This window comes from Chaetodon trifascialis, chromosome 17 (assembly GCF_039877785.1).
Source record: "Chaetodon trifascialis isolate fChaTrf1 chromosome 17, fChaTrf1.hap1, whole genome shotgun sequence".
Taxonomy (NCBI): domain Eukaryota; kingdom Metazoa; phylum Chordata; class Actinopteri; order Chaetodontiformes; family Chaetodontidae; genus Chaetodon; species Chaetodon trifascialis.
Window position 1 is genome coordinate 23,961,541 of NC_092072.1, and position 121,896 is coordinate 24,083,436.

Consider the following 121,896-nt stretch of genomic DNA (forward strand, 5'->3'; position numbering starts at 1 on the left):
GACAGAACAACACAAAATAGGTTAAGAAACAAAACAGTATGACAGAACAACATGAATGACATAGGTATTGGTCAGTTTTGTTACATATAACAGCAGGTTAGGTCTCGATGGGTGTGCAGGTGTGAGTGTGTGTGTTGAGTATGTGTGTGGATAGGTAAGCATGAGTGTTGGGTGTGTGTGAGACAGGGTAGAGGGAAGGATGGAGGAAGGTCAAAAAGTCAATCAATAAATAAATTAAGTAATTAATCTATCGATTAATATAACAAAAACAAACAATATTAAAAAATAAATTTTACTACTGTACAAATAATACAATAAATAAATTAATAGAGAGAAAAAATATTAGTAATATTAATAGTAGACAAGAGGTGAACTATACTTTATAGAAAAGAATTTTGGTTAGTGCCACCCTGCTCACTGACTGTGAATAAACAGCCCTCAGAAGGAGTGGATACTCGGTAGCTGGGTGGATACTCGTGTATTTATAGGGACTATTTAGTTGATCCTGGCCTCCACCACCAATCCCGGAACTCACCATCATGCCAATTGTTTCAACCCATTGTCAAATACCTTGATAGTCAATAAATTGATTTGAGTAATGTAAAGAAGAAGAGGACGAAAAAAAGAAAGAAGAACAAACTCTTGTGAATGTATGTGTAGAGGAGACAGATGTGAACTGAGCGTAGTATGTTGACAGGCAAAACAAAAAAAATAATAGTCATACTAATAACAGCAGTAGTGATGATGATAAAGGTAATAACAACAGTAATAGTAATAATGGTAAAAGTAGTAATGACATAAATAATAGCTGTTATAAGGCAGCAAAATAAATAGATAAACAAACAAATAAGTGAGCAAACAAGCTGAGTTTTGGGAGGAGGAGGATACCGTTTCTATTGCAATTTAATCCATGACTAAGTTTTTTCACTGTGCAGTGTGGGTGGTGTTCCTTGATTTCCAGTTCATGAGGATATGTTTTTTTTGGCTGATAGTTAGGGCTTTGAGAAGTTATCTGCTCTTTGTTTGGTTCAGGTTGATTGATGATATGTCAGAATACAAAGCGAAGGGGATAGTGGGATGTGGCAGCCCAATAACAGGGATAGTGTATCTGTGATATCTTTCCAGAAGTGTTAAATGGGTGTGAAGCACCAGTTGGCTTGAATGTAGTTATACAGGCTATTTTGAGTGCAGAATGAACATATTTCGGGCGAGAGACCCATTTTAAACATTTTTTTCAAGGTGAAGTGAGTTATGTGAAGTGTCCTACATCATATGAGTTGAAAGTTTGCATTTTGGTTATCAGGTAGATCCCATTTTATTGTTGATATATAGTGCTGTGTCTGATTTTGATATTAGCTCATATATTTTAGATCGGAGTATTTTATTGAGAAGATTTTATTGAGAGAATGTTAATTAACTGTGAGGTTGAGGAGGGAAGTCCCAACTTACTGATTGCGGTGCTTCCCATCAGGCTGTCAGAACCACCGCTATTGATAATGTTTTGAAACAGGGATGGCTTTTGAAAGACTGACTGAAAAATGGCAAATCTGAGATCTAGATATCTTTGATAACTGCTTGTTACATATCTAACCATGTGCAATCTGCTTGATTATGGTGGATCCATTTGAGTATGTACTGCAGTTGTTTTGCCAGGAATTAATGGTAAAAACAAGAAGCTTCAAGTCCTCCTTGTGGTTATGGTTTCTGAAGGGTGGCTAGTTTGATTCATTGTGTCTTGTTTTTCCAATAGAATTTAGCATATACTGAGTCTAGGGATCAGACCCAAGTCAAGTAATTTGTTTTGAAGTTATGTCATTTTAATGGTGGCTATTCTGCCAAATATTGGTAACATTTGGCATACAAAAATATGCAGCTATATTAAAGTGAAGGTGAGACACAGGAAAATGTTCTTCAGTCTCCAGAACAGGTTAGTCATCAGTGTGTGCATTCCAGTTTCATAGAATTTTATTGTCCCTCGAACTTAAAACGCTCATATGCAGGATGTGTGTTGTCTTTTTTTTTTTTAAGCTCCAGCCAGAGCCATCCCCATCGCCACTCCTGGCCCAAGAGAGTGAAGGGGAGACACAGGCAGATGTTCATCTGTCTCCAGAACAGGTTAGTCATCAATGTGTGTAATTTGCATTCAAACATGTTGTGTATGCTTGGGGAGCAAATGGGCTTCATCTGGTTATTCCCAGATTCAGTCCCTGGCTGCTTTGCACAGTTTCTCAAAGCATTCTTGAGTAAGACCCTGAACCCTAAATTGCACTGGATGAGCAGGTTTGCAAATTGCATGGTAGCCTCCAGTATAGTAATATTGTGAAAACAATGATGGAAATATGGTCATGGTAATTACATTACTGGTTATGTCATTCAAGATGTTGGGGATCTGTATAACATTTCTTAGGTATACTTACATTATGTAGTTTATTTTGAAATATTGTATTCCATGTGTTTTTGTGTAGACCAAGTAATTATATTTTTAGAGTCAAAATTAAAAACCGTATATAACATGTTATTAATGTACCATGTAACATTTAAAAAGAATAATAATTTATGGCACAGCACTAACATTTTGCATTTTTATCAGGACACCAGGAGCAACACATCGGATGATGATGGATTCATCCAGATTGTATTACCTCCAAATCCATCATTCTTCTTTATTGACCACAAAGACTGGGCTGCGTTAAAAAAAAAAAAGAAGACAAAGAGGATTCAAAGGACTGCAGTGGACAAATATTCTAGCTAAAGGAGTGAGGACCATCCACCCTTACTGTTCACTTGCATTTAAGAGGCACAGGCTAAAGGTTCTGGGCTCCACCAAGCCAAGCCCGGAATTCTGGTGTCTTGGTTACTGCAGATTTGAAGACTGCCCAGTAACTTTTACTGTAACTGTAGACAGTGAGGAGGACCTGAAAGCCACAGTTCACTTTCAAGGTGGGTAGAGCATCCATAACAAAAATGAGCTGAAAAGACGACCTGTTCGAGCGGAGGAGAGAACTGCAACAGGCCAAGGGCTACAGCATCAATTACCGAGAGCCATGTACTTGGAAAAATTAGAAAAATTAGATGCAAAAGTAATGGAGTCTGGCTGCAGAGATGAGGCTCCTACCCCCCAGGTGCTCAGGAATATATCCTGGGAGGTACGCCAGAGAAGCCGTCTTCACAGTAATGATATACTCAGCCTGCAGTTGATGGTGGAAAAAAAAAAAGAACACCCCTGACGAGGTCCTCCAGAAAGTCTTTCTTCATCCGAAAGGCGTTCTGTTGTGGTCTCTAAGGAGCATCAAAATCTACCAGGAGCGATGCCGGGAGGACATTCTGTACCTGGATGCTACAGGCAGCATCAAAAAAAAGGAGAAGGGCTCTCCCCCTTTTTATGTTTATGAACTTGTGGTCAGGAATCCCAAAAAAAACGCATCTCCTTTGCCTGTTGCTACCTACCTGACCTGTGACCATATCACAGCCTCAGTATTATATTTTCTTGAGGCATTTCAAACCGATGTCGCTAGGTGCTATGGACACAGAGGGATGCAGGCACCGATCATGGTCATGTGTGATGGGTCCATGGTGTTAATGCAGGCAATATGTCTATCATTTGCCAAAAAGAACTTGCACGATACCATTGACTAGTACTTCAAAATCGCCAGTGGAGCAGCAACTAAGACAGATTTTGAGGTGCCCATCCTCCATCGCTGCCTGAGCCACATTATGAAAAATGCGAAGGAAATGTGCAGAAAGTAGTAAGCATAACCTATTATTACTACAAAATGTTTGTAGCCTACATACAGTTCCAACATACATTTGATAAGATTCCAGTCAGTAAAAGTTTGAAGTGTCACAAGAAGTTCTTCCACACATGCAAAGGGATGAACCTGCCTTCATTATGTCTGTGAGAGAAACTTCAAACAGGAAGTGGACAGTCTTTCTCAGACTGTCTCAACATGAAGTCTTGACTTTATTGTATACCCAAATTTATTCAATTCAATTCAATTCAATTTTATTTGTATAGCGCCAAATCACAACAGAAGTTGTCTCAGGACACTTTCCATATAGAGCTGGTACAGACCAAGCTCTTTTATCTACAAAGAAACCAACAATTCCCCCATGAGCAAGCACTTGGCGACAGTGGCGAGGAAAAACTTCCTTTTAACAGGCAGAAACCTCGAGCAGAACCAGACTCTGGGTGGGCGGCCATCTGCCTCGACCGGTTGGGTGAGAGAGGAAGAGCAAGAGAGGGAGAGTGAGACAGACAGACAGACAGACAGACAGACAGACAGACAGACAGACAGACAGACAGACAGACAGAAAAGCAGTCAGAGAGAGAGAGAGAGACAGAGACAGAGAGACAGACATGCAGTCACAGTAACAGTGACAGTGGATGTAATAACAGCAGTAGCAGTTGCAGTGGATGTCAGGCAGGGCCAAGGCAGGAGATGCAGCTGAAATCCACAATCCAGATTCAGCCACTGTCCATGGGAACCTGCAAGACGACAAAGCACAGAGACTCCGGGGAAGGAGCTAAGTTAGTAACACGCCGTGGTAGGACATGAGAGCGTGCGGATGGAGAGGGACAGAAGGACGGAGGAGCTCGGTGTATCTTTGGATGTCCCCCGACAGTCTAATCCTATAGCAGCATAACTAGGGGCTGGTCCAGGACAAGCCTGAGCCAGCCCTAACTATAAGCTTTATCAAAAAGGAAAGTTTTAAGCCTACTCTTAAATGTAGAGACAGTGTCTGCCTCCCGGACAAAGACTGGAAGATGGTTCCACAGGAGAGGAGCTTGATAGCTAAATGCTCTGACTCCTGTTCTGCTTTTTGAGACTTTAGGAACCATAAGTAGACCTGCATTCTGGGAACGCAGTGTTCGAGTAGGGCAATAAGGTACTATGAGCTCTTTAAGATAAGAAGGTGCCTGGCCATTTATGGCTTTGTAAGTAAGGAGGAGAATTTTAAACTCTATTCTAAACTTTACAGGGAGCCAGTGCAAAGTGGCGAGTATTGGAGAAATATGATCTCGCTTCCTGGTTTTTGTCAGAACACGTGCTGCAGCGTTCTGGAGCAACTGGAGAATATTCAGCAACGAATTTGGGCAGCCTGATAGTAAAGAATTGCAATAATCCAGCCTGGAAGTTACGAATGCATGGACTAGTTTTTCTGCATCATTTTGAGACAAAATATGCCTGATTTTTGCGATATTACATAGGTGAAAAAAGGCAGTCCTTGAAATTTGTTTTACATGGGAGTGAAAGAACATGTCTTGGTCAAAGATAACTCCCAGATTCTTTACAGTGGTGCTGGAGGCCGGCGCAATGCCATCCATAACTGCTATGTCATCAGAAAGTGACTTTCTAAGATGTTTAGGGCCTACTACTATAACTTCAGTTTTGTCCGAGTTTAGCATCAGAAAATTGCAGGTCATCCAGGTCTTTATGTCATGAAGACATGCTTGTAGTCTAGTTAACTGACTGGTTTCTTCCGGTTTCATTGATAAATATAGCTGGGTATCATCTGCATAGCAATGAAAATTTATTGAGTGCTTCCTGATAATCTTACCTAAAGGAAGCATATATAAGGTGAATAGAATTGGTCCAAGCACAGAACCCTGCGGAACTCCATAGCTGACTTTAGTGAGCACAGAGGAGTCGTCATTAACGCGTACAAACTGAGAGCGATCTGACAAGTAGGATTTAAACCAGCTTAGCGCAGTTCCCTTAATGCCAATGAAATGTTCCAGTGTCTGCAATAGGATGCCATGGTCAATGGTGTCAAATGCAGCACTAAGATCCAGTAAGACTAGTACAGAGACAAATCCTTTATCAGATGCAATTAGAAGGTCATTTGTAACTTTAACCAGTGCTGTCTCTGTGCTATGATGCACTCTAAATCCTGACTGGAAATCCTCGAATAAACTATTATTGTTTAGAAAGTCGCACAGCTGATTGGCAACTGCTTTCTCAAGAGTTTTTGAGAGAAAGGGAAGGTTGGATATCGGTCTATAGTTGGCTAAAACCCCTGGATCAAGAGTAGGCTTTTTCAGTAGCGGTTTTATCACAGCTACTTTAAAGGACTGTGGTATGTAGCCTGTTGATAAAGAGAGATTGATCATGTCTAAAACTGAAGAGTCAATTAGAGGTAATACTTCTTTAAACAGCTTAGTCGGGATAGGATCTAAAATACAGGTAGATGATTTTGATGATGAAATTATTGAAATTAGTTTGTGAAGGTCAACAGGAGTAAAACAGTCTAAAACTGCGACAGACTAACAGTTTCTACGATTTCTGCGTTTGAAGACAAAACAGTACCTGTTAACGGCAGGAGTCGATGAATTCTGTCTCTAATAGAATTTTATCATTAAAGAAGCTCATGAAGTCATTACTGTTCAGAGCTAAAGGAATACATGGTTCAACAGAATTATGGCTCTCTGTCAGCCTGGCTACAGTGCTGAAGAGAAACCTGGGATTGTTCTTATTTTCCTCTATTAGTGCAGAGTAATAGGCTGCCCTGGCACTGCGGAGGGCTTTCCTGTATATTTTAAGACTGTCTTGCCAGGCGGACCGAAATTCTTCCAAATTGGTAGAACGCCATTTCCTTTCTATTTTCCGTGAAGTTTGCTTTAATTTGCGGGTTTGAGGAGTATACCATGGAGCTAACCTCCTCTGTTTAATTTTCTTCTTTTTTAGGGGAGCAACAGAGTCAAGTGTCATACGCAACGATCCTGTAGCACTATCAACCAGGAAGTCAATCTGGGAGGGACTAACGTTAGCATAAGACTCCTCTGTTGTATTGAGACATGGCATTGAATTAAATACTGATGGGATCATATCCTTAAATTTAGCTACAGCACTATCAGACAGGAGTCTGGTATAAGAATTTTTGCCTACTGGCTGGTAGTCTGGTAATATGAATTCGAAAGTTATTAAATGATGGTCTGATAAAAGAGGATTCTGTGAGGAGACTATTAAGTCTTCGATTTCAATGCCATATGTCAGAACAAGGTCGAGGGTGTGGTTAAAACAGTGAGTCGGTTCATGTACATTCTGGCGGAAGCCAACTGAGTCTAATACTGAGATAAACACAGTGCTAAGGCTGTCATTATCAACGTCGACATGTACATTAAAGTCACCTACAATAATTACTTTATCTGCTTCAAGAACTAAACTTGATAGAAACTCCGAGAACTCAGCTATAAATTCGGAGTAAGGACCAGGAGAGCGGTATACTACAACAAATAAAAGTGGCTGCACTGTTTTCCATTTCTCATGAGAAAGAGTGAGAACAAGGCTTTCAAATGAGTTATAGTCGAGTTTAGGTTTAGGGTTGATCAAAAGGTTTGAGTCAAAAATGGCTGCAACTCCACCTCCTCTGCCGCTGCCTCGAGGAATGTGGGTATTAATATGGCTCGGAGGAGTAGCTTCATTTAGGCTCACATACTCTTCAGGACACAGCCAGGTTTCAGTCAGACAAAATAAATCAACATTATGGTCTGATATTAACTCATTTACTAGAACAGCTTTAGAGGACAGAGATCTGATGTTAAGGAGTCCACATTTAATTCTCCTATCTTGTTGTATTATTGCAGAGGTTGTTCTAATTTTAATTAGATTCTTATGTTTAACTCCTCTTCTCTGTACTTTTGGTTTACTTAGTTTACGTGGTCGGGGGGCAGACACAGTCTCTATGGAGTGTTGGGTGGGTAACTGCTCTAATGGAGGCGCAGAGAAGCGTGTAGGACTGCAGCTCTGCCTCCTGGTCTCAACTCTGAGTTGTCAGGGGTTAGGTTCATAAATAAAATCGGTCAGATTTCTAGAGATGAGAGCTGCTCCCTCCAAAGTGGGATGGATGCCGTCTCTCCTAATCAGACCAGGTCTTCCCCAGAAAGTCTGCCAATTATCAATGAAGCCCACACCGTTTGCTGGACACCACCTCGACAGCCAGCGATTGAACGATGACATGCGGCTAAACATATCATCACTGGTCAGATTTGGCAGGGGTCCAGAGAAAACTACAGAGTCCGACATCGTTTTAGCATATGTACACACCGATTCCACATTAATTTTAGTGACCTCCGATTGGCGTAACCGGGTGTCATTACCGCCGACGTGAATAACAATCTTACGGTATTTACGCTTATCCTTAGCCAGCAGTTTCAAATTTGATTCGACGTCGCCCGCTCTGGCCCCTGGCAGGCATTTGACTATGGTCGCTGGTGTCGCTAACTTCACATTTCTCAAAATGGAGCTGCCAATAATCAGAGTTGGTTTCTCAGCGGGTGTGTCGCCGAGTGGGGAGAACCTGTTAGAAACATGAAGCGGTTGGTGGTGACCCGTGGGCTTCAGCTTGGGACTATGCTTCCTTCGAACAGTCACCCAGCCTCCCTGGTTTCCCGGCTGCTCGGGAGCTGTCGAGGGACGGCTAGCCGGAGCTGCACTTGGTCGGTCCGCACCGACTACGGGGGCCTGGCTAACTATAGCTAATGGTTTTGTTTCCATGGTGCGGAGCCGAGCTTCCAATTCACTAAGCCTCGCCTCCAACTTACCAAATAAACTACATTTATTACACGTACCAGTATCACTAAAGGAGGCAGAGGAGTAGCTAAACATGTGACACACCAAGCAGGAGAGAGCTGGAGAGGGACAGAGAGAAGCCATTGCTAGCTGCTAGGCTAAGTTGGTATAGCTAGCAGAGCAGACAAGCGCGTAGACAAATAAAATTGACGGTCGCTAAATAAACAGACTTATGGGTGCTTGAGCAGAACTAATGTTACTCTAGAGCGCGGATAAAAGGCCGCTGTAACAAAACACAGAGCAAATTACACTCAGAGGAACAAGAGCGACAAACGCACACTACTCGTAAGGCAGCAACCAGAAACAGGAAGTGAGACGATATGCTTACCTCAGCACGTCAGCCACTTATGCAAAGAACACAATGGCAACCAAATCGTCTGTGCGCTATTGATAACAACACTGGTGGGAACTGGCCTTCTTGGGAACATTTTTGGCAGAGCTCCCCTCGGATTCTTTACCTCAGTGCTGACTGTCTTACATCTAAGACACATAAGGTTATGACCAGAGGTGGGTAGAGTAGCCAAAAATTGTACTCAAGTAGGAGTATTGTTACTTTAGAATGATATGACTCAAGTAAAAGTAAAAAGTAGTCATCCAAATAAGTACTTCATTAAGAGTAATAAAGTATTTGGTGAAAAAAGTACTGAGTAACTGCTGAGTAACTTCTGATGTATTGTTTTAATAATTGGGGTATGCACGCAATGAAATAGACAAAAAGATAAAATAGCAATGTGCAAATTCAGATATTGTGTTTGTTGCTCTCATATGTTACCAGCCGAGCACACTGAGCGCTTTAATTAATTAGTTAACGAGCACAAAGTGTCAAGAATTCAAGCACCTACAATAATTAATGCATTTTTGCACTACCATCTAAATTAGACATACAACGGGGTGTCTGCTACCAATTTTGAGTGGAAATACTTAAAAAGATTAAACTATGGAGATGTAAATTGTGTGCTGCGGTAGAGGGATAAAATCCGCTAGACTGAGGTTTGATATTTGAAATATCAGACAAAATTCCAGGTGAAAGACTGGCCCCAGAAGCAGAAGAACTGAGCTTTCACTGTCTAGTATGGCAGAAATGAGGCATTAATTGCCACAACTCTACTGGCAACACTGAGTGGACATTCAAAGTAAAAGTGGTGGATTTTCCCCTTAAGGTAGATGCTGCCCTTTTTAACAAAAAATATTTTCAGCTATAATAATGCTAACCTTGACCCTCAATGACATCCTCCATAATTTTCTCCTTAAAGTTCATTATTGTGCATTTTTGGATTGTTCAAAAATTGTTAGTCCCACTTGTGACTGCACCCCTTACAACACTTGACACCCTGCAAGTTAAAGTCACATTTCACACATCTTTTCCAGAGTGTCAAAAGAGAGCATGGTGTCACCACTCTGGACATGGACCTCTGCTGTCCTACAGCTGCATACACACCAGCAGCTCCTTCTCAGCTTCAGCTTTTGATTTGTTTGTTCAGTTTTCGCAGTTCCACATGACTTTTGTATTTGACTTTTTTTACTCTGTAATGAATGAATACAATGTAATAAAAATAATAAAAATACATAAATAAAAATTACAGTAAAAGTAAGATTACCTTTTTTTTGTAAAATACTCAAAATACAGGTATGCAACTTTGTTACAGTAACAAGAGTATATGGCCTTGTATTTACATTTTGTACAGCACATTACATTTAGTACAGGTCTGATGTGAAATGGTAAAAGTGTCTATTACTGAGACATGAGACGATATGTTTTCAGGGTATGGGACAGGTTATACATAAATATGTCTAACTAGGAATGTCTTACAATTCAGTCTTTTGTGTGTTTTTTTGTTACTGTTACTGTTACTCACTGGGGTCAGTGGGTTGTCTGTATTTGTGCTAGGGGACTTCAAATTTTTTGAAACACATTATTAACCACATTTCTATTATGACATTTAGGAACTCAAAGGACACAACATGTTTGGGAGACACTACAGGGGAGTGATTTCCAGAGCTCCATTGGATAAAGATGGGGAGCCCAACCTTTATTACTGTAAAGGCCTCATGGAGCACATCGGCAAGTACCTGCTTCCCTATGCTGGACTGTGGACCGGGATAATGCTAGGTTGGTTATATTTGTTTAAACAAGAAACCTGCTCATAGAATTGCAAAAAATATAGTGAAATATATTTTCTGCAAATAAAAACAACAAATTATTATTTCTCTGCAAAGGTGACCTTGGACGGCATGGCACTGGACAAGCGTATGAGGACTACTCAAAGCGATACAATGCCCTGAGCGAAATTAAAAGACAAGTGATTAAAATTTTATACTCTACCTGGATATTTTTCATATACATGATATTGTATTTGTCATCTAAATTAAATTATTAATAAATCTGAATGTATTACTCCTTTCTCAGAACATAACCATGGACAACAAGACACAGGGCATCATGGAGAAGAGTCAGTGGGACTTGAAGCATATTCGTTTCCTTCCAGGCAGGCTCACCAGATTGGATGACTATGTGGTGCGATACCAACTTACCCACACTGCTCTGCTAAAGGAGTATGAAGACTCCAAACGGGTTCTTCGCAGAAAGGTTTGCACATTCTACTAATCATGTCATCGAAGATGTGATAAGCTAAATCTTAAGCAGCTATGGTCAACTGTCACATGCTTGATACAGTAATTCTTGTAATTCTTTAATTGAAGATTTTGAAACATATTTTCTCTTTTTGTAAAATCCATGAGTCTGTAGGTCTATGCGAAAGGTCACTAATAGTTGACTAATAGTCAAGTAAAGCTGGTCTTACACCTTATGAGTTATGTATTCAATCTCTCAGTTACAGACAAATTGTCAGTGTCAGAGTAAAATCATGAGAATCTTGCTGGAGTGAAGTTGCACTCTCGTTGTCCTGATTTGTTTGAGGTGGTCCAAATATTAAACCCAAGCGGTTTTTAGTCAGTCTGTTTACCATCTTGACATTCTGATAAAGACAAACATGGGTAATCGTATTGCAAGTCTTGCCACATGACAAAGGTGAAGTTAAATGGCATCCCCCTCTTCCCTCCCTCCCTCAGGCAGTCTCACTGTGTGTGTGTGATACTATACCACTTATTGCTGCAGATGGCATCCAGTTATTATAGTAACTTTCTGAAAGTGTCCTTGTGAACTTTTCAAAGTGCAAATGAGTTTCTGTCATTATCCCTTTTGTAGATGTTCTTTTCATACATATCTTTTTTTTTTTTTTTTTTTTTTTTTTTTTAACTTCAAACAGCTTATGCAATGTCCCTGTAGTGAGTTTCTTATTATTTGGCTATAGATTGTTGTCTACCTTTTACCTTTTAGCTGTTGATCTCTAATTAATTAATTAATTAATTGAAACATTTCATTGATAAACAGAAATGGTCTAAATTAATATAATATGAACTAGAGCAACATAATTTTTACATGTACTGTATCTACAAATCAGAGACTACTTTAACAAAGAAATAAAGCCAGACTTCCCAGGAGAACCAAATAAAGTGATTGTGACTCTATGTAATGCATACAAGAACAAATCTGGAAGAGTAATATATGAATTATACCAAGGTATGGTAGCAAATAGAAACACTTCAACTTTGTTAATATAGCCTTAATTTTTTTTTGTACCATGAATAGTGTGGAACAAAATAATCTAGTATTAGTATTAGTATTAGTATTAGTATTAGTATTAGTAGTATTGTAAATAGTGGCCCTGCAATCATAAAATCTTAGTCTGTGACTTACAACTCTGAGATAACTGAGACTTCTGACAAATTGGTGTCAGAGGCTGTCAGGCCGAAGTCTTAGAAGTCTCTTCAAAATCTTCTGGTGTATGGTATGAATAAGTTGGATTGCATCTCTTTGTGTGAATTGACAATGGAATACAAGTTAAAACGATATAGTCTAATCGATTTTTTATGAATAGCTGATTTTTCAGTACTGACATAACATAACCTAAGGGATGACATGTGGATACAAACCTAAGGAATTGTGAATTCTTTATAAGATAACACACACCAAAAACATTCAGACTGTATGACAACCTGTCTTAACAATGTTTGGATGGGTGTGATATTTAGCAAAAATGTGTCAAGTAGATTCACCTCAAAATGCTGGCACTAAAAGTTCTACAATCCTTATAATATTTGGTCTATAAACACAAGTGTTGTCTTGTGACACACATTTGTTCTGTGTCTCTCCTTCTCTTGGCGTACATATGTTCTGCACAGCAGCATTTAAATGATCAGTGACTGCTTTCATCAATACCTCTTACATCTTTCTGCAGAGCCGCAGAGTGGAGGTAGAAAAATGGAAGGAACGGCAACAGAAAAAGAGGGAAAGATACGTATCAGCAATCCACAAGCCATTTCCTTCAAACCATCAGCCAAGAAGGCACAGGTAAATGTCATACTGGCATATCTAATCAAGAGTTAAGAGTGAATAAAGTTTCATCCCACTTTTGTAAAAAAAACAAAAAACAAAACAAAAAAAACCCCAAAAACCCCATAAATAAATAATTACATCACTTTCAAAAATGTTAAATTGCCAATTTTGGAATAAAGTGATACTGTTATTCACCAATTTACAACAGCAAAGGGAGTGACAATTTACAAAGATATTTTCTGCACATTTTATTTCAATGAATTATACAGATAATATGGGAAAGGACCTTTTCCAGCATCCATTACTTTACTGCAGGGGTTCCAAAGGTGTAGCCCATGGTCCATTGTTGGCCCTTACATTTATTGCTACTCAATGATGTGATATTAAATAAACTTTGTATACATTTCATTCAGTACTCCACAAATGAATTAAACCCTCAGCGCAGCCAATTTAAGGATTACTCTGAAAATCATGTCACTGTTTCAAAATTAAAGAATGCATTTATTAATCAGAGCAAAAAACAAAACAAAACAAAACAAAAAAACAAAATCAGCAATGTTTTTGTTTTGTACACACAACTTCGTGAATAACGGCCGAAATGCAATAAAAACTTAAATAGATTCACACAATTGAAGTTTCTATAGTGCACTGCAGACTTCAGATTTAAAGAGGACAAGAAATAGTTAACTTAGTTATGATGGTTTACTAAATGGACATGCCCGCTAATAATAGATGTTGTCGCGAGACACAGCCATATTGCCTTACCCTAGTGTGTGACGTCATGGGATTGGTTCGCCCGGCTGCACCCATACAGTACAATGCATTTACAGTAAAAATAATAAAAGATATCTAGACAGGTAACGACTAAAACAATGATAGGAGGAGACATACAAAGCACAGGAGAGAAGAAGACAAGGAGGAGACCACTATTGTATTTATTATGGATGTATAAATATGTTTTTACAGTGTGTAAAGCCATGAGCTAACAGCCCATTTTATTCCACTGCTGCTGCTGTGCTGGCTAGCAGCGCTGAATGCTTGCATTTATCATGTTTAATATATAATGGTTGATTAGCAGAGATGTCCATTTAGTAAACCATCACAACTTAGCTGACTGTTTCATATCCTCTTTAAAATCCACCACCACAGAGCCAGCAGAATTCTTGGAAAACGTTGCTATTATGCATCTTTTATTCCTTAAGTATTGATATAAAGAAGATGAGGCAGAGTAGAGCAGTGTGGAAGAGGAAGAGGAGGAGGAAGACTATGATATATGATCATACAACATTTTATAGCAAGTAGGCACTCCTGTCGATTTAACGCGCTCTTAACCCCCCATACCTCAATTGATGCTCCAATATTGAAACAAATTTGACGTGGGAGCAGCAAAGCAGTGGGATGCAGTTATGGGTTGGCCCACAGTCTCAGACTTCAAAAAACCCTGCACTCAGTTACTGGCACAGAGCCATCACACCTTTGTGAAACATAGATTTAATATATTTAAGGGCATTATTTAATGAAAGGATACAGTTTTTATATTATCCAACCTCATGATTAGAGAATGGTATGTGTGTTCAGAAAAGGGAGCACCATGAAATGAGTTGACTTAATGATATATTTTTTTAACACTGTCAATAGGATGATTCTTCTGTGGCTGAGGGTCCCCTCCAAACACCTGAAAAGTCTTCCCAGGAGCCGAGATCATCGCAGGAAGCACAAGCTGCCGACAACCCACAACATGATGAGAAGAGGCTTTCTATTAGTCTGTCGCAAAACATGGAAGTGAATGTTTGGAGGGCTGACCTCACCAATTTTCAGGTTGATGCTATTGTCAACGCTGCAAATATTGAACTTAAGCACTGTGGTGGCCTTGCACAAGTCCTGACAAAAGCAGGAGGGCCAGAAATTCAGAATGAGTGTGACCGTTATATCACTCAGTTTGGTCCCTTAAAAACCGGCGACGCAATGGTTACCACTGCTGGCAACTTGCCCTGTAAAAATAGAATTCATGCAGTGGGCCCACGCCTCACTCAAAATCCATCAGCAGCCATGATGTCAACTGCGGAGAAAAAACTTAAACGTGCGGTACAGAGCATCTTCGGAGCAGTGGAACATCACTGTTTCCAATCTGTTGCCATTCCAGCCCTGAGTTCAGGCATATTCAACTTTCCACTTAACCATTGCTGCGAAACAATAGTACAGACCATAAAAGAATACCATGAACAACAACGATCACCTGGCGCACCACTCATGATTCACCTTGTCAGCAATGACATAGGAACAGTCAAGGCGATGGAAAAAGCCTGTCAGAAATTCTGGTGCTTCCCCAGAGAGGTTTTCAGGCTCAAGAACAACAGGTATGATCAAATATAATTTACAATATTATTCTCAACAGCAATTAAACAATAATTATAACTGGTTGAAAATGATACACAAAGAGGAACTTTTTTTTAATGCAAAATTTACTGTTTGTGTAACGATATGTGTTGTCTTGGGTTGACATTTATGACCTGCAGCTCACCTCCTTGTGGAAGAAAAGAGACACAGAGGTTGTGGTGTCTGTGCTCCCCTCCCAGATCAGGGGAAACTCAATTATCATTCATCACAGTGAGCTTTGTACACTTCGACCCCACCGGTGGCTAACAGGCGAAGTATAGTTTACAGTTTATTCTCTAAAAGCTGTAGTTGAAATGAGAAGTCAATTATAGTGTTATAGTGTGTTATTATTGTATGAGCTCATGGAATGGAATAGAATATTTACATTCAGTTATATCTCCAACCCCCTGATCTAGATCATTGAAGCCCAGTTTCAAATTGCTGCAAACGAGCACAAGGTGGGGAATACCATCTATGTCCTATATCACTACACTGCAGATGTAATTCTGTCTGGTGATAGGCAGCAGCTTGCCCACCTCAGACTGGCCAAGGTACATAATTTTGTACATACAGAATGAAATTAAGAATAGATTGAACATAGTAAATGCCTGGATGTAACTCCAGCTGTATGGGTATGTGCATATCCCTCTAACGGGCTTTGCTTTTGGGTCACCCCATTGACTATAAATTTAGAGGATGGCAGCCGCATCTCCACTTTCTCCCACTGCTATCTTGTGCTAGTGAACAAAATGTGATACCACAGAGTGACAAGAAGTTGTGGCAAATCCATAAGTAACTCAAGGCTGAATAAAAAGGAAAACAAGTAGTGTAAATGCAGAGGTCATATAGGGAGAGGAGGACATTCTGTGCCCGGTAATCTTTTTTTGGGCAGTGAGTGAAAAGACCTTTTCCAGGGTGCCAAGGCAGTGCCTTGGAGGGGTAAACCAATGTCAAAGCCCTTTAGAGGGCAAAGGACATATGAAATAGACCAGTTGTTTGCTATGCTTCATATATACTGTATATAGAATAGAATATATGTAGAATTTATATATGTGTGTGTGTGTGTGTGTGTGTGTGTGTGTGTGTGTGTGTGTGTGTGTGTGTGTGTAGAGAGAGAGAGAGAGAGAGAGAGAGAGAGAGAAACTCATATCATTTCACATTACTTTGAAAAGAAGACATTTAAATATTGTTCAAAATGCAAATCTAATTAGCATGTTTGTTCTTTCACAGGTGAACTTTGAGAAATACCAGGGCATAGTGTCGTTTATAAATATAAACAATGTGCACTGGAAGTTTCTGGTTAGTAGGCAACCTCTAATTATATTTCATTCAGACTGTCTGTTATGTTTTACAAAGATGTAATCAACATTTGTGTCATTACTGTCTTATCATTTTCAGTACATAAATGCTGTCAACCAGACAGTATATCTGGTAGATCCTGCAAAAAGCTCCACAGAGGAAGCGGATTCCAACCTGGCAGCACAAAGACTCAGGTACTTTGAGTACATGTGAATAATAAGCATTACGTCCATTATGGCTGTGGGTATTAGGTTTACTGTGTATGCATTTGCATAGCACTGAAGAATTTTATTTCCTGTCCTCCATGATTACAGAGGTTTCCACCTATGTCTGTTTCACCACATAAATGTGCTGGATTTTGGTGCTTAGAGGTCTTGTGCAGTTGCAAAGGTGTATGTGATGTGGACGTACACCTTCCACTAGGGGTTTGTCATTGTCAAAGGGCCTCCTTCATCCAGCTTCAGCATTTATCCAAATAACAGGCCAAAAGGTGGAGCCTAACATTAAATCAGAAATGAGATATACTTTATTGATCCCCGAGGGGAAATTGTTGACATTACATATGCTCCTTACAAGAGTAGAAGATATATCTTATAGTGCAATTAGAAATGAGAATATATAAAAAAATATATTACAAGATGTAAGTTGCACATAACTTACGCTCACTGTATATATTCTGTTTTTTGTTTGTTTTTTTTTCTATTTTTTTAAACCATTTGTTTCTGGGTATATTTTATAGTTACATACATACATACAACTTGCTTTGGCCTGGACTTAGGGAAGAAGTTCAGATTTTGATAAGATCATTTGTCTGCATTCAATCTTAAATTCTAATTTAATACTAGTGGGAGTGTGTTTTGGATCCATTGTCAATTTGTAACATATCTAGCAAATATGGTTTAATTATTTCAAATTTAATTTTAAACTTCCATCATAAATAGCATACAGTGAGTACCTGAAAATGAGAAGAACAACCCTTGGCAGAATAGAGTGGGTGGACATAAAGTGGAAAGGAGGAGTCCTGGCCCATCCAGTTCAGCAGGATGGCAGTAGCTGTGGGGTCATTGTCATAATGGTAAGTGCTTTCAGATGTGATTAAATACCTAAATATGTGATGTTGTTCTCTATTGGATTAGCTCCTAGTTGTCCTCTGTATTTCAAGTTCATGCCTTTTTTAACTGCCTATGCAATTAATGTATATTTCTCAACATAATAATCAGATACAAGTGCAACTAAAAATTATTAAATAATTGTTTTGGTCAATGAAGTTATGCCTTACAGCAGCTGCACTGTGTAGTAGTCAAACACATATGATGTTTTGAATATTTGTGTTGGTCTAGATGGCAAAGGCAGTAATGAAAGCCTTCCCAGGTGTTCCAGCCATTAGGTTTGGGACATCGAGAAAGGAAATGGCAAAAGAGAGAAAAGCAATGGCTCTTCAGATACTGGAAGCATCAGGTTTGGAGTAAAGTGTTTGTCTGTGGTCTCTAGGAATGTTAAGCTACATGCATCCTTATCAGGACATGACAGTGTCTGGTAAATTTAATTCTCATGCAAGTTCAAGAAATCTTCTCAAAAGCTATCCTCATGGAATAATAGCTCTCTAAAAGTTTACACATGGATCTGTAAATGTCTGTGAAATAGTTTGTCTCAGCACAGAGCTTAATTTCATAACAAAACATGAATTAACAGAAGACAATATGAGGATTAAAAAAAAATTAAAGTAAGCAAATGGCAAAAGTCATTCCACTGTATAGGTGAAAGCCAGAGAAACCAAACAATCAAGGCAAATGTAACAAGAGAATGGGAGTGTCAAAGAAAAAATAATGCACTGAACAGGCAAGGATCATCAATTACCTGTATAGCATGTTCAAAAAGGCTCAAATTACACACATGTGAGTAACCCCTCCAAACTGTAACAACAGATAGGTGTATATATAGTAAGTGATCTATGACGTGATCATGCCAAGAGAACAGGTGAATGGGTGATTAGCCAGGGAGTGGTGCAGAGATTTTAAGGTAAAGCAAAGCAGGGCATCAGAGCAGCAATACAGCAAGCAGATGATTTGGCTAAGGGGAATGAAGGCTGGAGGTATAGGGTCTGCAGGGACATACTCCTTTGGAAAAATTTAATAGAGCTTGCACACATTAGTATTGTCACGGCACATAATGTGCTGTTTTAGGTCTGATATAAATGTTTACCAAAACAACTCTAAATGCTGGGTTTTAAAATAATTTCAATCAGGAAAGACTAAGAATGAGAAGAGAGGAAGCTGAAAGTGTAATAATGTTTATTAAACAACAAACAATAATGCATGCAAGACTTTGGCGCTTAGACGATCAGCGTAGAGGGCCGATCCAGGGAGGAGAGGCATGCATCTGAAGGAGAACCCCCCCCGCCTAGACAATGGTGGTGGTATGGAAGCTGAGGACCACTGGCGAGGAGGAGTTTGGGACGAGATCTCGGCAGAGACTGGCAGCGTCCTGTTTGAGGTGGTGATGGGGTGGAGGTGGGCTGACGATTTCTCTGAATGACAGCAGAGGATGAATGGATTGTTTTAAATATGAAAGCAAGTGCCTGATTGGTAGATGAGAGGCGAGAGGGCAGGCAGGGATTGGATGAAACGAAAACTGAGGGTGGAGTGAGAGGACAGAGGGAGAATAAGAATGAAGGCGTGACTTAAAGTGCAAGTCTTCCTGTCTGAACTTACGCTAAGCTTCATTTTATGAAACTTGCTGATTAAAAAAGTAGAAAAATTAATGAAGTCTGTATAGTACTCGCTTAAAGTGTTGTAAGCTACTTGTTCTGTCAATGCTGAAATTGGCCTGATGGTTTATTTTACACTAAATAGCTGATGTTGTTACAAATGTAATTTTATTTGTCCTTTATTTTAGTGTTCGATTTGGCCAATAACTGTGCCATGTGCTCCATCACAAAGCCTCCTGGATCTGGGCCTCCAATTACGAATTGGGTGAGTTTGTTTTTGTTTGTTTTTTTTGTTTTGTTTTATGGTTGGATTGGATGGGTGGGAGGACTAAAGGTTGACTATATTGCCTTTAAACTATGAGATAGTAGCGTTTTTGTTTGTTTATAGTGGTATTCTGTAAGAAAAAAGGAGTTAGGAGTTTAAAAGCAGTAAAGGAATTGTTGATTTCTTTGTAGATAAAAGAGCTTGGTCTGTACCAGCTCTATATGGAAAGTGTCCTGAGACAACTTTTGTTGTGATTTGGCGCTATACAAATAAAATTGAATTGAATTGAATTAAAGACTGTAAAGTATTTAGACACACTGACATGTTGACAGTAAACTACTTTGCTCTTTTTATATATATTTTTGAAATAAAAATATTAAGTGTGATTTTAGTGTTTGGCTACACTGCTGGCCTGCGGAAAGAGTGTAGTTAAATTATGGGCAAAATTTCTACATAAACACTGACAGGTCTATATTTGTGAGAATAACATAAAAAGAATCTTATAGATAACCATCTTTTCATTTTGTAGATACAATGTGATAAGTGTGACAGATGGTACCATGAGCCATGCCTTAACATGGACACTGCAGCCCTGGAGAAGGCGAGGGCAGAAATGTGGAATTGCTGCTTGTGTTTTTAAAACTTGGTGGTGATTAATGTTAAAATAAAAGAACTGGACAACACAATTTTGGTGCTTTTTATTTTATTTATGTGTGTTGAGTCATTTTCTTTCGAGTCACATGTATTTCTTAAAGGACTTGATGAGGCAATTACTGCATGTTCTCAGTTCAGTAAAAGAAAAACAGAATAATTGTATTTTTGGCTAGCTCATTTTGATTTTTTTTTAATAAATATTATTTATTAGGACTTGATATGTTGTACTTTTGTAATTTGCTTTGTTATGACAATATGAATATTTTCAAGTGTGAAAGAATTGGGATCATTATTATAAAAACTGTTATTAAGAAAACTTGATTTTGAGAGATGTGTAGTACTCATGACCATGACATTTTCAACCCACTATCTGTGTCCCTTTTGCTAAAAGAAAGTATTGTTAGAGTATGATAAACAATGGTTTGGTATGAAATTACTGTCTTAATGACCATGCAACTGGGAAATTTCTCAGGGTTTTAATTTAAAAATTCTACATCAGACCTCCCTGAAATTGTGTGAGTGACATGCTGAGGTTGTGTACTGTCATTCTGAATCCTAATTGGTCTGTGGAAACAGGGCGTTTCCTTTTAATATCAATCTGAATTTAGGTGTAAATACTTCAAATATTGGACGATTCTCAGGGCTTTCATTTTGAAATTCTACATCAGACTTCCCTGAAATTTAGTGAGTGACACTCTGAGGTGGTCTACTATCATTTTGAATCACAATTGGTCTGTGGAAACAGGGCGTTTCCTTTTAATATCAATCTGAATTTAGGTGTAAATACTTCAAATGTTGGACGATTCTCAGGGCTTTCATTTTGAAATTCTACATCAGACCTCCCTGAAATTGTGTGAGTGACACTCTGAGGTGGTGTACTGTCATTTTGAATCCTAATTGGTCTGTGGAAACAGGGCGTTTCCTTTTAATATCAATCTGAATTTAGGTGTAAATACTGAAAATACTGGATGTTTCTCAGGGCTTTTATTTTGAAATTCTACATCAGACTTCCCTGAAATTGTCTGTGACACGCTGAGGTGGTGTACTGTCATTCTGAATCCTAATTGGTCTGTGGAAACAGGGCGTTTCCTTTTAATATCAATCTGAATTTAGATGTAAATACTGAAAATATTGGATGTTTCTCAGGGCTTTTATTTTGAAATTCTACATCAGACTTCCCTGAAATTGTCTGTGACATGCTGAGGTGGTGTACTGTCATTCTGAATCCTAATTGGTCTGTGGAAACAGGGCGTTTACTTTTAATATCAATCTGAATTTAGATGTAAATACTGAAAATATTGGATGTTTCTCAGGGCTTTTATTTTGAAATTCTACATCAGACTTCCCTGAAACATTGTGAGTGACACTCTGAAGATGGGTACTATCATTCTGAATCCTAATTGGTCTGTGGAAACAGGGCGTTTCCTTTCCATATCAATCACAATTTAGGTGTAAATACTGGAAATATCCTTATATTAATTGCACAGATTGAATTCCCTCCTGTGGTTTTATTTAGGGGAATTGTTGGTTTCTTTGTAGATAAAAGAGCTTGGTCTGTACCAGCTCTATATGGAAAGTGTCCTGAGACAACTTCTGTTGTGATTTGGCGCTATACAAATAAAATTGAATTGAATTGAATTGAATTGAATTTAAATACTTCATAGATGAATTTATTAAAAATTCATTAATTGATTCACAACCACGCCATTAGACAGGCTGAGCGATCGAACCTGTGCGATCAAGTCCACAAGAAGGTTCCTTTTATTTTGAAATCAGTTCTTAATGCAGCCTTACCGTAATGCTTAGTATATATACACACCACAAAACAAGTGGGGGCTAGATTGACAATGGTTTTTGAAGTGGAGGCTGGCTTGAGTGCAGTTTTTGGAGACAGGGGGAACTGGCGGTGCAGATGGTGAGGTGGTGAATTGAAGCCAGACTGATCTCATACATTTAATGTCATCACATATCAGACTTATAGACTCGCGTAATCATAAACACCCAAGTCTGCAGTGTTATATATGTGTTCCTTTAGTGAGCCGTTAGGCCTACTACTGTATGCACAATGTTCATATATCATACTTCCATCTTCAAATGATACAGAACGGTGGATGGCACTGATTGATTAATAGTAATTGTGACAAGGTGTGTAACAATCATTCAATTTGCTGAGTAAGCATATAAATAGTGCGGTGACACTCGTGCGTAATGCTGCACAATGGATGCGCTGGCACTGCTGGAAGATCACGCAAACGGTAGGATCAGGATGGAGAGAGGTTTTAGGGACCACGGAGATTTCCTGGCCCGTGATGATGACTGGCTAATAAGCCGATTTAGATTCCCTAGAGCGGTGCTCTTGGATCTATGTGCTGAACTGGGCCCAGTGTTAGACAGACCCATCCCGGTGCATATCCAGGTGCTGACCACTCTGGGGTTCCTGGCGACTGGCTCCTTTCAGCGGGAATTAGCCGACAGGTGTTTGATATCATTAATATTATATAATGTTACATTGTCTGTCTAAAGCCCCGTTTGGGTATGATATAATTCAGTTAAATTATGTCCTTAGGTCTGGGATATCGCAGCCATCCCTCAGCGCCATAATGCCAGCCGTTTTGGATGGCATTATAAAAATGACCAGTCGATACATCAGGTTTCCTTACACTGTGGGTGAACAGGCCGACATTAAAAGGGAATTTGCAGCAATGTCCAGTTTCCCAAATGTAATCGGCGCAATTGACTGTACTCACATTGCTATAAGGGCTCTGAGTGAAAATGAATTTGCTTATGTGAACCGAAAAAATGCGCATTCACTCAATGTACAAATTATTTGTACCTCGGACATGATCTTGACGAATGTAGTGGCACGGTGGCCTGGTTCAACACATGACTCATTCATCCTGACGCACAGTAGTGTAGGGAGCAGGCTGCAGGCAGGCGCTGCGCGTGGCAGGCGCTGCGCGTGCGCCAAACAAAATATCTTTTCTGGCCTCCACCTCACCCACAAGCACCTCGATTTCACCCTCCGTAAAATTTCTTTTTCTTTTTTCTGCCATGATCGTACGTAAAATGCCATTGATCAGCAGGCATATTTATATGCTAAAGCCATCCAGCATGGCCAAGGGGGTCAAGTCAGGTAAGTTACGGAGTTATGTGTCGGTGTGAGGTCTGTGTCAAAGCTGTCCTGCTGGAGCTGATTTTCTAGCAGGAAACAGGAATGTATCACTCATTTCTGAACTCCATCTCTGCATCTTCTCAGAGCAATACAGAGCAGCAAAGCTATCATGTTGGATGCACTTTGTCTTATTTTAATCATGGGCAAAGGGAAATTACAGAAAATACTGCATCCCTGGTAAGCTGTGAAGACACAATTACCTGAAGCTAAAATGTAAAATCCCAAATATTGTGAGCGGTTTGAAAAAAAAAACAAACAAACAAAAAAAACCCCCCAAACATATACAATATATATATTTGGGGTAAAACTTCCATTTCCAACGTCAAGAATGTATTTACATGCTCAAATGTGAAATTTATGACCTGCTCAATAAAATAAATCATAAAAAACATAAAAACACAGGAAACACAAGTTAAATACTGTAATTTTTTTAATAAAGAGGTAAAGGTGATAAAGTGCATATCTGATGCTCAGCAGGATTATACATCATACCCTTGACACTGTACATTAATTCTAAACAAACCGTTACAATGTTTTCTACGGCAAAGTTGTAAACTGGAATTAGAACAAAGTCATTAAATATGCTGTAACCAAGAAAAAAATGCAAACAGGCAGCAGTTGTGCAAAGCCACTTTTCAGATGAATTCACAGTACAGCTTTGCAAAACAAAGTACACATACAATACTGTTTGGAACATGATTCCAAAAAGTCTTGTTTCCTGTTTCAGCATTCACCGCCTGAACATGTAGTAACTAATGGAAAATCTGTTAAGTCAAATAAGAAACTTTAAAACACACACAGTAAAGACAACCCACCATTTACTTCATAATGGTTACAAAACATATGATGCCTTATTAACTTAATTTCTAATTAAATGTCACATTACTTAAATTAGGATTACACTGATATATAATTTTACCAATATATCAGGCTGATATTGGACTTTTATTGATCTCAGATACCAGTCAGTATCATCCAGCTCTGTACTGATGGAAAAACCTGCAGTGACATTACATTTTTAAGTTAAACATTCTGGGAAATGTGCTTACCCTTCACTTTTTATTTACTTGTTGAGGACATAAAGTCTGATTAAGTGCATTTACAATCTAGAGCACTATGTCACCTATAACTTGACCAGAACACAATGGTCTGCCTGTACCTGGTTGAGATGTGTATATTGCCTCTGGTAGTGGAAATTAGATGCTTCCACTCAGCTCTAGAGGACCATGTAAAGAGTTGAAAATGAACTGTGTTGTTTTGTTCTATTGTCTAGCATATCACAATGTCAGATATAGGCTTCTCCTTAAAATGTCTGCAGAAGGTCCTGAAATGTTTTCGATGCCTGTTGAATGTAGACTTCAGTACCTGTTTCCAAAATGTTTTCACCTGGCTCAGTTTGTGCTGAATGCTTGATAACAGTGTAGCAAGGCGCATTTTTATGTTTGATGTGTTAAAGGCACACTCTGTGTCTTTGAAAGATGTGTGTTTTATGATGAGTTAACAAGGCAGTCAAAGAGAGAAACTTGATGTGTGTGTGTGTGTGCGTGTGTGTGTGTGTGTGTGTGTGTGTGTGTGTGTGTGTGTGTGTGTGTGTGTGTGTGTGTGTGTGTGTGTATACATATATATATACACACACACACATATTCAGGTGAGGTACGGTTGTATTTTTCTTCAGTCTTTACTGCATCCAACATTGCAGACCGTGTTATAGATTCACTCTATGTGTTATTCTACCCTTCACGATAAAAGCCCTCAACATATACACTGTCTAACTGCTTACCAGTTGGAGGCTAAACTCATGCAGAACATTTCACTCAATAAAATATCTTAAAATAAGTATATGAATATTTCCTTTCATAACATTTTGTGACTTTATTTTGTTTATTAGATTTATACATTAAATGTAGCAAACTCGCCAGCCATGCACACTTCTTAACTGAAACAACAGTGGCTGGGGGTGCCACACACACTTGCAAAAATACAAAAATACACTGGCAGTCGCCAGTCATTAGTCTGATGGTGGCCAGTTTGAAAATTTGAACATATTGCCCAGCCCTACTGAGAGTCATTTGGTGCATGACCCTTTGAAATATAAATTTCTACTGCTACCCGTTTTTAAGAGTGAGTCGTTCAGGATGTCAATCTCATGTCAGTATGTTTAGTACAGAGCTGGAGACAGGAAAACAGCTAGCCTGGCTCTGTCCAATGTTAAAACAGACGTAAAATGAGCACAATGTAAATGTAAAATCAATGGAGACATCACATGCTGGAAATATTTCAAACATGAAATTGATATGACTCTTTTGGAAGAAACACTTAGCTCTTGGAATTTCGTATAGTAACATGTGTGTAACCTTAAGACAATGAATATTCATGCATCATCAGTTTCAAACATTGGCTTTTAAGTCATAGAGCTTAAATCTACCTTTGAATAAATAATATTCAACATAATATAATAACATAAACAAATTAACTCTCTCCAGTTGAAGTTGATTCTCTGCTGACTAATGTTGGTTTCCCTTAAGCTCATTTAAATTAATCTACATTATATTTAAATCTAACTGTAAATATGTGGCATCCACCACTTAGATTTATTAACAGTAAGATCATTTTTGGCTAATTGAACACAATCAGGACTCATAGGCACTTTAAATAAAAACAAAATCACTAACCTATCAAACAACTGACTAGTTCCTTAGGCATAACTTGGGATATGGCTAACTGTACAGTAGCAAAGACCTGGGCGTATAGTTTAATGGTGTTAACCTAGAGGAATTAGATGTTTTAAAAAGTTTAACAATCTAATAATGATATGCCACCAGGTGGTCATTTTTTCATAAACACATAACACAAACAGTTCTGACAAGTATCCCTTAAATAAGTTTTGTACGTGATCACACGTGAGCAAGTTTCATTTGGGGAACAAGATGTCCTGCGTGCACCTATATACTTAAGATAATGGAATTGGTTGGTTGTAATTTAAGGCCCAATAACAACCAGTTGGTAAAGTTTGTTTTGTGACAATTACTTCTGACTTCTGTTATTATCATTGTAGCACAACAATACATCCTTTCAATCGAAATTAGTTGATTACTTTATCAATACATATTTACAAATTAATAAATACAGCGGATGCCATATGGCTATTGTTGCTGTATAGGGCAATGGAAAAGTACCATTCGACCACATTATTTCAAATAAAGATAAAAGGTGATAGAAGATATGGCCTGTAACTTTTACACCTTTTACCCATTTGTAGGATTTATCAAGATGATGCTTAAAATATAGTATCACACCACTTTGGCAATTAGACACACATTTACTATTGGATAATAACTAAACAATTTTGTCAGCGAGCGGATAGATTTTTTCTTTCAAATTAATAAAACTCCAGAGGTAACAGCTTCCGTTATGGGAGAAAATGAAAGCTTTTATAAGAGGGGAGAGTATTTCTTATATAACTTACCAGAAAAAATCTATGATAGAGATATTTGCCAAGTTATCTCAGTGCATTGCATTTTTAGATTCTTTATATGCTACATCCAAACGGCCAGACACCTACAAGGAACAAATATCCTTGCAAGCAGAATATGACCTCATCCTGTCACAGTTTACGACTGAGCTTTTACTTTGTTCAAGATCATGATTTTATGAACAGGGAGATAAAATTAGCAAACTTTTGGCTCATCGGTTGCGACAAATTTCTGCATCTCAATTGATCCCTTGAATTGAAACTGGTACAGGAATAACATTAGAACCTGCAGAAATTAATAGCACTTTTAGGGACTTTTATAAATTGTTATACTCATCTGATTTCTTGCATGCTCCTCCAGACCTGCCCTCCTTCTTTGATAAAACTGATGCACCTACTCTAGATCAGAATGTGGCAGAGGATTTGGAACGTCCTGTGACTGCAAGCAAACTTGCAGAAGCAGTTAAATCTCTTCAAAGTGGTAAAAGCCCTGCCCCAGATGGCTTTCCAGACAATTTTTATAAATTATTCTGGAAGCAACTGGCCCCACACCTGCTAGAGATGTTTACTGAGTCTTTCAATTTGGGTATACTCCCCTGTACCTTAAACCAGGCTTGCATCCTGCTGCTCTTGAAGAAGGGTAAGAACCCTCTACAATGTGGTTCATACCGGCCTATTAGTCTACTTAATGTTGACTTTAAATTTCTGTCCAAAGTGCTGGCCAGTCGCTTAAAACCTGTTCTTCCCTTGATTGTATCTTTGGACCAAACGGGTTTATTCATAACTGGCACTCCTTTTTCAATCTAAGGGGGTTATTTAATGTGGTCTATAATCCTTCTCCATCCGCGCTGCCTGAAGCCTTGGTCACGTTGGACACGGAGAAGGTGTTTAGAGTGGAGTGGAAGTATTTTTTTTTTTTAATTATTTTGAGAAAATTTGGTTTTGGGGAAAAAATTTGTCTCATGGGTTAGATTATTATACGTGTCTCCACTGGCCTCTGTTAGAACAAATGGCATAAATTCTGAATATTTTCACTTGTGCCGCTCTACGAGGCAGGGGTGCCCATTGAGTCCCCTCTTATTTGCCCTTGTGATGGAGCCTTTGTCAATTGCTCTACGATTCAATCCTGATATCCGCGGTATAACGAGATATGGGGTAGAGCTGAAAGTAGCCATGTACACCGATGATCTTTTGCTGCTTTTATCCGATATAGCACGCTCCTTTCCTGCAGCCCTTTCAGTGCTGGACGCTTTAGTAAAGTTTTGGGATATAAGCTAAATTTTAACAAAAGTGAATTATTCGCTGTTAACAAGGAGGCAAGAGAGTACTCACTTAAACAGTTTCCACTTAAGGTCGCTAACTCTGGTTTCGTTTATCTTGGAGTGTATATAGCTGACACACTGACTAATCTCTATAAGAAAAACTTTCTATCTCTGCTTAAGCAAATTAAATCTGACTTTGAACATTGATCCCTCCTAAATCTCTCTGTTGCTGCTAGGATTAATACAGTCAAAATGAACATTTTTCTGTGTTTTCTCTATCTGTTTCAGTGTATTCCAATTTTTCTCCCTCTCTCATTTTTTCGTAAACAGTCTTGTCCTGGATTTTATTTGGAACAAAAAGACTCCCAGGCTGAGCCGTCAAGTATTACAAAGACCCAAGGCTTCAGGTGGAATGGCATTGCCAAACTTTTTGTATTATCACTGGGCGACAACTGTTAGAAACTTGAATTATTGGGTTTGGTGTGAAGATATTGAGGTTCTTCCATCGTGGCTGGTTATGGAAGCAACGTCTGCTTATCTGGAATCTTTGAAAGCCTTATTATACTCACCCCTTCATTCTTTTACTTCTGGTTATACTAAAAATGTGATTGTGGCCTCCTGTCTTAAAACTTGGGTTCAATTTAGACGCCATTTTGGCCTGCATATACTGTCTGTTGGGGCTCCTTTATCAGCTAACCACAACTTCCCTCCATCTTTACTGGACAATACCTTTATTATATCTGCTAGGCTGGGCATAAAAACCATTAGAGACATGTATGTTGACACCATTTTTACATCTTTTCAACTACTAGCTGATAAATTTTCGCTCCCTAAGAGACGATTTTTTTAGGTACCTCTTAGGTAGCTCTTAACTGGGCCCATACCGCATTCCCAGAATTCCCGGCTCTCCCCAATCCATCAAATTCTGAGGTGTTCCTGAGACCTCTTGTCTCATTGAGAGGGACGATCTCAATAACATATTCAAATATTTATGACCTCTGCCCGCAACTCTTAAAGCGGTCTAGGAGACAGGTTTAGATATGACGATTTTAGATGAGGAATGGGTAGAAATCCAGAGGAGAGTACATAAATCTTCAATTTGTGCCAGACACAGATTTATGCAATGCCGGATTCTGCATTGAGCTCACTATGCCAAAGCACAGCTTGCAAAAATGTTTGATACAGTGTCTTCTTTGTGTGACCAATGCCATCAGACAATAGCAAGTTACGTGCACATGTTTTGGACGGATATTTTTGTTATATTATCCAAGGTCATTGGGAAAGATATCACCCCTAATGCTCTGACCGCTCAGTTTGGTGTGTGGCCTCTTCCATTTGTTCCGTCTCCTGTTAAAAAAGACTTAGTATTTACAACCCTACTGGCCAGGAGGTTAATACTGTTGAGATGGAAATCCATACTCCCACCCACCTATATGCACTGGGTTTAAGAGGTGCTTTATTTATTATGAGACTGACCCTGTCTGGTCTTGGAGCTCTTTTTTGTCTTATGTTAACAACACAAATTGCCAGATCTCTTTGGACTGAAATGAGATTTACAACAGTGTACCTATGCATGAGGTGATTACTTGTTTCTGTGTCTCTTTTCCTATTTTATTTTAATTTTCTCTCAACTTACTACTTTACTTAATTCATTTATTTATTCTTTTTGTTGTTTTCTTTACTATGTAACTTCTCATCTTCTGCTTTTTCTGTCTGGATGGGGTAGGTGCCAGGGATGGGGGGTTGAGTCTTGTTGCTATGCTCTGTTAAATTGACATCTGTAACACTAAACCTGTGAACCACTGTGCTTAATGACTTGCCCTTGGATATTGCCCCCAATTTATTTGAAACCCCTTTTAGTGAATCAAATGTTATTATAACTGAGAGAAATGAGGGCCAAAGCTACAAAAATAAAACAGAAGTTACAACAAACTGGAATTACATTACTACATTGATAACATGTCAGCACAAATGGTGTGCAAGGACATAAAAAACAGCTGAAAGAATTAAGCACTAGCATGTGTTTGCATTATTTCTAAATTGCTCATCTGTACCTGATCAGTTTTCCTCAGCCTGTTTGTTTCAGGCACTTTCTTTGACATTTTAGTGTCTGAAGCAACAGATTGGATTACATACTGGAAAGTACAAGTGTAAGGGAAGGTCAGTGCTCTGTGCAGGACTGCCCTCTGTTTATTGCTGTCACGAAGAGATTCATTAGCGTCCGATGTATCTGCCAACCCTCCCTGCTATTCCTAACTGTGTGCACTGTGTCAGTCATTGTCAGCCTCTCCATTTCACATTCTGGCCAGCTTCTCTACCATACTTCAGTCAGGGTACTTTCTGTCTCTCCTCATATTTCCTCTCTGATCCCTCATCATATGCTCACCATGATCTTCACTCGTAATCACTGAATCAAGCCGCTTCCTCCTGCTATCAAAGACTAACACTTCTATGATGCTGCTTGATGAAGCTCTCTTGCTTCTCTTTTCTAACTGCTCCCTTCTCCTGGTGGGCACTCTCCTGCTGGGATTTGTTGGTCACCACCCTGTTGACTGGCCTCTCACTGGGCTTCCTGTCACAGTCCCACTCCTCACCCAGTAAACTCCCAGCATCACTCAGGTCACCCAGGTGCTCCACTGAGTCACACTTCTCCAGGTCAGAGGCGATGGTCTGCAAGCTGATGACTGACGTGCCATCTAAACAGGCCTGGTCCACCTCCAGCCGCTCCCTCTGGCCCCAGCCACTCTCTCTGTGCCTCTCTACCCACAACCTGGTTTTTTCACCATTTGCCCAGTCACTCTCTATCCCGCCGACTCCCATGCAGCCACTGACTTGAATCCCGACGACAGCTCTGAGCTCAGCCTCTGCACCTACAGGGGAGCTCCGACCTCCACAGACAGCAGGACCCCCCCTGTTGTCCCTGATTCGCCCCCTCTGTGCATGAATCTGCTCGCTGATCTGCTCCAAGTTCCGCAGCGCCACAGAGTAACATGTTTTTACTTTGGCCACCTTCTCTTCCAGCTGTATGACTTTAGCCTTATGTTCCTGAAAAACAGTTAACCAGTTAGCAAGGCTCACAGTGACACATTCAAATTTCTTCAGACTGACACTCAATGGAGTTGCTTTTTAAGATGGTCACTTTTACTTTGAATAATATTCAAGCAATCCACTCAGCAAACATGACTATAAACCTTTATCACCATCACCAACTCTATCATCCTATTGTCAACATCCAGCTAAATTCACAATTAGTGACCACTTTTTACAGCCTAGTCATTTAAAAGTCATTTTTAGACTGTATTAATTAAATTCAATTCAATTCAATATTCCTTTATTAGTCCCACGAGGGGAAATTCCAATATACAGCAGCATCAATGAAGTGTATAAAGTATTAGAAGTGCAATGCAAATTCAAAACAAGTATATATACAAGAGTGGGATAAAAGAATAACGTCATCCTAAGAAATTGTAGATAGTATTTACAGATTGTTATGCACTGATTATTGTACATTATTGCATTATGGCACAGGTTATTGCACAGATTGTAAACATATTATTGTACTGATTACTTGGAGCAGTTTCTGTTGTATAGTCTGACAGCTGCAGGAAGGGATGACCTGCGATACCGCTCTTTCACACACTTTGGATGTAGCATCCTGTCAATGATGGAGCTCCTCAGTGCAGTGAGTGTGTGTTGGAGGGGGTGGGAGTCATTGTCTGTCATGGAGGACAGCTTGGCTGTCATCCTCCTCTCCCCCACCTCCTCCACCTGTTCCAGAGGGCATCCCAGGACAAAGCTGGCCTTTCTGATGAGTTTGTCCAGCCTCTTCCTGTCAGCTGCTGTGATGCTGCTCCCCCAGCAGACTACTCCGTATAATAGGGCAGAGGCCACAACAGAGTCATAGAAGGTCTTCAGGAGTGCCCCCCGCACCCCAAAAGACCTCAGCCTCCTGAGCAGATAGAGTCTGCTCTGTCTTTTTTTATAAAGTGCAGTGGTGTTATGAGTCCAGTCCAGCTTGTTGTTCAGGTTTGTTGTTTATAAGATGTGACCATCTCAATGTCCCTTTCCTGGATGTTCACTGGTGATGGGGGAGAGTGCGGGCGGCGGCGGAAGTCCACAACCAGCTCCTTGGTTTTATCCGCATTAATCAGCAGGTGGTTCTGCTGACACCAGTCCACAAAATCCTGAATTTTGTGGACTGGTCATCAGAGAGTCATCTCTGAGAGAGTCATCAGAGAACTTCTGCAGGTGGCAGGTGGGTGACAGGTGGGAAAAGTCAGCTGTGTAGAGGGTGAAGAGGAACGGTGCCAGTACCGTGGGTAAGGACCAGCCGCTCCAGGGCCTTCATGAGGTGTGATGTTAGTGCCACCGGCCTGTAGCAGCTAGGGTCCTTGGGGTGTGGGGTCTTTGGCACAGGTACCACGCAGGACATCTTCCAGAGTCGCGGCACCTTTCCCAGTCTCAGACTCAGGTTGAACAGATGTCCAATGATCCCGCTCAGCTGATCAGAGCAGGATCTGAGGAGTCTGGGACTGAGGCCATCCGGTCCTGCAGCCTTCCTGGTCTTTAACCTCCTCAGCTGATTTCTCACCTGGAGAGGTGTGAGAGACAAGTTGGATCATGGGGGCTGAGTGTCTTGTGAAGTGGATGGGGGGCTGGGAGGAACAGTGGGGGGTGGCGTTGGAGGTGGTGAGCTGAATACTGTGGGGGGGGGGTACTTGGGCAGAGTGCTGGCAGAACAAAGGAGGGCTGCTGCAGTGCTGGTACAGCTGGGGAAGGGGCAGACGTTTCCTCAAACCTGCAGAAGTAGCTGTTCAGCTCATCTGCCCACTTTGAATCCCCAGCTGCCAGAGAGTTTGGCTTCTGGTGGCCTGAAATGGTTTTCAGGCCTCTCCAGACTCCCCTGGTGTTGTTCTCCTGCAGCTGTTCCTCCATTCTCCTCCTGTATCTGTCCTTCCCCTCCCTGATTTTCCTTCCGAGCTCCCTCTGAACAGTTTTCAGCTCCTCTTAGTTTCCTGACTTGAAGGCCCTCTTCTTCTCCTTTAAGAGAGCCTTACAGTCACCGTACAGTCCTGGTGGGTACAGTGGTCTCCACACAAAAGATTATATAGTCCGTGATGCTGTCTGTCAAGCTGTCGATGTCCTCCTCATGAGAGTCACTGAATATATCCCACACGGTTGTCTTGAAGCAGTCTTTCAGAGCCTCCTCAGCCTCCACAGACCACCTCTTCACAATGCGGCACACAGGTGGTTGCCTGTTAACAAGGGGCTTGTAGACAGGCAGGAGATGAACCAGGTTGTGATCAGCTCTTCCCAGAGGAGGGAGGGGTGATGATTCGTATGCCTCCTTGGTGTTGGCATAGAATAAGTCCAGTGTGTTATTGTCTCTGGTGGCACATGGAACATACTGGATGAATTTGGGCAGAGTGGAGGACAGAGAGGCATGATTAAAATCCCCAGAGATCAACAAGAGGGCCTGTGGTTTCTGCGTCGGCAGCCTGCTGATCACGGAGTTGATGACATCACAGGCTGCTTCGGCGTTAGCGGAGGGAGGAATATACACAGCCACCACTATGGCGTGTGAGATCTCCCGCGGCAGATAATATGGCCTCAGACTAACAGCCAACAGCTCAATGTCCGGGCAGCAGTGCTGCTCTTTGATAGTGATGTGCCTGGAGTTACACCATCTATCGTTCACAAACACTGCCAGCCCTCCTCCTTTCCTCTTGCTGCTCTTCTCTGTCCTCCTCCTCCTTATCTCACGGGGGACATCAGGTCGCTCCTCTGGCTGCACAGCTGTGTTACGCAGGGCCAGCAGCTGATCCCTACCATAAACAATGGGAGCCATTGTCTGTCATGGACCCACAGACGCGGCAAAAGTTGCACAGGTTGTAAAGGTGGTCTCAAAGTAGCGCCAGAGTTGCCGTGTTTAGCGTCTCTGATGTGCCAGATATTTAAAAACACGTTAAACTAAAAGAATAAAAAAAAAGACACAAGAAAAACAGAAAGATAAGAAAAACTCCTAAGAGTCTAGCGAGATGCTGTAAAAGGCTGCCGCTTGTACAGCGCCGGAAGTATAGATTATAGTATTATATAGTATTAATTGATTTTGTAACCACTTGGAGGCACTGGAACAAGCTATAAACAAAACATTCACGTCACCATATAAAGTTTCTATGGTGAACTTGTTAGTAAACAGACACATAATAAAATTAGCAACCAGGCCTGGCGGGCCACCAGGCCAAGGAGACCCCTGCCAGGCCAAAAAAAAAAAAAAAAAATCAATATGCCAAAAATAAGCCACCTATCCATTCATTCATACATCAATAATCATTAACATTTAGGAGCACCTCTGTGCAGCGCAACGTGAGTCAACCTGCTTGGTTGCCTAGTAACGATGCAAGTACCGCTGCTAAGAGCGCGGGCATATTTTAAGGGATGTTTAAGGTTTGTAGCTAGCCAACTATGGCGCCACCGAAGAAAAGAAAAAATATCGCTAAAATACCCCTACGTTTACACGTAGCAGGGTATTTTGGAAAACGGATATTTTGGCCCCTCCGTTTTCAAAAATGACATTGTGCACACAACATCGTTTTCAAAAATGTCGTTTACATGAAGCTGGATAAACACACATCATAACTATGCCAAACCTATGGGCGCGAGTGTAAACATAGGTCCTCACATGACGTTAAGTATTCAGTCGCATGTTGTGACGTTTTGGAACCAACGCCGTTTAACCCTGTATACGCGACGACAAATAGCCGGCGTTTTCAGAAATCTCCACTTTGGCCGGAGTTTTTAAAAAAAAGTTTTCCATGAAAAAAACTCAGTTTGCGTGTAAACGAGAGGCCAAACCGGGGTCTTATACCCCATTTACACTATAATACAATATATATATATATACACACACAGCTAAACACAGAACATCTGGCTGGGATCCCGAATGGCTTAAAAAAAACATAAATACAGCGCTTGGTTGGACCACACTCCCCATGGTAAAATTCCAATTTGTTGTTTAGCTTATATTTTTGTTCTGATTGAGCTTCTTTTTTTTTTTTGGTAAGCAATAATGATGAAAATAACACAGACAATAGGCTAGTTTTCCCACTAGAACAACTAAAGGGTCATTTTCCCCAGGCACTGTCAAATGAATGTAACTCTGTTATAATAAAACGAATAAAAAAAACTTCTATGTTTAATGTTTGTTAAATGTTTAAATTATGTATAACTGATAGAATCCCAATAATGTGTAGGAAATTCCCCTACCACAAAGCCTTGGTGAAGTTCTTCTCTAAACCAAGAAAAATCAAGTGCAGCACAGAACAATGCACACTGTGTGGTTGAAGTGCTAATGTGTAATCAAGCATGTTCCATTTGTATGCAATAAATGCACCTTATTAAGTCACCCTCTCCTTGTGATCTTGAATACAGTCTGGGTGAACAAAAGTTTGAATGCAAATATAATTCTGCAGAATTGCAAACTGCTTGCTGTGCCACCTGACTTAATCCAGCTGCACCAATACACCATCCCACACGTCTCGTCTATTTAGGGTTTTTTCAGTGGGTGCCGCTGGGCCTGAAAAAAAATTCTAGGGGAAACACTGCATGCTATAAGGGTAAGATTACGCCATAAAATGACGGTATTTTGCCATTCTCAGGCTCTCCTCTTTATTTAAAAGCCAACATTAGGAGCAGTTTGTTGTCAGGAAACAACATCTAATAAAAACCAGCTGTGTCAGCTGATTGCATCCATTAAGCTAATTATGTAATAGGCCAATTTAGCTTGGAAGACAAAAGGATACATATCACTATGATACACACCTCCAGAATATGATTGAACTGAGCCTTGAGTTCAAAGTAAGGTTTAGATTTGAGGATGACCTTCTTCAGGGTTTTCTGGAGGGTCTGGACTCGAGCCTCGGCATCTTGGCAGAGCTGTGTGACTCGTTGGTGCTCCCGCTCACTGCAGAGGCGCTCCTCCTCTGCCTCATTCACCTGACCAGCACAGGAAATATGACTGAGAGCAGCTCATAAATCACATATACCCCACCGTGTCTCTGATAAGTAAGTGGACACATATTCAAAACGCCTTTTTCACAACAGATATTTTGACTTGTCATAGTAGGAGCACAGGTCTTACTAATTACATTAATTAGAAATTTAAATTGATTTAATTCTATTCTCTGTGTCCCAGTAAGCCATATCAGTGCGACACTGAGCCAGGATGTACAATACCAAGACCCTCTTTTCCCTGCTTTTTTACATTCATCAAAACCAATTCACTTAACTGGCAATTATTTTAAGTTGCATATTGCATTTGAGTGGATAATAAACAACTGAATGTTTTGGCATATGGTGCACTGGAGTGACAGCTTGAAAAAAGTGCTCGTTTTCTGTTTATTGAAACTAGAATTGGCTTTGGATTAAGAATAAATGCAGAATAAAAGTGTGACACCAAGAATTAGAATCAGTGAATGCAATGTGCAATGCAATATCTCTCAGGCCTGTATCAGGAATGTCATAGCTAGTTAAAGGCTAAAGTGAAGAGATAAGGTTTTATCTTTAAAAAAAAAAATAAAAAAAAAAAATTCAGCAAGCTGGTTTCCCTGATATCTATAGGCAGTGTGCTCCAGAGCTTTGGGGTGTAATTGACAAATGCTGCAACCACGATTTTCTTCACTGTTGCTGGAAACCTTGGCATGGTGGTAACACTGTTGTCTCACAGTTAGAAGGTCCCAGGATCAATTCCTGCTGTGGGCGCCGGGGGCGTGTCCTCCACCATGCCTTTGGTGCCTGCTGCTCAAGGAAAAAAGGGGCCTTTCTGTGTGGAGTCAAAGAATTGTTGGTCCCAATATTTAGCCAGCGATTAACATCTTGCCAAAGTTGCAATGTGACCAAACAAGGGAAAAATAAGTGTTCTGTAGTTTTATGACAAAATGCACAAGGATCTACTTCAAAATTGAATATTTTCCTGCAAGTTTCAGCAGCAGGAAAAACATTATTTACAATTTGAAACTGAATTTCTTTCACTTTGGATGAAAATGACCATTTATGATATGATTCATGATAAGCATGGTAAAGAGGAGAGTGTAGACTCTAACATAGCACTACCCGTGTGAAAGTAGCGTACATGGCAGCAATGAACAGACCTAGTTCTTCAGTAGTTCAACCGAACATGTTCGAACCTGAATCGGATCTTGACGAGGGAGGGGAGGCTCCTACAGAACCTCAGGCTCAGAGTATTCAGCTGGACACTTCTGAATGGTTAGTCAAAAAAATGTCTTACCAGAAGTAACTAGAAGCTAGCAGTTAGCCTTGCATCTTTCTCAATAGCAAAACACACACTACAACACGCAAGAGTTCACACTAATCTACAAAAAAACAACAACACACAGCTAATTATTTGTATACTTACATGTCCTTCATCTGCAGATATTCTGCACAAAGTTGGAAGTGACCCCTCATTTAGAAAAAGTCTCCCGGCTAATCCTGCCTTGTATTAACCAAGGTTGGAGAAACAGTCACCCTCAAAGTGGTTAGCACACACCAACAGTTTTTTGCCAACTATAGTGGGGACGTTGCCTTCAAAAATGAATTCAATCCACACCGCTCTTCTGTCCTCTGCGGCTGGGAGCCGATGGAGTGATCCGTGCTCATCTTTACAGCCAACAACAGAACACTTCACGTAGCACCTCGACATGATGATTCCTAAACCGTTGCTTTCAATAACAAAATGGCGGATCTCTGAGAAGGTAGCGTTGTATCTGGTGGGTGGAGAGACGCTGTACATATGCTCTGATGGGAGGGGGATGGGGAGGGGGTGAGTGGTGGGTGGGAATATTCAAAGATGCCAGCCAATGACGTCATTGGCTATGCCAAATTTGACTGCCACATCTGGAAACTGCAGGCAGGGTACTTTCAGAAATCCGTATCTCATTCAAAAAAGCATGGATGGTCTTATTTAACAGTTTGTATGTGTGTGGCAGCACCAGAGACTGAAACTAACAACCCAAATCCCAGAAAAAGTGAGTGTGGGACCTTTAAGTTAGGATATTTTTTATCATGTACTGTTAGGGAAGTAGGATAGCTCTACAAATTTGATTAAACTCTCTTTAGTAGCATTTTAAATTAAACTTTACTACAAATGAATTAAATTTCAATAAATGGCCATATTCATCCATCAGATCAGAAACATATAAAACTTTTCTATCGTACCATTCTTGTTAAAATAAAGTCTTCCTGTTAATAGTAATGCTTCTATTCCACAAGGTGGAGCCATGCAGTGTGAAGTTGTGAGCGAACGTCATTTTCCAGTAATGCAATATTTGTTTATGGAAGTCAGACAATTTGTTTGGCAGTTTGGTTATTTCAAAGTCACATGTCAACAAAAATTCTAACCCTCCAACATTTTTGAATAAACCATATAGAATCAGGTTGTGCCAAATAAGCTTTTATCCAGTTCACCCTGAATACTCAAATCATGGATTCAAATTCAGCAGATTTTAAACCATTATTATGACAGTCTTTAACCATCACAGACTTTTTAAGGTAGTGGGTCTTATTTTTCCATATGAAAATGACAGAATTTACTTTTTTAATCATTTGAGGAGAAACATGAAGAGATTGACAAGGATATACTAGTTTTGATATGCCTTCTGCTTGTCAATAAGATTCTACCAAGAATTGAGAGATCTCTCATTAGCAATGATTAAGAGATTTTTTTCATACTGTCTATTTTCCCTTCTATGTTTATTTGTTCTCTTTTATTTCTATCTTTAAACATTGTTAAACCTAGGTATTAAGTTTTAAGTTTTAACGGGAATGGAGCTAATATTTGTCTCAGCACAAGGATGAAGATATAATAATTCACATTTTTTCAGGTTTAAGCACAGACCAGAGGCTCTAGAGAAGACTGATATTGTTAAGATCCTGGCTTCCTGTCTCTCCCTGTGTGTCTCCTCTCCCTTTTCCCTGTGTGTGTGTCTGTCTGTCTACCCCTGGATCCGTGGCTGGGCAGCCCCTCACCTGCTGCCAGCTCCTCCCACTGCAACTCACCTGCATTCACTCTCCCTGATCAGGGAGAGTATTTAAGGCTTGGATCTGCTCCTCTCCTTTGCTGGATTATTCCTCATTCCCATGTCGAGTTCTGGTTGTTTGGTCCGTAAGTATGAGTCTCTTTGTCTTCCTCTCTTGTTATCAAAAGTCATTATTTTGTCCTTTGTTTTTTCCAGCCTCTTACGTGCTGTGTTTTTCTTTTCAGTGCCTGTCTGCCGCTTCCACGCGTGCCTCGTGCCATGCCCGCTTCGTCGGTGCTCCCTTAGTTCATCCACTCCGTTTGAGTGCGTCTTTTGTTTTCTTCGTCCTCCACTCCGTTTGAGTGCGTCTTTTGTTTTCTTCGTCCTCCACTCCGTTTGAGTGCGCCTTTTGTTTGTTTATCATTCCGCTCGTTGAGCGTGTTTTCTGTTCTTCATTTTGTTAATAAATTTATTCCTGGTTTTACACAATCCCTGCCTCTGGTTTCTGCATCTCTGGGTCCTAATACTCGGCGGCTGTATAGCCTTAACAGATATTATATCTAAGGCTTTTCCAATTATAGATTTGTCCCTTAAGATTACTGTGTCTCCGCAAATTGACTAATTCAATATTCATAATCGAAAATGGTTATTCCTTTAATTTGAGGGTGATTTACAATTAAATATGCCAGCATTTGTGTACATAAAATAAATAATTTTGGCGAAACTGGACAGCCTTGTCTGATTCCACGTAAGATCTTAATATTTGGTGTCATTCCAGGGTTGAGGGAGATATAACTATAAATATCATTATAAAACATTTTAATAACCTTGCAAAACCCTTCACCAAATCCAAGTTTTTTGAGCACTGTAAGCACAAAGTCACGCTCCACAGTGTCAATTTCTTTGAAAAAAATCTATGAATAAAACAACACTATCTGATTGAATGAGTGATTGGTAATCAGTCATATCCAGAATCAGTTGAATATTGTTGTGAATATATCTTCTTTTAATAAAGGCTGATTGATATTCCTCAACAAGTACATGCTTAAGTCGATTAGCATATACTAAAGCAAGTAGTTTATAGCCATTGCATAGTAAGGTTATTGGTCTCAGCTGTCTAGCATCAGCAAGTCCTTTTGGGGTTTTGGTAACAAGGTTATCAAACCTGTTTTCATAGTAGGGGACAAAAATCTTTCTGAACGCAATCTAAAATAGCTATATATAATAACTTTTTCATATCCTCCCGAAAGTGTTTTAAGAATTCAGATTTTAATCCATCAATTGCTGGTGATTTTCCATTTTTTATTTTGTTTTAATGCATTCTCAGTTTTTAAGTATATCAGTTTGTGTTCTACATCCAGTTTTTTGATGTCTTCATTGATACTTTCAAATAAACTGTCACAGTCAGACTTATTAAATTTTGATTTATAAAAGTTACAATAAAATAGCAAAATTTCATCCTAGACCAATTTCTGATCTATTATAATATCTTTGGTCATGAGCTTACTGATTTTTCTCTTGGTCAGTCTTTGTTTTTCAAGTCCAAAAGAATATGCTGAACTTTTTTCACCCTGTTCAATCCATCTTGCTCTTGGTATAATATAAGCTCCATTTGCTTTAACTGTGCACATTTCATCTAACTGAGACTGCAATGACTGTAATTCTGAAATGTTTTCTATGGATAATTGTGAATTACTTGCTATTGAGTTGATTTTATCTATCAGATCCTTTTCTTTGTGTTTTCGAAACTGTGACAATGTTTTACCTGTGTCACTTACTATCTGTTTGATCTTCAACTTAAACCATTTGCATTTACTGATATCATTCATGTCCAACTTTTCAGCCTCCAAGATAAGAGACTTCGCCTTATCATGAAATCCATCATTCTGTAAATAATCATTTATAAATTTTCCAGATATTAGGAAAAATCTGATTTTGCTTAGATGTTAATAAGTTTAGACTAATCATGGAATGGTCTGTGAGCAGAGAGGCTGAAATAATCTGAATCTGAAATATCGTTACACAGCTCACATGAAATCAGCCAGTAATCTGGTCTTGAACATTGACCGTTTCCTGCAGAGTCAAACCAGGTATACTGAACACATGTTGGATTTGAAGTTCTCTAATAATCAATTAAATTAATTATTGTACACAGATTCAGTATAATGTCGCTATATATAGGTTGAGGATTTCTGTGAGGCAATCTATCTAAACATGAATCAGGGGCTACAGCATGGTCTTCTCCCAAAATCACTTTGTCTGAAGTATATGTTGTTTTTCAATTATTTATAAGTTGACTTAATTTTGCATACAAGTCTCTATGAATTGCTAGTAAAGCAGTATCTTCTTTATGATCAATTATACTACCTGGAAATCTATTGAATAATATCATGACCCCTGCTGAGTATGATGTTCCATGTGCAAAGAAGGGATAATGTCCCCATTGAATGATTGGCAAATTGGATGATTATAGGTCTGGGCATCTTGTTGGTAGCTGCATCCTTCCTCTTCTCAAGCGGTACACTGTGCCCACTGACTCACAAAGTTTCTCAACTGACAGCAGAATTACTTGTGTAAGGATTCTGATCACAGTCTCTCTTGTGTCCTCTTTTTCTTTTTCAGGACCCATTAATCTGAGATCCCACCTTCTTTTATACCTGGCTTGCTCCAAACACATCTGCTTCAGTGAGCCGTTTTCTTTTTTCAGCAGAAAAGGAATCAAATCTTTCGGCAGGCTCCTTGCTCTGAATACATTGCTTACAATGGCATTTTCAGTATCTTTTGGAACTGTAAAGGCCACTCACTGGTTGCAGTCAGCTCTGTGCTAATCTACTTCATGCTCTTGGCATGTAATACCAAAACAAAAATGCACAGATAACCAGGGACCTAACATCCCCTCCCCACCACCACCACTATCACAATCAAGGAGTAAAAACTGCCATGCTGAACAAACATCATCACTCAGGTGTCTGTTAGAAATGAGACAGACCCCTTGATGAGTTTAGCCATGTCTCTGAATTATTGCGCAGCAGTTCGTCATCTCCCATTTTGATGACAGCTGAAGCTGCGCTTCTGCCTCCGGTCACACTGCCTCTGCTTGGATCTCTGTCGGCCTAAGCTGCTAGGTGAGTCCGCTGCACCGTAGGCCCCTGGGTCTTGCTGGCGAAGCGCTCCGAGGCTACATCAACACACCAGTGGATGTATCTACGAAGCCGAAGTCACTGCATGATCAGAATTCCAACAAGAGTTGGCGATCATATAATATTGTGCTCAGATTTCCGACTGATTTTGCCATGCTAGGTGGCATATTTTGATCGTAACTGTTACAAGCCTGTGCAGCCGCAGCTGAACAGGGCACCACCATCTTGGTTGGATATCTAGCAGAAGCCAATGAGGTCATTATTTGTCTCATTTTCCCTGCCGTTTCCACCAAAACTGGTGAAAGTCTGTCCACTGGTTTCAAAGAACACATTTTTGGTGTTTGTGGTACCCTTGATAGGTCAGGTTCAAAATGCTTTGGTGGACCTATTCCCGAACAATGCCTGAAGATATATACTGAGATTTATAGTAATTGGACAAATTAACGAGTTATGGCCATTTTCCCACTAAGCCCTGCCCTTTGCAAAGTTTATGAAGCACCCATGTTGTTTGACCGATCTTGCTCATTTATACATGAAATGCATAACTCAGTTCTATTCATATTACTGATTTTCAAAAATGGCAAAATGGCAGAAAAACAATCATTACAGATATTTATGGTTCAAGAGGGTTTTTTTGTAGAGCACAATGACCGGGGCTTGTGAGTCCAATTTCAAGTCAACTGAACTGGACTTGCAGTGTGAGGGATGCAGCCTATTCAAGATTGAATTTTGGCTTTTGTGACAGCACCACCATCTGGCCGATTGAGCTCATATTTCTTGGAAAGCACTTGCATAATTTCTTGTTAGTTTTTGAGTTTCTAGCTACTTCCAGCTCATGGCGATTTCAGCCACAGCATAAGATAACAACAACAACTAAATCATAATAATAATAATAATAAACTGCAAAACTGCACAAAAATGTACCATCCCTGAAATGTATATCACACTGTCTTGCTAATTTTCAAAAAAAATTCTGTTTTATTACATTTTAACGAAACAGAACCCAGAAGATCCAATTTCACTTGGACTTGCCTGTAATTGCAATTGTGCGGTAAGCATCTGACCAATGAGGTCTAAGCCTGTATTTCTTGCTAACAAGTCTCCGTGTTAGCTGACATCCCCTATTGTAAATAATGGGTCAAGTTGGTAGAAGTTGCATGTGTACCTTGGAAGTGGCGTGGTTGAGCATCTCTTGCCAGGTTGCGTCCATGGCATTTCTGTCTGCCAAGAGGCCCTGCTCTGCCACATACACCATCTCTCTGGCAGCAGCATGCATGGACACAGCCCTTTCATATCTCAGAGCTGCCTTCTGGGTCTCCTGTTGGGCCTGGGGGTACAGATAATAGCATCTAAAAAAAACATTGTAACCAATCACAAAATCTACTGCAACAATAAAAAAGGGTTCACTCATTAAAGGCTACAAGCAGACTGGAGCTGGTCCTTTCACCAACAGGCTTTCACAGAGAGCCTCTATCCAAACTGTTGATTTACTTACTTAAAGAATGTTTTCAATACATCAAAATGTACAAAAATGCCATATTTGTGTCCTGGTGCAGTTCAAGGCACTTTACTGGTTGCATTTCTCCACTAAAATGAATCCTAATGTTGATTCCATGTGTGGCTGGTGCAGATTGCTTTCTGCCCTCCTTGCTCATATTTTTGAAACATTATAAATTGTCAAATTTTTGGAACACTGTGGATCACCAATACAACTTGATCCTCTAATTGTAATTCGGTGTCTCTGACCCCGACCAATACGTGTTACATGTTATTTCAAAATCACACGGGGGTTCAGATGTCATCGGGGAGGTAGGTGAAGCAACTGTGAACCATGGTGACAGAATCATTGTGTGTGATACTGGTAGTCTTGTGTAGCAAAAAAATAAATAAACAAATAAATAGAGAGAGAGAGAGAGAGAGAAAGAGAGAGAGAGAGAGAGAGAGAGAGAGAGAGAGAGAGAGAGAGAGAGAGAGAGAGAGAAAATACTCTGGATACATTCTCTGGTGGCATGGAGAGGACAGCATGGGCAATGAACCTTTCTCCTGTTTCATTGTCACAACTGAAAGCAGAAACCTCATTATAGAGACCACTAACGTGTGACGTGAGATGTGAAGGGAAGTTCATCAGGAGAAACTCTGTCCAGAGGCAACTCTGCTGTTGTCCAGGAGTAGCATTTGTTCATCAACACAATAAACATTTTGACATAATTCTTCTGACTGATGTGGTAGCACCAGGAATACAATATTTTTGACACAATCTGGATAACATGTGATTGCGACTACTGTCCCATCCCTTCATGTATAATATGTCAAAGAATTATGTTTGACATATTTCGTGTCTTCTGGCATTGTTGACCTGCTCAATTGTCCACCAAGTCTCAATACATTGTTATCCAGAACAGGGTTGAGATCATGAATGTGGCTGGTCCTTTTCACATGTACTCCCTTATTGGGTGGCACGGTTGCTTGGTGGCAACACTGTCGCCTCACAGCTAGAAGGTCCCAGGTTCGATTCTTGCTGTGGGCGCCGGGGATGTGTCCTCCACCATGCCCTCGGTGTCTCCTGTTTGACGAAAGGGGCCTTTCTGTGTGGAGTTTGCATGTTCTCCCCGTGTTCACCTGGGGTATCCTCCATAAAATATACCCTCACTAAAAACATGCAAGGAGATCACTCCTCCTCCTTACTGAAAAAATAGTAAAGCACATTATTATTTCTTGACATAATAATCAAGAAATAATAATGTGCTTTACTATTTTTTCAGTTTTTTGTAAATCTGTAAACTTGAAAATTCATGGATAACAATAATTATATTTTAGCATTAAAAATATCATTTCAGTTAAAGAGCTTATACATATTGGTGTATTAACCATTACAGAAACATAAAAGATGATTTTGGTAATTACCAATGCTGTTAATTTAGGGCAGCTGTGGCATAAACCTTACATTAGGTGGTGGTCTAATAAATTTGTTTTGTGTGTGTGTGTGTGTGTGTGTGTGTGTGTGTGTGTGTGTGTGTGTGTGTGTGTGTGTGTGTGTGTGTGTATTAGTGAGACCACAGAACCACAGAACAAACACATTCTCATAGCAGGCAAACTCTCCTTTGTAATTTTTCTTCTCTGCAAAGATACTTTCTTTTTTTCTTGGATGAGGCTGTGACAAAGACCTCCTGACATCTTTGCTAACTGAAAGACTGTCTTTTATGTCTCCAAATGCTGTGTGTTGCAATCTTGTCTTTCAATGAACTCCACTATATCCATAAAGGCAGCTGTGTGATTGTATTTTTCTTGCAAATCACAGGCTGCAGTTCTCCATTTACTCCTCAGTCAGAAGGACAACTTCCTTATGATGACAAGCATATTAGTAGGCATGTCAAGCTTGTTCACGTGGTGAAACTCTTCCATTGTGTCAGAGCATCCACTTAGAAAGAGAGCATTTGCCTGTAGAGCCTTTGTGTCATCTGGTTTTATTAATGACCATAAAAGAGCTTTCTCCATGTAGGCTGTGGCAATTTTACAGCAGGAAAAATAAGTATTGAACGCGTCAACATTTTTGTCAGTAAACATATATCTAAAGGGGCTATTGAAATGACTTTTTCACCAGATGTCAGTAACAACCCAAGTAATCCACAAATACAGAGAAATAAAAAAAATCAAAACAAATAAGTCCATAAATTAAGTTATGCAAAATAAAGTGGAATGACACAGGCAAAAGTATTGAACACGTGAAAAAGAGGAGATGCAAAAAGGCATGGAAAGCCAAGGAACCAGCTGAAATCTGTCAGTATTAAGAATGCATTCCTGCCCCCATCAGTGCAAATTAATATCAGCTGGTTTAGTCCTCATTGATAGCCTATAAAAAGCTTTCTCATTACCAAGGTGTCACACAAGAAACATCTCATGATGGGTAAAAGCAAAGAGCTCTCCCAAGACCTTCACAACCTCATTGTTTCAAAACAGTGATGGCATTGGCAACAGATGAATTTCTAAACTTCTGAACGTTTCAGTGAGCACCATTGGGGCCATTATCCAGAAGTGGAAAGAACATCAATTCATCTTAAACCGGCCACAATCAGGTGCTCCTCACAAGAGGATAGAGGAGTCAAAAGAATAATCCAAAGAGTTGTCCAAGAGCCAAGGACCAATTGTGGAAAGCTTAAGAAAGACTTGGAGTCAGCAGGTATACTTGTTTTAAACAACCACAATGGCCTCTATGCACGCTCACCAAGCAACACTGCACTACTAAAGAAAAACATGTTGAAACTCGTTTGAAGTTTGCTGCACAACATTTGGACAAGCCCATGAAATACTGGGAGAATATAGTCTGGTCAGATGAGACCAAAATTTTACTTTTTAGATCATTTATCAATTAGTCACAGCACACACCATGTATGGAGGAGAAATGGCACTGCACATCACCCCCAACACCACACCAACAGAGAAGTTTGGAGGTGGGAACATCATGGTGTGGGGTTGTTTTTCAGCACATGGTACTGGCAGACTTCATATAATTGAAGGAAGAATGAATGGAGAAATGTAGAGAGATATTCTTAATAATAATCTGCTGCCATCCACAAGGATGCTGAAGCTGAAGCGAGGGTGGACATTGCAGCAAGACAATGATCCCAACACAAGCCAAGGAAACTCTCAATTGGTTTCAAAGAAACAAAACAAAGCTGCTAAAGTGGCCCAGTCAATCACCCAACTTAAATCAGATTCGAAAATGTATGGAAAGAACTGAAGATTAGAGTTCCTAGAAGAGACCCCTGGACCCTTCAAGATTTAAAGAGAGTTTGTGTGGAAGAATGAGCCAAAATCACACCTGAGCAATGAATGCGACTAGTTTCTTCATACAGGAGGCATCTTGAAGCTTTCATTACCAACCAAGGCCTTTCTACCAAGTATTAAATCATTTTCAATTTGTATGTTCAATACTTCTTGCCTGTGTCATTCCACTTTATTTCACATAACTTAATTTATGGACTTGTTTGTTTTGATTTCTTTGTATTTGTGGATTTGAGGGTTGTTACTGACATCTGGTGAAAAAGTCATTTCAATAGCCCCTTTAGAAGTGTATTTACTGACAAAAATGTTGACACCTTACATATTTTCCCCACTGTATGTTCATGTGTAGGCAACTTCTCACAGGTTGCCTTGGCTGTTCTCTTGTGTGTTGTTCAAGAAAATTTTAAGTTATTTGATTTTACTTTTCCGTAAGCAAGAGCCCATTGCCCTGTACTCAGTTACTTTCGCCGTCAGAAGGTCGGTGGTTCAATCCCTGGCCTCGGCAGTCCACATGCCAAAGTATCCTTGGGCAAAATACTGAACCCCAAAACTGCCCCCGATGCTGCGCCATCCGTTTGTGAGTGGATAACACTCATAATGAGCAAATGGCTTAGCTGCGCTGACTGTGTGCACCAACGGGTGAATGCAGACTTGAGTTGTAAAAGCGCTTTGAGTGGTTTTCAGACTAAAAAATGCTATACAAATACAGTCTATTTACATTTGAAAGCACACCTGGATTTCTGATACACGGCTAGAGTGTCAAGGGAGCTATTTCCACTCTGTCTGAGGTTGTTACTATGTTAGGAGCATTTGTCCATGTGTATGCATGTCTTTGATCTACTTTACTGTGAGGTGTTTTCTTTCCCTGTTGTCCTTTTTCAAAATATGATTCCATGCCATCAGACCTCTTGGATAAGTTGCTTCGAACAATGGATCCCTTTGAGGCGGCTTCTAGTACCTTCACTTTGGCCTTAGCAGCAGAAATGTTTGCTTCCAACTCCAGTTGCTCCATTTCATCCTGAGCTGCTCCTCCTGCTCTTCCAGTGCATGTTTATCTTTAAGCAGTTTTGTTGTACCATGAAAGCAGCCATTTCAGCCTCAGCTTCTGTACATGCAGATGAAGTACTGGAAGTTCTGAAGCGTGAGTCAAAAGAACTTTGCTTGCTCCTCTTGCTTCCAACATTTGACACACTGTCACTTGGCTGAATTTCATTCTGTATGTCAGATGCTGCTTGAGTACATGTCCAGGAAAAAGGAATCTCATATTAAGCATCAGTGTGTGAAGTTTTCTCCTTTAGCTCCACTGGTGTGTCCTCAGGTAAAGTGAGAGAGATGTCTAAATACAGTGGGGGAAATTATTGTTTGATCCCCTGCTGATTTTGTAAGTTTACCCCCTCACAAAGAAATGGATGGTCTATAACTTTTATGGTAGGTTTACTGCAACAGAAAGAGACAGAATATCAACAAAAAATCCAGAAAAAACACATCGTATAAAGGTTATAAATTAATCTGCATTTGATCAAGTGAAATAAGTATTTGATCCTCAAGCAAAACATGACTTAGTACTTGGTGGAGAAACCCTTGCTGGCAAGCACCAAGATCAGACGCTTCTTGTAGTTGGTCACCAGGTTTGCACACATCTCGGGAGGGATTTTGGTCCAATCGTCTTTACAGATCCTCTCCAAATTCTTAAGGTTCTGAGGATGTCGCTTGGCAACTCGAAGTTTCAGCTCCCTCCACAGATTTTCTATGGGATTAAGTTCTGGAAATAGGCTAGGCCAGTCCATGACCTTAATGTTCTTCTTCTTTAGCCACTCCTTTGTTGCCTTGCCTGTATGTTTTGGGTCATTGTCATGCTGGAAGACACATCTACGACCCATCTTCAGTGTTCTTGCTGAGGGAAGGAGGTTCACCTCCAAGATTCTACGGTACATGGCCCCGTTCATTGGCCCTTCAATGCAGTGAAGTCTTCCTGTACCCTTCGCAGAGAAACAGCCCCAAAGCATGATGTTACCCCCTTCATGCTTGACAGTGGAGATGGTGTTCTTGGGGTCACACTCAGCATTTTTCTGCCTCCAAACATGGCAAGTCGAGTTGATGCCAAAGAGCTCAATTTTGGTCTCATCTGACCACAGCATATTCTCCCAAGCCTTATCTGAATCATTCATTGTGCTTATGCCAAGATGGCACCGTGGACGGCTGTCTCGGTGTGTTGGTGTGCGTTGTTTTGTTTTATTTTGTGTTTCAAGTCTGTTTTTTGCGAGACAGAGAAGAGCTCATGAACATCAGGGTAACAACACCAGAGGATTTATTTCCTAATTTTCTGCTCCCAATACTGGAAATTTTGGACATCCTGGTTAAAGGTGCGCTCACCTTTGCTCACGCAGCAAAATGGCGGAGGACAGGAAAACAGGCCAGTGCGCTTGTTTGTCTTTGCCAGGGCGGACTGTACACAGTGATACCGGGAATATTTCTCTCTAAAGTGTGTTCACTGCCAAATAAACGAGGAATTGCAACTGCTACCAACAGTCTGGATGAGTACACGGAGGCTGTGACGTCCTACATCAGCTTCTGTGAGGACTGCTGTGTTCTATCACGCACCAGGGTGAGTTACAACAATGACAAACCCTGGTTCACAGCCAAACTCAGACAGCTAAGGTTAGCAAAGGATTCAAAGAGGTGAAGTACAAGTTTAGCAAGGCGGTGAAAGAGGCTAAATGACTGTAATCTGAGAAGCTCCAACACCAGTTCTCAGATAACGACTCTGCGTCTGTCTGGAAAGGGCTCAGACAGATCCAAAACTACAGGCCTAAAGCCCCCCACTCCATCAACGACCAACGCCTAACCAACGACCTGAATGAGTTCTACTGCCACTTTGAAAGACAAAGGGACAGTCCAGCAACCATCCCTGACAACACCTCTCAACAGCTCCAGCTCCAGTCACCTCCACCAATGGCCACCTTAAAGGTACCCCCCTCCCCACCCACTTCAGTGACGACTCTTTTCATCCATGAGAGAGACGTCAACAAACTGTTCAGGAGACAGAACCCCTAGAAAGCAGCTGGACCGGATTCTGTCTTTCCATCCGCCTTGAAGCACTGTGCTGATCAGCTGTCTCCAGTGTTCACAGACACAGAGACATGCCACGTGCCAGCCTGCTTCAAGTCTTCAACCATCATCCCTGTTCCCAAGAAGCCAAGGACCACAGGACTTAACGTCTTCACCCTGACCTCTGTGGTCATGAAGTCCTTTGAGCGCCTTGTGCTCTCACACCTCAAGGACATCACTTCCTGGACCCCCTGCAGTTTGCCTACAGAGCCAACAGGTATGTAGACGATGTAGTCAACCTGGCCCTCCACTTCATCCTCCAGCACCTGGACTCCACAGGAACCTATGCCAGGATCCTGTTTGTGGATTTCAGCTCTGCTTTTAACACCATCATCTGGTGACCTGGTACAACCAGAACAACATAGAGCTCAAAGCTCTAAAGACAGTGGAGATGGTTGTGGACTACAGGAAGAACTCAGCCTCACCTGCCATCACCCTCTGTGACTCCACTATTGACACTGTGGAGTCTTTCCACTTTCTGTTCGAGACCCCCCCTCTGGCAGGAGGCTGCGGTCCATCAGGATCGAAAACCTCACGCCACAAGAACTGTTTTTTCCCCGTCTGCAGTCAGCCTTACCAACAAGGCCCGGAACCCCCCCGACACTCTTCACACTCCACCTCTGCCTCTACTTGTCACATTGACATTGCCATATTTCTAGAAGATTTTTCATGCACCAACTTCACAAACAATATACCAGGAACAAATTCCTGGTATGTGTAAAATCGTACTTGGCAATAAAGCTTTTTCTGATTCTGATTGTGATTCTGATTCAAGTGTTCATTGGCAAACCTCAGATGGGACTGTACATGTGCCTTCTTCTGTGGGATCTTGTGGGCACTGCAGGATCTCAATCCTTTACGGCAAAGTGTGTTACCAATGGTTTTCTTGGTGACTGTGGTCCAAGCTGCCTTCAGATCATTTACAAGCTCCTCCCATGCAGTTCTGAGCTGATTCCTCACCGTTCTCATGATCATCCTTCCCCCACGAGGTAAGATCTTGCATGAAGCTCCAGAGTGAGGGTGATTGATGTTTATTTTGTAATTCCTCCATTTTTGAATAATCACAACAATGGTCTCTTTCTTACCAAGCTTCTTGCTGATGGTCTTGTAGCCCATTCCAGCCATGTGCAGATCTACAATTTTGTCCCTGATATCCTTTGGCAGCTCTTTGGTCTTGCCCATGGTGGTGGAGAGGTTTGAATGGAAGAGATTGATTCTGTGACAGGTGTCTTTTATACTAGATTCGGACAACTTTCTTAAAGTGACAGAACTAATTTGTGTGCCCCTTTGGTACTGAACTGGTCTGTGGGGGTCAGAATTTTTGCTGGTTGGTAGGAGATCAAATAATTATTTCAAACGATCAAACGCAAGCTTTATATATTGTGTTTTTTCAGGATTTTTTGTTGATATTCTGCCTCACTCTGTTAAAATACACCTACCATAAAAATACAGTGTTCATTTGTTTGTAAGGGGGCAAACTTACAAAGTCAACAGGGGATCAAACAATTATTTGCCCCACTGTATGCAGCAATTGTGAAATCAGCAGCAACATGACCTGTATGCTAAAAGCGCTTTCCGATTTATAAAAAGCCATTGTTTCACATCAGCCATGAAATCTGTGTTACCTTTTGTTATGCCTTTGGATAAGTCAGCCTTGATCGCCTGTTCTTCTTTGGGAAGCAATACAATGACTGACTTAAATAGTGATTTTGCATTTTCACACAGGTGAATGCTTCTTTCCAGTTTGAACAGTTTCCACATTTTCATCCTTTTTCATTAGCTTAATTTCATTTGTGAGCCCTTTAATTTTTCTCACCACAGGAAACCAAGCATGCACAAACACAAACTAAATCCAACCATCCCCAATGGACAAGCAGCAGTATCTCTACTGTGAACTGCGTTCAAACATACAACAAATACACAGGATGAATTAACAGACACAAGCCTACCGCGTCTGATGTCTGTGATGAGTGACTGTCAACAAGTGAGTTTCCACCACAGCAGCAGTCAATTGTGGCAAGCCCATGTCAGCAAACAGTCCAAATTTTTCAATGATGTCCATCAAATCCAGAAGTCCAGCGATCCATGACATTCATGCTAACTAAACAATTACATTGTTGACTAAATAAAGCAACTACGACCAATGAAAGTCACTGTGTGGGTCAATAGTCAGCTGAGTAGTGTGACGCATTTGTAAAAATCCATGCTTCAGTCCAGATGTGTTGTAAACAGTTTATTTAAAAGAAAGAGCATAACAAGGATGCAATTTAAAGCTATATACAATGAAATGGAGCCTGCAGTGACATGAAATGAGTGCGGTGACGATGACGGTCAACAGAAAATATCAGATCCCTCCTCACCATGAATGTCTGCCTGCCGCCATACTTATGAACAGCTCAAGTAATGTGAAACCACACCCATGTAGCAATTACCAGAAGTGTCATTGACTTTTTGGTCACTAACACTGGTAGGAGTAGCTAACACAATTAATCATCCATATAAATACATATTTATGGCTCCTACACTCAGCATTTCTCCTCCTGTTTGCCATGTTTGTAACCTGACTGCACTCTGGAGAGTGCACGTGATTGGGTCACGTTAAGGAACACGTCCTCTGGAGGATGTCACACTAGGTGTGTCATAAGAAAAAAAAAATCTGACATACTAGACTTTTTGTCTGGGTGTCATGGGAGTCCCTCCAGATGCTGCACAACAAGTTGTTTAGCAGGTCAAACTACACAGGTATTGACGCCGGATTGTGGTTCATAGTTGGCCATGATGCTGGTAACTTGTTAGCAATGACAAAATCTTCACAAAATCAGGCTGGGTTTATGTAGTCTGATCCAGGCATAAGTTGGTTCATTTGGTTCGGGCAGCATCTTAAATTAGAGGTCAGGTATGTGCTTTGCGGTTCCCCAGAAAAAAAAAACATATATATGCCAGACTTTTCTGTTTTGTTACCTGTAGGATTTTGATGGTAGTTAATCTCTACAAACAGGATGAGAGTCAGCGGGATGGAAGTGTGGAGCGTGGTGTAAAAATAAACAGTCTTTGACAAACAGGCTTTTTTTCTTCAGAGCTCTAATTCTTTTTGTACTTTAATGGTGGCCATACACGGGTAGCAAAGAAATGCACAGTCTCACCCAGATGGGGTGTGTGTCCTTTTAACAATTGTATCTGTCACCAAGAAATTAATAAAATTCTTGGTATATTACGGTATATTAAAGCAAGGCTACAAGGCTGTTGGTTTAATCTACCGCACACCCGTCCTCTGTTATGCCTCTAATGGCACATCATTGAAAGCTCATCAATAGCAATCAGGAGTAGAACAGTCTGACTGCAGATCTGACCATAATATCACGTTTTACAGCTTTTACAGCTGTGCAAATGTTATCAGTGATTGACGTCGCTTTGGACTGACGCTGTGGAGCGAGAATTTTCCATTTCGGAGTTTCGTCTCCTCCATCCTCACATCTCTTCCTCGCATCCCTCTCTCATGTCCTCGCTAGGCAGAGCTAAGACGCGAGGAGAGGAAGTGAGTGGAGGAGACGAGGAGACCAATTTACCGAATAAAAGCACCCTCACTCACCTGCAAACTATCCCCACTGCTTGATTTGGCCCACATCATCACCCATGAGAAGGGAGCCCCCCAGACACAAACTTCTTTAAAAACATAAATATACCATTTAATGTTGTCAAATTCTCTCCGGGCACTCCGGCTTCCTCCCACAGACCAAAAACATGCTCATTAGGTTGATTGGTGACTCTAAATTGCCCCTAGGTGTGAGTGTGAGTGTGAATGGTTGTGTGTATGTGCCCTGCGATCGGCTGGCGACCGGTTCAGGGTGTACCCTGCCTCTCGCCCGTTGACAGCCGAGATAGGCTCCGGCCCCCCCGCAACCCCGAAAGGGAAAAGCGGCATAGAAAATGGATGGATGGATGGATGGATGTTGTCAAATATTACTACAAAATGTAAAGAACTCTAATCTAATACAGGTTGACCCAAAATACATAATAAACTGAAGAAACAACAAACGAAAAGCCCAACTTAACAACTCCCCTGCTACTCGCTCCCCTCTCTCTACCTTCTACCTTGGTATGACCTAACAAGGTGTTTTGGAACTGCTGCGGTGCTTTTCATTTTCATTGAATTGTGCCTCCTCGTCTCTTCTCTCCTTTGTCAACCCGGAAGTCATTTCCCCTCCGCCATGATGAAGGATCTTCCAATTGCTTAAATGCACCTGAAGGAGACAAGGAGCGAGGAGAGAGGAGGCTTCTGAAGGAGATCAGAGTGAGGATACACCGGTGTAGCCTACGCGGCGGAAGTCTTTTATTATTTAAGGGGCGTGTCGAATGTGTCACACGTTTGAATCATGGCGGGAGCAGGTAAACATCATCAGTAATTGACGTCGCTTCGGACTGATGCTGTGGAGCGAGGATTTTTCATTTTTGGAGTTTTGTCTCCGTCCTCACGTCTCTTCCTCGCATCCCTCTTTCATGTCCTCGCTGGGCGGAGCTAAGACGTGAGGAGAGGAAGCGAGTGGAGGAGACGAGGAGACCAATTTACCAAATGAAAAGCACCCCTGGAGTCCTGTGGCTGCATTCTCATGTGTGCACTGTGAAAACACACCCCCCGGAAGTTGACCTCAGAGAGAGAGAAGTTAGTCAAAATAAAAGCACCAAACCAAAATAACAAACTTCCTACATTAGTCTTATGAGGGGGGATGTTTTCCAGAACACTCACATTACTACTCAGCTCTAAACTCTGTCCATCTGTTATTCCGCAACTTTCCCAGTCAGTTTTGTTGCTCCTGTCCCAACTTGTTTGCTGCATCAGATTCATAATAAGACTATATTCACAAAAGTGCATTAAGTTGATGAGGTAAAGCATTAAATATATTGTTTTTGTCCTGTTTCAATTGAGTATATGTCAAAAAGGATTAGCAAATTATCATATTCTGTTTTATTTATGTTTTGCACGGTGTCCCAACTATTTTGGAATTGGGGTTGTATTTACATACTACTTTGGGACTCCCTTTAAAATAAAGTCTCAGTGTCTTTGGTGTTTATCCTGATGAAAGAACAAAGTCATTCCAGACACACAGCTCAATGAGCTCTGTCAAAGCCTGGAGGAAGGTGTATCTTCATTAGTTTGGGAGAAAGCTGAAGTCAAGGTTATTTAAATGACACAGGAAGGTTTAGTCAACATTTCTGCATGAGAAAGCAGCAGGAAGACCCGGCTGGATGGAGAAGGCAGTGTTTCCTCCACATTCTTTTAGGAGTGGTTTGCCACCATTCCTAAATGAGCCTAGCCGCCGCTCCTTCAAATTTCTTATTTTTTCTTTTTTTATTGTCACAAATACACCACCGCCGCATGTCTGTGCACCTTCACAGCAGAGTCTGACGTTAATTACTCGCGAGAGCGCGGCCTTGAAAGTGACATCACGTCAAGTACCCAGGCACCAGGTCAGGGAGTCAGAGGAGTGTCATCTTGGAAAATAGGGCAGCGACTTAATTTAGAAAAGGTAGACTTATTAGCTTAAGATAATTCATAATAGACTTTACAAGTTAAATAGACATTCGCAAAATACTGATGGCCAGCTAACATTACGTAACATATCGATAGCTTAAGTTAATTGGGCCCGGTGCCAACTCAGTGTCGCTAACATGAGTAAACTAATTGATAGCATTAAGCTAATATCTAGTCGTGATGCGTCAGTCGCGAACGAAACAGCCGGTTCTTTGAAGTGAACGATCGGGGCGGGAGCGAGAGCCGCTTTGCTGTTGTTGTTTTTTTTGTTTTTCTTTTCAACTTCTTCTCCGTTCAAGCCGCACGTGATTGGTCGACTACATCATGTGTGGTGGCTTTTGTTTTTGTTCAGAGAAATAAATCTAGCTTTTCCCATCTAAGAACCTGTGTCCGCAACACACAGGTACAGAAATTACAGTACAAAAATAAACACACACAAACACACACACACACACACACACACACACACACACACACACACACACACACACACACATTCCCTGTTGCTAAAACACAAATGATAGTAGCATTAACATTAAATCAACAACCACTGCACTTGATAGTGTTACATATTTCATAGTGTGACATATTTCTGGACAGCTAAGGAACCAGTTTTATCATCAGGAGCTACAGTGTGATTGCACAGATATGCTGGTTGTTGTGAATAAGATCTTGCGTCAAAACAGTAATGAGTACATTTGTCCATTAATCCAGCTTTCACATTGTCATTTAGTTTGTATTCATTGACAAAAAATAGAATAGATTCTGTCATAGTTCCCGCTTTCAAATATTATATTCATTTAGTTTAAGTCTCATTTTCTTTGTGTAAAAAAAGGTTATCAACACTTATTTTTCCTCCTAGTTTTCATTCACAAGATCAATACTGCTCAGGACATTACTCAATAACCTCATCTGACACAAAACAGTGCAACACTGAAAAAGAAATCCCCTCACAAAGTTTCTGTATCATCTTATCCAGCCTATTTATATCAAATGGATGGGTTAAACTACTACTTAAACTACTAACATCTCTGAATATGACACAATACAATTCAATAGAAGCAAACACTACAGCATCCTGAATGAACCTAAGGTTCATTTTTCATAAGGTTCAGTTCATAAGGTAGCTCTCTTAAATAGTTTGAACAAAAACTGAACATTATAAACTTCGTGAATGTATGAATTATTGCAGGACAATCTACACAGATTGCCCCCATTTATACTGGGTGAACCCATTAAACTGCCAACTGAGAGTACATCTTTCATACTAATCTATGCACATACACCGAAGACTCATGTGCAGCTATACTACCACATACCTCTTTGGCAAGTCTGCGGGCTTCATAGTAGGGCCTTGCTTTCTCAATGCAGGGACCAAGCTGGGAGCCCTGAGCATTGAGCTTCCTGGCAGAATCAGTAAGAATCCTCCTATAGCTGGACCTGGCATCCTGCAGGGAGCGCACACATGACATAAAATCACAACTCACATCCTTGCCATGTCACTGTGTGAACGCTGAGGCTGTGATAATAAGACAAGTGAACAGCCTTTCAGTGTACAAACATTGTGACTGTGACACAAACAGCTTCCTCACATCCAGCTGCAGCTCCAGCTTGTTGATCATTTCACTGGCATGGTTGAGATGCTCCAGCTCCTCCTGGAAACACAGGGGAAGATGATCTAAATTGAAAACAGAATGCACACAAAGGCTGGAGAGACGCTGGAAATTAAGCAATTATAAAGTGTTCAGAGAGGGGAGCGTTTGCTTCCCAGAGATGCAGGGTTCAAGATAAACATGCCAGATGCCAGTTTGTGGAAAGAGAAGACTAGTGCCATGTATATTTTATAACGGCTTCACTTCACTAAATATGCCCCATGTACTAATATGAAACTGGATGATTTGTGCAAAAGATACAACTCAGGCTTTATCTATTAGACTACTTCAGTGATATTGCTAATGTTTAACATGCCTGAATTCTAGGGTCTAGTTCCTCTTCGTGTTTTTCGGCATTTTCTTCCTCTCCAGTTTTATTCTGGTTTTCAGCGTCATCACGGGCATCCTCATACTGCGCCTTCGTGTCCTGCGAGGTGTGTACAACCACTCCTCTTCGCTTCAACATCACGGCGCTCCCCTCTCCCTCTTTCGCCTCTTCCCCCGGGGTCTCCTCCCGCACACCGGGCGGTTTGGGGCACTCCTCGACGGTCGACGTTTCACGCGAGCTCTCTGGGTCCATTCGCGGCCTGTTGTTCGGCTAACGTTTTACGGTTATATATTCTCCCACGACAATACGGTGTCAGCGTTTACACTCCCGGAAAGCTCCTCGGAAAACACTTTATACTTAAAGTGTTCAAATGTGTCGCTGTGTCTGCAGTACAAAAAAGACGGTCTGACTAATCCTGGCCACTATGTCGGCACCTACAGGCATTCACGCACATGACCCGAGCGGCACTCCGCACTGCTCCCCCTTGCTCTGCTTTTGTTTTGATCGTTCACAAAATTAGTGATTTGCTCATTTATGTCCTGGTACTTTTTGTACTCATTTACAATGTATCCAGTTATAAATGTATCATGTGGGCACGGCTAAATAAGTTTAAGTCCATGTTTTGTAGATGAGGAGCCGGCCCTATTCAGAATTACAGCATGTGAGCCAAAGAAGGGTAAGAAAAGGAGGAACATTTTAAATGCAGTGAAACCGCAATAAAAGTGAGTAGCAAGGAAAGAAAACACAAAGGTACTATATCCTACAAAGATTAAAAGGCGATTAACTGAACAAATTTCATTTATTGATGGCCATAAATCTTTGTTTAAAATAAGTGAATATTTTGTGATCAAGCTCTGTTCATGCCACAGGCAACTCTTGTGACAACTGGCTGCGCTTTAATTTTCATGCTTAACATAAATATGAAGAGGTTTATTATGGGATATCCACATAAATTAAGGAAAAATAGGGACTGGATGATGGCAATAAAAAAAAGAGGGAAAAAAAGCTCTTCAGAACCTATACTGTAGGCATTCTTTATGGGCCACATCCATGAAAATCGATTCTAGTATCTTTGTGGGCCCTCTTCACACGAGGGCCCTGTCTGCTCAGCCCCCTTTGTCTCCTGGTCTGATGCCCTGGTTGTGAATACTCTTTCAGTGCAGATCTTCATCCTTGTCAGTTGAGAAGACAGACAACAGTATTGTAAACAGCGCAAATCACAAAGATAATGGATGATACAATTCACATCCCAGCAGGTCAGAGTATTAGCACAGAGAAGATATTTATTTGCAGCCAGTGATTTATAGGATGAGATAAGGGGTGCACAGAATCTCTTTGGTTTACACACTGAGCTTCCCTATCAGGTGAATCTAGAAGTTCTTCTATTGTGTATCCACTAGCAGCTGTGTGTTTTTTACAGTGCTACAGAATACATGGACAGCATACTGGACTGAAATATCCCCAGAGAAAGAATCAATTGTTCTGCGGAAATTAACCACTAACTACCTTTGAACACATTTGTACTGCTTTTTAAAAAAGAACCCAAGTAGAACATTCAAATCACAAAAGAGAGCAGGTTTACTGTATTTTAAAGATGATTTTCCATAGATTTTCCATAGAAAGTGTGTGTCACCAGGAGACTTCAAGTTTTGGTATTGTTCTTGTCCTAAAAGTTTGTGCAAGTGTCTCACCAAATGGGAGGAGGCCATACATTGGTCGAAGTCAGATTTTTTGTAAAATGTGCCACATAGATTTTAGTGTATCACACAGAGGAAAAAGTGACAAATCTACCGAACCTAAGTGCAACCAAATGGTGCAGACACATGCTCCACCAATGTCTGTATTTATAGCCATTTTCATCTTCACCCTCTCTTATCAATTGTCTCTCTTGCCAGTCCCCTCTCTCAAAATCACGAGAAGCATAATGTGTAAGTGATGTGTACATATCCTTCAAGTAATACATAAATAAAATAAGTGCTGAATTTATCTGCCCCTTCGTGTTTTCATTTATTTAATGCAGGGATGTTCACAGCATTTCTCTTTTAACCAGGGATCTGAATCTGACCACCTAACTGTAGTCACAATGTAGGAACCAGTTAACTAAGTCCTTGTTGCTTTGATAATTGAATCTCACTACTGTTATTCATCTTGGTGACAAAAAAAAACAAACATTCCCAGTGGCTTACATTTATGGCATTATTGAATGAAACAGAACTTGTATGCAGCTATTAATAAAACTTTAAAAACTTAGCTCTAATACCCTTACATCATTTAAGAGGAAAGATTTAGATGCCAACAACAGTGCACATCTATTACAGGAGATAATGTGCTCCCAAATGAACATCTAGTTGGCCAGTTCCAGATGTTTCCTAATCTTTACAGTGTTAATCTCAAACTGGAAAGTACGTTTCACTTGTGTGAACAAGTGTACTGCAGTTGTTTCATCCCTGAACTCCAGTCTGCTAGTTATTTAAACTGCATTTGCAAAACTATGCAGTGATTATCTGATATCGGTTATAACACAAAGGAAGGTCCTATACAGGAGAGAAGTTGAACTTGTAAGTTGGAGAGATTCTTCAATAATTCACAAAAGCTGCTACAGTAAACTGTGGGGCTATCCTTACATTAGAAAAGCTGAAGTCTGCATTGATTGTAGCATTATCTTCATAAGTCATTAGAGAATGTGATAATGTCCATGTGGTCTCCTTTCTCCACAACCACATGGATGGCACCAAACCCACGCTACTTAATACACCAGGTTTTCCTTATGTAGTCATTCAGTTTTCATATCGTGGGTGCGTTTCTGTTAAAGCAAGACACTTTATTGAAGATTTGAAATATGACAGTGTACACATATCATCTTGTCAGACCTGGTCTATGGAGGTTTGCTTCAGTGCACGACCATCATGTGTACATATTTAATACCCAAAACTTGAAAAGGGCAGATTTTCTCTGAACACGATGGCTGAGTGAATGACACAGTTCTCACAATGAACTTTATTACATTATTAATCAAACTGAAAGCATTTCTAAATAGTGATTCTTAACTGTTTTATGAAATGACTGAAAAGCAAGCATTGGCATGAGCACAACCCTCAGACTTGATCTTTCTACTTGTGATGACTTGATAGTCCTCAAAGTGATTGCCACAGAGTGAAGAGGGAGAAAGAATTGCAAGAGGGACTTTACTTCTTTCTCCTCATATTGAACACACACTGCTTCAGCCTGGTTTCCTCACCTATAGAAAGTATATTTGCACACAAAAACAAAATGTTTGGTATTATTGTCTTTACATTCCAGTGTGTTGTAGCTAATCATTTCAACCAATAAAGCAACACGTCTTCCAGGTGAACTGCAATGAAAATAGGAATTATCACCAATATCTCTACCTTAATTTATGTTTGTATCAAAGCCAAAGGCTGAGAAATGCACAGTATTTATTATATCAGCACACTTAAAGACATGACTATTATGATACATCTATTTCTCCAATATGCTCCCTCAGTGCTACATATTAACATCAGAATAACAGGAAACAACAAGTTTGATCTGTCTCCTAGACTGACAGTTGTGGAGCTTGCTGACAGCAGCTCAAGCCTGCCTGACAGCCAAGCCTGGGCTGTTTATAGCAAGAATCTGATGTTATTATTGATGATTTTTTTTTTTTTTTTCCCCATTGTACCCATGAACTCTTATTTTGGTCTCACATGGCAAGACTGCCTTTCTTTACTGGAAGTTAATGTTAGCTGTCCCAACCAGTACAATGTCACATTACCACACATCATCAACAGGGGCTAAATGATGCCAGGTTGAGACAGCTACACAATTATTAGGAAGCCTCACTAAAACAAGAGCACAGTATGATACAGCTGCAGAATTACGCCATTGTGACTGCTAGAAAACAGATAAAACAGGTACAGACTAAGCAAACACAGTGCAGCAGTGCTGCAGTGTGCTTCCTTGGTCTGGATCATGTCAGTGGTTTTCTCAATTTTCTATTAGACACAAGGTCTAAGCTTACTCACCCGAAGGCAAGGTAATCAGACTCAAGCACCTTGTGGTTGCATCGCCTGAGAACCCAGCAGTACTTGTTCACCATATTGTGGAGGAGTTCAAGTCACAGATCCTGAAAACACGTTTTTTGGATGAAGATCACACACTGAAAGAGCAGCAATTAATTCCAACCAAGAACATTAAACTGTTTCCTCAGCTAAAATTACGATCAAAGTAACAAATTGCTGAACAATGAGTGGTGATATCTGTGCAAAGGCATCACTCCTTTTCCTTCATATGCACAATAAATGTTACTGAACTGATTGGATTAACCAATTAAATATGTATCAGTAAATGGTGAAAAAAATTATGATTAATGTGCAAGCTTCCTTTCACTTTTGCCATTTTATTCCTTTTACTCGTTGGGAATCTGTGTTTTATGTCAATGGATAAAGCTACTTGGAATGTTGTTTACAGTACTCACTGGTATGGTGAAAGTGAACCAGCGATACTGGACATCCCATGGACAGGAATGAAGTGGCCCTTCTTTTTCCACTTGCAGGGATGGAGATCAGTGGGTCACTTGGCTTATCCCTAATTCATTATCATCATTAAACTATAATAAGTGCCATGCCCTTACCCTTCTCATCAGAGAACACATGTGCCAGCTGCTGTATTGTAGTGCAGCAGAGCAAAATCAATGTGCTGTTTACATTGTATAGGGCCCTATTAAACTGATATGAAGTCTTAATTTTTTTTAGATTGTTTTCTGTGTTTTACAATTAAAGCCCATTTCGTGTTTAAACATGTGGTGGATAAATAAAGTTTCAATATATATCAAAGAATTTGATGTAACACAACATTATTTGTTAGCAAATGGATCATCTGCAGGACAACACCCAAATACAACTTGAACACTCAGGCAATACTCCTTGTTTACAATGTTTGATGAAAAACGGACGTAACTTTTTTTTTTTTTTTTTACGTACTGTAGTGGACACAGGAAGTGACACTGAACTAATTTGTGCAGTGTCTAAAAGACATGAAAATTCGGAGCTGTGTCAACCAGTCAGTGTCTAGTAGTTGGTTGTCACAAACCCTGATGGTGTGAGGATCCATTCATTACTACTTGCAGCTTTAATTCCTGTTGAAGTTTATCTAATTGTGGGGGGAGATCATCATCTCTTAACATACTTAATTTTATGTTTGAAGTGCATTTTATTAAAAAGCATTAGATTTTTAGCTAATTCCTTGCTAAATTGAATTGCAGATTTCCTAATTTAGTGTTTGAGCAGTTCCCAATACCTCCCAAAGTCATTGTGAAAAACTGCATAATTCCAATACTGTTCACTGTTGTAAACCTCTGATTACATAATAATGGGCAACTGCATTTCCAATGATTAAAAACCCTTTTTTACATCTTCAATTAAATTCAATTCAATATATCTTTATTTGTCCCACAAGGGGAAATTCCAACCAGAAACCCTTGATTTGTCAGATTCAGTTTAAGATTCTTTTATAATCAGTTATTATTGCAGGAATAAAATCTCCTTCTGTTACCTTTCTTTCCATATCCTTGGAAACTGGCCAAAAGTCATTTCTAGAGAAAAGACAGGAATCTTTGTTGCTCTTACTGTATTGTAGATCTGTTGGGTTATGATGTCTCCAGTAAGTTTTCAATTGATTAGAAAAGTTCAGAACTGATGAGACTGATGGATGAGAGGCAAAATGTCTTCTAGAACCACAAGCAAGTCCAGTTGCCTTTGGAAGCTCTTAGAATTACCATGACCTGGATGAATGAGGATCTTCATAGAAGCTCAGTCAATTATAGGAAAGAGGTGTTTCCCAAATACACATGAACCAATTTCAAAAATAGTATGGTTAAGAGTGTAACAAACAAGAGGGGCCTTTCTTTGATTTAACTCTCTATTACTCGGCAGCACAGTAGACTTTTTTTTCCATCCAAATATGCTCTGGCCCCACCACCAAAGTGAAGCTTGTTCTCTGGAAGGTAGGCATTGTTCTTTGACTTTCTCTAGATTTCATCTCTCACCATGCGACAGAGAAGAATGATCCCTTTTGTTGCTTATGTCTCATCCTCCGAGTCTCTGTGCCATGCTGATTCTATCAGCAGCTCTCGTTCCTAAGTGTAGCGTCACATTCGGACAAATCCCAGAAATTGTTTTACATCCTTGTTGTCACATTTAGGCACACCATAAAGCTGAAGGCTTCTGATTATTGCTACTGTAGTGAATTTTGTTTTCACCTGCTGTTTCTCACATTTTCTTTTCAGCATACAGTTTTCTGTCTTTTATTGCTCCATGGCCAAATTAAAGAGATTCTTTAAGCTCTTTGATATCTAATGAGTTGCTATTGATCATGTGTGCAAATTCATCATCTCTATCATTTATCATTTTCAGGATCATCAATTGTAGGTCATACAATGAGGGCTCTGGTCCGCTAAGAAAGCTGTTTGCTTTCTTAGCGGCCGGGCTGTTGATGGGAGTGTCTGGTAGAGGCTCCTGTGCACAAACTTTGTTCATCTCAGCATAGCTGTGCCCACCACTTATGTTATTTTGAACCACAGTGTCATGCATCCATGTTTACAAGTTACTGGTCTTCTTTTCTCTGCTTTTGTTGGTGGATTTCTCAGTTTCTTGGTGCGTTACCACCATCAACTATCAATCAGTACTAAATAATCCACATGCTTGCGCACCTGCACATGCATCCTTGTTCATGTGCACAACACTAACAAAACAGGGACCCACCGACAAAGCAGTCGTAAAAAATTCCACAGGGAACCTTTAACTAATGGTGGCAGAAAATACATCCAAACACATGTATAGACATTGCTTTATGTATAGTATAAAAGACAGTATTTCATATTCTTGAATATTTTCTTCTCATCACCATTTAATCCAAATACATGGAGGTCAATATTTTATAAAACATAATTCAATCATCTCCACTTTCTTACAGCACTGACAACAATGAACATCTGTGGCAGCAAGAAAATCCTAACACCATAGGAATAACTGTCAACAGGTGTGATGTCACTGCACCTTCTTTGTCTTCTGTCAGTCATATGTGAGACTTCTGTTGTTTCCAGAACCTCTTGACCTCACTGTGTCCCTGCGGTGTCACCACCATCACCCTGTGAGCCACGTCTTGCCACACCAGACAGCCCAGGCCCTGCACCATAACAACTGCATTAACCAGCAGCAGGTGACTGGAGTAACAGACAGTGTCAGCACATCACAACAGGGGAATTCATTAAAGAGGTGGATACAAAGATCATCAACAGCAGTGGTTCTCAACTGGTCTGACTTCAGGACCCACCATCACCCCTTAATGACAAGCCGCGAACCAAATAGAGGAAAAAAGACAACATTCCACTGCATAAAAAATACCCTTCAAAATAAAAGCACAGGATTTATTGCTTAACTTTTTTTTTTTTTGTCCCACCAGTTGAGAATCACTGCTCTAGACCAGTGGTTCTCAACTGGCCTGGCTTCAGGACTCACCATCACCCCTTAATGACAAGCCCCGACATTAATAGACGCCCGCGACCCACTTTTGGGTCGCGACCCACCAGTTGAGAAACACTGATCAAGAGGACCTGCTGTAAACACAAGGAGCTGATGATTATGCCATTAATCAACAGTCCTTTGTCTGTCTTATGTTTCAGTTATTGAATATGGCATCCAATGCACTGCATGCACTCACTGCACGTCTCACCTGGCATTAATGTATGGAAGTGTACAAACTTATAAAAGCTAAATGAAGAAAATAATGAGATTCTTTTACTAGGACTCAAATCAGCAAGGACAAAAAGCCGCACTCAATGCTTGGTGTCCTTAGGACACAGATTAAAACTTAACATCACAAACTTTGGCGTGATTTTAGACTCTAAATTTTTAGGGGGTTTTTTTTAGACTTTTAATATTCAATAACATCATCATTTTTTTTTTTTTTTTCAGTTTGCTATTGAAATATTCACTCACACATTTATTGCTAGCCATTTAGATGACTGTAAGTCTTTTGTGGCCACTGTAATTCTTTTTACTGGATTACCTAAAAAGTTTAGTTTTTGAAAACTACAGTGGGTTCAGAAAGCTCAAAGACACCAGCCACCTGTATCCTTTAGAATTGATTTTAAAGTTGTATTAGTTTTAAATGAGATAAATAGTTTTTGAGTTTTAATTTTATTTTTTTACATTATTTTTAGCACTACATTTTCCTATATTTTACTGATACTGATTTTCAACATTTCATTGTTTTATTGTAGTAATGTTTAGTCTTGCAAAATGTTTTTGTGAGCGTATGTTTTGACTGTGTGGTGGTTTTTGCCATTTATGTAACATTTTGTTTTGTGTGATCATCTCAGAATGTAGTCCTTATTAGATAACTGATAAAAACTATATGCTGCCAGTGCTAGCGACAAAGTAGCAAGCTTAGCTTAATGTTGGCCGGCATGTTATCTGTTGAAAATTTGTTGTTTTGCTAAGATGAGATAGCTGAGGAGGCTTGTTTGGTTTGTTTTGTGGGTTAGGCAACATGCTCATAGGTTTAGGTGCTCAGAAGCTATGAGAGCTGCCTCCACTTTAGACTCCCCTGACCTCCATTCTAAATTGGTTCAAAAAAATTATGTGGATTTACTTCAGCCCTGCAAGTGAATCCATCCATCAGGGTCATTTGGAATTAAGTTGATTTTGCTGCAAAATCTGGCTTTTATAATTGCTGGTGTGACCTGGCCATAAGCCTCCATCCTTTCTTAAGCCAGACACCCCATCTACGTATGGAGGACTGGTATGATATCATTCACGAAATCTTTAGAATCAAAAGAATCACCTTCTCTGTAAAGAGAAGAAATCTAATGTTGAGGAAATTTGGGAGAAATGGAAATGCACTTCTCCCCAAAAATTCCTTCTTTTGTTTAAACTAAACCATGTTTTTTTGTGCCCTATGATTACACTGTATAAAGTTGAAAAGATGGATCACTCTAAAATCTGTGTGAATTGCTGTAGTTATGTGATTTGAATATTTTAAAAAATAAAATTAATATAATATTGATTCTAAAATAGTATAATATTCAGTTATGGAGATAGGAAATAAAATCCAACCTGAGCTCTGTCTCGCAGCACCTCAAAGTCAGTCTGGGAGAGGAACTGGTTATAGAGCACTCCTGAAGGAGACATGGACATAAACAAAACAGGCAGGTGACAAATCACAACATCAGTAGTCATCCTCTCTCTTACAGTGTAGAACAGTTCAGACAGCAAGACTTACAGTGCAGCTCTACTGACTTAGCTCTATCAACAAGCCAACATCTGTAAGTCATCACTTTAGGCAGGACCAATGAAGATGGCCCGAGAAATCAGTTCACATTAGCTCTCCAGACAGCTCAGATTCCATCACATACAGATTCACTTCTCCACAATGTTTCATTTCAGTTAAGATTCTAAGAACAGAACAGAACACAGACTTGTTGCAATGTTCACAATTAAGGCAGTTGGTCATCCAACAATGACAATGGCTCTCTCTGTCTGTTACATCAGACCATAACAACTGAAAAATACAAACACTGAAAAATTAGTATGCTCACCCTCTGTGAACTGCAGTCGATCTCTCTCTAGCTCCCACAGTCTGATCTGATCTGTTATGGTTGGAGGCAGGATTGGGGTCTGAAGCATAGAGATGGAGGATGAAGTCACTGTGCAGACCGGCTTAAGGCCACCCAGTCATTATCATTAGAATGTAGTGTAAGATGAACAGATCAGTTTGATGTACCTGTTTGAGCATGACAGGGTGAGCTCTGGTCCTTAGAAAGTGGATAATCTGGACAGTAAAAAATATATATATATATTACAAATATCCAGGTGGATCAGACATTGTTTTCAAGGACAATCTGATCTACACATACTGAATGATAACAAAACACAGTTATTAAGCATAATATGTGCACGTTCAGTTAAACACGTATTGTCCTGGTACCTACATTGGTACCAACAGTCTGCAGCACTGAGGTACTCCAACTCTTATAGTTGATTAACTGAGATATTGTTGATCTTGCTACTTGCTTAGTATAATATATAATATATGGTTGACTTCTGTGTTGTCTTGTGTTGTGTTGTGTCTGAAAAAAGACATGAAAATGGAGATTCATATGGATAATGAATTTTAGCCAGGACTCAGCGCAAAACCACTTTGGATTGATAGTCAAGATCTAGTGCAGGACAGGATGGCTCCATTGTTGGTTATTCAGCATCAGATGACCTTTTCTTAACTGATAGATCTATAGTTTTGTTGCCGTTAAAGGGTTGGTTTTGCCTCACTTTACATCACTGTTTCTGTTCATACTGGCCATTAAAATATCCCTTGCTAACATACTTCCAATGGAGGTGATGTTGGGATAAAAGCCAAAGTCCTTGTTCTAAAAATATATGCCAAAGTTTAGGTGATGACACTGTTTCTTAGCTGAAGAGGATGGATAGTTACACAATGAGGTATTTTCACCTGACCATTGTTTTAAGACAAAAAATGTCAACCTATTCTTTGAAATAAATGGAAAACTCGTTAATCTCAGTGCACTGTTGAAGCTGTAGCACTCAGCAATCACTGCATTCATGATTCTCCCCCTTGAGTAACCTAAACTGCCCCTGTAGTAGTAGAGTGTATGCAGTAGTTAAGTACCTGTTGTGCAGTGATGCCATTGGCAATGGCCTGTTGCACTGACTCCCTTGTAACCTGAGCCACAACTACATTGGGGAAGCGATACAACATTTCACTGAAGAGAGCAACCAGGGCGATCTGAAGTTCTGAGTCTGGGAGGGACACACAAAAAGTCAGTACGGGTTCAGAAGGGTACAGTAATGCCAAGCTGTACATCTTTTCAAAAGCTGCAATGTGAAGCATTTTTAAACAAGAAAATATTATTAAATGAATAGAGAAATATTTAATCAATTATGGTATTAAGCATTAAAGGTGTAGGTACAGTATATTTTTTCAACTTTTGACAAAGTTGGTTGTTTCCCTCTACATCCAGTTTTTATGCTAGGCTAGGCTAACCATGGCCAGACTACAGATCTGTACTTAACAGACATTAGATTAATATCCTTCTGACCACCTCACTCTAAGAAAGAACAGAAATAAGCATATTTCCAAAAATGTTGAACTCTTCATTGAAGTAAGAGCTGGATTGTTTTGTGTGGTTTTAACGATTTAACTGTTCACTTGTACGTACTGACAAGCATATTGTCTCATTTCCTGTTTCTGGTTTCTGCGTAGTGGTGTACTTCTGTTTTTCTTGCTCTTCTGAGTTTAAATTGCTCTATCTTTTGTTACAACGGAGAGACAGCAGCTCTCATCTCTACAAATCTGACCAAATTTGTAAGTTAACCAAACCTGTGACAACTCAGAGTTGAGTCCAGGACATAGAGCTGCAGTCCTACACACTCCTCTGCAATTCAATTAGAGCAGTTACCTACCCAAAACTCCATAGAGACTGTGTCTACCCCCCAACCACTAAACTAAACTAATTAATCAAAAGTTAACAGAAAATGAGTGATACATAAAAACTAATAAAAATTAACACCACCACTGCAATAGTACAACAAGGATTCCTGTGGATTCCTGAGCATCAGATCTCTGTGCAAGCTATACAAGTAAATGTAAGCCTAAATGAAGCTACTTCACCGAGCCACATTAATACTCATATTCCTCAAGGCACTGGCCAAGGAGGTGGAGTTGCAGCCATTTTTGACTCAAGCCAATTAATCAGCCTTAAACTTAAACTCAATGATAATTCAATTCAATTCAATTCAATTCAATTCAATTCAATTCAATTCAATTCAATTCAATTCAATTCAATTCAATTTTATTTGTATAGTGCCAAATCACAACAGAAGTTGTCTCAGGACACTTTCCATATAGAGCTGGTACAGACCAAGCTCTTTTATCTACAAAGAAACCAACAATTCCCCCATGAGCAAGCACTTGGCGACAGTGGCGAGGAAAAACTTCCTTTTAACAGGCAGAAACCTCAGGCAGAACCAGACTCTGGGTGGGCGGCCATCTGCCTCGACCGGTTGGGTGAGAGAGGAAGAGCAAGAGAGGGAGAGTGAGACAGACAGACAGACAGACAGACAGACAGACAGACAGTAATGCAGTCAGAGAGAGAGAGAGAGAGAGAGAGAGAGAGAGAGACAGAGACAGAGACAGAGACAGAGAGACAGACATGCAGTCACAGTAACAGTGACAGTGGATGTAATAATAGCAGTAGCAGTTGCAGTGGATGTCAGGCAGGGCCAAGGCAGGAGATGCAGCTGAAATCCACAATCCAGATTCAGCCACTGTGTAACCTGCAAGACGACAAAGCACAGAGACTCCGGGGAAGGAGCTAAGTTAGTAACACGCCGTGGTAGGACATGAAAGCATGCAGATGGAGAGGGACAGAAGGACAGAGGAGCTCGGTGTATCTTTGGAGGTCCCCCAATTGTCTAATCCTATAGCAGCATAACTAGGGGCTGGTCCAGGACAAGCCTGAGTCAGCCCTAACTATAAGCTTTATCAAAAAGGAAGGTTTTAAGCCTACTCTTAAATGTAGAGACAGTGTCTGCCTCCCGGACAAAGACTGGAAGATGGTTCCACAGGAGAGGAGCTTGATAGCTAAATGCTCTGACTCCTGTTCTGCTTTTTGAGACTTTAGGAACCATAAGTAGACCTGCATTCTGGGAACGCAGTGTTCGAGTAGGGCAATAAGGTACTATGAGCTCTTTAAGATAAGAAGGTGCCTGGCCATTTATGGCTTTGTAAGTAAGGAGGAGAATTTTAAACTCTATTCTAAACTTTACAGGGAGCCAGTGCAAAGTGGCGAGTATTGGAGAAATATGATCTTGCTTCCTGGTTTTTGTCAGAACACGTGCTGCAGCGTTCTGGAGCAACTGGAGAATATTCTGCAACGAATTTGGGCAGCCTGATAGTAAGGAATTGCAATAATCCAGCCTGGAAGTTACAAATGCATGGACTAGTTTTTCTGCATCATTTTGAGACAAAATATGCCTGATTTTTGCGATATTACGTAGGTGAAAAAAGGCAGTCCTTGAAATTTGTTTTACATGAGAGTGAAAGGACATGTCTTGGTCAAAGATGACTTCCAACTCCCTCTATGCGGAACTCCATAGCTGACTTTAGTGAGCACAGAGGAGTCGTCATTAACGTGTACAAACTGAGAGCAATCTGACAAGTAGGATTTAAACCAGCTTAGCGCAGTTCCCTTAATGCCAATGAAGTGTTCCAGTGTCTGCAATAGGATGCCATGGTCAATGGTGTCAAATGCAGCACTAAGATCCAATAGGACTAGTACAGAGACAAATCCTTTATCAGATGCAATTAGAAGATCATTTGTAACTTTAACCAGTGCTGTCTCTGTGCTATGATGCACTCTAAATCCTGACTGGAAATCCTCAAATAAACTATTATTGTTTAGAAAGTCGCACAGCTGATTGGCAACTGCTTTCTCAAGAGTTTTTGAGAGAAAGGGAAGGTTGGATATCGGTCGATAGTTGGCTAAAACCCCTGGATCAAGAGTAGGCTTTTTAAGTAGCGGTTTTATCACAGCTACTTTTAAGGACTGTGGTACATAGCCTGTTGATAAAGAGAGATTGATCATGTCTAATACTGAAGAGTCAATTAGAGGTAATTTCTGTGTTTGAAGACAAAACAGTACCTGTTGACGGCAGGAGTCGATGAATTCTGTCTCTAATAGTTAGAATTTTATCATTAAAGAAGCTCATGAAGTCATTACTGTTCAGAGCTAAAGGAATACATGGTTCAACAGAATTATGGCTCTCTGTCAGCCTGGCTACAGTGCTGAAGAGAAACCTGGGATTGTTCTTATTTTCCTCTATTAGTGCAGAGTAATAGGCTGCCCTGGCATATATTTCCTGTATATTTTAAGACTGTCTTGCCAGGCGAACCGAAATTCTTCCAAATTGGTAGAACACCATTTCCTTTCTATTTTCCGTGAAGTTTGCTTTAATTTGCGGGTTTGAGGAGTATACCATGGAGCTAACCTCCTATGTTTAATTTTCTTCTTTTTTAGGGGAGCAATAGAGTCAAGTGTCACATGCAATGAACCTGTAGCACGATCAACCAGGTAGTCAATCTGGGAGGGACTAACGTTAGCATAGGAATCCTTTGTTGTATTGAGACATAGCATTGAATTAAATGCTGATGGGATCATATCCTTAAATTTAGCTACAGCACTATCAGACAGGAGTCTGGTATAAGATTTTTTGCCCACTGGCTGGTAGTCTGGTAATATGAATTCAAAAGTTATTAAATGATGGTCTGATAAAAGAGGATTCTGTGAGGAGACTATTAAGTCTTCAATTTCAATGCCATATCAGAACAAGGTCGAGGGTGTGGTTAAAACAGTGAGTCGGTTCATGTACATTCTGATGGAAGCCAACTGAGTCTAATACTGAGATAAACGCAGTGCTAAGGCTGTCATTATCAACGTCGACATGTACATTAAAGTCACCTACAATAATTACTTTATCTGTTTTAAGGACTAAACCTGATAGAAACTCTGAGAACTCAGCTATTAATTCGGAGTAAGGACCAGGAGAGCGGTATACTATAACAAATAAAACTGGCTGCACTGTTTTCCATTTTTCATGAGAAAGAGTGAGAACAAGGCTTTCAAATGAGTTATAGTCGAGTTTAGGTTTAGGGTTGATCAAAAGGCTTGAGTCAAAAATGGCTGCAACTCCACCTCCTCTGCTGCTGCCTCGAGGAATGTGAGTATTAATATGGCTCGGAGGAGTAGCTTCATTTAGGCTCACATACTCTTCAGGACACAGCCAGGTTTCAGTCAGACAAAATAAATCAATATTATGGTCTGATATTAACTCATTTACTAGAACAGCTTCAGAGGACAGAGATCTGATGTTAAGGAGTCCACATTTAATTCTCCTATCTTGTTGTACTATTGCAGTGGTTGTTTTACTTTTAATTAGATTTTTATGTTTAACTCCTCTTCTCTGTACTTTTGGTTTACTTAGTTTCTGTGGTCGGGGGGCAGACACAGTCTCTATGAATGCCTTGTTCTTAGTCTTCCACACCAAACCTGGAACAGTGCAGTCAGTTTTATTTGTTATAGTGTACAGTGCTCCTAGTCCGTATTCTGAATTTATAACTGAGTTCCCCTTGGTTCTACCAGGTTTAGTCCTTAAAACAGATAAAGTAATCACTGTAGGTGATTTTAATGTTAATGTCGACGTTGCTAATGACACCCTTAGTACTGCGTTCATCTCAGTTGACTTCTGTCAGAGTGTACATGGACCTACTCACTGTTTTAACCACACCCTCAACCTTGTTCTGACATATGGCGTTGAAATTGAACACTTAATAGTCTCTACACAGAATCCTCTTTTATCGGACCATTATTTAATAACTTTAGAATTCATATTAAAATTTCTAAACCAGATTCTTATCTGATAGTGTTGTCGCTAAATTTAAGGATATGTTCCTATAAGCATTTAACAGGTTCACTGCATATGACACTTAACTCTGTTGCCCTTCTAAAAAAGAAGTCAATAAACAGAGAAGCTTAGCTCCATGGTATACCCCAAACCCAGAAACTGGAGCCAGCTGGAGACCTATATCTAATCTCCCCTTTCTCTCTAAAATTGTACATAACAATACTTTATTTGAGGATTTCCAGGATTCAGGATTTAGAGTGCATCATAGCACAGACGCAGCACTGGTTAAAGTTACAAAAATTGGAACACTTCATTAACATTAAAGCAACTGTATGGTGTAAGAGAGCTGTCAAAAAGACGTGTCCATAATTTAAGTTTCGCATTTATAAAGTTAATAATTTGTGTGTCATAAAAGTTGTTTTACACAAAATTCTGCTGTCATATACATGAGTCTGTGAAATTGGGTTCAGGTTACGATTGTTTTTATATGAGTAGGAGTCTAAAAGCTGTGAGTGCAAAGTCTTGAGAATACAACTCATTTTTCTATGACTACGAAGTCTTCAATGTGAATACGAATTCAAGTTTACAGGTACGACTCGAAAAGTGCTGAAATGACGTCACTGAGGTCACAGTCAAGTCGCAGGGGAAAGTAATCGATCGGCGATTCCTCCAACCGTTCAGCAAACATGCAGGGCAACGCCGCCAGCCCCAGCCTTCACTTGCAAAGCTCTCAAGTCTCACCCATTGGGCTTGAGACACACGCATTTCAACCCATTCACATGCTCATATGCCATATCTTGTATTTCTCACAGAGAAATTACCAGGATAACGCCCACCAAGTTGCGCCACTATTTTTTAAAACAGTGGAACAGGTAGAAGAATTGGTGATGTGTCGGTCGCAAACGAAACGGCTAATAGAGCTGCTCTTTGAAGTGAACGATCAGAGCAGTCTCCTGCCTAGGAGCTGGAGCAGGAGGCACTTTGCTTTTTTTTTTTACGCGCTGAGCAGGGTGGGGAAGGGCGGGGGTTACACACACACACACTTGCACTAAGAAATGCTGAATTGAATAAATATTTTTATTTGTACCAATTTGTGTATCATTTATCAGATCAGACCCCCGTCCCCACCCCAACCCTCACTGCCGCCGCCAAATCTCACTCTGAACTCAGTTCAAAACTTGAGAGCCCTGCACAGGTAATGTCAATAATAACGTGCATAGCCATTATTTATTTCATAAAATCGAACCATTTTATATAATATACATTTCTTGAACTCACATACTTATTGCTTTAGCTTGCAAGATAAAGATATTTACATGCCAATGAAGCTAGTTTAGTGCTATCGTTACTGGGATTAGAAGTGGGCCAGTGCCTATTAGTTAACACTAAACAGCATAATATGAAACATATAACGTTACCCCCCAAAAAATGCACTGTCCTCATAATTTTCGACCAGAGCATTAACAATCAAGCCAGATTTGGGAGTTAACTATCTGATGAAACAGCAACTACAGATGACATTGCATTGGCCTTCAGCACCACTGTAAAGAATCTGGGAGTTACCTTTGATCAGGATATGTCCTTTAACTTCCACGTAAAACAAATTTCAGGGACTGTTCCTCACCTACATAACGTATTGCAAAAATAAGGCACATCCTGTCTCAAAACAATGGCGAAAAACTAGTCAATGCATTTGTTAATTCCAGGTTGGATTATTGCAATTCCGAACTATCAGGCTGCTCAAATTCATTGCTGTGTTCCCAAAATACAGGCTTACTTATGGTTCCGAAAGTCTCCAAAAGCAGAACGGGAGCCAGAACCCTTATCTATCAAGCTCCTCAACTGTGGAACCATCTTTCAGTCTTTGTCCGGGAGGCAGGCACAGTCTCTACGTTTAAGAGTAGGCTTAAAATGTTCCTATTTGGTAAAGCTTACAGTTAGGGCTGGCTCAGGCTTGCCTTGGACCAACCCTTAGTCATGCTGCTATAGGATTAGACAGTCTGGGGACTTCCAATGATACACCAATCTCCTCTGTTTGTCTCTACCTCTCCATCTGTATGCTTTCCTGTCCTACCAAGGCATGTTACTAACTTGGCTTCTTCCCTGGAGTTCTTGTGCTTTGTCGTCTCACAGGATCCCATGGATAGAGGTTGAACCTGAATTGTGGATTATAGCTACATCTCCGGCCATGGCCCTGCCTGACATCCACTACAACTATTACTACTATTAGTCCTCCATCATTATTAGAGCCATAGTGCTGTAGTATGTACATATATCACATACATTAATATATATGTGTATATTATGCTATATATACTACATATAGGCAAGAGTCTATTATTAGAGTTTTCACTGTTCTGTGATTGCATCTCTCTCTCTCTCTCTCTCTCTCTCTCTCTCTCTCTCTCTCTCTCTCTCTCTCTCTCTAACCCAACTAGTCAAGGCAAATGGCCACCACAGTCGCCAAGTGCTTGGAATTGTTGGGTCTCAGTAGATAAAGAGTCTGGTCTGTACCAGCTCTATATGGAAAGTGTCCTGAAACAACTACTGTTGTGAAATTTGGCACTATATAAATAAGTTGCATTGAAACTGAATAGAACTTGTATCAAGTTATGTGCAATGCATCACTGGAAAAAAGCACAGCCAGCTGGTGTTGCTTAAGTCCGATACATAGGAGTCTACAAGCCTTCACAACAAAGGTCTCATGTGAAAAGAGACTTAAGCGTTGCGTAAAATTTATTTATAAGTGTTAACAAGCAGCACAAAAAGCATCCAGTGTTCAGACTTACTTGTGTAGGCGTAGATACGATAATTGGTTTCTACCACAATGAAGCCTGCAGTTCCAGTACCAGGAGTGGAAGCCAAGTTAGAGGAGGAGGAGGAGGAAAAGGAGGAGGAGGAGCTGGTAGTGACTCCTGCAGCCAGAGTGATAGCCAGTCTAGTGGGATAGTACCGCCTAGACTTCCTCTGACAAGATTACAGAAAATGGACATGTTACTACACATGTATATTTAACTATATGCAGCATATGTAAGTTCATTTCACATTGTTTTCTTTGTCTGAGCAGATTATGCTGTTGTAAGTCACATTGTTTTGGGGGGAGTAAAATTACACCCATCACATTTGGCTGTCATTCATCAGTCAGATGATGGTTATGTATGTATGTATGTATGTATGTATGTATGTATGTATGTATGTATGTATGTATGTATGTAGAAATGTTGTTGCTATTGAGTGGCTTTTTAACTTTTCTTCTTTTCTTGTAATGCCAAAATCCAGTACATTCAGACAGCGAGATTAGTTGAATTTGCAGCAGCTGAATGGCTTCTTCTTTCTTTCTCTTCATTGTTTCAACTGTTTAAATCAATTCACATATCAAATTGAATTCACTTGATCTTTTTTCAATCTGCAATGCAAGCACAATTTGGCATATAACATGTGGTGCTGACAGTATTTTAAGTATTAGTGGGTCTTCCTTCTCCATCTCAATGCCTCACCTTCCTCTGGAAGACCAGTCCAAACTCCCGCAAGTGCTGCAGGAAGGTGAGTAATGACTCGCTCATGCCCTCCACTGAGTAATCCTGAAGCACACAGGTGACACATCATCAACAACAAAGAAACTCAAATTAAGCAGGAATTATTAAAACCTCAGACCACTGACATTGCTATGTTGCTTTTCTGCATGCACACAAAATCAAACAGACACAAACTGCTGTGTACTCACTCTGCCAAGAGTAGAGAAACTGAGCTGGAATAAGAATGACAAGATCTCCACCAAGTCCATCCCTCTGGACTGCAAGAGACAAAGTAAGAAATATATACAGTATAAGTAGATTTTCTCAATTAAAAGCAGGTACTCAAATAATAGCCAGCATGAGCAAATACATTTCAGGCTCTAATTATTCTAAGATAAAAATACTGAGCGGAGAGTGGAATTACCATATTTACACTAATAGCTCACATGATAAATTCAGTCTAATTATTGTACAGCACTAATTACATCAATACAACCATGTCATCGTCACTATTCTGATGAAAACACTTTCTCCTTTTAACAGAATTACTGTTTCCATTTATTACACTCACATTTCTTGCAGATATTTGACATAAGAGCCTACAAGAGAAGGGAGGGATTATTACCTTTGAAGTCGCTGGAAGGGTTTTACTGTTAAAAACCTGTGCAGGAAGTGCTGACTTTCACTGACAGTAGCTTAACACCAAAATCTATATTATCCTGAAGTGAACAAGGAGTAAGTGTTGAGTTAGCAGTGTGTCACAGTGTCTTGATGGTCCATATCACCCTCAGCTTCGTATGGATTCTCTTCATGAACATTTCATGGCAAATTGTATCAATAAGATAGATTCCTTAAGAGTATGTTGCTGATTCTAGGTATTTTTTTTTATATCAGTCATTATCACTTTCACTATTGAAAATATCTCATTGCAGGTTTTCCTTTAACACCTTCCCTGATTGAAAATAATAAAACCTTGATTTATTTATCTTTAAGCGTAAAAGCAGTCAAATTTGAAAATATTGCGTGTGTATATAGTTGTTCATACAGTACTATTTGTTGCTGAGTTCAGATGTACTTCCATTGTCACCGTTAAGTGTTTTGTTTTGAGCCTTGAATAATCTCCCATTTCAATTCCAGTTGTGTTTCACTTCACCAATTTTACATATCTAAGTAAACTTAAAGGAGTTGAGGAGAACAACTGCATGTAAGAAAAAAATTATTTTGTGCCTCCAGAGGGCGCTGTGTGAAGTCTGATAAATGTCCTACAGTAGTGACTACGTTTACATGCAGTCAAGTAACCCTTTCATAACCGGAATATCAGCAATAACCCGGTTGCGCACGGTCATGTAAACACCAATAACCCTTTTGAAAAAACGGAATATGCTCAAATTCCAGTTTTTAAAAACACGAATATGACCCCTGGGTTACTCCTATTGTAACCTGAATATTTGGTCATGTATACACCTATCAGAATATCCCCATCGAATGGAACATTAATTTGTGTTCTGCGCATGTTCTATTCGGAAGGAATCTTGGTCTTTTGAGTGCAGGTAGCATGGATATAGATGGCACAGCTCTGGCTCCATTTCCTATTTCTTTACGTTCTCGCCTTTCATTGATGAAGAAAGTGAGACAGAATAGTGTCAAGTCCTGGTGGTGGGTCAGTACCAGCACCAAAGTGCAAACGAAGGCGAGTGCTACGGGCCCCAGGCTGTTCATTATCCACTGTGCTGCTGTTGTCGTTGTTTTTGGATACAGGAAGAAGAAGCTGAAATGACGTGCATTGCGTCATGACGTTCTCCGTGACACGTTGTCCATGCGTCGCTGTTTTGATCGGGATATCCCAGTTGATTACCCCTGTTTGCTCACGCATGTAAACAGGTTATTCTGAATGTTTCAGAAACCGGAATATTGACCATAACCCGAATATTGACTGCATGTAAACGTAGTCAGTGTTTCTGCTGGTGTGGATGTAGAAAGAAGTATGCTTATCAGACCTTTGTACCCTGCTCCTCATCTCTGCCTGAAGCTACAGGCTCCAGGCCTCTTAGAAGCACAACACACCTTAATCTACTTCCAACTGTCGGTGGTCGCATTGTATTGCCTATTAATGTATGCCACAGGATTTGACAAATACTAATAAATATAAATATATACAGGAAAAACATTTTTTCTTTACACATTTAGAACATACTGAAATATATTCAGAAAATATGTAGGCCTATAGTTTGATCTGTACTCAAAGGTTGCGGTACACACACACTCAACAGTAAGTCAAAAACAGCAGGACTGAAGAAAAAGCCATAATCTCCCAAAGTGTCCATCCCAAATTTCACACCACGTCAGTGAGAGCTTTTTGAGGGCTTTGCTTTTTAACTTTGAGTGATCGTTGACTTTATTACTACATATAACTCCCACAGGAGGCTCTCACCAACCACCAGACTATCAGAAAATGGAATCAGGGTTTCTGTTATCTGGAATCACTTGTTTTTTATTGAGAAAATCTGCTGAAGTCCAACATATGTAAATGTCTATGGTCAAATCTCTACGCACCGTTTTCATCACTTCTTCTCTGATGTCCGCTCTCCCCCTCCCTCCTCTCCTGATATTTTCACCTCTAACTCAGTGAATTAAATGTTTATATTGACCAAGCCAGAGATGGCGGTAATATCTGGAACAATGGGATGACAAACCAAGGTGAGTTTGGTGAGTTTTATTTTGTTCCAATAAAAGGAGTCTGGTGGCTTTGGCAAGGGGCTTCTGGCTAAAAATAACGGCTCTTACACTTTAACAAAAAGGTTTATCGGTGTAGAGATCCTCTCCATAATCTTGTCAGACTGTATGTATGTATGTATGTATGTATGTATGTATGTATGTATGTATGTATGTATATAGAAATGTTGTTGCTATTGAGTGGCTTTTTAACTTTTCTTCTTTTCTTGTAATGCCAAAATCCAGTACATTCAGACAGCGAGATTAGTTGAATTTGCAGCAGCTGAATGGCTTCTTCTTTCTTTCTCTTCATTGTTTCAACTGTTTAAATCAATTCACATATTAAATTGAATTTAATATGTGTTATTGTTATTAGTCTTGTCAGACTAATAACAATGAGGAACTTAACATTGCCTTTAATTATATCCATCCATCCATTATCTATACCGCTTATCCCTTTCGGGGTTGCGGGGGGCTGGAGCCTATCCCAGCTACAATGGGCGAGAGGCGGGGTACACCCTGAACCGGTCGCCAGCCGATTGCAGGGCCACATGCAAAGACAGACAAACATTCACACTCACACTCACACCTACGGACAATTTAGAGTCATCAATTAACCTAATGAGCATGTTTTTGGTCTGTGGGAGGAAGCCGGAGTACCCGGAGAGAACCCACGCATGCACGGGAAGAACATGCAAACTTCACACAGAAAGGCCCCGCCTGACCCGGGGATCGAACCGGCAACCTTCTTGCTGCGAGGCACCCGCACTACCTGCTGCGCCACCGTGCCCTTTAATTATATGAATCTCAGTATTTCAGAACTCTTTGAATTATTCCTTCTGCTCATGTCTGCTCTTTGGTGGAACTGGACCATAACATGATCATAGTGATTACATTTAAATGGGTCTGACCAGATGAAGAGAATCAAGAGTGATTGGATCAGCTGGAAAGAAAGTTCCTGTTCCAGTTTCAATTGCTGGTTATTCAGAGCTGAGGGAAAAAGGACTGAGATGAATTTACCTGCTGCTGTATAAACAGGTTTCAGTCAGAATTAGTTTCTCCATGCTGCAGTTTCATGGCAGTTCACTGTTAGTTAGACCCACTTTACTTTATTTAGCATCTATTCCACTCCAGGCAATAGACAGTCTTCTCTACAAATAAGGTCAATGATCAGGCTTACACAGGCCATTAACCAGAGTCTGGCAGGAAGCAGAAATCATAGAAGGGGGTCACTGTAGCCCAAAAGTCTGCAGGGTTTAATTGCAGCAAATCTCTGCAGCAGCTTATGTCACTGAGCTCATGTCATGCTCTTCTATATAGCCTTAATGGTAAATTGCTGACAACCACTGGTTAATCAGATCAAAGTAGTAGATTATATACAAGTACCTGAGCTGTTTTGAGGTACTGCAGGGTGAAGTACCACAGTTGAGAAGCTGTGTCCAATAAGAGGAACTGGAAACCAGCTGAGGTGATGTAAGGTGCCTCTCCTGCCTCACTGACAAACAGAGAAGATGACAGCATGATGTACGGCACAAAACCTGCGGTCTTTATGCATTTCTGTGTCACTTGAATAACACTAAATGAACCGATAGCTTAAGTTCTCTCTGAGTGGAGTCTATTTTCATTTTCATTCTTCTTTAAAGAACCCCAAATCCATCCTGTGATAGTAAGAGAGTTCAGAGTGTGGTGTCTATTTTATCCTCCTTAACAAACCAAAATCACAAGAGCTATTTAAAAAAAATGCATGTATCTGCTTAAATCTAAACTTCTATTGCTACTATTCCTGACTAACAACCTTATTGATTCCAAGGCCATGACTTAGCATGTCCCTAGCTAACTATAATATTTTGAGTGGTTACCAGTTACATTAGAAAAAGCCCCATTCAGGACAGGAACACCCAATGTCTGACAGTCAGTGCTGGATGTGGCTATATTCCAAGTAAAGCATATTTCAATAGCACACATCTGAACAAAAAACATTTGGATACTACATTTTTTTCTTACAATACCGTTCTTTAACCCCATGGCTAACAAGATACCATGCAATACAACATCAATGCTGCTCTTTCATTTCCATGTCTTCAATATGGTTCATCAGATGTTGAGGATGCTGAATTTTTGCCTGGGACTTCTTAACTTTGGCCTCAGTCTTTGCTGCATCATTACACAGCATTGAATTAGCATTATATCAAGTGTGTTGGTTATCAGAAGCATAGCTAAAACCTTTTAGCAGAGTTCTTACTTTCATATGCATCAGCTGGAGAAATTTAAAAATGAGCTGGAGACTGTGTTAGAAGTGAGAAGCTGCTGTTGTCTTATGCCTGAAGTCATCCACACATTGTTTAATTTCCTGTGCTTAATTTGCCACCATTGTCATTGTAAACTGCATATATGCAGTGTTCCAATGGAAAGCTTGACAGGATTGGCAACAGTAACAAAGAGGGCGGGCTCAACAAAGACTTCTGAGGCCAACACTAACATCAATATTTAAAAGCGGGAAAATATCTGACAATAATGTATGCTTATGTGCATTTAGAAACACGTAACACTGATACACATTTGATAAAGATCTTGAATGAGATGTGACCAAGATATGTAATGAGTGTGCCATTTTAGTGTAAAAATAAACTTGTCAGTGCCCTAGTGCACTAATACTGCTGTGTACCTTTTCATGAGGCCTGCTTGAACCAGCAGCTGAGCCAGGTCCTGACTGACAGCAGCACAGGGAGAACCCACCATGAAATGCAGGATGACTTCCCAACGCTCCATAGCATAGCGGTCAAGACTGTCAATGTCCCGTGCATGGCGGTCTGGACCCAAAGTGCTGCCCTCATCTGCCCATGCTCTGCCCCTGTGCATCGACACAGCAGTGGAGTTTTTTATAACAGCAGGTGATAACTGTAGCTGCTATACTCCACTTCCATCTCAACTTTGTCTAGTTGGCTTAAAAATGAAATATTAGAAAGTTTGGAGTCCATAAGACTTGGTTTATACTGTAACATTTTGAATCCTTGTCTATAACTCACCAACTGCATACTGGCTAGAAATGGCTGAGTAGAAAGAGAGAGGAAGTGAAAGCAAGCATATAACAGGTGTGTTTTGTTTTGTACAAACATTACACCATTTAGACTTGTAAAAACATTAAACAGTTGTGTGGACAATAACTGAATTTTCATAGTAAAATGAACATTTTCTAAATGTAGAGGCAAAGGGAAGAGTGGTGCAGGCCTGTGACTGAACTGTGTTCATGGAGAGCAGACCTACCCGCCGAGCAGAGCTATCCTCAGGTTGTCTTTGAACACTGGATTTAAAATGTATCCCTGCAGACCTCCCTGCAGCTGCTGACTGTGCCAAAGGCGGAGTCCTGCCAACACTGAGACACATTCATCATGATCCCTGCAGATAGACGGCAAAGACAAAAAACTAACAATGAGCTGAACTGATTATTACTCTAATGTGTAGTTCGTTTTTGTTTTTCTCCCTGTGAATATGTGAGAAAAGTGTTGCTAAGCCTGAAGGGGAAATTCATTGTTGTAACCACAGTTACACAGTTACTTTCTCCTTAATGATATTTCAGGTTTTCCCCTTACAAGAACACAATTCTGGTGGTGACACTATCCCATACATGACTTGGACTTTTACTTACTTAATCCCAATTTGGGAAATTCTTTTGATGCAGCAGCAGGTTAAACATACACATAAAAATAAAATACATATAATAAAGAAGAACAAGGATGTGAATAAAACTAAGAATGTTCTCAAAAAATATAACTAAGTGTATAAAAATGGGATAACGGTAATTCCTAAAATATAACACAGTATATAAACATAGAAAAATATATGTAAGTATCACTAAATATATAGTTATATAATATGTATAATAATATATAATACATATTATATAATATTATAATAATATAATAAAAATACACTGTAACTAAGTATTGCAGTAGTGGAGATAATATGTAAAATATTGGGGTTTGTGAGGTTGATGGATTAACTGTTTAAATTACTGTTGTACAGTGTGATGGCTCATGGCAGGAATGACTTCCTGAAGCGGCCCTTGTGACAGCGGAGCTGGAGCAGTCTATTGGAAAAGGAGCTCTGCTGTCTGTCCACGAGGTGGTGAAGAGGATATTCAGGGTTATCCATATGGACAACAGTCTGTCCAGTGTCCTCCTCTCCACCACCTCCTCAAAAGTGTCTGGTTTGCTGCCAATAACGGAGCCGGCCTTCCTGATCAGTTTGCTCAGTCTGTTGGCTCCAATGCTGCTCCCCCAGCACACTGCAGCAAAGAAGAGTGCACTGGCAACAGCAGACTGGTGAAAGATCTCCAACATCTTGCTGCATATGTTGAATGATTTGAGCCTCCTCAGGAAATAGAGTCTGCTTATCCCCTTCTTCTAGACAGCATTGATGTTAGTTTTCCAATTCATCCTGTTGTCGAGGTGCACTCCAAGGTATTTGTAATCCTCAACCACTGTGACATTCTCCTGCAGAATACACAGTGGTTGTGTGGTCGTCCTGTTCCTTCTAAAATCAATAAGCATCTCCTTGGTCTTGGCCACGTTAAGCAGCAGGTGATTTCTACCAGACCATTCCACAAAATTGTCCACCACTGCTCTGTATTCCTCTTCTCTTTATACACCCCACCGCCGTTGAGTCATCCGAGAACTTCTGTAGATGGCACGATGAGGAGTCATACTGGAAGTCTGAGGTATACAAGGTGAAGAGAGAAGGAGACAAAACAGTACCCTCTGGTGCTCCTGCACTACTTTCCACAATCTCAGACAGAACATTGCCCAGTCGAACAAACTGTGGTCAGGTAGTCAGTAATCCAGGAGAAAGTGGCCGCGTCGACTCCCATCACCCACAACTTCTCACCCAGGAGCAGCGACTGGATGGTATTAAATGCACTGGAGAAATCAAAGAAAGTGATCTCACAGTGCTGCTGCTACAATCCAGGTGGGAGTGAGCATGCTGCAGCAGGTGTATGATGGCATCGTCCACACCCAGATGAAGTTGGTAGGCGAACTGTAGAGGGTCCAGTGATGATTTCACCTGCGGCCACGCAGGACGTCTTCAACTGCACCGGGAGTCTCTGCAGGCTCAGGTTGAGAAAGTGTCCCAGGATCACGGACAACTGGCTGGCACAAGTCCTCAGGACTCTGGAAGTAATGCCATCAGGGCCAGCAGCCTTGCCCAGGTGCAGTATCTCCAGCTGTCTTCATACCTGACATGCAGTCAGCCAAGGGATGCTGCTAGTGGAGGGGGTGCTGTGGGGGATGGTGGGGGATGTTGGAGTTGAGTCCAAGGGAGGGATCACCAGGGGAGGTTGAGGGTTGGAGAGAGAAAGCTTGGGCAGAGAGGGGTTATGGAGACCGTCATGGACAGTGGTGAGGTGTGAGGGCGCAGGGGAATGCGAGGCCACTCCTTTTTGTGAGCTAAACCTGTTGAAATAATGGTTTAGCTCAATGGCCCTCTCAGGGCTGCCAGCTGCTGGTCTGTATCTTGCCTTGATGCCTCCTTCATTTCTGTCCACACATCCTTCACTCTCGGAATGATCAGGCCCTTTAAGGTCATCTCCGTTTGGACACATTATGATGTGTACATATGCATCTTCCCACATGGGCTGCCTGCTCAGGACTCCTCATGGTGTCCAAATTGGAGTTATGTGTATTGGAACTCTGGACCACTTAGTTATACCGCCACACCAGTTTCAGACATTTGGCAAGATCTTAAAGATAAGATCACCCTCATTCGAGACCACCATGTCAAATCCACAACTAAGCATAACCCTTTAATTGTTACTGTAAAGAACCTTTTTTTTTTCAAGATGGTGCTGCGGACGGCTGCCTTGGTGTGTGTTGGTGCGCGTTATTTTGTTTTGTTTTGTGTGTTAACTGTTTGCGATGGTACCCGGAGCTCTTTCACCAGAGATGAGCTCATGAACATCAGGGGAGCAACACCAGAGGATTTATTTCCCACTTTCCTACTCCCAACAGTGGAAATTTTGGACAGAGGAAAACAGACTGGCACGCTGGTGCGTCTCCACCAGCACAGACTATGCACAGTGTTGCCGGGAATATTTCTCTCGAATGTGAGTTCACTGCCCAACAAACTGGAGGAACTGCAACTGCTGTTGGGTAGAAACAGGGACTTTTTGTCATCTGCGGTTTTGTGCTTCATCAAGACGTGGCTCTGTGGATTAATTACTCCTCCAAGTGGACATGGAACTTTCCAGCAAAACTAAAGGTGGAGGAATCTGTTTCTCCATCAACAGTGGTTGGTGCAACGACGTGACAGTGATCCAGCAACACTGTTCTCCTGACCTGGAATCTTTCATCATAAACTGTAAGCCTTTTTATTCACCCTGTGAGTTCGCTTCATTTATTCTGGTCGGTGTTTACATCCTGCCGCAGGCCAACGTGCAGGACGCACAGCATATGCTCGCAGACCAGATACTGCGTGTGGAGTGGACCAACCCGGACTCTTTAGTTATTGTCCTTGGCGACTTTAACAAAGGTTACCTCACCCACAAATTTCCTAAATACAGGCAGTTTATTAAATGCCTGACCAGAGAGGAGAATATTCTGGATCACCACTGTCGGGGATGCTTATCACGCCGTCCCCTGTGCTGCACTGGGCCACTCTGACCACGTCATGGTCCACCTGCGTACAGGCAGAAATTAAAGCTCTGTAAACCTGTAGTGAGGACATCAAGGAAGTGGACCGGTGAGGCTGTGGAGGATCTCCAGGCGTGTTTGGACTCTACTGACTGGAATGTGTTCAGGACTGCTACCAACAGTCTGGATGAGTACACGGAGGCTGTGACGTCCTACATCAGCTTCTGCGAGGACTGCTGTGTTCCATCACGCACCAGGGTGAGTTACAACAATGACAAACCCTGGTTCACAGCCAAACTCAGACAGCTAAGGCTGGCAAAGGAAGAGGCCTTCAGGAGTGGGGACAAAGACCGATTCAAAGAGGTGAAGTACAAGTTCAGCAAGGCGGTGAAAGAGGCTAAATGACTGTACTATGAGAAGCTCTAACACCAGTTCTCAGCTAACAACTCTGCGTCTGTCTGGAGAGGGCCCAGGCAGATCACAAACTACAAGCCTAAAGTCCCCCACTCCATCAACAATCGACGCCTAGCCAACGACTTGAATGAGTTCTACTGCCGCTTTGAAAGACAAAGGGACAGTCCAGCAACCATCCCCCACGACACCTCCCAACAGCTCCAGCTCCAGTCACCTCCACCAATGGCCACCTTAAAGGTGGATTTCAGCTCTGCCTTTAATACCATCATCCCAACTCTGCTTCAGGAGAAGCTCTCCCAGCTGAGCGTGCCTGACTTCACCTGCAGGTGGATTACAGACTTCCTGTCTGACAGGAAACACTCCACTATTGACACTGTGGAGTCTTTCCGCTTCCTGGGAACTATTATCTCCCAGGACCTCCAGTGGGAGCCAAACATCAGCTCCCTCATCAAGAAAGCGCAGCAGAGGATGTACTTCCTACGGCAGCTGAAGAAATTCAGTCTGCCAAAGACAATGATGGCGCACTTCTACACAGCCATCATTGAGTCCGTCCTCAGCTCCTCCATCACCATCTGGTATGCTGCTGCCACTGCCAAGGACAAGGGCAGACTGCAGTGTGTCATTCGGTCTCTTGGCATTCCACTTTCTTTCAAAATTCACTCATTCACCACAGGCATAAACGTAGTACATTTGATTTATACCATAACACTCCAACCTACAGTGCATAGATGCAATTGGAGTCCCCAGAGGTGTACCTGATGAACATAAATTGGTTAATCAAATTGTAACAGGATTGGAATCATCCCAATTTTGGTGAGTAACCATAAATAAGAATGTGGACAGAATTAATTATGTTCATTTTAATATCCAAAGACTGAATGACATGACCAGAGATGCCATAACAGGCCTACATGAATAACTGGCTGCTACTTCATTGATGATTTATCAAAACAGAATGGCCCTTGATTTCCTTCAAGCTGAAAGAGGTAGTGTGTGTGATATATTTTCCCAGGACTGTCGTGTTTTCATCCCAAACAATACCGCTCCAGATGGCTCCGTCACTCAAACCGTTTTTGGCCTTAAAAAAATCTCTGAAGAACTAGCAGAAGACTCAGTGATTGAGAACCCACTAACTAACTGACTTATTAGAACATTCTGTATTTATCTCAATGATTTCGGCAGTGACTATTTTCACCCTCTGTTGCTCCATACCATGCATCAGGCGCCTCTGTCTAAAATGTATCACTACGACCATTATGATAAATTTCCACCACCACCTCATTATCAATTAGTGCAATATCCTATTCTCTCCCTCTCTGAGTTTGGACAAGAAGAAGTTGAAGCTGAAGCGGACCCCGACATGGAGGAAAACGACGACGATCAATGCTTGTACATTGACTTGCTAATGGTTAACACATTCTTTCGCATACAGGTAGAGGCGTGTTACGATTGATGCTCTTGTGATAAAAATAATGTTTTTGTACTTGTTTAATGATTTCATTTATTTGATCACTTTTCTTATTTTTTATTGTGCATGTTTACTATTATAAGGTTCATATTTTACCATTTTGAAAGGTTCAATTTGTTACTTATTTTACTGTTTTGAAGTTTGAATTATTTCAGTATTACATTTATTTTATACTTTACTCATTTTTACTATTTTGAACACAAAAGGGGTTCCATTTATTTAATTTTTTTTTTTACTATTTGAATGTTTTACTTATTTTACCAATGAAAAAACAATTATTATTAGACTGGTGTTATTACTCAAGTGTTTTATTGTTTCCACATTTTATTATTTCCACATGCTTGTGCAATGAAGAATTGCTTGCTGCCTGTTAATGCAATGAAGAACAGCTTACACATAATTGCTCATATATAGGCTGCCAAACACAAATACACCTGAATTGCTATGTATTTTCCTGTTATATTTCAGTTTTCATATTTTAATTTTTATCACAATTACACATAAAACCTATCACAGTCACAGTCAAAACTCTTTAATCATAATATGTTTTTCTCCTTTCTTCCTAGTGCAACGTGTGTTCAATCGGAGTCCTGCAACTGGCCTCACCCATCTACTTGGGTTACATAGCCATCACAAGGCGTGCTCCTCTGCTGTTACCGACACCTGACGGCCCAGGTGCAAAAGTATGTCTATCTTACACCAGACGTCTACTACGGTCATTCTGGTTCTTCCAGTTTCACTGTGGTGCAGTTCGGCACAGACTGACTGGGACCCACTCATGGCAGTTCGGGACAGCCCTTTGTTGTAGCGACGCTGGCAAGAAGTAGGCCTCTTCCATGCTGCTCTTGCATTGACTTTAATGTCATGGACTCTGAACTACTCACGTTGCATTAGACCTGTTTTAATCAAAGTAACAAGAAATTAATATTGCACATTCATTATGACCAAATATACACTTTTGTTGTTTTTGCCATATTTTCTTTATCCCCTGGTTGGAGGAACATCATATTATTCATGTTTTTGTTATTTCATTTATTTTTCAAGTTTAAATTCATATTATTCATGAGTTTGTTATTTCATTTATTTTTCTTTGTGTTCTTTGAGTTTGAATAATACATTTCATGTGTTCCTTGAGTTTCAGTATTGCATTTCATATGTGATTTGGGTTTACTTAATACATTTTTGTTTTAATCATTGTTGTATTACTTTGTCTCAACATTTCATTTACCCTTGTTTTCTCTGTATTTTTATGACATGCATATCTATATAATGTCCATCATTTGTGTTGACAGTGTTGGGAAAGTTCACTTTCTACATTAACTAGTTCAAAGTTCAGTTCATAAATTTTAAAATGAACTAGTTCAGTTCATAGTTCATAATTCAAAATTTTGAACTAAGTTCACCGTTCTAAAAATGAACTAGTTCATAGTTCTGTTTTTCCATATGTTGCTGCGAGCTATTACTTTTCAAAATTATTGCCACAGCCCATATAGAACCAGACAGCAATTATTTTATCAGTTTTAACACTGTAACTATGCATCAGATTTCATCTTCATATCCAATTTTGAATCCTTATCAAACCAGGGTTTACATAAGCATTGAGGGGACAACATTTCCCCATTGCTGCTTTAACGCTTTGTTACTGTCCATTCAGTCCACACTAGTAGCAGCTGCAGCTTTCACCCCATGTGACTGAAGTGCAGATTTTCTTTTTGAAAGCCGGCAGGCAAAGTTTTCACAGAAATGTAAGATTTTTTCCATCCTCACCGATCTTGTCATAAAACTCGTTTAAATGATTTTACTACATCTCCTTGCTGCTTTGTCACCTACATGCTGCTTTTTGTTTTGATGACACATGCGGCGGTGCGGCATCGTTGGCTGGTGTTGCCAGATTGGGTGTTTTTTCCAGTACATATTAAGGCCTGTTTACGGTGTGTTTTAGCCTGGAAGGCTCTTTAGAAATCTGGCACCCTATTAAACGAAGTTAAACTGAGAGAGCGTGCCGTTCACAGACACCAGAATGAACAAGTTCACAGTAACATTCATCAGGCAGTAATACAGTACGTTCAGTTCACGTTCGCCCAAAATATGAACCCGTTCATCAACTATCGTTTAATGAACTCGTTCAGGCACAACACTGTGTGCTGACATGATAAAATCATGTCAAAAGGGGGAATTGTAATGATCAGGCCCTTTAAGGTCACCTCATGTGTTTTCATCCCATAATCTTTAACCTACATGAATCTCCTTTATAGCTTAGAGTTGTGAGAATAACATGACTGTTGAGAGCCACTTCTCATAACAAAAGGCAGAGGACACTCTTGTTGTTGACAGTCTTGTCTCCTCTTCACTGTTTGTGATGTCTATTGCATTTAGATACGCGCCTCTCACAACACACACATATAGGATGTTTATCACATGTCTAGAAAAAAGATATGGTATGCCCAGGCCTTGGGAACTGACCAATTATATTCTGTAATGTATATCTGATGATTGTACAGGGTTTGGTCAAACCGAACATGATAAATGTGAACTTTTGTCTGACAACTGGGCTCATTCTGGCTGAGATCCTGAGGGAACTCTGACCCTGAGACCAGCGCTGCGTTGCTTTATATGTGACATCAATAAATACTTTGACTGTGAACTGAAGACTTCTCCGGACCATTCTTGGGCTTCCAATAAAAGAACCGGGCTAACACTCTGTTCTGCTGGAGTTTGGCCTCCAGCTTCCTCCTGTAGGCATCTTTGCTCTGCCTCAGCTTCTCCCTCAGCTCTTGCTGAACACTCCTCAGTTCTTTTTTGTCCCCTGACCTGAAGGCTTACTTCTTACTATTAAGCAGACTTTTCAGTTACTGGTGATCCAGGGCTTGTTGTTGGGAAAGCAGCATACTGTCCAGGTTGGCACTATGGTCTGTTCACAGAATTTGATGTATTCTGTGATACACCCTGTAAGGCTGTTGATGTCCTCCCCATGTCACTCACACAACACATCCCAGTCTGTTCTCTCAAAGCAGTCCTGCAGTGACCCACTAGCCTCCTGAGTCCACCTCCTCACTTTCCTCATGGACACATGCTGCCTCTGGACAAGAGGGACATACTGAGGTGTTAACAACACCAGGCTGTGATTAGCTCTGCCTTGGGGGGAAGGGCTGTGGCACTGTATGCATCCTTTGCATCAATGTTCAGTAGATCGAGTGTGGTGTTGCCTCTTGTGGGGCTGTTAATAAATTGGTGGAATGTTGGCAGAGTATTGTCTGTAGTGTTACAATTTGCTCTGTCTAGTGATTTTATGTGTTATTATTCTGTACTTTCTTACAGCACTTGTGTAACCTAATGGATGTCCTTGTACTGTTCAGAGCTGTGAGATAGCATGACTGGTGAAAGCCAGTTTTGATAACAAGAGGCAGATGACGCTTCTCTTTTCTGTCAGTAAGGTTTGTTGCATTAGATACACACCATAACACACACACAGGTTGCTTATCACATTCCAAGAACAAGATGTGGACAGTAGTTGGGCTGTCCACATCTTGGTAATCAGAATCAGAATTCCTTTATTGATCCCCGAGGGGAAATTGTTTTTGTTGCAGTAACTGTAACAAAAACTGGCCAATTACATTTGGTCGCGTAACTCCAACTTCTGTACATGGTTGGCTCAACCCGAGAGGGTAAATATGAACTTTTATCAGAGATCTGTGCTCATTCTGACAGGAGGTCCTGCGAGAACTCTGTCATTCTGAGCCCAGCACTGCTATACTTTACCTGTGTCCTCAATAAATACTTTGGCTGTGAACTGAAGATTTCTCCTGTCCATTCTTGGGCTTCTAATAAAAGAATCAAGGCTAACAATAGTGTTGTGATTAAAGTCCCCAATAATGACTGCTGCACAAACCTTTCAGGAGACTGTATGGTTGACAGGCAACAACAGCTGACACAGGATGAATTAATTACAGAGATTTTTAAGGAACTACTGATGGTGTAAATAAAGAAGAATATGCTGAAATAAATTTCCAAGTACAATAATGATGGCACTGTAACAAAGACATGGCAAAATAGTAGTAATAATGACTCACTTCTGACTGTCTTTTTTCACCCACAATGCCACTGCTGCCTGGGGGAGAGGCTGATCCAGGAAAAGCATTCGCATCGCGTAATTCTTGGCCAGAGAGGGGAGTTCCCTGTAGAAGATCAAACACAATAGAAATTACACACCACAATCCTCGTATGACCATATTTAAAATATAACCATCGTTACAGGATATAGAATAGCCGTCATACCTGTAGACAGCCAGACATGTTGCTGGGTGGTTGTACAATCTGTCCAAAATCTCAGGGCTCAGCTCTCTCAGGTATTCATGCAAATTCTTACACTGCAGCTGGACACGCAGCTTCATTATCTACCGAAATAAAGAGGAATGTCACTACATGAACCGTCACTGTCAACAGTCAAATTCGGCCCTCATTACGTCGTTCATACCCACGAGAGCAGAACCTCGCACCATATTCCCTCGAAAAATTAAGCCATTTATAATTGCTTTGTTCATCCATAATCGAAGGCCATGATCTAATAGCAGATGAGTTAAGGACATTTAATCTTTGGACCCATCATTAAATTCGGTATTCGTATATTCAGTGTATAATTTTTTTTTAAGTGTGGCAACAACTTATTGATGTGGTCACATTACGGTCATGACAGTAACGACTCACACCAGCCAAACAGAGGACAAAGGTCTTGAAATAAACTTATTAACATATGCATATAAGAGGTATTATTTACCGTGAAGACGAAAATAAATTTTAGACAAATTCTTGACTGTACAGTTATTTCATAGTACAAAACAGTTGCATTGTTGTCTTTCGGCAGTTCCTTTTGGCTAAACGGCCATGTTTCCGAGTCATGTGACCTTAATGCGAGCGTTCTTATTGGTCTTGTTGTTCTTCAGCTATTTTCAATAGCCATCGTTGAACAAATTGAAGGGCAGTACTGCCACCTGCTGAACGGAGATCGGAGAGTCTGGACAGGGATTTAAGACCTCTGAATAAAGAACAGACTGTTACAAACTGGTCCCCATCACACATCATGAGGGTTAGAACATTTTGTTTTAAATGATAATAATAAAAGTGATGATGATGATGATGACGATGATGATGATGATGATGATGATGATGATGATGATGATGATGATGATGATGATGAGAAGAAAAAGAACAAGAAGAAGAACAAGAAGAGGAAGATAAAATAAGACTTAATTCATCCACGAGAAAAGGGGAAACAGAAGACAAAGACAGAAGATTTTCTCAGTGCAAGGCATAAACAATAAATACTGACACTCTAACACAAACAATGAATTACAATACAACAGCATTTGTACAAACATCATATCCTGATGTAATGTTACAATAGCAAGCGTATTGTCATACTGTGTCATACAATAGTAATCTTAAGCACAACAAGTGCCGTGCCTTTTCAAATGTTGGATAACTTCCTGGTGTTATTTTCTTTAGCGAGAATGGCCTAGTCCATCTAATTTGGGTAATTTTGTCTGCATAGATGCATGTGCGTGTGTTTTTTTAATAACAAAATGTTTTCACAATGAACTTTAAGTTAAGTTTGACACCAGTGTCAACATTTGGCAGCAACCCTTGTGACGCTCTAGAGGAGCACAAAATACTGATATGCTATTCAGCAGCAGGATAAATTGACTGCACTCACATCACACTAACTAGCTAACTTTATTTAACTACCTAATGTATTCACAAAGTGCCTCATTCTCCTGACAGTAAAGTTCTCATACATTTGACTTTTGTTTTGATGGTTTATTGTCACATCTGTTTCACTCTCTCTATTGGTTTCAGTCACCAATAGTCCTCAATTAGCAAATCAAAAACTGATCCATGTTTTCCATGGTGTTGAACAACATTGATCTCTTCACTCCTCTTACATTCATCATTTCCTTTTTAGTTATATCACCCCCATTTCTTGCCTCTTACTATAATTGTGTAAAATAGCCTGTATTCCAGTCTGACATCCAACGTCACAGTAAAAATGTAAAAAAAATAATGAGGAAGTTTCATTATACATACAGCTCAGCACTTGTACATCATACAAACTCCACTCACTTTGCGAAATGCTGTTATACACGAGTCAATGTGAAAAAGCTCATTATAATGGCATATATAGTTTATGAATAATATGATTTAAAGCCCTCACTTATTCCCAACACATCTTTAATTCAGCCAATATATTTAGGCCATTGAGTTTTCACATTGTTATTGTGATTCAAAAATCAGCATCAACATGCAATCAACAATCACAAACACTTCTTTTTAAGGAAATATTTTTAGTTTTTTAATGTTGCCCTGTGAATGAGTATAGCTTGTATTCTGTCTTCAGGACCATAGATTCCAGGAGACATAACAGAAATTGTAACATTCAAAACTTTTAAAAAGGTGATTACGTTTATGTAACATATTCCACATCAAACAAATACTGATACACTGTCTTATATAAAAATCTGTGGGAGCCATGTAATTGTCTCCAGAAATGCTGGAGACCAAACAAAGGTAACAGAGAGTGAATATTGGACTTAAAATCATCAAGAGAATACAAGCACGACTCCAATAATGTATGTGGAAACCATCAGTCATCCAGGTCATGGTTGGCAAGGAGGGTTGAATTCTTGAATTGACCCAGCTGCTCTAACTCAACCCTCCTTAGACTCCAAATAATGTCACTGTTTCCGTTTGTTGTGGCAACTGTTTGCTAACACATTCACCACAACAGCTTTCTAAGTTGATAATATGTCAACGTGTCAATGTGTTTACAGTTTGTTTGATGCCCCAAGAGGCCAACAACAACAACAACAACAACAACATACTGTAAGCTTTAATAACATTTTATTATAAACAACTTCTGTAGTATAATTGTTTTGTTCAGCAGTAAAGTTTATTCTTTGGAATCTGTCCTTAAAAAAACTGAAAGTCCTCTTACAAGCACTTTCTGGGGCTTTCGACTACATCTCACTCATTCATCAGCAGAAGATCATCAATGAACGAGCAATGAAAGAGCTGGGGGGGGGGGGAGTAATTAAAAAAAAAAAAAAACAAGTAAAGAAGTGAAAGGCCCAGTGACTGTTTACTTCCTACAATTTACAATCCTATACAATGTGATAAGAAATCAGATGCATGGAGAGGAATGGAGAAGCTGAGTCGGATTTCTTCTCAGGAGTCCTCCTTCTCTTGATACCTGTCAACATCAAAAGCAAAATGATCAGCAAAAGGTCACACAGCAGCACAACATGTTCAAATTAAATTCCACAGCAGTGTGTTCGTATTGATTACCTGCAGTGTGTACAGGTGAAGAAGATGGTTTGTCCTTCATCTGCAGATCTCATCTGTCTGGTGTGGTAAACCATCCCCTCTTTATTGCAACGAGAGCAGCGTCTATCAATCTAGAAGGAGCAGGTCACCTCATTAATCAGTGTACAATTGTTACATTCACTCACAGCAGTCAGTGAGCAGCAGACAGTCTGTTCTTACCACAGGGCCCTTCAGTTTAGAGTCCTCCTGGTCCTCTGGAGTCATTGATGACTGCTCCACAAGGTTGAAGATGATTGTAGAGCAGATCTCCCTGCCTGAGAACTCTGGACAATAAAATATATGTATATAAGGGCCAATCGATTGTTTTGATGTCACAATTTTTCCAGTGAAAACTGCTCACAGTGAGGTGTGTGGATTATTTAGTAGGGCTGGGTGATAAAACGATAGCGATATGTCTCGTGATAGACACGTCATCAATATCAATAAAAAATGCTTTCGATAAAACATTCGATAATTTTTTTTTCTTTGTCAGAAGAAACCTGAAGTTGCTAAGGGAGGTTGGTTGCATGAACAAAGGCACTCGCTCTCAGGTAACCGAGCCACGTAGAGAGTAATTGCTGATCAGTAAGAGAGACATGCTAACACACCAATCATGTAACATTATCAAATTCGGTTGCGCCATCTCGTGTTTGATGCTTCGCGAGGAGTGAGATGAGAAATAGAAAGTGAGTCCTGCAGCGAGCGAAGAAATTGTTGATAAAACAGGGAAAGTCAGCTTGCCAGTATGGAGTTTTTTGGATTTTATAAGTCAGACCGTAGTCAGACCAATGTGGTCTGTAACTTATGCAAGACCGGTTACTAACATCTCTTACATGTGCTTTTTTTTTTTTTTTTAACACACTTGCAATAAAAATAGAATCGAATAGTTCATATATGTTTAGAGTAAGAAGAGTGACTAAAGTTGTTCATATGTCTAGGCTGGTTTTATAGTTCAGTCAATCTTACTGTGCTGTCTATCATGTTTGTTTGTTTGTATGTTACAGATGTCAAGTCCACCTCAGTTTCTGCTACATTTCCAAAACACTGCACATAACTGAAAACATTTTATTCACCAGAAGGTGAATCAGCTTGTGAACTTCCTGCACTAAACCTGCAGAAAAAAAGTTCTCAGGTTTCTCTCTGTTTACATTTTTACACTTTTTTTCACATTTATTATTTGAGTGTTTTCCATGGTTGTGTGACATTTCCTTTCCTTTCTGCCTTGATAGCTGAGGGGATTATAATCAGAGGAAGGTTCAATTTAAAACAAAAATGTTTAAATTGAATGTATTTTTCTCCTGGTCCTTATTTTAAATAGGTCATAAAAAATATAAATAATTATCGATATCGACCAATATAAAACACTTATATCCCAATAGAGTTTTCAGCCATATCGCCGAGCCCTATTTTTTAGTGTGGCTGAGGCATTGTTTCTGGAAAGGCATCCCATTCCCCTCCATTTTATTGGGGTGGAGGCAGAAATCTCACAACCTGGATATATCAAACCAAAGCTATCTGTCTGGATAAACACCACTAGAGGAAAGTAAGAATTTTTGTAATTTGTTGAACCATAATTCGTTGTGACATTTCAAAGTTGATGAAGAACATTTCCTTATAGGTACATTCCCAAACTTGCTAAGCCTGAATATCAGGGTACTGTGGAGGTTTCTGTGCTAATGTGCTAATACACCCTTGTGCAAGGCATGCATGATTAAAATGGAACGCAGCTGAACCTTTCCTTTAATACCTGTCTACATTAGATAGAGTCAGGATCACAGACTGTGTTTGGGAGAGCATGCAGAACTTGACAGAGAGTTGGTACCTGTTACAGGGATGCTGAAAGAACAGCGGAGGCAACGCACTGTGTCCTGTATTCCTGGGAAAGGGAGAATGCTCCCACACTCTGGGCAGAAGTTGGGATCACCACCAAAGCACGACATCTGTGAAGAAAAGGCGCACTAGCACTTTACTTTAAGGAAACACAAACTGAAGACTGACGGAAATCCTAAATGACAGTCACTGTTAAACACAATATACACCAGCTGTTGCTTATACATTAGCACAATTCCATCTGAGACTTTGCAAGAAATTAAGGCGCTGTCAAGTGTTAGTCATTGTTTTGAAAAATCTGTTAATGAATTTGAGAAAAGCGGAAATTCGGTTTACAGTACTGTGTTTGGAGTATGTGGTGGGCCTGCATTTTTGTTTACATACACGGGATGGCGTTTTTCAAAGTAAGATTTTTGGACTTACCTTTCAAATTAAGTACAAATACAATACAAATATTAACTGGAGATTACGTGTCCACAGGAACTTAAAACCAAAAATAGCACAGATGTGTGGGGACACGTTACTTAAGCGCATGATAATAAATGGACCAAATCTGCCGAAGTTTGCCAAGCATATACTCAAATTTTTTCATATCTTCATCTGTTTAACGTAAAATTATGACATTACAGCCTATAAATAGTACGCAACCCGCAGTGGCAACATAAAACGTATCCGTACCTTGTGTTACGTTAAGGCTGGCATGTGCATGGACACATGCCGGGTCCTTCGACTTCTAACCGTCGCATGCCGAAGCGTCATTTGGGTACTGTGGAAGAGGACCATTAGCGCTTTACTAATGGACTAATAGGTGAGTTTTATAAAGATTTCAATACAACATTAGCTCCTTTTTTGGTAGCAATGTTTGAGGAAGCTCTAGAAAAAGAGGAGCTGCCCCCAACCTTGAAACAAGGTCTTATCAAATTAATTCCGAAACCACAAAAAGATAAACTTAATATTGAGAACTGGAGACCAATCAGTATGCTAAACAACGATGCCAAAATTTTCTCTTTGATATTCGCCAAAAGATTAAAGTAGGAATTAAATGAAATTATCGATGAGGAACAGTCTGGTTTTATGCCTGGAAGAAACATAACCAATAACATACGACTAATTCTGGATATGATTGATTATAATGATTATATAATGGATTATAGCCTTATCTTGTTTATCAACTTTTACAAAGCCTTTGACACCATTAGTCACCAGTTTATTACCAGGGTTGTTCAATTTTTGGGATTGGGAGAAGGATTTTTGAAAGTAGTTAGAACCTTATATAAAGGATGCAATGGCTCAGTGAAACGGAACAAGCCTCAGATTTGATATTAGACGGGGAATTAGACAAGGCTGTCCACTGAGTCCTCTTTTATTTTTGCTAGTTGCACAGGTTATGACAGTGCATATCAAAAAATCTCTGTTTCTAGGAGTAAGAGCTCTAGACAGAGAATTCAAACTATCATAACTGACTGATGATACAGCAATATTTCCAAAAAAAAAAAAACAAATATGAGGTGAATACAGCAATTAGCTGCATTGGAGAATTCTCAGCTGTATCGGGCCTGAGAATGAACTTCAATAAATCTGTGCCGTTTCCAATTAAAATATGTGATCTAGTACAACTTGACAACATTCCTGTGAAAAACTCAGTTACTTATCTCAGTGTTGTGATTGATAAAACTACAAACATCCACTGCGATCTGAACTATAATCCAGTAATTCAACAGGTAAGCCAAAAGTTTAATATGTGGCTGATGAGGGACCTCTCACTGAATGGGAGAGTGCTTCTCTCTAAGGCTGAAGGTATATCAAGGTCTGTTTATGTATCCTTCTCATTAGCAATGCCTCCTGCATCAAACTATCTAACTTCCACAAACAAGCCCTACTCGCGTGGAAACTGATTTGCAAGCATAACTTTTCACCAACCAACCTTTACATCTGGAACAATGAGAATATTCTGTATAAAAATAAGTCACCGTTTTCAAAAATGGTTTGACCATGGTATCCTTCTAGTAAGTCAACTCTTTAATACAGAAGGACAACTGCTGCGTTACGATGAATTTCTATTTGTACCAAGGGGCATACTGCACCTCCTCAGAGGCTCAGGAGTCTTTCATTGATGGATTAGATATCAGGAAGAAACGTTGCTCCAACAAATATATTAGAAACTGCTTTCAAATTACAACTCTGCCACCTGGACAATTTTTTTGGAACTCTTAATATGGTGACATCAACTGGAGCAAAGCGTGGCTGGTTGGTGAAAAGTTTTGTATTGGGAACAAAGTAAAGGAAGTATCTTTCAAGATAATGCACAACATCTATCCAGCAAAAAAGATTCTGGAAAGATTTAAAATTGATATGGACTATCTCTGTTTTCTGTGGAAGGGAAATGAAACAATACAGCACCTGTTCTATAAATGTTTGTACTCTAAAATATTCTGGATGGACTGATACTGCTCATGGCCAAATTCCATATCCACAAAAAAAGGGCAGAATCCAAACCCAGTCTCGAACAATTCACCCAAGAAATCCACCAATGTGCAACATCAATAAAAGACAGTAAAAATAAAAAAACCATGAAAACAAAATGTATCTTTGAGAGGCTTAATATAGCCCCACCCTAAGAACAATTGTAATGGACACTATTTATGTACATTTCTGGCAGTGTCTTTTTCTCTTGTCTGTTTGTTTGTGTCTTATTTATTTATTTTTTTTTGTTGGTGTTTTTTTTTTTTTCTTCTTCCAATACGTCCTAACCCTTGGTGCCCCCTGGTTGTTTTGCTGTGTATGTTTAGTACATCTGCTGTACAGTCCGTTTTATGTTTGTGAAGACACTAGTGTGTCAGTGAATTAAATTGTATACTGTTAACTAATTAACTAATTAAAAGTTCATTAAGAAAAAAAAAAAAATAGTGCTTTACTTTGACCAGACGTTGTGGTCTGTTTATACCTCGCATAGTTACGGTATGTTGATTGTCAAAAGTTATTTTAAACCTACAGTGTTAGCAGTTTATTTATTAAATGTATAAAGTTGTTTGAACTGAAAATTTGAACGGTGAACTGATTTAGAATGCGAGCTGATGGCTAACTAAAGCAAGCTATTAAAGAAACCTGAGTTTGGTAACAGGTTATCGTTATTACAGAATTTGCACTGTCCATTAACCTTCTATTTACGTAAACTAGCCAAATATATTACCCCGAGGTTCTCTGTCAGTTAGTTACTGGTTGGAAGTGCCCGAGAGATACCGAATTCCCTTTCATAGCAAAGTAAATATGGTTGAATATCTATGACTAAATACTTTTAAAAAAGTCATTCTTTATCAAGATGTCAAAATGGTTTAATACTTTTTTAATATTAATTCTCTCTTTGGTATAGAACCACCAAACCAAATCGTGTGTGTTTTGATGGCTGACGTTACATTGACCTTCGACCTCGGCGATAAGACTTTTGGGCCATTCTTACAAAATAAAATGATTGAATTTTACACTTGCTGCACATATTAAATCTCTTTCAAATCCATGCTATCCATAATATTGAAACCTGACAACTGTGATGGATTTCACAGTATAGAACACTTAATGGTCAAAATAAATCTGCCTGTGACACAACCACTTCTGTCCTGTCTCAGACAGAGTGTCTTGCATAATCTTGGGGGCTGTGGAATCCTCAACAAATAAAATACTAGTTTGGTGCAGCTATTGATGTCTGATATACTAATAGGTTGAAATTTTTTACACAACATTTTATATGGTAAACAAGTTCTCCATGAGCATGTACATCTCATATTGAAGCATGAGACCAACAGCCCCCACCATGTGGCATTAGTAAACACCACAACACTACTTATTGACTGCTACATCTGTTTAGTTTAATATTCTGTGGCAACCAAATTCAGCAAAGCTGTACAGATGCACAATATAATCAGAGGAGGTTTGTAAAGTTTTCATTTGAATATGGGATATTCTCATAGCATTAGTACGGTGGTCGACAAGGGCAAATGCACCACAAATGGCAAAACGCTGCCAACACAGGAATGATCCATCCATCCATCCATTTTCTCCCGCTTATCCGGGGCCGGGTCGCGGGGGGAGCAGTCTGAGCAGGGACGCCCAGACTTCCCTCTCCCTAGACACTTCCCCCAGCTCTTCCGGGGGGATCCCGAGGCGTTCCCAGGCCAGCTGAGTGACATAGTCACCCCAGCATGTCCTGGGTCTTCCCCGGGGTCTCCTCCCGGTGGGACATGCCTGGAACATCTCTCTAGGGAGGCGTCCAGGGGGCATCCGATAAAGATGCCCAAGCCACCTCAGTTGACTCCTCTCGATGTGGAGGAGCAGGTGACAGAGCTCCTCACCCTATCTCGAAGGGAGCGTCCCGCTACCCTGCGGAGGAAACTCATTTCAGCTGCTTGTATCCGGGACCTCGTTCTTTCGGTCATGACCCAAAGTTCATGACCATAGATGAGGATAGGAATGTAGATTGACCGGTAAATCGAGAGCTTTGCCTTTCGGCTCAGCTCCTTCTTCACCATGACAGACCGGTACAGCGACCGCATTACTGCAGCCGCTGCACCAATCCATCTGTCAATCTCACGCTCCATCCTTCCCTCACTCGTGAACAGGATCCCAAGATACTTAAACTCCTCCACTTGAGGCAGGAAGTCTCCCCCAACCTGAAGGGAGCAAGCCACCTTTTTCCGGTCGAGAACCATGGCCCCGGACTTGGAGGTGCTGACTCTCATCCCAGCTGCTTCACACTCGGCTGCGAACCGCCCCAGTGCATGCTGAAGGTCCTGGCTCGAGGGAGCCAACAAGACAACATCATCTGCAAAAAGCAGAGACGAAATCTGGTGGTTCCCGAACCGAACCCCCTCCGGCCCCTGGCTGCACCTAGAAATTCTGTCCATAAAAATGATGAACAGAACCGGTGACAAAGGGCAGCCCTGCCGGAGTCCAACATGCACCGGGAACAGGTCTGACTTACTGCCGACAATGCGGACCAAGCTCCTGCTCCAGTTGTACAGGGACTGTACAGCCCTCAATAGAGGGCCTCCAACCCCATACTCCCGGAGCACCTCCCACAGGATGATGCGAGGGACAGGGTCGAATGCCTTCTCCAAGTCCACAAAACACATATGGACTGTTTGGGCAAACTCCCATGAACCCTCAAGCACCCTGTGGAGGGTATAGAGCTGGTCCAGTGTTCTACGGCCAGGACGAAAACCGCATTGTTCCTCCTGAATCCGAGGCTCAACTATCGGCCGGATTCTCCTCTCCAGTACCCTGGAATAGACTTTCCCAGGGAGGCTGAGGAGTGTGATCCCCCGATAGTTGGAACACACCCTCCAGTCCCCCTTTTTAAAAAGAGGGGCCACCACCCCAGTCTGCCAGTCCAGAGGCACTGTCCCCATCTGCCACGCGATGTTGCAGAGGCGTGTCAACCTAGACAAGCCTTCAACATCCAGAGACTTGAGGTACTCAGGGCGGATCTCATCCACCCCCAGTGCTTTGCCACCGAGGAGCTTGGGAACTACCTCAGTGACTTCAGCCCCGCTGATGGATGAATCGACCTCCAAGTCTCCAGTCTCTGCTTCCTCTACTGAAGACATGACAGTGGGATTGAGGAGATCCTCGAAGTATTCCTTCCACCGCCCGACAATATCCCCAGTCGAGGTCAACAGCGCCCCATCTCCACTGTAAACAGTGTTGACAGAAAGCTGCTTCCCCTTCTTGAGGCGCCGAATTGTTTGCCAGAATTTCCTCGAGGCCGACCGGTAGTCCTCCTCCATGGCCTCCCCGAACTCCTCCCAGACCCGAGTTTTTGCTTCTACAACCGCCCGAGCTGCTGCGCGCTTGGCCTGCCGGTACCCATCAGCTGCCTCAGGAGTCCTATGAGCCAGCCAGGCCCGATAGGACTCCTTCTTCAGCTTGACGGCATCCCTTACTTCAGGTTCAGGGGTTGCCGCCACGACAGGCACCGCCGACTTTACGGCCACAGCTACGGAGGGCTGCATCAACAATGGAAGTGGAGAACATGGTCCATTCAGACTCAATGACTCCAACCTCCCTCGGAATCTGGTTGAAGCTCCCCCGGAGGTGGGAGTTGAAAACCTCCCTGACAGTGGGTTCCGCCAGACGTTCCCAACAGACCCTCACGGTACGTTTGGGTCTGCCAAGTCTATCCCGCTTCCTCCCCTGCCAGCGAATCCAACTCACCACCAGGTGGTGATCAGTTGACAGCTCAGCCCCTCTCTTTACCCGAGTGTCCAAGACATACTGCCGAAGGTCAGATGATACAACTACAAAGTCGATCATTGACCTCCAGCCTAGGGTGTCCTGGTGCCACGTGCACTGATGGACACCCTTATGCTTGAACATGGTGTTCGTTATGGACAAACTGTGACTAGCACAGAAATCCAATAACAGAACACCACTCGGGTTCAGATCGGGGAGGCCGTTCCTCCCAATCACACCCCTCCAGGTATCACTGTCGCTACCCACGTGAGCATTGAAGTCCCCCAGCAGAACAATGGAGTCCCCGGTTGGAGCACTTTCCAGTACCCCTCCCAGGGACTCCAAGAAGGCTGTGTACTCTGCACTGCTGTTTGGCCCATAGGCCGAAACAACAGTGAGAGACCTATCCCCGACCCGAAGGCGCAGGGAAGCGACCCTCTCGCTCAGCAGGGAGAACTCCAACACATGGTGGCTGAGCTGGGGGGCTATAAGCAAGCCCACACCAGCTCGCCGCCTCTCACCGCGGGCAACTCCAGAAGAGAGTCCAGCCTCTCTCAAAGAGTTGGGTTCCAGAGCCCAGACTGTGCGTGGAGGTGAGCCCGACTATCTCTAGCCGGGTCCCGTGGGCAAAGACCCGGCCACCAGGCGCTCGCCAGCGAGCCCCAACCCCAGGCCTGGCTCCAGGGTGGGGCCCCGGTGACACCAATCCGGGCGATGTACGCTTCCTTGGTTGTTTCTCTTTCATAAGGGGCTTTTGAACCGCTCTTAGTCTGACCCGTCACCTAGAACCTGTTTGCCTTGGGAGACCCTACTGGGGGCATTAAGCCCCGGACAACATAGCCTCTAGGATCATTCGGGTGCTCAAACTCCTCTACCACGATAAGGTGTCGGTTCAAGGAGGAGCACAGGAATGATGCAAAGCCAAAAAAAAAATACACAAACACATAAAACAAATGCAACAGAAAAAATGCTGCAATCACAGAAACAAAGCAGAAACAAAAACTTACAAACACACAAAACAAATGCGAAGAAAAATACTGCAAATATCAAAACACACACAAACCCAAAACAACTGCAAGAGAGAAACGCTGCAAATTCACTCCACAAAATGGAAGTGCGCCAGGCCACTAGGGCGACTCGACCTGAGGGATGGACCGGTCCTGTAGTACCAGACCATAGACATATAAAGAGCAGACGCAGCATCAACCACCACTGCCTATTGGCAATGACGAGCCGTGGGGCCGTCATCTTGGACCGGTCACCCACTCCACTCAGTGCCCGTTGGCAGGTGCAAAGAAGTGTCAGCGCATTTAATCCATCGTAACTATCTGAATACTAAACTGATTTTCACATGTTTTTTTTTGCTGCAAACGTCATACATGTAGCTATGATACAGGACAAATGGTTTGTCATATTTTAATATTCATATTGGATTAGCAGTAATAGAATATCCTGATGTAGCCTAGACTGTAGACAGGTGTTTTGCAAACACTGTAAACACACACATTACATACACACACACACACACTAATATATGATAGAGAAGCAGATAGTGGCAGTAAAGTCAACTATTTTAATAATTTGAAGAGACAATATATGATTAGGCTATAAATATTTACATATATAAACAAAATACTAACTAATGAACACATTACATTTCTATATAAAACATAACAATAGATAGAAGTTATATATCAGAGAAAATGAAAAAAAAAATATATATATATATATAGTATCAGTATCATTCATATATGCATATATAATAGATAAGTTATAAGTCAGATATACTTATCAGAGAAAATGAATATATAAATCATATATAGAGTATTAATATCATTCCATTCATTCACAGTCTAGGCTACATCAGAATATTCTATTACTGTTAATCCCATATGAATATTAAAATATGCCAAACCATTTTTCCTGTATCATAGCTACATGTATGCGGCCCCACGGCTCGTCAGTGCCAATAGGCAGTAGTGGTCGATGTGGCGTCTACTCTTTATATGTCTATGGTCTGGTCCTACAGGACTGGTCCATCCCTCAGGTCGAGTCCCCCTAGTGGTCTGGCGCACTTCCGTTTTGTGGAGTGAATTTGCAGCATTTCTCTCTTGCAGTTGTTTTGGGGTTGTGTGTGTTTTGATATTTGCAGCATTTTTCTTTCGCATTTGTTTTGTGTATTTGTAAGTTTTTGTTTCTGCTTCATTTCTGTGATTGCAGCATTTTTCTCTTGCAGCATTTTTCTATTGCATTTGTTTTATGTGTTTGTGTGTTTTTGGCTTTGCATCATTCCTGTGTGTGCAGCATTTTGCCGTTTGAGGCGTGTTTGCCCTTGACGACCACTGTACATTAGCCATTATGACCCATGTCAATGATCGTAAAGCATCCTCCAGATAGACATAAAAAGAGAGAGAGAGAGAGAGAGAGAGAAGGAATAAAGAAATACAGATTTTGTTAACATAATTTATTTATCCTGAACTCAGTATTTTCAAGGAACACTTGACTTTTTTTTAATTTGCGACAGTGGACAGTTTCCCTCTGATATGTAATCCTGTTTACAATGGCAATCTGGTCATAAATACCACCTTAAAAAGCCCAATGTCTCCAAGGGGTTTCACAGAACACGTGTTTTGCAGCTGTGTCAGGATGACTGAGAACGACGTGGACAACGAGCTGTTGGACTATGAGGAGGAGGAGGTGGAGGCTCCAGGGGTTGGGGATGTTGGAGGTGTCGGCAACATGTTGATAAGGAAGGAGGGAGTGAAGGGCTCCTATGTGTCCATTCACTCCTCTGGATTCAGAGACTTCCTGCTAAAGCCTGAACTGCTCAGAGCCATAGTGGACTGTGGTTTTGAGCATCCATCTGAGGGTGAGTAGGTCATGAATCACAAGAAAAGATTTTCGGACTTTAGAGTTCCAAAGTGAAAAGATTTTCGTTCCCATTCATATTATCTCTCTTTCATTTCCTAATACAGGTCGCTGTCAGTTAATGCCTTAATAGAACCATGCTGGATGTGTGTATTTATTGCAGTTCAGCATGAATGCATCCCTCAGGCGATCCTTGGTATGGATGTGCTCTGTCAAGCCAAGTCCGGGATGGGGAAGACTGCAGTGTTTGTTCTGGCCACCCTGCAGCAGCTGGAGCCCATCACTGGACAGGTGATCCTCCCTCCATGGTTCATCTTATCTAGACAATAGTTCTGCCATCAAGGGTGTAATTTCCACTGGAGATGGTAAGGGTATTTCATTCTAAAAAAATTAATTTTTGTCCTCACACACTTCTTCAGTTTGGTTTATTCTCTAAAGTCTCAGTCTGAACAGTGTCCTCAGACTATCCTGCTGTCAGATGATGAACTCAGATGAGAGAATAGAGGAGTTGATAAAAATGTTGATATGCACATTTCAGCCACCTTTGATTATTATCACATGCTCACCGCAATAAGTAGCAGTGACTGGGATACTTTACACACTTTTTTCCCCTCCTGTCAGGCTGTGTAAAGGTTGCCCTACCTTTTTGATGAAGGTTGTTCAGGCTGTATGCAGTCTGAGAGAAAGTCTACAGATAGTACCAAGGGCTGAAAAAAGTACTACTTTCTCATCCATCCATCCATTTTCTATGCCACTTATCCCTTTCGGGGTCACGGGGGGGCTGGAGCCTATCCCAGTTGCCAATGGGCGAGAGGCGGGGTACACCCTGGACCGGTCACCAGTCGATCGCAGGGCAACACGCAAGACAAACAACCATTCACGCTCACATTCACACCTAGGGGCAATTTAGAGTCACCAATTAACCTAATGAGCATGTTTTTGGTCTGTGGGAGGAAGCCGGAGTGCCGGGAGAGAATCCACGCATGCACAGGAAGAACATGCAAACTTCACACAGAAAGGCCCAACCCGGCAATTGAACCAGCGACCTCCTTGCTGTGAGGCACGTGCACTACTTGCTACGCCACCGTGCAGCCCTACTACTTTCTCCTCCTCAATATTCTCAATCTATATTTTTATATTTTTTACAGTTAATGTTCTTCTAAGAGATGGTGGAATGAACATAATTTACTATAAAGATATGGCAATAAAGGGTGGTTCTCTCCACAGTTAAGATGCAAGTACAACATTATCTATCTTAAAATATCAGGTCTCTATCAGAGATGAAACATTTTATGTGGTCAAATTTTATTCTTGACCTTGGAAAGAGCAGATTGTTTGCATTTATTATTATTAGCATTATGTTACAGACTGCCCTGATAAATTACATTAATTAAAGTTTTGAAAATGCTATTATCATTTTATAGTTTATTCATGCCATGCTTGTTAGATTGTAAAAAACTTGCCTGTATGAGGAAATGTTTTGGGTCACAGGGGCTGGTGGAGTCTGCATGATTAGATGTTTGTCTGATCTTGCCAGAAAACTTGGTTTGATGCAATATTATTAACAACAGGCCATTACTTGTGTGAGTCGATGATAGAGAAGACAAAGTGAGTAGGCTACCTAACCTATTCTATCCATTTGAATTTATGCTTGACCCTGTAATTTGTGTATATTCTGACTTGTTTTCACAGGGAGCTCAGCACTTCATTAAAATCCATGAATTTGGCATGCTGTTAACAAATTGAAAGTCATGTGAGGACTTTGATCGTAACTGTCATGTTTTACTCCAGGTGTCTGTCCTGGTTATGTGCCATACCAGGGAGCTGGCCTTTCAAATCAGCAAGGAGTATGAGAGATTTTCAAAATACATGCCCACTGTCAAGGTACAGCACTGTAACCTGATTTTTTTCCTACAGCCCACATCTTGACTATCTCACAGCGCATATGATGTGTGTATGTTTGCCTGTAGGTGGCAGTGTTCTTTGGAGGGTTGTCAATAAAAAAAGATGAAGAGGTTCTGAAGAAGGACTGCCCTCACATTGTGGTTGGAACACCAGGCAGAATCCTAGCGCTCACCCGCAACAAGACACTCAACCTGCGTCACATCAAACATTTCATCCTGGATGAGTGTGACAAGATGCTGGAGCAGCTTGGTCAGTAAATACCCCTTCATATATTTAAAAAGAAAAAGTCAATCTGAAGTACTTCACAGTGTTCTGAAAGAAAAGTGCTGTCAATCGATTAAAATATAAATGAATATGAATGTCATAGTTAACTCGCGATTAATCGCAAATTAATCGCACATTTTTATCTATTCTAAATGTCCCTTGAATTATCATTTTAACACTGTTATCAACATGGAAAAGTGGGTAGGCTTGCTTTGTGCAAATGTTTTTTAATTGAAAACAACAATGTGTAGTGTTATATTTCACACTAACATTCTCACTTTCAGCAGTCATTCACATTTGAATGAATCAAATCTCACACAATTTAACACTGTCAATAAACAGATGACAAAAAAAATAAATACTTGGTTACAAAAAAGTCCCTTCAACAACCCTTGCTAAAGGATCAAAACAGGGTGATACAAGATAAAGTTACAAAGTGCACATCATTGTAAACTAGGACTCAGGCTATAGTGCAGTTAAACCATGGCTTAAACTTTCCTTTCTTAAGTTTTCTTTGAACATAAGAGCATCCATATTCCTCTGTCGAAAGCCATCCATTGTCGTCTGGTTTTGACAAGGAGGCAGCGGAGAATTCGCATTCGACGTGTGTTGAAACTAAACTTTCCATTCAGAATCTTGTTCGCATCCAATTCAGCTTTCGTACTTGACATCCACACATACCGGACCTACTTAGCCTTTACAGCTAGCGAGCAGACAAGACCAAAGAAGTTTACAACGTTACAAGCAGTGGCCACAGCTTATAAAAACTACAAGTTCACTAGGTCACTAAGAGCGTTAATCTCGCGATAAAAAAAAATGATGCTGTTAAAATTGATTGTATGTATGTATGTATTAGAGATCGACCGATATGGATTTTTCATGGCCGATACCGATAATTAATAATCAAGTGAAACTGATAGCTGATATTTAGAACCAAAATTCGTTTGCAGCAAAAATTAAAATTTTGGGCTGTAAGTAAGTAAGTAAGGAGCTTCAGGTCATGTTCACTTGGTAACATCTTTTTTTTTTTTCGTCATATGCTTGATGTGGTTAGACAAGTAGGTCGGTGAAATGTCAACTCTGGGCTTGCATGTTATCACTGAAATTGATCATAAGGTTGTAGTATTTTTAAAACTTCATCATAGAGGGTTTTTATTGCACTTTTGACTGACTCTGTTGCCTTGCGTCTGCTGGATCACCGGAGCAGCCGTCTGCTTCTCCTTGTCTGTGGCACTGCATGTAGAGGCTTCAGTGTTGATTGGCTGTCACTGACTTACTTGTGCCATGTAGCCAATCAGTGAGGGCTGTGGGCGGGACATTGTTTTACAGCCAAGAGTGGTGACTTCAAGCGGAGAGACATCTGCATCAGAGCCAAATGAGCGCGTTTTAAGATACATTAATTCATTTTAACGGTTATCGGTGGAAAAAATGGCCGATGCCGATGATCGGAAAAATGCCGAATATCAGCCGATATTATCAGCCAAGCCGATAATTGGTCGATCCCTAGTATGTATGTACGGTATGTATATATGTATGTTTGTGTGTGTGTATATTATGACCTGCCTGTCTGCTGTGGATCTGGTGCTTAGGGCTGTTCTTGTGCCGCCATGATAACAGCCTCTGTGCTGTCCTTCAGGCTGGCCCTTTTCGCCACTGATAGAATATCTTGATGTCACCCACATCCTCTATACTCCGATGAGGCATCCCATGGAGGGGCTTGGTCTTCAACAATATTTTCTCTTCCTCTGTATCACACTATGTCTCCTGCTCTCTGAGGCACTCTCTTAACAGTTCATCCAGGGGGACCATCTTCCTGATGTATCCATGGTCACTAGCCCTTCACTGACACTAATCCTCGCCCACCCTCTTCTCATTGCTTGTCGAGTCACGGGGTGCTGGACTTTTTGGTGGAATCCTCCGATCACTCAGGTTTTGGTGTCTTGACATCTGTAACCTCGATCTCCTCCTGTGGCCGCCTTACTATTTCAACTGGGTATGTGATGATTGGTAGGGCGTACATGTTGGGTCTTATTCCTACCATTGAGCTGGCTTCTCAGCACCTTTCTTACCCTCTGGGGGTATTTGGCTATGGCTGGCCTCCTTGTCCTGTACTGTGTTGTTGAATTATGTACTTGTTTCAGCTTGACCTATACCTCATTTTCAATCAATGAAAGTGACATTGTGTGCAGTTTCCAGTTGATGCCAGTCTGTGTGTCCTTGAAGACTTCAATGTGCTTGATAAAAGGGAGGAACTCTGGTCACATATCTGATTATGGACCTTGTTTTCCCATGGTTTTGTGTCTAAGTGACTAATGTATTGAACGGGGTGCAGCAGCCACAAAACAGGCTGCAATGTAATCATAAGGTATTTGCGCATCTTCAAAGTATCCCAATAAAAGTGTTTGTTTTTGCCACTGACTGGCATATAATATGTCAGACCTCAACAGATTATCCCAGTAAAAAACAAAACAAAACAAACTCCCGGTATTTACCGTACAATGGAAACTCTGGTTTTGTGACTCTTGTCCAGCATGCAGTGACTACATTTCAGGAAATACATGTAAATGCTTTCTCACCAAAAGGGAAATGAAAAGATTATGTGCTTTGGATAGAAAGCAATTAAGAGTATTTTCCAAAATGTTGAACTATTTTTGTAATGCACAAAGTCCAAACCTGTTCATTTCTTTCTTGTTTTGGTTTGTTTAAGTTCTGTTCTGTTCTGTTCTGTTTTGTTGCATTCTGAAGGCATTAGGGAAATGTATTGTGTCCCAAACTGAACTGGAAGATGTAAGGCAGATTGTGAAGATATACATATTTCAAATTGAAATAGCGATAATAAAATAACTGAACTCACAAAATATAAAGGTAACCAAGGTTGGAGTTTTCTTTTAATTCATAATTAATTATATTCTTTTGAATACTGATGTGAGTCACCGTTTTCTTCCGTAGACATGCGCAGAGACGTCCAAGAGATTTTCCGCATGACTCCGCATGAGAAGCAGGTCATGATGTTCAGTGCCACCCTGAGTAAAGAGATCCGACCAGTCTGCAGAAAGTTCATGCAAGATGTAAATACACCTCTCCACCTTCATCTACCATGCCTCATCCCAGCCTTCATCCACCTTGTCTGTAGGGGTCGCAGTTGTTATTACTCCTCCTTGGTTCTGGAAATTGGTTACGTTAAGGACACATTTATTTGGTAAAATGTATAATGTAAGCATAACAAAAACTAAAACAATAAATAGAATAGAAATAATAAAGACCTGATTTTAACACAGGGTTGGGCCGCGAGCGTAGGGAACTAAACAGCCATCATCCAACTGATGACAAACTCAAGGCTTGTGTTGGTGTGGACACAGAGGAAGTTTGCCGAAGTCTAGAAATATATGCAAATGTAAAGAAACAAGAAGTGACACTAGTAATCTACAGCATAATGCACTAATAGTCTTGAAGAGGAAGAGTTGGAAAGTCAGTGTTTTAATTCGCTGGCCACTGTGTCTGATAAACTGCTAAACTTTAGGGAGTCCATAAGAGGAATCATACAGGCTTTGCTTGCTAGTAGATTGTAGAGCTGGTGGCAGATTCTATATGTGACAGCTGGTAGTGCATTTGGAGGAATGGAGCAGATTCTGCTGAAGTCAAAATCTGATTAAAGATAAAGGAGCAATAACAGATATTTAGAGTGGGGAAAAATATATACCACCTCACTATAATTGTTAAGATGCAGGAACTAAGCAATCCAAAGCATCAATAACATCAACTGCCTCTTTAAACTCCTCATTTTGCTTTTACAGTATGCAACGTAACTATTATGGTTCAGTCTCACCACTCACATCGTCTTCATTTCTAGCAGTATCAGACAGCTGATTTCACAGAAAAAGTTCTGATAAACTGATGTGTACTATCTGCCCAGCAACAAACAACAGACAGGCACAGCTAGATGCTAGCTGGTGAACATAGTGGAGCACTTAACAACCAAAGAGACAGATATTTCAGTTATTGGAGCCCTTTCCAGACCAAAATGGAGTGTGAATGTTTGGCTTTATCAGGACAGTCATCAGGTAGAGCAACAACAAGCACACCTCATTTGGACTTGTTTGTAGAAAATGGTAAATGGACTGCATTTACATAGTGCTTTCCTGATTGTATGACCACTCAAGCACCTTCACACACACATTCACTCACACATTCATAGAGGCTCAAGAGGCAAGGTTCCACCTGCTCATCAGGAACGATTCACGACTCACATACTGATGGCACAGCCATAAGGAGCAGTTTGTCCTTCAGTATCTCGCCCATGGATACTTCAACATGTAGACTGTAGTGCCAGGGATGAACTCACCGACCTGATAAGTGAACAGCCACTCTACATCCTGAGCCAAAGCTGTAACACTAGCAGGCACAAGCACCTTTTATATATCACTTTGGGCTTTAGTAAATTGTACTTTCCATTTCATTTACTATTTTCTGATATTGTATTGACCAATTAATCAATTCATGGGAAAAATAGACTAATCAGTAATGAAAATAATGGTTAATTACAGCTGTAATTATTATTAATTAATTAGTAATCATTGTAGCATTATGAATATTCAGACAATTTTTTGTATTATTAGTTGTATTGATGTAATTAATTGCCTCGCTTACATCTGACACTGGACAAACAAGAGGCAGATAGGCATTAGTGCACAGACTGATGATTCTGCATTAGTGCATGCTGTGAACCTGAAGTGAATCTTGAAGCAAACAAGGTCATCACAGAAATCAGGATATTCAATTATGTCTGGAATAGAGAAGCTTTGTGAGTGTTTGTGTGGTTCTTCCATTATTGTTTTGAGAGTTAACTACCGCTCACCCTCTCTCTGTCTCCTCTCGTCTACCTGTCTTCCACTGATTCCTCTGCACTTTCTCGTAATTATTCTTCATCTCATCTCAGATTTTGCTGTCTGTGACATGTGCCTACATCTACAGTGTGAAACTCCCCCCTCATACTGGCACATTCTAACCTGCTTTCCTGCTTCTGTAAATTTCACTTCTTCATTATCTTCTTTCCATACCCGCCCCTACCTTCACAACTCCTGCCTGCTCTAGCCGATGGAAATTTTTGTGGACGATGAGACCAAACTTACTCTGCATGGGCTGCAGCAGTACTACGTCAAGCTGAAGGACAACGCGAAAAACAGAAAGCTCTTTGACCTCTTGGACGCACTAGAGTTCAATCAGGTACTGTGTTCTATATCTGCCTGGTGGGACAGAAATCCCACAGAAAAGTCTTCATCATGTCTGTATTGTGTCTTTGTGCAATATTGATGTTGTTAGATCTCAGTGCCACCTTCAATGCTGTGGTCCTCAATCTCTTTCTAGAGCCTGCAGTACTGGGCAGCCATTTCAGGCACTGCTCCAAAATTGTTTGCCTCTTTCCTAGAGAGAACCTTTTCAGTTTCGCTTAGTGGATCGTCGTTGTCTGCCCTCACCCCCTCTTGTTTGGTTTGTCACACACATCAGTGGTTGCTGTATTTTAATTTTTCTCTGTACATGTTATCCCTTAGCTACATACTGAAAAAGCACAGTGTTGTACCACCATTGGGCTGATGAAACACAACTGTGCCTCCCTTCGAAACCTGGCATGCACTGAAACATCTGTTTGACTGCCTGAATGGTATCAAGCATTGAATGGCTAGTAACTTCTTGGAATGAAATGAGAGCAAGACAGACCTTTATATTTTGTGTATCAAAAATGTAGCTTATGGCCTCAGACCACACTGTGATGACGTCAAACCCTAAAAATATTCTTTACTTTCACCCAGTCTAAGCAGTTGCACTGTAGCACTCCGAACACTTGGTGGAACTTGAATGCATTATGTCCATCTAAGTGTCGTATTAGCTGCATAGCTGTCTGCCAAATGAATGTTGATGTAATGAATTATACAAATGGGTATAAATGGTGTACTTCAGTGTAAATGTCGGATCGTCTCTTTGATGAAAGCTGCCCCCCCCCCCCCACCAGGTTCTGATATCGGAAAAGAAGTTTCAGTCACGTCTATGATCCAACAAGTACTTCATTTGAAGCATATTACGGCCTTAATTCTTAAGATGGAATTACAAACTGAGTACAGAGATGCCAACCATGGCTGACTGAGTGTATTGCTGTGTTGTTCAGGTGGTGATCTTTGTGAAGTCTATCCAGCGGTGTGTAGCTCTGGCACAGCTGCTGGTGGAGCAGAACTTCCCAGCAATCGCCATCCATCGAGGGATGTCTCAGGAGGAACGGTAACTCAGCTGTGAAAATCCAATTCAAGGAAACAAACTTGGCATCAACATGTCATATGTAATGTTTAACACTGTCATTTTGTTTTACCTCATTATTCAGTGTTGATGTTGATTTTCTTTTTGGATGAGGGTGATCAGATTATTATTAGGCATTGTAATGCATGGAGTTATTATTTCACGAAATGAATGGCATTTTTGAAGGCCTAAAGGTGCTTGAAAACTTACTTATTCTGGCACGTCAGAAGTTGTGAAAATTTACTTCCGATATAGGTTTTTGGCAGGGATGTGGCAAAATGACTTGATACAGATTTTCAACAAAGTAGCCCATTGTAGCAGGTTCCACCAGAATGTTAAAAATTTGGTAGGCGCATGTATCCAAAAAAGCCTCTTGTAGCCATACCCTAAGCCCAACAGGAAGTCAGCTGTTTTAAATTCACCGTGTAATTTTTTGCACGATTATTGGTGTTTGCAGGCATACTTTAGCAAAAATTACACTGATCTTCTGACCTTGGCGTTTTGAGTTTTCCTTGAATGGCATGTCTGTGGTGTGGTGTCAAATTTCTGTGTTTCTCCATGAGACCGGAATTTGTTATAACTTCAGTGTACATGGTCAAATCTGCCCCAGGCTTCACATGTGAAGTGATTAGATTCCTGCCCTGAAGATGTCTAAATGCCAATATTCTGACATAGTAGCACCACCTACTGGCAACAGTAAATTACATGTTTTATACTTTTATACCTTCTCCAAGGAGGTTGACTAGATTCCTCACCAATCAGTAACGAATGACATCTCAGTCTTATGTCATTTCATTTGTTCATTTCATTTTCATTATGTTATTCATCTTATGCTTGTGTCGTGTCCATATTGATTGATTGATTGTTGAGTTGTAATGAAGCAGTCAGTGGAATATAATGGAATACTGTGCCTGTAGTTTGTCTCGCTACCAGCAGTTCAAGGATTTCCAGAGGAGAATACTGGTGGCCACCAACCTGTTCGGCCGAGGGATGGACATTGAGAGGGTCAACATCGCCTTTAATTATGACATGCCCGAAGACTCCGACACTTACCTACACAGGGTTAGGTTGTCACATACTCACGCACAGAGCTGAACCCCACAGTGTAACCCACTGTTCATTTATATTTAGTTTTTAATGCAGTGTATATCTGACTGTCTAATCTGGATGTGGACATGTTTGTTAAAGCAGCACAAGGTCAAATCCAAGTAATACCAAATATGGCACACCAGAGAAAAGTGTCCCCATCCCCAATAACCTCACTCTAGATTCATCTTCCATCCATCCATCCATTATCTATACCGCCTATCCCTTTCGGGGTTGCAGGGGGCTGGAGCCTATCCCAGCTACAATGGGCGAGAGGCGGGGTACACCCTGAACCGGTCGCCAGCCGATTGCAGGGTCACATGCAAAGACAAACAACCATTCACACTCACACCTACGGACAATTTAGAGTCATCAATTAACCTAATGAGCATGTTTTTGGTCTGTGGGAGGAAGCCGGAGTACCTGGAGAGAACCCACGCATGCACGGGAAGAACATGCAAACTTCACACAGAAAGGCCCCGCCTGACCCGGGGATCGAACCGGCAACCTTCTTGCTGTGAGGCACCCGCACTACCTGCTGCGCCACCGTGCAGCCCTAGATTCATCTTATTTTGCCAAATTCAATTCAATCAAGATGCCAGTATAAACATGTGTAATCCTGCACACATGGAGTCACAACTTCAAACGTCAGCTCAGTCCTTAAAGGTTAAAGATGGAGATTCTGCATTTTATCTTATGGTCAGCAAATTCTCAGTATTTTGTGACATTCCTACCCTGTCTGTGGCTCTCAGCCCCAAGCCCATTGTTCCTGCTGAAGACTTAAGTCATAAAAAACATCTCATAAAGATGAAAAAGTGTGGACTAAAATTGGATTTGAAAATTTAAATTTGAAAAAAAAAAAAAAAAACAAAAAAAAAAACCCTTGATCTTACTAGAATTACATTGAACAAAAATGTACAGTACCAGTTAAAAGTTTGGACACACCTCTTCATTCAATGGTGTTTCTCAAAAAAAAAGTGTTAAAGAAACCAGAATATCTTTTATATTTTAGATGCTTCAAAGTAACCACCTTTTGCTTTGATGACAGCTTTGTACACTCTTGGGGGCATTAAAAATTAATGTCAACATTCCTCAATGTGCTGAATGGAATCTGTACAACACTCTGTTCAGCATGCACCTTAACTTGCATTCTGTTAGCACTGGACATATAGGGCTCTATTTTGGATTCCGCTGCCGGCGCGGCGCAGGCTGCGCACCCCGCGCAGTGGTATTTTCGTGCAGCACAGGCTGGCGCACGGCGCACTTGGTATTTCGGTAAACCGAGGCGTACAGAGGTGAGCCAGTATGGGCGTTGTGGCACAGTGGGGGAAGGTGTCGGCATAATCAGCCGGCGGATTTGGATTATCGTTCCATTTTGGTCCACGCCAGCGGCGCAAAAGTGCGCTGAAAGCTCGCCACCCCAGACCTGGTCAACTCTGTGCGCCAGCGGTGCAACGCCGGGCAAGTGGATTTTTGTAAGCCAGCGGAGTCGTGCGCTCACGTCACCAATACCTCGCAGTCAGGTTTCTACAGTGTCTGGCATTTCACTGGGATCAATAATTAGCAACAGCCATGATCCAATGCAACTATCTGAGTCAGCACATACAGTCAGACCTAAATTTATATATTTTGATCAGTATCTCATCTGACCACATCGCAAGCGCGTTCGGCACTCGTAATGGTCACTCAACCTGACCGAATGTACACAGGTGAAACAAGGATGTCTGGTGATCTGTGACTCAAATTGCCTGGTGACAAAGGTGTATGCCACTTTCCCCGGGTCGGCACATGACTCGTTCATCCCTACAGTCTTTCAGGGGGACACCCCTCTGGATGGGTGGCTGCTAGGTGATAACGGCTATCCACTGAAAACGTGGTTGATGACGCCATATATCACACAATCAACAAGACGGCAGCGTGGTTTTAACGGTGTTTTCAGCAGTGCTCGGTCAGTCATCAAACTCACACTGCGATCAATGATTAGCAACAGCCACGATTCAATGCAACTATCTGAGTCAGCACATACAGTCAGACCTAAATTTTTATATTTTGATCTGTATCTCATCTGACCACATTGCAAGCGCGTTCGGCACGCGTAATGGTCACTCACCCTGACTGAATGTACACAGGTGATACAGAGATGCAAACTAATCAATTAACATCCCTGTGCCAACCAGAAACAGCATCCTACAGAGCACATATACCTCATCTATCTCAGAGCACTCGAGAGACAGAGAGACAGACACGTGGAAAAAACGTAAGTGATGATCGTTGTCCGCTATTACCCACGTCATTTCATTCTAAACACAAATGTTATCATTGTAATGCTGAACGTTATCTACAAAGATGGAGTACATCATTGCTTTGAGGAGGAGGAGGCTGAGGATTTACCATCTAAGGACCTCATATTTAGACATGAGTGACGTCAGTCTCCTCCTGGGAGAAGTTTGGGCATCGGACACTTTCCTGCGCGGGCTCAGTCATCCTCGAAACTTGCCATGCGCCTTGCCAGCGGCATTTTTAAAGGTGAGGTGAGGAGCTGGTGTGATTGGTGAAGATTTAACTCAGCTGTGTCAAACCCACTCCACGCCTTCTCCCCTCCCTCCTTCCGAGTTGCGCCGCTGGGTGGGACTGAGATGAGAAGGGGGAGTAAATACGCCGACAGCGAAGTGCACAAAAATACCAAAGTCTGCAACGCCACGCCCCATCGGCGAAGCGGACCTGATTTTGCGCCATGCTGGCAGCGGAATCAAAAATAGAGCCCATTAACTCTGGACATCTCATTTAAACACTTGACATTTGAACTTGCATTCCGTTGCATTGAACATTTTTACTTTAAATTCTGTTTGGACTGGTCATCTTCACTTTTAATCCTATTTGCACTGGATGTGGACATTTTTACATTTTTTTACTTTTAACTTATTTAGAAAAACCATTAAATCAGAAGGTGTGTCCAAAGTCTTGACTGGTACTGCAAATGCAGGAGCACATCTGGTTGGATGTAATGCCAAGTTCTTGGAAATGACATTGGAGATAGCTAATGGTAGTGAAAATCATGAACAACAGCTCTGGTGGTCATTCCTTCTATCAGCATGCCAACTGCATGCTTCCTCAAAACTTGAGTCATCTGTGGCATTGTTGTGATAACTGTAACTGTACATCTGTGTAGTAATCACACTGTCTAATCAGCATCTGGATAGGCAACACATTTCAGGTCAACAGTGGCTTACTCATGTGTCGCAATGGAGCTGTATGACACAGGGCTTTGGATACTATAATCCTACGAACAATACTTGTTCATAGGATACATTCATCGTGGGTTTGGCCCTGCACATGAAGATGTGTTAACTACAACTCAATTGCATAAAAAGTTGGGATGCTGTGTAAAATTTGAATGAAACAGAATGTGATAATTTGATAATCCTGTTTCACACATATTCAACTGTAAACACTACAAAGACAATATATTTAATCTTTAACCTCATCAGCATTGATTTTTGTAAATTTATGGTCATTCTGAATTTGATGTAGCAGCATGTTTCAAATAAGTTGGGACAGGAGCAACAAAAGACTTGGAAAGTTGTGGAATGCTCCAAAAAACACCGGTTTGGAACATTCCACAGGTAAACAGGTGTTTTTGGTAACAGGCAATAGTATCATGATTGGGTATGAAAGGAACATCCTGGAAAGTGTTCACAAGCGAGGATGGAGTGAGTTCACCTCTTTGTGAACACATGACTGTATGAGGGATATGGTTCAGGAACAGTTGGTAAAACTGTTGGTAAGCATAGTTCATTTGCAAATGATTACATTCTGTTTCGTTTTTGTTTTTTTGTTTTTTTTTTAGGTTTTACACACTGTCCCATTTTTTTTGGCAGCATGGTTGTATAAGAAAAATATATCACCAGATTTGATCTAACCAAAAAATGGTTATCCAGAAACACAGAACTGAGCCAATGAGTCTGTTCACATGCAGCAATGTAAATAAACTTAATGTGGCGTATCATTTGCCTTAATCTAGAATGAATACTAAGATCAGCTGTACTGGTAGCAACTAAGGTTTGTGTTATTGTAGGTTGCCCGGGCAGGCAGGTTTGGCACAAAGGGCCTTGCTATCACGTTTGTGTCTGACGAAAGCGACGCCCAGACACTTAATGATGTCCAGGACCGCTTCGAGGTGAACATCAGTGAGCTGCCGGATGAGATTGATATCTCCTCTTATAGTAAGCTCTTACTCATTCTTTGGGTTTATTTTAAGTTTGTTCAAAGTTCACCATCACTAACCTTCCTCGTGTGTATCCCTTCAGTTGAACCAGCACGATAGATGAACTGGATACTTCCTGGGGCTTGGAGTCACTTTGTATTTGCAGTTTCACTCTGATGTTAGATACAGACTGTCTCTATATTAACCCTGGCATGTCAGACATCAGATATTTTCCTAACCCTGTGACATTTGCTGTTTTAAAGAATGAAAGCAATGCAGTGTTGGTACAGCTCCCTCTGCAAAGAGACATCAGGACACACTTTGTTTAATAATGTTTGTTTTATTTAAGTTTCTAATGTCTTTATTTGTTCATGGATATTTAATTTTCATATTGAGTTATTTTATGGAGGATTGCTGGTTTTCTAGACGTCAGAAGTTGACTCGTTAGCAGAGGTAGTTCTAGGACTAAACCTGTTCACTGCTGTGTGAAATAATAAATCTGTTTTTTGCCTGGTTAAGTCTGTCTCATTCTCCATCCACCTGTGTATTCTACATTTTTCTTACCATCAAATAATTTCACAAAAATACCAAAACCAATCATGTGCTTGCTGAATATTTGTATACTGTACATGTGGTCAAGGCTTCAGTCTCAGGTCTAGTCCACACGTAGGTATTTTGAAAACGTAGCTTTTTCTATGCACTTTGCCCCAAACACAGTTTTAGGTCAAGAAAACAGACCTGTTTCGGAGTAAGACATTCAGAAACTGTTTGTAGAAAACTGAGTTATTGGCTTGTGACATCAGAATATGCGCTGTTATTTTCCTTTTTGCATGAGGTAACTTTGTGCAGTGGGGAATGTGGCCAAAATAATGCTGGTGCTGACCTTGTAAATGGGACTTTTTACATGCTTACATATAAAGTATTGATAAAACAGCTACTCCTCCACTATATCCAGGAACAGAGGCAACAGCATGTACTGCAGAGGTTTTGGACAAGACCTGGGATGTACCACCAGTAACTTTTTTTCAGGCTTCTGATTGGCCAACATAGCTTTAGGATTCAGGTTTTATTGCCACCTGTTGGTTTGCATGCGCTTTACAGCACTTAAACTGTGATTTAGCATTTTCTTGTGGACAGTTTTTTTTTTTTTTTTTTTTTTAAATATATTGCTTGTAAGTACAGGAGGTTTTTTTTGGAGAATGAAGGAAAAACCCTGCTTCAATGTGTGGACTGTGTATTTAATAATATGGCTTAATCTTTATTGTGGATGATTTCCCTCCACTTGTGGGGGTAAAAACCAACAACTAATATGTTGTTATGTCTTTAACATGTTTGTGAAAAAGGAAGTAGAGCAGGAATCTAACAGGATGTCATTAGAGGAAACAGAGACAACTGCTGAGCACAGCTCACTTTGCAGGACACAACCATGTCTGTATCTCATGACTTCAGGGGTGCTTTGTCAGCTATTGGCTAACCTTTCACCACCAAATGTGAGCCTTTTGCAGTTAGCGTAATATCTCCACCAGCGGGCCCTAAATACACTGGTGCCTCCTAGAGCTGTTATTTCTTATTTGAAATTCAAAATACCAGTACCATTTAAAAATAAATATTTGATCTGTAATGACGTTTGAATAAAAATATTGTTTGTGAGAGCAGCAGGCTCTACCTTGTACTTGTGTTTGTAAAATTTCTAGTGATATGGGAAAGCACCATAGAAAAATTGTGGTTGACAGTGGGACTGACTGGTATGACTGACATCCTCTGTAGTTTGGCTTTAGAGCTAAAACTCCTTCCTTGCATATAATTAAGCAAATTAAGTCAAAGCTCCGTAAAGTTTTACTCTGTAGTTTGTAATTGTGCTGTTTCTTTGCTCTGACCTGAGGGGTGTCCTACAAAGTGATGTTCAGCCTGAAAGTCAGAGTTTTCCATGT

The 121,896-nt window shown here is 40.7% G+C and overlaps 4 protein-coding genes across 6 annotated transcripts; 1 reads left to right on the plus strand and 3 right to left on the minus strand.

The window, feature by feature from the left end:
* Positions 1-27,845: 27,845 nt before the first annotated feature.
* On the minus strand, positions 27,846-58,238 carry sh3bp5lb (SH3-binding domain protein 5-like, b). Its single transcript, XM_070984628.1, has 6 exons — positions 57,717-58,238; positions 57,341-57,403; positions 57,068-57,196; positions 43,494-43,655; positions 35,995-36,168; positions 27,846-31,218 (listed from the first exon to the last, which is right to left on the minus strand). Exons 1-6 carry the CDS (start codon positions 57,978-57,980, stop codon positions 30,607-30,609), a joined length of 1,404 nt encoding a protein of 467 aa, XP_070840729.1. The 5' UTR covers positions 57,981-58,238; the 3' UTR covers positions 27,846-30,606.
* A 4,466-nt stretch (positions 58,239-62,704) lies between these two features.
* Positions 62,705-92,957, minus strand: gtf2h4 (general transcription factor IIH, polypeptide 4). The gene is made up of 14 exons (XM_070985362.1): positions 92,717-92,957; positions 92,218-92,336; positions 92,013-92,117; positions 82,699-82,830; positions 82,100-82,285; positions 80,821-80,929; positions 76,932-77,000; positions 76,705-76,788; positions 75,997-76,174; positions 68,415-68,545; positions 67,512-67,559; positions 67,327-67,405; positions 66,845-66,906; positions 62,705-64,913 (listed from the first exon to the last, which is right to left on the minus strand). The coding sequence occupies exons 2-14, from the start codon at positions 92,331-92,333 to the stop codon at positions 64,803-64,805; spliced, it is 1,410 nt and encodes a 469-aa protein (XP_070841463.1). The 5' UTR covers positions 92,334-92,336; positions 92,717-92,957; the 3' UTR covers positions 62,705-64,802.
* Positions 92,958-94,819: 1,862 nt separating this feature from the next.
* Positions 94,820-97,865, minus strand: polr1h (RNA polymerase I subunit H). Of its 2 annotated transcripts, none has more exons than XM_070984013.1 (5): positions 97,807-97,865; positions 97,121-97,238; positions 95,479-95,582; positions 95,281-95,390; positions 94,820-95,185 (listed from the first exon to the last, which is right to left on the minus strand). In XM_070984013.1, exons 2-5 carry the CDS (start codon positions 97,236-97,238, stop codon positions 95,161-95,163), a joined length of 357 nt encoding a protein of 118 aa, XP_070840114.1. In that variant the 5' UTR covers positions 97,807-97,865; the 3' UTR covers positions 94,820-95,160. The 2 variants fall into 2 exon arrangements, with proteins under 2 accessions (XP_070840114.1, XP_070840115.1); XM_070984014.1 differs by having other exon boundaries at positions 97,552-97,811.
* A 2-nt stretch (positions 97,866-97,867) lies between these two features.
* On the plus strand, positions 97,868-121,620 carry ddx39b (DEAD (Asp-Glu-Ala-Asp) box polypeptide 39B). Of its 2 annotated transcripts, none has more exons than XM_070984009.1 (11): positions 97,868-97,936; positions 105,990-106,222; positions 106,385-106,512; positions 108,013-108,105; positions 108,192-108,375; positions 111,340-111,458; positions 113,482-113,613; positions 114,551-114,660; positions 115,593-115,737; positions 119,837-119,984; positions 120,069-121,620. In XM_070984009.1, exons 2-11 carry the CDS (start codon positions 106,000-106,002, stop codon positions 120,083-120,085), a joined length of 1,299 nt encoding a protein of 432 aa, XP_070840110.1. In that variant the 5' UTR covers positions 97,868-97,936; positions 105,990-105,999; the 3' UTR covers positions 120,086-121,620. The 2 variants fall into 2 exon arrangements, with proteins under 2 accessions (XP_070840110.1, XP_070840112.1); XM_070984011.1 differs by lacking the exon at positions 97,868-97,936 and adding an exon at positions 100,037-100,086.
* Positions 121,621-121,896: the final 276 nt, after the last annotated feature.

What these genes read in the sequence shown, in the direction of transcription:
- sh3bp5lb (XM_070984628.1), bottom strand. Translation starts at nt 57,980, where the DNA reads ATGGACCCAGAGAGCTCGCGTGAAACGTCGACCGTCGAGGAGTGCCCC. An exon ending in AACTAGACCCTAGAATTCAG is followed by an intron (nt 57,404 to 57,716) that starts GCATGTTAAACA and finishes CTGTGTTTCCAG; the next exon opens with GAGGAGCTGGAGCATCTCAA. An exon ending in AGTTCAATCATATTCTGGAG is followed by an intron (nt 31,219 to 35,994) that starts GTGTGTATCATA and finishes ACTGTTTTTCAG; the next exon opens with GAACATAAGGCTAAAGTCAT.
- gtf2h4 (XM_070985362.1), bottom strand. Translation starts at nt 92,333, where the DNA reads ATGAAGCTGCGTGTCCAGCTGCAGTGTAAGAATTTGCATGAATACCTG. An exon ending in GTTTCTCTACTCTTGGCAGA is followed by an intron (nt 76,789 to 76,931) that starts GTGAGTACACAG and finishes TGTGTGCTTCAG; the next exon opens with GATTACTCAGTGGAGGGCAT. An exon ending in ATGGCATCACTGCACAACAG is followed by an intron (nt 67,560 to 68,414) that starts GTACTTAACTAC and finishes TTTACTGTCCAG; the next exon opens with ATTATCCACTTTCTAAGGAC.
- polr1h (XM_070984013.1), bottom strand. Translation starts at nt 97,238, where the DNA reads ATGTCGTGCTTTGGTGGTGATCCCAACTTCTGCCCAGAGTGTGGGAGC. An exon ending in TTTCAGCATCCCTGTAACAG is followed by an intron (nt 95,583 to 97,120) that starts GTACCAACTCTC and finishes TTTATTGTCCAG; the next exon opens with AGTTCTCAGGCAGGGAGATC. An exon ending in TTCACCTGTACACACTGCAG is followed by an intron (nt 95,186 to 95,280) that starts GTAATCAATACG and finishes TGATGTTGACAG; the next exon opens with GTATCAAGAGAAGGAGGACT.
- ddx39b (XM_070984009.1), top strand. Translation starts at nt 106,000, where the DNA reads ATGACTGAGAACGACGTGGACAACGAGCTGTTGGACTATGAGGAGGAG. An exon ending in TTTTGAGCATCCATCTGAGG is followed by an intron (nt 106,223 to 106,384) that starts GTGAGTAGGTCA and finishes TATTTATTGCAG; the next exon opens with TTCAGCATGAATGCATCCCT. An exon ending in TGGAGCCCATCACTGGACAG is followed by an intron (nt 106,513 to 108,012) that starts GTGATCCTCCCT and finishes GTTTTACTCCAG; the next exon opens with GTGTCTGTCCTGGTTATGTG.